Source organism: Pelobates fuscus, chromosome 2 (genome assembly GCF_036172605.1).
Source record: "Pelobates fuscus isolate aPelFus1 chromosome 2, aPelFus1.pri, whole genome shotgun sequence".
Classification (NCBI taxonomy): domain Eukaryota; kingdom Metazoa; phylum Chordata; class Amphibia; order Anura; family Pelobatidae; genus Pelobates; species Pelobates fuscus.
Genome location: NC_086318.1, coordinates 288,347,579 through 288,491,757, shown reverse-complemented (window position 1 = coordinate 288,491,757; position 144,179 = coordinate 288,347,579). Strand labels below are relative to the sequence as shown.

Below are 144,179 nucleotides of genomic sequence, written 5' to 3'. Positions count from 1 at the left end.
ATCCAGCGGTGAAACAACATGCCAGTGAGGCGCTTGATTTGCGACAGCCCGACACGTTGGAATTCAACACTCCTAATGTTCGACCGCCTGATCCAACAAGAAAAAGCCGTTAACGACTATTTGGATGACCGGGGTGCTAGGACAGCCTCTGCGGAGCTGGGAATTTTTTGCCACGTTACTGGACGCTCATGCGCAATGCCTGTAGGCTCATGCGTCCTTTTGAGGAGGTGACAAACCTAGTCAATCGCACCGAAGGCACCATCAGCGACATCATACCATTTGTTTTCTTCCTGGAGCGTGCCCTGCGAAGAGTGCTGGATCAGGCCGTAGATGAGCGTGAAGAGGAAGAGTTGTGGTCACCACCACCAGAAACAGCCTTATCAGCATCGCTTGCTGGACCTGCGGCAACGCTGGAAGAGGATTGTGAGGAAGAGGAGTCAGAGGAGGAATGTGGCTTTGAGGAGGAGGAGGAAGAACAACCACAACAGGCATCCCAGGGTGCTCGTTGTCACCTATCTGCTACCCGTGGTGTTGTACGTGGCTGGGGGGAAGAACATACCTTCAGTGAGATCACTGAGGAGGAGGAACGGGACATGAGTAGCTCGGCATCCAACCTTGTGCAAATGGGGTCTTTCATGCTGTCGTGCCTGTTAAGGGACCCTCGTATAAAAAGGTTGAAGGAGAACGACCTGTACTGGGTGTCCACGCTACTAGACCCCCGGTATAAGCAGAAAGTGCCTGAAATGTTACCGAATTACCGCAAGTCGGAAAGGATGCAGCAGTTCCAAAGTAAATTAAAAAGTATGCTTTACACAGCGTATAAGGGTGATGTCACAGCACAACGGGAATCTAACAGGGGAAGAGGTGAAAGTAATCCTCCTCCTCCCACGACCACGCCGGCAAGGACGCTTTACAGACGTGTTGTTGATGGAGGACATGCGGAGTCCTAAGTCCTACGCATCGCCACAGCCCTTCGGGGTCCACCCTCAGAGAAGACTCGACCGACAGGTAGCAGACTACCTTGCCTTAACTGCAGATTTCGACACTCTGAGGAGCGATGAACCCCTTGACTACTGGGTGTGCACGCTTGACCTGTGGCCTGAGCTATCCCAATTTGCGATAGAACTTCTGGCCTGCCCCGCTTCAAGTGTCCTGTCAGAAAGGACCTTCAGTGCAGCAGGAGGTATTGTCACTGAGAAGAGAAGTCGCCTAGGTAAAAAAAGTCTAGATTACCTCACCTTTATTAAGATTAATGAGGGATGGATCCCGAAGGGACTGACAGTGGGCGATACATTCGACTAAAAAAGGCCTGAAGAGGGGGACGTAACAGGGATTAAACTGATAAGAATAGTACTACTTAACACACCACTCCTATCTGGTGGCACATTAGATTGCACGCGCAGTGTCCCAAATTTGAAGTAGGAGGACTGACCAAGCATCTTTTTCCATCTCCCGGTTCCTAAAATCGATTCCATATACACGTCCCCTGATAGGGGACGTAACAGGGATTAAATTGATAAGAATAGTACTACTTAACACACCTTATAATAACGCAGAGAGAGTAGTCTGAAGAAGAGGAGTCAGAGGAGGAAGGTGGCTTTGAGGAGGTGGAAGACCAAACACAGCAGGCGTCCCAGTGGGCTTGTTGTCACCTTTCGGGGACCCTTGGTGTTGTACGTGGCTGGGTGGAGGAAGAGACCTTCAATGACATCAGTGAGGACAAGGAACGGGACATGGCTAGCTTGGTATCCAACCTTGTGCAAATGGAGAGTTTGCGGTTGTGCAAATGGACTGTTTGCGGTGCGTTAAACGGGGAGTCTGGTCTGTCACTGTGAAGCGGGTGTAACCCTTACACTACCTGATCGATACAACACCATACCTGATGTTTTAAAGCACGTTATTCCAAACAATTTAGGAATGTTAGGTGATTTATGCCCTTTATGGATTAAAACCAGACTCTGCATCAACTATGTAATTTTCCATGGGAGTTTTGCCATGGATCCCCCACCGGCATGCCACAGTCCAGGTGTTAATCCCCTTGAAACAACTTTTCCATCACTATTGTGGCCAGAAAGAGTCCCTGTGGGTTTTAAAATTCGCCTGCCTTTTGAAGTCTATGGCGGTTCGCCCGGTTCGCCCGTTCGCAAACATTTGCGGAAATTCGCGTTCGCCGTTCGCGAAAGGAAAATTTTATGTTCGCGACATCTCTAATTACATGCAAAGCAAGATAGTTTATGCCGTGATTTGTCATAAGTGCAATGATTCTGGCTTACAGCCCAAATCCATAATCTCAGTAAATTTGTGGGCAGGTGCCAAGTCCTTCTGGAAAATGTAGTCAGCATCCCCATAAAGCTCGTCTGCGGAAGGAAGCATGAAGTGCTCCAAAATCTCCTGGTAGACGGCTGTGTTGACCCTGGACTTAATAAAGCAGAGTGGACCAACACCAGCAGATGACATGGCTCCCCAAATCAAGACAGACTGTGGAAACTTCACACTGGACTTCAAGCATCTTGCAGTGTGTGCCTCTCCATTCTTCCTCCAGACTCTGGATCCTTGGTTTCCAAATGAGATGCAAAAGTTGCTCTCATCACAAAAGAGGACTTTGGACCACTGAGCAACAGACCTGGTCTGTTTTTCTTTAGCCCAGGTAAGACGCTTCTGACGTTGTTTGTTGTTCAGGAGCGACAAGAGTAATACGACATCTGAAGCCCATGTCCAGGATCCGTCTGTGTGTGGTGGCTCTTAATGCACTGACTCCAGCCTCAGTCCACTCCTTGTGAAAGTCCCCAACACTTTTGAATGGCCTTTTCCTGACAATCCTCTCCAGGCTGCGGTCATCCCTGTTGCTTGTGCACCTTTTTCTTTCACACTTTTCCCTTCCACATATATTTCTATTAATATGCTTTGATACAGTACTTTGGGAACATCCAACTTCCTTCGCAATTACCTTTTGAGGCTTTCCCTCCTTATGAAGGGTGTCAATTATGGTTTTCTGCACAACTGTCAGGTCAGCAGTCTTCCCCATGATTGTGATTTCTACTGAACCAGACTGAGAGACCATTTAAAGGCTCAGAAACCCTTTGCAGGTGTTATGGCTTACTTAGTTGATTAGAGTGGGACACTGTGAGCCTAGAATATTGCACCTTTTCACAATATTCTAATTTACTGAGATTGTGGATTTGGGGTTTTCATGAGCTGTAAGCCATAATCATCGCACTTATGACAAATCACGGCTTAACCCCTTAAGGACCAAACTTCTGGAATAAAAGGGAATCATGACATGTCACACAGGTCATGTGTCCTTAAGGGGTTAAACTATCTTGCTTTGCATGTAATGCGTCTATCTCGTATATCTGTTTCATATATTTGTGCGTTTCTTGTATGCAGACTACGTCCGCTTTAGTTTGTTTAATGTCGTTGAGGAGCATATGTTGTTTATGTGGCGTGTTGAGGCCCTTGGTGTTGTGTGAGTATATGAGCATGTTCGTTGGTATGTGTTATGGGGTGTAGGGGAGCTGTCAGAGTTCTGTGCAACTCGGGCTTGCTTGTCTATGAATTGCTGTGTTGGTAGGTGAGGGCGAGGTGTTGTGGGGAGGTGGGAAGGGGCTAGTATAGGTGAGGATAATATGTACAGGACCTAGTGGTCTGGTACGCTAGTCGTACCAAGGGGTAGAGGAGCGGGAGCTTCCAGATATGTGGCTAAGTGGGCTCCCATATAGGTATTAAGGAAGAGCTGAAACTTCGTATATGAGGTTGGCAAACAGTAAAGCAGAATAACATTAACATATAACGTTTAACATTGAGTACAGAAGGCAAACAAATATCATTGCTTTACCTGGCGCTATGGGGTCGATTTACCCTAAGTTACACTGTATTAAGGGAGAATGTGTCACGACAGTGACCCCTTCTCGCAGAGTGTAACCTAACTATAGAACGTATACCGGACCTTAGAATGGCCGGACTCACGTTATAGTAGTCAAATGGGATAGCCAGAGGTCAAGGGATAACAGAAGACGGGATAACGATAAGCAAGCCAAAGTACAGGGAACCAGAGAGTAGAGTAGTCGAATAGAGAAGCCAAAAGTCAAATACCAGGGTAGAATACAAATATCACAGAAAGTAGCACTAGGGGAACCAGCAAGAACCACACTAGGGCGTCTTACTGCTGTCAGGGCAGCCCTTTTATAGTGTGGTGTGTGTAGCCTTAAAACCACGCCCCCAAAAGGTCCGGGGGCGTGGCCTCGTCAGGACCTTGTCGGCTTCAAGCCGACGGCAGTGGCGCGCATGCGCCGAACCTAGAAATTCCGAGCTGATTGAGCGGCCGGCGTCAGAAGTGCCGTGCCGCTCAGTGAAGGAGGACGCTGTGCTGCGTGGGTCCGAGGAGGTCAGGTAAGGTATCGTGACAGTACGCCCCCCCACAAGGATGCCTCCTTTCAAACAAACGAACCAGGCGAGGGGCGTGAACATCAGAAGCGTCCACCCACGAACGATCTTCAGGACCATAACCCTTCCAGTCTAAAAGGTATTGAAGTTTACCCCTAGAAAAACGAGAATCCAAAATAGACCTCACTTCATATTCGTTTTGCCCCTCCACAACTTCAGGAAGAGGAGGAGAGGTACTACGAGTAAACCGATTACAGATTAATGGCTTGAGAAGTGAGACATGAAACGAATTCGGTATTTTCATATTAGAGGGTAAACGAAGACTGTAACAAACAGGGTTGACACGTTTGAGAACCTGAAACGGGCCAATGAATCTGGGAGCAAATTTCATAGACGGGACCTTAAGTTTAATGTTACGGGTACTTAACCACACTTTATCCCCGACCATGAACGTGGGAGCAGGTCTCCGATGCCTGTCCGCATTAGCTTTGTACACACTAGCCCTTTGAGTCAAGATTTGTTTAACCCCTAGCCAAGTCTCCCTCATATTCCAGACAGTGTCATCCACACTTGGCACTCCCGTAGAAGGGACGGAACTTGGTAGAGTCAAAGGGTTAAACCCATAATTGATAAAAAAAGGGGCTGTGTAAAGTGGATTCATGGACATGATGGTTGTGAGCAAATTCTGCCCATGGTAACAACTCCGCCCAGTCATCTTGATGAATCAAAGTGAAACAGCGGATGTATTGTTCCAGGCATTGGTTCATCCTTTCCGTAACACCATTTGATTGGGGATGATAAGAAGAGGAAAGGTTAAGGTTGATACCCAACTGTCCACAAAACGCTTTCCAGAAACGAAAAATAAATTGAGGTCCCCTATCAGAGACAATATCATGGGGTACCCCATGTAAGCGGACAACCTCCCTTATAAATATAGAAGCCAGTTCAGAAGAGGTAGGTAATTTATAAAGAGGGACCAAATGAGACATCTTGGAGAATCTGTCAATTATCGTTAATATGACAGTGTGGTTCTTAGAAGGAGGTAGGTCTACTACAAAATCCATGGCAATACTCGACCACGGAGTCTCCGGAATAGGCAAGGGCATGAGGAGACCTAAAGGACGACCCTTAGGAGATTTAGTAGCGGAACAAATACCACAAGCAAGGACAAACTCACGAACATCCTTCTTGTAGGAAGGCCACCAGAACCGTTCCACCAGCAATGATGTGGTTTTATGTATCCCTTGATGCCCTGCCATTTTGGAATCATGCATGAGGGATAGTACTCTGTCCCGATAGGCCAATGGCACATATAGTTTTCCTTGTGGAACAGTCAAGGTAGTGCGATCTTGGAACGTAGAGAGTTCCTCTATTAATCCCGATGAGACTCTAGCATAGACAGTGGCGACAATACGATTCTTAGGGATTAAAGAGGACATAACTTCGTTGGAGGATGTAAAAGGTTCATATTGGCGGGATAGGGCATCAGCCTTAATATTTTTTGATCCCGGCCTATATGTAACAATATAATTGAAACGATTGAGATATAGAGACCAACGTACTTGTCTGTCAGACATTTTCTTGGCTTCACTGAAGTAAGAGAGGTTTTTATGGTCTGTAAAAATGGTAACAGGGATGGGTGACCCTTCAAGCAAGTATCGCCATTCTTTAAGGGCAGAAATAATTGCCAACAACTCTCTCTCCCCTATATCGTCATCTTTTCTCAGTTTCTGTTAATTTCTTAGAGAAAAACGCACATGGGTGCAATGGTTGATCATCCGAAGGTCTTTGAGATAGTATCGCTCCTATCCCTGACTCGGATGCATCTACCTCCAGTATAAAAGGACGGGAAGGATCAGGATGCCGTAATACTGGCGCTGAAGAAAAGGCTTCTTTTAATGAATCAAAAGCTCTCTTAGCTTCTGGGCACCATTCCCTGTGATTCCTTCCCTTCTTAGTCATAGCAGTAATAGGGGCTGTTATTGAAGAAAATCCTTTAATGAATTTCCTATAGTAATTGGCAAACCCCAAGAAGCGTTGGATTGCTTTAAGTCCAACTGGTAAGGGCCATTGCTGAATGGCCTCTAACCTTTTCGGCTCCATTTGGAAACCCGTACTAGAAATGATGTATCCCAGGAAATGCACTTCTTCCTTGTGGAACAAACATTTATCCAATTTACAATAGAGACCATTCTCTAATAACTTTGAAAGAACCAATCTGACATGTTCATAGTGTTCGTTCATGTTTTTAGAGTAAATCAGGATATCATCCAAGTATACTATTACAAACATTTGAAAAAAGTCTCGTAACACATCGTTAATGAAGTCCTGGAAGACTGCTGGGGCGTTGCATAACCCGAAGGGCATAACTCGATACTCATAATGACCATAACGAGTATTAAAAGCAGTCTTCCATTCATGCCCTTCTTTTATTCTGATTAAATTATATGCTCCCCGCAAATCCAGTTTAGAAAAGACAGTAGCTCCTTTCAACCTGTCAAATAGTTCAGTCACTAAGGGGATAGGATAAGCATTACGTATAGTAATCTTATTTAACCCTCTGTAATCAATACAGGGTCTTAAATCCCCCTCTTTCTTAGATACAAAGAAAAACCCAGCGCCCGCAGGCGATGAAGATTTAGTGATAAACCCCTTCTTTAAGTTCTCAGCAATGTATTCCTCCAATACTTTATTCTCGGCTATCGACAGGGGATAAACTGTACCTCGTGGAGGCATAGTGCCGGGCAACAATTCAATAGAACAATCATAGGGACGATGAGGAGGTAATCTTTCTGCCACTTTAGGTTCAAAGACATCTTTAAGATCAATATATTGGTTGGGTATTTTGGTGGTCAATGGTTCCATAGTAGGTATATTGATCAACCCCACTGGTTTGATCGGAGTAATGCATTTACTGTGACAAGATTCTCCCCATTTAAGAATCTCCCTCTTCTCCCAGTCAATCGAACGATTATGCTGGGCTAACCAAGGAAACCCAAGTATTACAGGAAAAATAGGGGATGTTATCTGTTGCAGGGTGATAACCTCCCTATGAAGGAGACCTGTAGATAATACTAGGGGAATGGTTTCCTGGGTAATAAGAGGTATCGACAGTGGTCTACCATCTATGGCCTCAACGGCCAAGGGTGCAGATCTTTTTTGGAATGGGAGAGTATTTTTCTGCCCGAACAAGTGATCCACAAAATTCTCGGCAGCCCCAGAATCAATTAAAGCAAGGGTGGATACTTTCTTTCCCTCCCATTCTAGAGTAATAGGTAGAAGAAGCCGGAGATCTTTTTTATCATTGAAGGAGGACATACACATAACACCCAAGGCCTGTCCCCCCTGCGGACTTAGGTGCAAGAGTTTTCCGGCCGGCTAGGACAATTCACTCGTGTATGTCCCTTCCTGCCACAATATAAACATAAACCTTCCCTCCTACGGTATTGTCTCTCTGTCTCAGACAATCTTGTAGCCCCTAATTGCATGGGTTCTGGAGGGGTAACTGTTGGGGTTTCTGACGAGGGATAAGTCAGAGCAAGACTTTCCGGTACCCTCCTAGGTCTCTCTCTGGTATTCTGCCTATACCTAAGGCGTTCGTCAATATGAGCCAAATATGTTATCAATTCCTCTAGAGTGTCTGGTAAATCTCTTGTGGCCACTTCATCTAAGATTCTGTCAGACACTCCATTCAGGAACACATCCACGAAAGCTTGTTCGTTCCATCTGACTTCTGCAGCTAAAGTACGGAACTCCAAAGCATAGTCTACTAGAGAACGGGTACCTTGTCTTAAACGTAACAAGGATTTGGCAGCGTTAGTCTTTCTGCCTGGGGGATCAAAAGTTCTCCTGAAAGCTGCAACAAAGTTTATATAATTAAAGACAATTGGGTTGTCATTTTCCCACAAGGGATTAGCCCAGGTTAAGGCCCTATCTACTAACAGGGTGATAACATACCCAATCTTAGCCCTATCGGTAGGGTACGCTCTAGGATGGAGTTCAAAATAGATGCTTATCTGGTTCAAGAACCCCCTGCATCCCTTAGGATCACCCCCATACCGGAGAGGCGCTGTAGCCTGATTGGAAGTGCCTGTAGGTAGCACTTCCATGGGATGTTCCTGGGGTCTCTGACTAGGAGTCTGCTCCTCCGGCTGGAGATAAGCAGTACGGTTAATTAAGGTCTGTATGGCGAGAGCGATCTGGTCCATACGATGGTCCAGTTCCTCAAACCTATTGTCAGTACCAAGCCCAAGAGGGTTAACACCTGCAGGGTCCATGGCCCTAGTGTAATGTCACGACAGTGACCCCTTCTCGCAGAGTGTAACCTAACTATAGAACGTATACCGGACCTTAGAATGGCCGGACTCACGTTAGAGTAGTCAAATGGGATAGCCAGAGGTCAAGGGATAACAGAAGACGGGATAACGATAAGCAAGCCAAAGTACAGGGAACCAGAGGGTAGAGTAGTCGAATAGAGAAGCCAAAAGTCAAATACCAGGGTAGAATACAAATATCACAGAAAGTAGCACTAGGGGAACCAGCAAGAACCACACTAGGGCGTCTTACTGCTGTCAGGGCAGCCCTTTTATAGTGTGGTGTGTGTAGCCTTAAAACCACGCCCCCAAAAGGTCCGGGGGCGTGGCCGCGTCAGGACCTTGTCGGCTTCAAGCCGACGGCAGTGGCGCGCATGCGCCGAACCTAGAAATTCCGAGCTGATTGAGCGGCCGGCGTCAGAAGTGCCGTGCCGCTCAGTGAAGGAGGACGCTGTGCTGCGTGGGTCCGAGGAGGTCAGGTAAGGTATCGTGACAGAATGAACCTTCCCACGGACTATGTGAGTGTACCCATGTATGGGTTACCTGCTTAGGGGTGTGCGTCTCGGATGTCCCCCAGGTGGAGCGGCAATTGCGTAGTACGTTCTGCATTCCCGGATGGGGACATCGGTAGGCAGATAGTGCCTGCGGGTGTGGGGGGGGAGGGGTGGGGTGAGCCTTAAAAGCCCTCGGGTTATTCCAGGTGATGGCCTGGTACTTCAAGGAGGCTCTAAATATCCACCCTGGGGGGTGGCAGGGGACGGCATGGCTGTAGTTGTGGTGGCAGTTAACGGTAGAACCTTGGGTATGCCTGTAGACATTACATTACGTGGCACATAAGCCTGTGGTACCTGGAACTATTCAGCACGATATATGACCGGTGCCATGCATTCGTATATAGTGTGTCACACTGAACTGTATGTGCCAACTCTACTGCCTGAGGATATTGGGGTTGTGTGCCCCTTGGTGTCATCCGTATGCGCGGATGAACAATACAGAATTCTTGCAGACATGGAATCTGCATAGGTCACATGGTAACATCTAAAAGGGTCGGTCCCATATCATTAAAGTGTGAACCTAAAACATTATAGGGCTTAACACCTAGTAGGGTGACTTACGGTATTGAGTGAGAGGAGTGTGATGCATGAACACAGACGGAATATACATAGAACCTCGTAAGGGAAAGTGTAGCCTTTTAAATATATATTATAAGGCCTTCGGGTGAGGCATTCCCTGTGGAGTTTGCGCCTGTGTTCCCATAATTAACATAGTGCGTAGGCTGGCAGCACCTGGTTATTGGGTGTAGGTAAGGATGGGTGTGATTGGTCTAAATGCCCTCCAGTACTTGACTCCCAACACTTGACTCCCATACATCTTAGGGTATCCCCCCAGGGAGACGCTCCCACGTGCCCAGGGTCGGAATAGGTAGTGGGATACGGAGTATGTGTAAGGTGGATGATCTGTGAGGTGGTATTGGGTGACTAATATATACAAACAATAGCACTTTAGGTGGTAGAGAAAACTAAACATAGGTAAGCAATATATGATACTTGCGTCAAGCATGCTAGTCACTTTCAAGTTAACGTGTTAGTCCATGTTAGAAGTGCGGCTGGGCGGCGTTTGTCGTGCCGTGATTCTCCTGACGGCTCTTTCAGTAGGCCCCATTTTTCAATGAGCTGTAATCCTTCTTCTGGAGATGGTATGAAGGTCGTCTTCCCATTTTTGGTAAGGATCAATTTTGTGGGGAACACCCACCGGTAACGGATTCCGTGGGTGCGAAGTGCCGTGGTGATCTGGGTGTAATCCCTTCTGCGACGGAGAGTGGCTGACGAGATGTCCGCCATGATGCGCACCTATGGAAAGTCGTCGTGGGGGTCCCCCCTGCTGCGATGAGAGCGCAGGACCAGCTCCTTGATATGGAAATAATGGGCCCTGAGCAAAACACTGCGTGGTATAGAGTCAGGCAGGAGCATGTCCACGGGAATGTCAGGGGCGTATGCCCTCATTAGGCCTCTCGCATAGGCTTGCAGGTCCTCTAGGAGAACTGTCTCTGGGACACCATGGAGTCATAGATTATTCCTGCGCGCCCTATCTTTGTAGTCCGCCATGCGCTCTTCCATGGCCTCCATCTTGTGTTGGAGCGCCTGTAAGTGCTCTGAGGTGGCCTCTAGCTCCTGATGTCGCTGTTCCATAGCGGATGTTCTGGCCGAAAGGTCTCTCACCTCCCTCTTGATTTGGTCGGCGGTTGTTTGCCAAGTAGATATTAGTTTTTCCGCCATCGTCTCCATGGCCTGTTCGAAATGGCTGCGTGTCAGGCGACGCTGGGGAAGGGCTGGGAGCGGTGTCGTCTGCGCCCTTGTGTCCGGCTGGGAGCTGTGAGTCCGCCGTGGAAGAATATTTGTGGCCGAAAAATTCATTTTTTTCAGCTTTAGAGGTAGCCTTCTTGGTCTTAGATGTTGCCATGAGGAGCTTGGTGGATTACAGGGTTTCAGCTCGAAAAAGGGTAAGTTTAGTGGAGCCCTCGTGCCGGAGCAAAGTCTCAGGCGTCCATCTTGCTCGGCGGTTAGCCACGCCCCCCGAGTGAGAGGTTTTTTAAATGAATTCTTCTTAAAGCTTGAAGGAGACTAGAATAACTTAATACATAAAATCTTTAAAAGAAAGGAGACTAAAGCAGTTAGCTCCATAGCCGTGGAATTAATTAGACAATATTACTCAACCTTCAGCTAAAAAGAAATAGGAAAAAGATTTGATCCACAAAATGACAGACAAGGAATGGTGTTCCCCCTTGAGATTAGTTAAAAAACATATACATTGCCTTAATATCATAGAATTTTTTTTTTTAAAGTACTTCATAGATGATACTTAGTCCCAACTAGATTGGCTAAGATATCTGCGACTAATTCCCCACTCTGCTGGAGATGTTTAGCTCAGGAAGGATTTATGATACATATTTGGTGGAACTGTCCAAGAATAATTACATTCTGGGACTGGATATACTCTACTATGTCAGTTTTTAATATAAATCTAAACAAATCTCCAGAAACTGGACTGCTTCACCTTAAATTGGGTAAACTCCCAAAAAATCATCAAATATTGATTCTTCACTGTATTATGTCCGCAAAAATAGTCATCACAAGATCTTGGAAACAAATATCAACTCCAGATTTCACTCAGTATAAAAAACAACTTATATTCCAACTTGAAATGGAAAGGGGAGTTTCATACTCAAATAATAATTTTAACTTTATTCACTTTTATGACCAATGGATTAAAAAGATAAAATAAATATTTTAATAACTTATTTCGTTCAGCTAATTTGTAAGGTTTATATACTTTTTTCTAAATTGAGAAATATACTAAACAATATTATATGTATTTAACTTTTGTACTGTACTGTTTTTGTATAATGTTTGTCTTTAATTGTTGTATGTATAATTGAAAATACAATAAAAACATTTAAATACTAATACAAGATTGTAAAAGGAAAACCAATTAATGATCATTTTAAAATTATGTTCTCTATTATATATGATAGAGATGTCATTAATATAATTATGACTACTCAGAATTGGCTTTGCAAAAATGTGTTGTAGTCCACAATATCTAGAATGCCAAAGGTTGCCTACCCCTCGGCTCGGCAGTATTGTCTCAACAAAAGTGTTAAAAAGGAAAATTACGAAACAACACTAGAGGGCGCCAGATACCAGCACAAAATTCAAAAGAGAGAGCACTGGTGGAATCAAATTATACAATACTACTCTTGCAGCTGTGTATATATACATTGGACAAAAAGGAAAAAGTAAAGGATCATGGCACAATATATTTATTAACAAAGAAAAAGAAAAATAACCAGCATAAAAACACCAACAAAATAGCACTAATCTAAATAAGAAAATTGCTAAAAGCACTGTGCCCAAATAGAGCCAATAAGTATCGGTAGCTCACAGTGACATACAATCAATCCAATTCTCAGAGAGCCTCCTGGATCCTGGATAACTCTTGTGAAATGGCAAAACAGTTTTGTCCCATACCGTTCAGGACTTTCTCAAGAGTTGTGTGTTCCTTCCTCCAGTAGACAGCATTATAGTGGTTTTTGCATTGCAGCACACTAACCAATGTATTTTGGCTTTTCCAAATCTTTCCTGGAATATTTAGCATTACTACCTAGAACATTTTTTTTCTAGACGTAGCAGATCAGCCAAACCAAATGTTTTTGCCATACCTATGTCAACTAGAATAAATGCTTGACATGCTTGGATTTAAAAAAAAATAAAAAAAAATAATAATATTAATTAATATTTTTAAACTTCAAGTTAGGGAGATAGTGACCATAATATGGTATCAATTTGAGATTAACTAAAAAAAACTAAACAAAAAACAAAAAAAAAAACCCCACAAATTCAAACATTTAATTTTAAAAAAGGCAAAATTAAATAGTATAATGGCATCTTTACAACTAATTGACTGGCAGGAAATGTTCTCTGGCAAAAGCACAAAGATTAAATGGAAGGTCTTTAAACAAATGTACAAAAGTTCATTGCTCACAACATATCATTGGGAAGCAAATAAAAGAAGATTATCAAAACCAATGTGGTTTAGTACACGGGTCAGTCAAATGATAAAAGATAAGAAAAAGGCCTTCAAAACATTTAGATCAGAGGGGTCCATTGCATCCTATAACAAGTATAAACCAAAAGGACTTGCAAAATGGTTGGGCTTTACATTAAAACAAAAAACTTTTAAGTATGTTAGGACTGAAAGTGTTGGTCCATTGGAAAGTGATTGGGCGAGTTAATCAAGGAAAATCAGGACAAGGCAAAATAATCGTTGACTGTAGATTTGCAAATCCCTGTTACAAAGGCCTTACAGCAAACAGGTGATTGGCTAACACAGGATAAGGTGCTTCAGAAATTAAATAAAGTTAAGGAAAACAAAGCCACATAGCCAAACGGTATTCATCCATGCATGCTTAGGGAGCTTAGTGTAGAAATATCTATACCACTGTTTTTCATTTTTTCAGGATTCTTTTCTTTCAGGATGTTTACCAAAGGATTGTAGAAAATCAGATGTGGTGCCTTTATTTTAAAAGGGTTCAAAAGCTCAACATGGAAACTACAGACCCATGAGCTTAACATATGTGGTTGGGAAATTATTTGCGCTGGCATACCTATGTGGCGCTGGAAATTACCTTTTAAAGAGGCTAAGGGGGGATAGCCACCTATATGGTGGTTTTAACACAATAGGGTCAGGAACACATGTTTGTTTTCCTGACCCTATAGTGTTCCTTTAATTAAATGTTTTAACTCCTCAAAAATACATATTTGCCTGCATATAAGTATAAGTGAACCTGCAATGAAAATAAATATTTAAATTAATTTGCCTCCATATATATTAAGTACATCACATATATCACAAAGATAGGTGGGATATGTGATGTATTTAACCCCTTAAGGATGGCGGGTGTACTATAGGCAGTCCCCCAGTGGCTGATCCGGCCCTCCTTGGCATCATGGTCGTGATGACGTCGCGATCACATGGACGTATTAGTCGTCCAAAGCTGTGCAGGCAGGGGGCCTGTCTGGAATGACAGACAGTCCCCCTAATGCCTGAAACAAAGTTCAATAACGTTTAAAAATAGTTTTAAACTAAATTATATATATACTTAGATCCTATATATATGTATTATATATATATATATATATATATATATATGATCTAAGTATATATATATATATATATATATATATATATATATATACACACACATACAAAGACGCACTATTTATAAGTGTATTTTAATAGTAATATATATATATATAATAAAAAATAAAATAAATTATATATGCATGTGTAATTTAGTTTTAACTGTATTTTGATATTAATAAATATTGATATTAAAATACACTTAGAACAAAATTATATATATATATATCCAGAACCTTCACTACACCTTTTTCTGCTGTAACCATTGGAGGGTCAACTTGGCCTTGTGCTTAGGGTCATTGTCATGCTGGAAAGTCCAAAAGCCTCCCACGTGCAGCCTTCATGCAGAGGAATGAAAATTGCCTTTAGTGTTCATGCCCCCCCCCCCCCCAAAAAAAAACATCAGTGAGCCACCGCCATGCTTCACAGTGGGGATGGTATTTTCTTCACTATGGGCCTTGTTGATCCCTCTCCACCATGTAACGATAAAGCTCTAATTTTGTCTTGACACTCCAAATTACAGTGTCAGAAGCTGTGAGGGCTAGCTTTTTTTGTGGCATTGGCGCAGTAAAGGCTTCTTTTTGGCAACTCAACCCTGCAGCTTATTTTTGTTCAAATATCATCGCATTGTGCTCCTTGAAACAACAACACCATATTTTTCCAAAGAAGTATGTATTTCTCCTGTGGGGTTTTCTTTGTATCCTGAACAATTCTTCTGGCAGTTGTGGCTGAAATCTTTCTTGGTCTACCTGACCTTGGCTTGGTATCAAGGGATCCTTGCATTTTCCACTTCTTAATAAGTGATTGAACAGAACAGACTGGCATTTTCAAGGTTCTGGATATCTTTTTAACTTTCCATCTCTCCATATTTATAAATTTCCATTAGCTTGTTACACAGGTCTTTTGACAGTACTTTTGTGCTCCCCATGGCTCAGTATCTAGCCTGCTCAGTGCATCCAAGTGAGAACTAACAAACTCATTAACTATTTATACACAGACACTGCAATTCAAAAAGCCACTGGTGTGGGAAATTAACCTTTAATTGCCATTTTAACCTCTGTGTGTCACCTTGTGTGTCTGTAACAAGGCCAAACATTCAAGGGCATGTCAATGTTTGATCAGGGCCATTTGGGTGATTTCTGTTATCAATATAATTTTAAAGGTGCCAATCAATTATGTAATAATAAATGGCTTCATATGATTACTATCCTTCAATAAAATATTTTTTTTTGCATGATCAGTCATATTTTAAAAATCAATGCCAAAATGTCACATTTCCTTCCAGGGTATGCAAACTTTTGAGCACAACTGTATATACATTAAGAGATGACAAACAATGCATCATTATGCATCATGCATATTTTACTCTACTGCTGATTAAGAATTTCCTTATTTTTATCTTCAACTTCAAGTCTTTGCCGGTGTGGATTCTCAGTTTTTTGTAATCATACATACATTATGAGCAAAGTCAAGTACAGCCATTTAACCACTAGATGACACTGTTGTTTTATATCACCCACGCATCGGATTCCTTTGTTATCAAAATTTGGGGTTTCTGGTTTTAATACTGAGTTTACAATTATATGCTTCAACTCTTGTTAATAATTGTACAGATAGTCTATCTTTTGTGACATGTATTTTATGTTCTCTGCATTAGGCAGCAATAAGCACTGTATGAAGAAAATAAGTTATGATGTGGAATAACAACAATTTTTTTTCACTATTATTAATATTAATACTAATTCCACTGTGTACAACACATGTGATTGTAATAATGAAATGCTTATACAATATATACAATGTACTTAATTATACTTAATAATTTGTACTTAATAATTTAATTGTACTTAATTGTACTTAATAATTTGTATGCTTGGCAATGTTGTGTCCCACTCCTTGTTTATGTTTTCTTTTTCCTTTTGCTACAATGTTTTGTTTTTCAAGTTTCCCTATGATGTGTCTTGGGGGGTCGGGACAATATTACAGTCTTTGCTAATGTTCGGTGCACTTAGATCCAGCAAGTTCTGTGCACATTATACTTGCTACTTCTGTTAAAGAGTCTAAGAATATTTTATTCTTCATGAATTTGTTACAATGTATGTATGCATGCTTGGCAACTTTGTAAATATGTTTTGTATATTTTGATGTTCATTGTACAAATGGGTAATTTTAGATTTCTCACTTGGCAGACATGGTAGATGTGTAGGTGACATGTCCCACAACTGGCTTTCTTCACTCTTAATTTTTCACGATTTCTACCATTCACGCTTTTATCTAACTTCAACATTGTGGCGAGACCGCTGCCTTACTGTGAATTGCCCTTTTTCTATGTGTGAATGTGCCCTCCTAAATTTATGTGTTCCCCCTTTGTAATTTTCCCCTTTGCTGTAATTGTGACTTTAAATCCTGCAAAATGCCTTTTAACCACACGGCGGTGCTCCGGCGCACGGAGCCCCGGGCGCTGGACCACCCTGATACCCCATTTAGAATGTTTAGTTAGAATGTTCACACCTCACTAATAAGGTGTGAAAACCGCAGACCGCAAGGGAACATGCGGCGTGTGCTCCCCTGGGTGGCCGCCGGTTCATATCACGAACGCCCACCAGGGGTAGCATTCGTCTCTCATACTGGCCTGCGCACACTGCCTTCGATCCACAGTTCGGGGATCACCCTACCTGCTCCTAACAGAGCTGTGATCACTGTTTACACCATCTTCTTTGTTGACTACAGTGCTGTACACACGTCAGGACCTCCATAGCCTCCCAAATGTGAACTATGATGCTTGGTGCTTACTTGTAGGTTCGCTGGCTGTTGTCTCTTTATCTGCACTATTTTTAATGCCACTTCAATTCCTTATTCATTTAACAATTTTCTAAAATTGACTCCCTAAAAAAGCCTACCAGTAGAAATGTTGCAAAGGGCACTATACTAAAGATTTACAGAGTTTTAAATTTGTTTGTTTCCTTGAAGAAATTAATTATTTGAAATTTCGCATTTTATACTCATGCAATATTTGCTTTCTATTTTTTTTCAAGTCATAATATGGAAAATAGATTATTATATTTGTACTGCACTGCTAAGAGTGTTATGGCATTTTTGTTTGTTTTAGCTGTTTTTGCTATTTTGCTTATTTTTATGTTAACTTATATACATATTATATTAAACAAGGTATATAACATTGTTTACTTGTATATGTTTATTATTCAAAATAATATTGAGCAAATTAACCCTTTGTGTCAACACTTGCATTGGCAATGTGCTGTTAGTTTAGTGGGATTGTCCTCCATAGCACGTTTGGGATATAGCTATTGTCTCACTTATTTGATTGGTTTGAGCATGTAAGAAGCTCGGTAAGATGTCAACTTGCTATGCTAAGGTATGGACATGATAATTAGTTTGTAAACTAACAGAAACAATGGACACTGGCACATGCTCAACATTATCTATTACATTGTCCACACACGTTCGAAAATCCAAGACAATTTATTTTATTTTCCTATAGAAATAATTCAGTGAAAATGTTCAACATTTTGTAGCTTCACAGAAAATTATCAAGTGGACAACTAGGCCTCTCCTCCAAAGGCTAGTATAATGCTCTACATGTGGAAAAGAATATTATTTATTTAATAAAGGCTTGAACACTTTGAACTGTACATGAAACTTTAATATAGAAAGAATTAAAACTTTTAACAAGAGCAAGCCCACTCTGTTTTCAATTTATGTGATGAGTTTCTTCTAATAAAACCACTTCTTCTGGTTCTTTCTTCAGATAATTAACTATATTCCTCCATTTAATGAGGATTTAAACACCTTTCAAATTTCATACATCCACTTCATGTGCTGATTAGCCAGCAGTGATTTAATCATAACAAATTGAGAGTTTTTCCTTAAACTAAACCATCATATTATTTTAAGCCTGTGGTATTAATACAGATTGAGAAAAAAAATAATTGTTCACATTCAGGAGGTACAGGTTTTTGTTTAAATCAACTCCTAATTAAAAACGTATAAGGAATTTTAAAAAGACTTGGATTAACTAACACTAGACTATATTTTGCTCACAAAATAGTGAATGTTGAATAGCTTGCAAGGAATATCAACAGGGAAAATGTATAAAATTCAATTTCAACTAATAAATCGAGGACAAACCACAATTTTGAAATACAAAATGTAGTTCTCCCAGTTATTTATAAAGGGTTCTGTGGGACATTCGGTGTAGATATTAGCAAAAATGTCAAAACAAGGAGCAGTTATATTGTTTACTATTTAGTCTTCACTCAAAAAGCCGCTATACGCCCAACTTTGCGAGCTTCAGGCACATTGAGCTCTTCTTAGAGGCGGCTAAAACGGAGATTGAAAAAATCAATCTTAAATCCCTTCGCATTCGCTCCAAGGAGAACCTCCTTAGTCGACAACAACGAGCTTTGAAAACCCTACAAGATGACGCTGACATCATCATTAAACCCGCCGATAAGGGGGGAAATATTGTAGTGATGGATGTGGACAAATACTTGGGAATGGCCGAACGGGTCTTGAGAGACACCGAGACATACGCAGTCCTTAAATATGATCCTACGGACGAATTTCTGTCCAGGTATAAGGAAATATTGGAAGATGGTCGCAGTGGAGGGTTGCTATCGGGGGACGAGTTTGAATTTATTCTCACTCGCCACCCCAAGGTAGCAACCTTCTACTGCCTACCCAAAGTTCACAGGAACTTGGAGACACCCCCAGGACGTCCCATTGTCTCTGGGATCGACAATCTTACGCAAAATGGCAGCCTATAGATAGACAGAATCCTAAGACCCTTCGTGGAAATGTTACCTTCCTACATTAGGGATACCAAGCAAGCACTAAACAAACTGTCGAGCCTTAAATTTTCTTCCACCGTCCAACTATGTAGCTTGGATGTCGAATCACTGTATTCGTCTATACCTCACGATAGAGGAATTGAACATGTGGGATTTTTCTTAGAGCAGAGAGCCCCTAAAGATGACTTACACACGGCTTTTCTTTTACGCCTCCTTAGGTTCGTTTTGTCACATAACTATTTTATGTTTAACAACCGTATATACCACCAGGTGAGGGGAATCGCCATGGGGACGGCCTGTGCCCCCTCATATGCGAACCTCCATCTGGGTTGGTGGGAACATCAGATCCGTAACTCGGATATGTTAAGAGAATATCTACCTAAAGTCCTATGGTGGGGTCGCTATATCGATGACATTTTGATTGTCTGGCAGGGCACCCCCCAGGAGTTCTCAGATATGGTAGAATTACTCAATTGTAACGACGAAAATCTTCGTTTTACATCCGAATTCGGAGGACGCTCCCTCAACTTTCTAGATGTGACCATCAGTATCAGTGAAGATGGTATATTCCACTCTACACTATTCAGAAAATCTACGGCAACTAACTCTCTCCTACACTGGACTAGTCACCATCCACGACCCCTCAAGGAGGGTATACCGGTGGGTCAATACCTCTGACTTCGGAGGAATTGTAGTGACATCCAGGATTTTATTATAAAAGCGAAACAACTTCGACAACACTTTAAGGAGAAGGGTTACCCGAACCGCTGTCTAAAAAGAGCCTACAAGAGGGCACTACAGACCGAGAGGGGCGATCTACTATGTGACTCTCCAAAAAAGACAAACAGGGACGCAGGAAATATCCGTATGATCGCTACCTTTGATCTGGGGTGGCCAGAAGTACGAAAGTCACTTGAGAGGTTCTGGCCTATCCTGCTGAATGACACACATCTTAAGGGGGCTCTCAGCCCACATGTGGATATTACAGCTAGGAGGGGACGTAATATCCGTGACTTACTGGTACCTAGTCACTTCTCTACTAAACCACAACCACGTGCCACTTGGTTGGGCACTCCCCCGACGGGCACATATGGCTGCGGTAAATGTGTAGCCTGTAAGTTCATCCTCAAAAACTCTAAGATCGTCAGTAACAGTCAAGGACTGGGTTCCTTTAAAGTTAAAAGCTTCTTTAACTGTAACACAAAGGGCCTGGTCTACCTACTATCGTGTACATGCGGACAGAAGTATGTAGGGAAAACATTCAGGGCATTCAAAGATAGGATCATGGAACATGTGAGATCCCCTAAAAATCGTCTCGAGACACCTATCTCGAGACACCTCAGGGAATTTCACCAGGGGGACTCCAATCACCTTAGGTTCTGCGGACTAGAACTAGTGAAGAGGACTCGGAGACTTTGATAAAACACTCAGACAGAGAGAATCGAGGTGGATATATGAACTCAAAACACTTCAACCTCTAGGTTTGAATGAGGGTTTCTCTTTTGCCCCCTTCATATAACCATTAGAGTTAGCTTTTTTATGACATTGAGCAACATATAAACAAACATCACATCTCTGATTTTTTTCTCAGTGTCATTCTCTGTATACACCTGCCATTACCAGCCTTATTGGAAACAATTCTACCAGTCACCACTCTTGTTTTGTCTTTAATTTATATAATCTACTATGTATTATGTTCTTTGTTACTTATACGGTTTTTAGCTAAATAATTTTCCCTCCCCTCCTCTCCCTCCCTATTTTTTCCTCTTCCCCTTCTTCTTTCATCTATTCATCCATGTTCGGACCCTCTACTATCATAAACATGCTATTACTAACATATCTAAGAGAGGTACAATGAATAGGATTGGCCTGTATACTTTCTATAAACTAACTGTGGTCTCTCCTGGCTAGGGCACTTATTTGTTGCCCGGACATACTAAGGATCCAACCCTCTAGGGGAGACTATCTGCCTATATATATATATATATATATATATATAAAGTCTGTGGCATAAAGATAACCATCTTTCACTTTATGCCACTGTATGTGCAAATTTGCGTCATTGTATGTACCAATCTATCTCTATATTTGTGATGCTCTCTTAGTTCTGACACGTTTTGGAGTGTCTGTACATTTTAAAGTCCGTGCGCATGCGCGGACGGCATTCCAGTTTTTGCGCGCATGCGCAAAGGCCGGTCTGGAGTACTTTTCACTCTAAGTTCGTGCGCATGCGCGGACGTCACCTCAGTGATCTCCACACTTTAAAGTCCGTGCGCATGCGCGGCCGTCAATCTTGCGCGCATGCGCGAATGCCCGTCTTCAAATAGCTCTATACTCTAAGTCCGTGCACATGCGCGGACGTCACTGTAGACCGGCGCGCATGCACGAACGATGGATGGTTGGTGATCAGCTACAGCTGATAAGAGGATCACAAAAGGTATTTAAATGGAGGAGGGGGGTGTCTCAAATTGACACATTTTATTCAGCCCTTGAGAAAGGCGGTCAGTCCGCCGAAACGCGCGTCGGGCTCTTCTACCCGATGTATATCTTTGACTCTTGATTTTACCTAACCAATAGTGGACTCCTTAGTCTATTATAGCCATTCTTTTGGGGTGTTTTGAGGTGATTGTGTCTGGTAAATACGCTGGGGTATTGGAGTTTATCATATAGAGCTACTGTTAGGTTGATCTATTCAGCTTCTGTATATTTGAATCCATTTTCAACCTATATTTTCCTCCTCTACATGATCTCCTCTATCCTTTCGATTTCTATGATGTACTAGTTACTTTGCAACTCTCTGACCCCATACAAGGTCCAGGTTGCATTATAATCACCACTATTTAGCATCCATTTGGCTAAACTGCTACATTTAATAGTGATTTGTTATCACAACTACCATATCTAGCATTTACGTTGTCTAAGTCTTAAGCGATTGATACATATTATTCCCTCACCTCCTTCCCCCCCCCCCTTTTTGACTTGAACTTTGGGGCTAAGGAATTTGGCACTTTGTGGCCCTCTGCAAGGTCTAGTTTGTATTGCAACCATCACCTTTAGCAATTAACTTAATTTAAGTTTAGATTGCCACATTTAATAGTTATCTGCATACTCTTACCACCACTTTTGGCATCAACTTTGTTTAAGTGTATATTGCTACACTTATTAGTGATTGATATACCATTCAGCTAATAAGCTAGAATAACTTTGTTTAAGTAAATATTGCTACACTTATTAGTGATTGATATACCAGGCAGCCAATAGACCAGACTAAGTAACGTTTACACTCTGTGGCCCTCTACAAGGTCTAGTTTATATTGCAACCATCACTTTTAGCAATTAACTATAATTAAGTTTAGATTGCCACATCTAATAGTGGTTTATATACCTTTATCATCACTTTTGGCATCAACTTTGTTTAAGTGTATATTTCTACACTCATTAGTGGTCATTCATTAGTGATTCATCTATTCACTGGACCATCACTTTTAGCAATTAACTTAATTCAAGCTTTGATTGCCACATCCGAAAGTGGTTTATACACCTTTATCACCACTTTTGGCATCAACTTTGTTTAAGTGTATATTGCTACATTTTCTAGTGATTAACATACCATGCAGTGAATGGGCCAGATCTTCTGATGAGTCCTAAAGCTATTTGGTTTTTTATACCGTTATTTTCAATATAATAAAATGTATTTATTTTCTACAAGACGCTTACAGTGGTGTGGTTTGAAGGAGAACGGCCCGTCTTGTCACAAGGTGGTTTCTCCTTCATTCTTTATTTTTTGTATAGTCTTCACTCATGTTTGTTTAATTTAAAGGAACAATGCAAGTTCCATAGACATTACAGAGTGCTGTAGTGCTTATGGTGCCAGGAGAGCACTGTCGCCCTTATGATATAAGTTGTCGAACAATCTGCTAATGGTTTGACTTCTTAACTGTAGTCCACCAGATTGCAGTCACTGACTGAAGCTGAGAGCCTGAAGCCGACTTCCTCAGCCAATGATCTGACCCTTCATGGCAAGGCTTCGCTGGGGCAAGCTAATGGAAGCTCCATAGACGAGCTTCCGGCTCTCTATAATGAAAGTGAGGGACCCTAGATAAGAAGACAGATGCTTAGCAAATGGTTGGACTATTTACTTTGGTGTTGCCAAGACACTCTCGACAGCATTTAGTGGCAGTGCAGCATGCTGTAATGTAAGCATGTCACTGCTCCTGCTCCCTCACCCACTATAATACACTGCCCCCACTCCCACCACTCTAATTTAATACTGCCTTCCACCAATTTAACACACTGCCCCCTTCCCACTGCTCTAGTACACTTCCCCACCTCCTTCCCCAATTTAAAAAAACTACCCCTTCGCTGTAAAACACCGCTCCACCTCCCGACTGCCCTCCCCCCAATTTAATACATTGCCCCCCAAAATGTAATACACTACACTACAGGAAGGTTCCCCCAAACCCTCTTTTCCCCTACCTTAAGCCATCTTCCAGTCCAGTCCTGCGGAACGCATGGTTGACATGCTTGCTGTAGTGTTTGTGGTGCCTGGAGTATTCCTTCAATAAATATATAAAATAGAACTAACATTGTGTCTATGAACAGTCAGGCATTGTACATTTGTCTAGCATATATTTTTGCAGCCACTAACTGTTAAAAACTCCCATAAACCACTGCCAACTATAAACAGAGTATAGAGGAAGACACGTAAAATGGTCTTTGACTTACAGCGGCAAGCTTGATTTTGCTTTCAGTAAAACCTAGTTGGGGACCTATGCTTTCGAAAGTGTTTAAAAATGTATGGTTCTTATAGTGTGTATACATTGTTCTTATAATTCAATGTTGATTGTTAAAAATGTTGCTTAATCCAGTATAGCTGCTGAATTACAGTGGAGGAAAAAAATATTTGATCCCCTGCTGATTTTGGACATTTACCCACTGACAAAGAAATGATCAGTCTATAATTTTAATAGTAGGTGTATTTTGATTTTTTTATTTATTTGTATTTTATTAGTTTAAATACTCAAAATACACTTTTCTGTGGTATGAGAATAAGAACAGTGTACGACATTAATAAATATCTTTGCCGTGGTATGAGTGTAAAACATTTTACGATTGCAAGCATCTATTGAGGGCTGCAATTATGGCTATATAACAGTCAGTTGTGAGTCGTGGCTGTATGCTGTGTGATCATCAAACAGCAACAGGTAGAATATCGCAATTACATCATGGATCTAAATGCTTCAGCAGTGGCAGCAAGTTCTCCGAGATTGTTAATCCCTGCACGGCAACTGTACTGCTGCGAGAGGTCCCCAGGAGGAGTGTGACAACTGCCTCATAAAGCCTAGGAGTGTCTCTTTGTTGAAGTCGGCACATAGAAGCTTTTCTTCAGCCCCTGGACGCTCTTGGGCTTGTGTTGCAACTGGTTGTCCCCTTCCCTGGTGTCGCCCATGTCTGCGTCCTGTAGGTTCAGCTGTTGGAGGAACAACTGTAGGTCATCTGTGGAAGACATGCTTGTGGCGAAACCAACCTCGCCACTGGGCATTGGAGAAGCCTGTTTGCCCGCCTCCTGCCTGCTGACTGTGGCCCCTGGGAGATTTGGCCCTTTAAATACAGTATTTGGGTATATTGTATTTTATTATGCTGCTGCTGGCCCTTTAAGAACCATCTGGGGACATACTGTGAAGTTACTGGGTGGCCACCATTTCATGTATCAGAGGCACATGACGAGAACAATGGATGAAGCACATGGTGAGAACAATGGATGGCGGCCATTTTAACTTACAGACACTGTTTGGACTTTTCTACACGGTGCCATCTCGCCGGTATTTGGTGCACAAAGACATCGTGCAGTAGTTTTAAACTATACAACAGGGGACACATTATACAGTAATTAGTTTTCATATAGCCTGTATATGTTCTGCGGAATCTGCATTAAACTGTATCTTCCAAACTACTGAACGGATCTGGGTGAATTTTGGATATGTGGTTCACCCAGATCCCCCGTTTTTTATGGGGTTATTGCATGTTTTGGGGTCCCTGTGATATGTTTTATAAAACTGTATTTCTCTGCCTGTGATAATTATATTACCCATTGTGTTCAGTAATCATATCACAGGCAGAGGGGAGGATTTTGTGTGGGAGTGTCTGTGTGTATTGTACGGATTGATTGGTTGTATTTCAAAACCCTGTGGGCAGTACTATGTTTGTGGATTGTGAATAAAAGAGGCTGTATGCGCCAGTACAGTCAGTTCTACTTGACCTCAAAACAAAGTGTCGTCTCGTTATTGGGGGAATTGGATTGTATGCTGATTGCCAGGAGTGTAAGCTGATTATATGCTTTTCCTGTTCAGCTGTTTACAGCATTCATATGCTTGAGAGCATTTGTATGCTTCTACGGTTCAGTGGTTGTGGTGTCTGCTGCAGTGTTTGGAGTCCTCAGGAAGCGCTAGGAGCATCCTTCAACAGAGATACCCAGTCGGGGTGCCCGTCGATCCGTTACAATGCTAAATGTCTGTTCTCCCCGTGGTAGCACCAGGGATCCATCTGCTCCCCACCTGTATCTGATTCCTGCCTCCCTCAGTCATTTGGCCACTGGTACCAGTTGTCTCAATTCCACAAGCGCTGCGAACGGGATATCCCCATTCAGGGCCTCATTGCTCCCTTCTAATCCCTTCTAATTGCCTACCTTTCTTGAGCGAGACATGATAGCGGAGTGGGTTGTCATATCTTTCGTGATTGCCGTCTCTGCCGTGCTTCCAGCGATGTAACCGTCCGTGTGTGTTTCTGGACCTACACTGTAAGATCCTGCATTGTATCTTGGGAGTGCCATAGTTGGTGCTCTTGTGTGCTTACTCTGGATTCTACCACTGTAAGGCGCTGCCGGAGATCCCCCACCTCCTTCTGCAGCAGGTCATCCCTCCACACCTCCCTCATCTCTGCCAAAAGCTCTTGTATGTCCTTCTTTGTCGCGGGGTATGAGTCTTCACCTGACTCTGAGTCTTGGTATTGGGCCTCTGCTTCTGCCGGAAGCGAGGTAAGACTTTCCCTTTCCTTCTGGGAGTCTTCCGAGGCCTCCTCCTCGCTAGTAGCCTCGGGCACATCTGGCCGGGAGCCCATGGAGTAGGCCTCGCAAATGAGAGCCAAATATCAGGCATTTTGGGTGTCTCTGGAAGGCGGAATTTGTAATTTTTTCGCCCCATTGTTATCTCTGTGTGGGAAGCGTGTATGCGGCTATGTGTGGGAGCCGACAGCCAGGTTTGTGGTGTATTTTGTCCGTCTCTGGTAACATGGTAGGTGTATTTTAACAGTTAGAGACAGAATAACAAAAAAATATCCAGAAAAATGCATGTCAAAAAAGTTATAAATTGATTTGCATGTCAATGAGTGAAATAAGTATTTGTATGAGTGAAATAAGTATTTGTGAAATAAGTATGAGTATAAGTATGAGTATAAGTATGAGTGAAATAAGTATGAGTGAAATAAGTATTTGAAATAAGTATTTTTCTCCCAGTCCGGCCCTGGGTTAAACTGCAATTTAGTGATGTACCGAACTGTCCGCCGGTGAACAGTTCCCGGCGAAATTAGCGTGTTCGCGTTCGCCGCGGCGGGCGGACACATGCGCAGTTCGATCCGCCCCCTATTCGTCATCATTGGGCAAACTTTGACCCTGTGCCTCTCGGTCAGCAGACACATTCCAGCCAATCAGCAGCACTCCCTCCCTTCCACACCCTCCAACCTCCCTCCCAGCATCCATTTTCGATTCATTCGGAAGATGCATGCTTAGTGATAGGAGGGAAAGTTTAGCTGCTGCTGATTAGATAGGGAAATTGATAGCTAGGCTAGGGTATTCAGTGTCCACTACAATCCTGAAGGACTCATCTGATCTCTGCTGTAAGGACAGCACCCCAAAAAGCCCTTTTTAGGGCTATAACATCAGGCTGCTTTTTTTTTTTTCCCCTGTGTAATGTAATTGCAGGTGCCTGCCTGCCAGCTTCTGTGTGAGGTTCACATTGGATACTGTGCCTACTTGCCCAGTGCCACCACTCATATCTGTTTTAACAATAGGTTAAGCTTTACATTTAAAATAAATATTTTTTTTCACTGTAATAGAAGAGCAGTTGCCTGCCTGCCAGCTTCTGTGTGAGGTTCACATTGGATACTGTGCCCACTTGCCCAGTGCCACCACTCATATCTGTTTTAACAATTGGTTAAGCTTTAGATTTAAAATAAATAATTTGTTTTCACTGTAATAGAAGAGCAGTTGCCTGCCTGCCAGCTTCTGTGTCAGGTTGGATGCCTTGCCCATTTGCACAGTCAGTGCCACCACTCATATCTGTTTTAACAATAGCTTAAGCTTTAGATTTTAAAGAAATCATTTTTTTTCACTGTAATAGAAGATCAGTTAGTTGTCTGCAAGCGTCTGGGTGTCAGGCCTACTTCAGCGTGTGCTCTGCAGACCTGTGCCAGCGTGCTTTGACAGTTGCCAATCATATCTGGTGTCTCTTTAGCGTGCTTTTACAAAGAAAAAAGGTTTCCAGTGTAAGCTAATAGCAGACAGTCAGTGTCCTTCAAGCGGCTCTGTCAGGCCTTCCTTCAGCGTGTGCCCTGCACAACCCTGCCAGCGTACTTTGACAGTTGCCACTCATATCTGGTGTCTCTATAGCGTGCTTTTACAACCAAAATGTTGTTTCCGCTGTAATAGAAGAGCAGTTGCCTGCCTGCCAGCTTCTGTGTGAGGTTCACATTGGATACTGTGCCTACTTGCCCAGTGCCACCACTCATATCTGTTTTAACAATTGGTTAAGCTTTACATTTAAAATAAATAATTTGTTTTCACTGTAATAGAAGAGCAGTTGCCTGCCTGCCAGCTTCTGTGTGAGGTTCACATTGGATACTGTGCCCACTTGCCCAGTGCCACCACTCATATCTGTTTTAACAATTGGTTAAGCTTTAGATTTAAAATAAATAATTTGTTTTCACTGTAATAGAAGAGCAGTTGCCTGCCTGCCAGCTTCTGTGTCAGGTTGGATGCCTTGCCCATTTGCACAGTCAGTGCCACCACTCATATCTGTTTTAACAATAGCTTAAGCTTTAGATTTTAAAGAAATCATTTTTTTTCACTGTAATAGAAGATCAGTTAGTTGTCTGCAAGCGTCTGGGTGTCAGGCCTACTTCAGCGTGTGCTCTGCAGACCTGTGCCAGCGTGCTTTGACAGTTGCCAATCATATCTGGTGTCTCTTTAGCGTGCTTTTACAAAGAAAAAAGGTTTCCAGTGTAAGCTAATAGCAGACAGTCAGTGTCCTTCAAGCGGCTCTGTCAGGCCTTCCTTCAGCGTGTGCCCTGCACAACCCTGCCAGCGTACTTTGACAGTTGCCACTCATATCTGGTGTCTCTATAGCGTGCTTTTACAACCAAAATTTTGTTTCCACTGTAATAGAAGAGCAGTTGCCTGCCTGCCAGCTTCTGTGTGAGGTTCACATTGGATACTGTGCCTACTTGCCCAGTGCCACCACTCATATCTGTTTTAACAATTGGTTAAGCTTTTCATTTAAAATAAATATTTTTTTTTCACTGTAATAGAAGAGCAGTTGCCTGCCTGCCAGCTTCTGTGTGAGGTTCACATTGGATACTGTGCCCACTTGCCCAGTGCCACCACTCATATCTGTTTTAACAATTGGTTAAGCTTTAGATTTAAAATAAATAATTTGTTTTCACTGTAATAGAAGAGCAGTTGCCTGCCTGCCAGCTTCTGTGTCAGGTTGGATGCCTTGCCCATTTGCACAGTCAGTGCCACCACTCATATCTGTTTTAACAATTGGTTAAGCTTTAGATTTTAAATAAATACTTTTTTTCACTGTAATAGAAGAGCAGTTGCCTGCCTGCCAGCTTCTGTGTGAGGTTCACATTGGATACTGTGCCCACTTGCCCAGTGCCACCACTCATATCTGTTTTAACAATTGGTTAAGCTTTAGATTTAAAATAAATAATTTGTTTTCACTGTAATAGAAGAGCAGTTGCCTGCCTGCCAGCTTCTGTGTCAGGTTGGATGCCTTGCCCATTTGCACAGTCAGTGCCACCACTCATATCTGTTTTAACAATAGCTTAAGCTTTAGATTTTAAAGAAATCATTTTTTTTCACTGTAATAGAAGATCAGTTAGTTGTCTGCAAGCGTCTGGGTGTCAGGCCTACTTCAGCGTGTGCTCTGTAGACCTGTTCCAGCGTGCTTTGACAGTTGCCAATCATATTTGGTGTCTCTATAGCGTGCTTTTAAAACCAAAATTTGTTTTTCACTGTTATAGATTGAATAGCAGTTACTTGTCTTCAAGCGGGTGTCTCAGGCCTACAGTGTGTGCTCTGCAGCACTGTTCCAGTGCACATTGCCAATCATATCTGGTGTCTCTATAGCGTGCTTTTAAAACCAAAATTTGTTTTTCACTGTTATAGATTGAATAGCAGTTACTTGTCTTCAAGCGGGTGTCTTAGGCCTACAGTGTGTGCTCTGCAGAACTGTTACAGTTCACATTGCCAATCATATCTGGTCTCACAGTAGCTTGCACGCATAGTACCACTAATCCCCCAAAAAATGACAGGCAGAGGCAGGCCACCCCGCAGGTGCCGTCGTGGTCGTGGTGCTGTGATTCCCTTTTGCCCTAGAATAATGCCCAGTTTTCAGAAGCCACGTACCCTGAACTTGAAAAGTTCTGAGGACCTAGTTGACTGGCTAACACAGGACACCCAATCTTGTACAGCCTCCGCTCGGAACCTTGACGCACCATCCTCCTCCAGCTTAGCTTCAGGCACCTCTCAAGATAGCACTCACCCGCCTGCCGCCACCACCAAAACTAGCACCACAGCCGCTTTACTTGGTATGTCAGAGGAGTTATTCACACACCCGTTTGAAGAAATGAGTGATGCGCAACCATTATTGCTAGAGGATGTAGATAACAGGGATATGTCTCAGGCAGGCAGCATTAAACACATGGAGGTACGGTGTGATGATGATGATGTTGTACCCGCTGCTGCTTCCTTTTCTGAGTTGTCAGATACAAGCGAAGCGGTTGATGATGACGATGCGTCCATGGATGTCACGTGGGTGCCCGCTCGGCAAGAAGAAGAACAGGGCGAAAGTTCAGATGGGGAGACAGAGAGGAGGAGGAGACGAGTTGGAAGCAGGGGGGGTCGTCGCAAGGAGCTAGTGGCACAGTCAGACAGCATGCATCGGCACCCGGGGTCAGCCCGACAGCACGCCAATCAACGCATGCTGTGTCCACCACCAGAATGCCGTCATTGCAGAGCTCAGCAGTGTGGCATTTTTTGTGTGTGTCTGTCTCTGACAACAGCGATGCCATTTGCAACCTGTGCCAAAGGAAACTGAGTCGTGGGAGATCCAACACCCACCTAGGTACAACTGCTTTGCGTAGGCACATGATCTCACATCACAAACGCCTATGGGATCAACACATGAGTACAAGCAGCACGCCTACTCTAAGCCTCCTCCTGGTCCAGCATCTTCTGCCACGTCAACCACTGCTGTCCTTCTTGCCCCCTCTCAACCATCCGCCACTCCGTCTCCCGCCTTGAGCAGTTCCCGCTCATCTGCCCACAGTCATGTGTCTGTCAAGGACATGTTTGAGCGTAAGAAGCCAATGTCACCATGTCACCCCCTTGCCCAGCGTCTGACAGCTGGCTTGTCCGAACTATTAGCCCGCCAGCTTTTACCATACAATCTGGTTGAGTCTGAGGCGTTCAAAAAATTTGTAGCTATTGGGACACCGCAGTGGAAGGTACCCGGCCGGAATTTCTTTTCACAAAAGGCAATCCCCAACTTGTACTCGATTGTGCAAAAGGAAGTCATGGCATGTCTGGCACACAGTGTTGGGGCAAGGGTCCATCTGACCACTGATACCTGGTCTGCAAAGCATGGTCAGGGCAGGTATATCACCTACACTGCGCATTGGGTAAACCTGCTGACGGCTGACAAGCAAGGAATGCGTGGCATTGCAGAGGAGTTGGTGACACCGCCATGAATTGCAGGCAGTCCTGCTGCCACCTCCTCTACTCCTCCTACTCCATCCTCTTCCATAACCTCCTCGGCTGAGTCCTCTTGTGCCGCTGCTTCTTGCTCCACATCAACGGCACCCCCCCAGCTCCCCAGGTACTATTCCACATCCCGGATACGGCAGTGTCACGCCGTCTTGGGTTTGACTTGCTTGAAAGCAGAGAGTCACACCGGACAAGCACTCCTGTTCGCCCTGAACGCACAGGTGGAAAAGTGGCTGACTCCGCAGCAACTGGATATCGGCAAAGTGGTGTGTGACAACGGAAAAAATTTGATAGCGGCATTGAAGTTGGGCAAGTTGACACATGTGCCGTGCATGGCACATGTGTGTAATCTGATCGTACAACGCTTTGTGCATAAGTACACAGGCTTACAGGACGTCCTGAAGCAGGCCAGGAAGGTGTGTGGCCATTTCAGGCGTTCCTACACGGCCATGGCTCACTTTGCCGATATCCAGCGGCGAAACAACATGCCAGTGAGGCGCTTGATTTGCGACAGCCCTACACGTTGGAATTCAACACTCCTAATGTTCGACCGCCTGCTCCAACAAGAAAAAGCTGTTAATGAATATTTGTATGACCGGGGTGCTAGGACAGCCTCTGGGGAGCTGGGAATTTTTTTGCCACGTTACTGGACGCTCATGCGCAATGCCTGTAGGCTCATGCGTCCTTTTGAGGAGGTGACAAACCTAGTCAGTCGCAACGAAGGCACCATCAGCGACATCATACCATTTGTTTTCTTCATGGAGCGTGCCCTGCGAAGAGTGCTGGATCAGGCTGTAGATGAGCGTGAAGAGGAAGAGGAAGAGTTGTGGTCACCATCACCACCAGAAACAGCCTTATCAGCATCGCTTGCTGGACCTGCGGCAACGCTGGAAGAGGATTGTGAGGAAGAGGAGTCAGAGGAGGATTGTAGCTTTGAGGAGGAGGAGGAGGAGCAAGACCAAACACAACAGGCATCCCAGGGTGCTCGTTGTCACCTATCTGGTACCCGTGGTGTTGTACGTGGCTGGGGGGAAGAACATACCTTCAATGACATCAGTGAGGAGGAGGAACGGGAAATGAGTAGCTCGGCATCCAACCTTGTGCAAATGGGGTCTTTCATGCTGTCCTGCCTATTGAGGGACCCTCGTATAAAAAGGCGGAAGGAGAACGACCTGTACTGGGTGTCCACGCTACTAGACCCCCGGTATAAGCAGAAAGTGGCGGAAATGTTACCGAATTACAACAAGTCGGAAAGGATGCAGCATTTGCAAAATAAATTAAAAAGTATGCTTTACACAGCGTATAAGGGTGATGTCACAGCACAACGGGAATCTAACAGGGGGAGAGGTGGAAGTCATCCTCCTCCTCCTCCCACGACCACGCCGGCAAGGACAGGACGCTTTAAAGACGTGTTGTTGATGGAGGACATGCGGACCTTTTTAAGTCCTATGCATCGCCACAGCCCTTCGGGATCCACCCTCAGAGAGCGACTCGACCGACAGGTAGCAGACTACCTCGCCTTAACTGCAGATATCGACACTCTGAGGAGCGATGAACCCCTTGACTACTGGGTGTGCAGGCTTGACCTGTGGCCTGAGCTATCCCAATTTGCGATAGAACTTCTGGCCTGCCCCGCTTCAAGTGTCCTGTCAGAAAGGACCTTCAGTGCAGCAGGAGGTATTGTCACTGAGAAGAGAAGTCGCCTAGGTAAAAAAAGTCTAGATTACCTCACCTTTATTAAGATGAATGAGGGATGGATCCCGAAGGGACTGACACTGGGCGATACATTTGCTTAAAAAAGGCCTGATGAGATGAGCTATCTTGGGCTAAAAATGGTCCACACGCTGCTGTATTTTAGCTCTGAATGACGTTTGACTTGCGTGACTTATCCGCCACCAACTAGGGTTCAAGCCGCCATGTTTTAGGGCACTTTCTGCCTGTGAAACAAACATCAATTTTTCTGCCCGCTGCTACAGCAGCGGCTGCAACAATACCAAATTTTTAAGGCATGTGTACATGCCTAATTTTTAGGCCCACTGGTGCAGCACTGTGGCTTCAAAAACCAAACCAAAAATTAAAATCCTCCAAGATGGCACCAATATACCAGTGGTCTAAGCATCTTCCCACCTTGGCCTAAAAAGGGGAGGTGATTCAACAATTAAAAATCTCTGCCATTTACACGTCCACTGATAGGAGACGCGGAAGGTATTAAACTGATATGAACAATACTCCACTCCTATCAGTAGGTCCGTCCCATTGTGATTTATGCCCCCCACCCACCGCGCAGGGATGGGGGCCGGGGGGGAGGAAAGTAGGCCCCCCCATTGTGATTTATGCCCCCCACCCACCGCGCAGGGGTGGGGTCCCAGGGGGGAGGATAGTAGGTCACCCCATTGTGATTTATGGCCCCCACCCACCGCGCAGGGGTTGGGGAGGACAGTAGCTCCCCCCAGTGTGTATCAGGGGCTTTGAGGACAGGTGTCAATCCATACCTGCCAAGTGACCCTATGTAGGGGGAACAGTCTCTATTCTGCTCTGTGTCAGTGTGTATCATGGTCTCTGTGGACGGGGAACAGTCTCTATTCTGCTCTGTGTCAGTGTGTATCATGGTCTCTGTGGACGGGGAACAGTCTCTATTCTGCTCTGTGTCAGTGTGTATCATGGACTCTGTGGACAGGGAACAGTCCCTATTCTGCTCTGTGTCAGTGTGTATCAGGGGTTTTGAGGACAGGTGTCAATCCATATCTGCCAAGTGACCCTATGTAGGGGTAACAGTCCCTATTCTGCTCTGTGTCAGTGTGTATCATGGTCTCTGTGGACAGGGAACAGTCTCTATTCTGCTCTGTGTCAGTGTGTATCAGGGGTTTTGAGGACAGGTGTCAATCCATATCTGCCAAGTGACCCTATGTAGGGGGAACAGTCCCTATTCTGCTCTGTGTCAGTGTGTATCAGGGGTTTTGAGGACAGGTGTCAATCCATATCTGCCAAGTGACCCTATGTAGGGGGAACAGTCTCTATTCTGCTCTGTGTCAGTGTGTATCAGGGCTGGGCTTTGAGGACAGGTGTCAATGTTAGGTTATTTCTGCCCTTTATGGATTAAAAGCAGACTCTGCATCAACTGTGCAATTTTCCATGGGAGTTTTGCCATGGATCCCCCTCTGGCATGCCACAGTCCAGGTGTTAGTCCCCTTGAAACAACTTTTCCATCACTATTGTGGCCAGAAAGAGTCCCTGTTGTTTTTAAAATTCGCCTGCCCATTGAAGTCAATGGCGGTTCGCCGGTTCGCGAACATTTGCGGAAGTTCGCGTTCGCCGTTCGCGAACCGAAAATTTCGGGTTCGCGACAACACTACTGCAATTGGATAAATACTTGCAAAAACATAACATACAGGGATATCATTTCTAATTAGTGGGGTAATAGCTGCTTGATCCAAGGAGACATTTGACTGCTATTTTGGGGTCAAGAAGGAATTTTTTCCTAGTTTGTTGCAAATTAGTAAGCACTTCAGACAAGTTTTTTTGCCTTCTTTTGGATCAACAGCAAAAACATATGTGAGGAAGGCTGAACTTGATGGACACAAGCCTCTTTTCAGCTATGTAACTATGTAACTAGAGATGTCGCGAACATAAAAATTTCTGTTCGCGAACGGCGAACGCGAATTTCCGCAAATGTTCACGAACGGGCGAACCGCCATAGACTTCAATAGGCAGGCACATTTTAAAACCCACAGGGACTCTTTCTGGCCACAATAGTGATGGAAAAGTTGTTTCAAGGGGACTAACACCTGGACTGTGGCATGCCGGAGGGGGATCCATGGCAAAACTCCCATGGAAAATTACATAGTTGATGCAGAGTCTGGTTTTAATCCATAAAGGGCATAAATCACCTAACATTCCTAAATTGTTTGGAATAACGTGCTTTAAAACATCAGGTATGATGTTGTATCGATCAGGTAGTGTAAGGGATACGCCCGCTTCACAGTGACAGACCAAACTCACCGTTTAACGCACCGCAAACAACTGCAAACAGTCCATTTGCACAACCGCAAACTCCCCATTTGCACAAGGTTGGATACCAAGCTTGCCATGTCCCGTTCCTTGTCCTCACTGATGTCATTGAAGGTCTCTTCCTCCACCCAGCCATGTACAACACCAAGGGTCCCTGAAAGGTGACAACAAGCCCCCTGGAACGCCTGCTGTGTTTGGTCTTCAACCTCCTCAAAGCCACCTTCCTCCTCTGACTCCTCTTCTTCAGACTCCTCTCTCTGCGTTGCCTCTCTCTGCGTTATTATAAGATGTGTTAAGTAGTACTATTCCTATCAGTTTAATCACTGTCAGTCCCTTCGGGATCCATCCCTCATTCATCTTAATAAAGGTGAGGTAATCTAGACTTTTTTGACCTAAGCGACTTCTGTTCTCAGTAACAATACCTCCTGCTGCACTGAAGGTCCTTTCTGACAGGACACTTGAAGCGGGGCAGGCCAGAAGTTCTATCGTAAATTGGGATAGCTCAGGCCACAGGTCAAGCCTGCACACCCAGTAGTCAAGGGGTTCATCGCTCCTCAGAGTGTCGATATCTGCAGTTAAGGCGAGGTAGTCTGCTACCTGTCGGTCGAGTCGTTCTCTGAGGGTGAACCCCGAAGGGCTGTGGCGATGCATAGGACTTAAAAAGCTCCGCATGTTCTCCATCAACAACACGTTTGTAAAGCGTCCTGTCCTTGCCGGCGTGGTTGTGGGAGGAGGAGGATTACTTTCACCTCTTCCCCTGTTAGATTCCCGTTGTGCTGTGACATCACCCTTATATGCTGTGTAAAGCATACTTTTTAATTTATTTTGGAACTGCTGCATCCTTTCCGACTTGCGGTAATTCGGTAACATTTCAGGCACTTTCTGCTTATACCGGGGACACCCAGTACAGGTCGTTCTCCTTCAGCCTTTTTATACGAGGGTCCCTCAACAGACACGACAGCATGAAAGACCCCATTTGCACAGGGTTGGATGCCGAGCTACTCATGTCCTATTCCTCGTCCTCAGTGATCTCACTGAAGGTATGTTCTTCCCCCCAGCCACGTACAACACCACGGGTACCAGATAGGTGACAACGAGCACCCTGGGATGCCTGTTGTGGTTGGTCTTCCTCCTCCTCCTCAAAGCCACATTCCTCCTCTGACTCCTCTTCCTTACAATCCTCTTCCAGCGTTGCAGTGGTTGATGTGGCTGAAGATGCTGGACCAGGAGGAGGATGGCGGCTTTGAGTTTGTGTGCTGTTTATACTCAGGTGTTTGTGATGTGCGATCATGTGCCTAGCAAAGCAGTTGTACCTAGTTTCTTTTGGCACAGGTTGCAAATGGCATCGCTGTTGTCAGAGGCAGACACACAAAAAAAATGCCACACTGCTGAGCTCTGCAATGACGGCATTCTGGTGGTGGCAACAGCATGCATTGATTGGCGTGCTGTCTGGCTGTGCCACTAGCTCCTTGCGACGACCTTCCCCTGCTTCCAACTCGTCTCCTCCTCCTCTCTGTCTCCCCATCTGAACTTTCCCCCTGTTCTTCTTCTCTTCTAGCGGGCACCCACGTGACATCCACGGACGCATCGTCATCATCAACCGCTTTACTTGTATCTGACAACTCAGCAAAGGAAGCAGCAGTGGGTACAACATCATCATCATCATCACAACGTACGTCCATGTGTGTAATGCTGCCGGACAGAGACATATCCCTGTTATCTACATCCTCTGGCAATAATGGTTGCGCATCACTCATTTCTTCCAACTGATGTGTAAATAACTCCTCTGACACATCAAGTGAAGCGGCTGTGGTGCTAGTGTTTGTGGTGGCGGCAGGCGGACGAGTGGTAACTTGAAAGGTGCCCGAAGCTAAGCTGGAGGAGGATGGTGCGTCAAGGTTCCGAGCGGAAGCTGTAGAAGATTGGGTGTCCTGTGTTAGCCAGTCAACTATGTCCTCAGAACTTTTCGAGTTCAGGGTACGTGGCCTCTGAACACTGGGCATTATTCTAGGGCCAAAGGGAATCATAGCACCACGACCACGACGGCCCCTGCGGGGTGGCCTGCCTCTGCCTGTCATTTTTTTTTCGATTAGTGGTACTATGGGTGCAAGCTACTGTGACAACAGATATGAGTGGCACTGTGCACTGGCAGAAGTTGGCAGAGTAGACGCTGTAGGCCTGACACACATGCTTGCAGACAACTAACTGCTATTTAATCTATTACAGTCAAAAATGTTTTTTGTTTTTTTTAAATGTACACTACTGTTACACCAGATATGAGTTGCACTGGTGTGACACTGTGCCCTGGCAGGCCCTGAAACGCACACGCGTGAAGGAAACTGACTGCTATTATTTCACAGTCAAAAAAGTTTTTTTTTTTTTAAATGTACACTACTGTTACACCAGATATGAGTTGCACTGGTGTGACACTCTGCCCTGGCAGGCCCTGAAACGCACACGTGTGAAGGAAACTGACTGCTATTATTTCACAGTCAAATTTCTTTTTTTTTTTTTAATGTACACTACTGTTACACCAGATATGAGTTGCACTGGTGTGACACTGTGCCCTGGCAGGCCCTGAAACGCTATTATATCACAGTCAAAAAAGTTTTTTTTTTTTAAATGCAAGCTATTGTGACACCAGATATGAGTGGTGGCACTGGGCAAGTGGGCACCGTATACGCTGTGAGCCTGACACACACGCTGGCAGGCAGGCAACTGCAATTAGATTACACAGGAAAAAAAAAAAGCAGACTGATGTTCAGATGAGTCCTTCAGGACTGTAGTGGACACTGAACACACTAGCCTAGCTATCCATTTTCCCTATTAAATCAGCAGCAGCTACACTGTCCCTCCTCTCACTAAGAATGCAGCTTCCGAATGAATGTAAAATGGATGCTGTCCAGGAGGTGGGAGGATCTGGGAGGGAGGGTCTGCTGCTGATTGGCTGGAATGTGTCTGCTGACTGTGAGGTACAGGGTCAAAGGTTACTCAATGATGACAAATTGGGGGCGGACCGAACATCGCATATGTCCGCCCGCCGTGGCGAACGCGAACAAGCTATGTTCGCCAGGAACTATTCGCCAGCGAACTATTCGGGACATCTCTATATGTAACCCCTTGAAGTCTCTTACTAAAAATTGTACTTTATAGACATAACACTTGTAAACCAGGATTATTCACTAAAGTCAGAATTTTCACAAATTTAATCTCTGTGTATTAGAACTGATGCAAATATAGCCAAGCTGGGAGTTTTCAAGATCAGCTATTTTTCCTCAGTTTTGCCATTTGGATTTAATTTAGGGTTCTGACTTTATGCATAATTCAGACCTTAGTGAATAACCCTGTAAATATATAGCATTTACAGCAGCTGAGATAAATACGGGTAAGAACTGACTCATCTTCTCAAAGGAATGATTGAGAATAGACCACCTTTTTGTTTGTCTTGATCACATGACCATGACAGGCTGGTGATGTGCTTTTGTCAGATGGGCTTTAATTAGAAAATTCCAAGAAGAAGAAGAAGATATGCAACAGTTCAAAGTACTTGAACCAAGAGACACCAGAAGCAAAGTGCCAAAAAACTTTTACAGTAAAAAGATACTATAGTTTAACAGTCATATTTAAAAATGGGCTACTGGATTTTGAATGAAACTACAACTTTCCTAATCATGGTAAGTAAATATGTTCAATTTATAATCTATAATAGTGTGGAAGTTGTTGAATTCTAGAATTATGTGTGGCATTCCAGCTACTGTTAAGATTTAACTCCCAAATCTCTCAGCAATCCACAATGGCCTGACAAGCAGAAACCACATCATTTTGGCTGACAAGCTGCAGACTGTGTAACTGCTTTAAAACCTCCACACACAGACATTCACACACACCCATGCAAAACAAACGGATAGCATTTGTTTTGCAGTTACATTTTCATTCAACACTTTTCATTTTAAATCTTATGAAACAGCATTGTTAACAGTGCCTGCTTCAGCCTTTCCAATTTCAGTTATGGAATATTCTTTTAAAATGTGATTACTTTTCACAACTAATAGATTAGACACAAAGTAGTAATTATTTTTTTTTCCCCTTGCATGTTAAATAGTTTTGTTTTTTTCAAAACTGTTAGGCGTGCACATGTCTAATATGTTTGATCAAGAATTATTGATACACTGTATTGCTGACCTACCTATAGATGGTATTTTCAGACTAGTTGCATATGTATTGGCAATAGTAGTCCATGTCTATACAAGGTTATTCATTGAAGTGAGATCTGTCAGGAATTCAAAGTGAATTTAACAGGGTTATTTACTAAAGTGAGAATTCAAAGTGAATTAAAAGTGAATTTGAAATGTATGGCTAAAATAGGGGAATATTAAAAATCTCTAATTCAGCTACGCTTCCAGTTTAGATACTTTGGCCTGCAAATTGAAATTCACTTTTAATTCACCTTGAATTCTCGCTTTAGTGAAGAATCTCGTTTAAATTTAAGGCCAAAATATCCAGATTGAAAGCATTGGCCAATCTGACTAAACGTTCACTTTCATTTTGAATTCCAGATGATTCTCACTTTAGTGAAAATGTTTAAATAAGATTTGTGTTCATGAGTCATCACATCTTGGCTTCCTTGTTTGCTAATTCATTATAGGAAAATCAAAGGACTCAATCAGTTGTATTGTCACTTGCACATCATTATACATTCTTAACAGGTATCCATTAATCTGTAGTTATGGATTGTGGAAAATTGACAAGAAAAGTGCAAATTTTAGGCCAATTATTTACAATTTCTGCACAAGTAAATAAACGTTATTATTAATAAATAATAATAATAATAATAATAATAATAATATAGTGGATCATTAACCAGTAGGTCAGAACCACTACTCTCCACTGGTGAGTTTGCTCAGACAAGTTAAATATGATGTAGAAGTGTTTGTGGTTGTGATTTAAATATCACAGTGTATATTTTGTTAGGTTATGAAAATAGATATTGTGTAATAAATGATCAAGGTTAATTATTAAACTGAGAATTTAAGGTGAATTCAAAATAAATTTAAAATCTAAACTCAGAATAGCCAAATTGGAAAATCAGCTATGCTTTCAGTTTGCTACTCTATCCTTAATTTGAAATTCTCTTTGAATTCACTTTAAAGTCTCACATTAGTGAATAACCCAATGTATTGTATGATATGGAAATAGACTCACCGTAGAAGAGAATATGAAAATAACACAATAATATTAACCACGTCTGTGATTCAAATTGATCATAGACAAGGAAAGGAAAAACAAATTTTAAAAAAATGCAATTCAGAAAGCCATAACTACTACAAAGTGCTGGGGGTGTTCTTTGTGGTGCTTGGAGTGTTTCTTTAAAGAAGCTAGGAGCTTGAAAGAGTGCAGAGAACGACTATAAAATTAATGTGAGAAATGGAAGAATTTTAGCATTGACGAAATTATGGCTGCTACAGAAGTTCTATAATTGTCTCCATAGATGAGCATGATGTTCTCCTGATTGAAGGGGTCTTACTACTGCTGCAGGCGGTATAGAGCATCCGCAGGGAACTGTAAATCATTGTTTAAGTTTTATATATATATATCATTTTTATTATTATTATTATTATATTCATGGTAGCAGACCTTTAAATAAAACAGTCTGATATTTGCTTTTTCCTTGAAGGTAACCTGGCTGGGATTAAACATATATCTATTCATTGATACCTTTTTGTGGTACGAGAAGGCGGAATCTTTTCTCTATACACGAATTATTCTTGGTGTAAGTATTATTTTATTATTGAACATGTATTTCTAATTCTAATTCAGTGTTATGTTTGATAAAAATGAAATATATTATTTTCTGATACAGTCAGCCTTGGCATGGGCAAGAGCTTCTGCAATGTGTCTCAACTTCAACTGCATGCTTATCCTGTTGCCAGTTTGCCGAAATTTTATTTCATTCCTTAGAAGAACGAGCACAGTAAGTTATTGTCTTCTTTCATGATTCATCTATCATCTCTGTCTAAAAGTCATATATTTAGTGATATTGTAAAAAAGTGTCTTGCCAATAAATGAAATGAGACATAGTCACTCATTTTACTGTTATAAAATTATTAGTAAGTATTAATGTGCTGGATATTTTATTTACAACCACTAGTTACTTTTGAATGGGTCATAACGGTAGGAGACTGGATGTGCAGTGGTTCAGCTTGAAACACTGCATCTCTCGAGATATTTTTAATTGTGTGCTGGACGCTAGTTGCACCCCAAGCACACGCAACTTGGGCAGCCTAGAACTCTGTTTCAAGCTTCCTCGTGTCAATTCTATGCATAAATTATGTCTGTCGCAAGCAAGAACTGCACGCTGGCGACAGACATAACTGCTTCTCTCTTGCCTGCAGAGCCTGCAAGGGAGAAGCTCTTGTCTTCCTCCCACCCCCAGGGCCGCCATCAGGGGGTGACAACCGTGACGGTTGTCACGGGCCCGGCGGTCCTGGGGGGTCCGGACTGCTTTGGCAGTCCAGGGCCCCACAATTACTCTCTGCACCTACATATAGTGATGATCGCTATATATAGGTACAGCCGCGTGTCCCCTCCCCCCCCCCCCCGGCTCCCTAGACTTGCAGAGGGGGCCCAACGGAATGTAGCTGTACTTTACAGCATTTCCTGCTCTCTAACTCCTGCGAGATGTGCGGCTGTTAGAGCGTTGCCATGGCAACGCTCCGCGCGGCGCGCATAACACATCTCGCGGGAGTTAGAGAGCAGGAAATGCTGTAAAGTACAGCTACAGTCCGCTGGGCCCCCTCTGCAATGGGGGGGGGGGGGGCACAATGGCACCAGACCGGGCCACCAGGGATCAAAGAATCTTCCCCCCTCCCTGCACCAGCTAAGAAACAGGGAGGGGGCGAATAACGTTACATTTACATGCATACACTACTAAACACACACACACACACTGCATCCACTACACTGACACACACACACACTGCATCCACTACACTGACACACACACTGCATCCACTACACTGACACACACACACACACTGCATCCACTACACTGACACACACACTGCATCAACTACACTGACACACACACACTGCATCCACTACACTGACACACACACACACACTACATCCACTACACTGACACACACACTGCATCCACTACACTGACACACTGCATCCACTACACTGACACACACACACACACTGCATCCACTACACTGACACACACACTGAATCCACTACACTGACACACCCACACTGCATCCACTACACTGACACACACACTGCATCCACTACACTGACACACACACTGCATCCACTACACTGACACACACACTGCATCCATTACACTGACACACACACACACACTGCATCCACTACACTGACACACACACACTGCATCCACTACACTGACACACACACTGCATCCATTACACTGACACACACACTGCATCCACTACACAGACACACACACTGCATCCATTACACTGACACACACACACTGCATCCACTACACTGACACACACACACACACTGCATCCACTACACTGACACACACACTGCATCCACTACACTGACACACACACTGCATCCATTACACTGACACACACACTGCATCCACTACACTGACACACACACTGCATCCATTACACTGACACACATGCACACTGCATCCACTACACTGACACACACGCACACTGCATCCACTACACTGACACACACTGCATCCACTACACTGACGCACACACACTGCATCCATTACACTGACGCACACACACTGCATCCACTACACTGACACACACTACATCCATTACACTGACACACACACTGCATCCACTACACTGACACACACACACACACTGCATCCACTACACTGACACACACACTGCATCCACTACACTGACACACACACTGCATCCATTACACTGACACACACACTGCATCCACTACACTGACACACACACTGCATCCATTACACTGACACACATGCACACTGCATCCACTACACTGACACACACGCACACTGCATCCACTACACTGACACACACTGCATCCACTACACTGACGCACACACACTGCATCCATTACACTGACGCACACACACTGCATCCACTACACTGACACACACTACATCCATTACACTGACACACACACTGCATCCACTACACTGACACACACACACACACTGCATCCACTACACTGACACACACACTGCATCCACTACACTGACACACAGACTGCATCCATTACACTGACACACACACTGCATCCATTACACTGACACACACACTGCATCCATTACACTGACACACACACACTGCATCCACTACACTGACACACACACACTGCATCCACTACACTGACACACACACTGCATCCACTACACTGACACACACACTGCATCCACTACACTGACACACACACTGCATCAACTACACTGACACACACACACTGCATCCACTACACTGACACACACACACACACTACATCCACTACACTGACACACACACTGCATCCACTACACTGACACACTGCATCCACTACACTGACACACACACACACACACTGCATCCACTACACTGACACACACACTGAATCCACTACACTGACACACCCACACTGCATCCACTACACTGACACACACACTGCATCCACTACACTGACACACACACTGCATCCACTACACTGACACACACACTGCATCCATTACACTGACACACACACACACACTGCATCCACTACACTGACACACACACACTGCATCCACTACACTGACACACACACTGCATCCATTACACTGACACACACACTGCATCCACTACACAGACACACACTGCATCCATTACACTGACACACACACACTGCATCCACTACACTGACACACACACACACACACTGCATCCACTACACTGACACACACACTGCATCCACTACACTGACACACACACTGCATCCATTACACTGACACACACACTGCATCCACTACACTGACACACACACTGCATCCATTACACTGACACACATGCACACTGCATCCACTACACTGACACACACGCACACTGCATCCACTACACTGACACACACTGCATCCACTACACTGACGCACACACACTGCATCCATTACACTGACGCACACACACTGCATCCACTACACTGACACACACTACATCCATTACACTGACACACACACTGCATCCACTACACTGACACACACACACACTGCATCCACTACACTGACACACACACTGCATCCACTACACTGACACACACACTGCATCCATTACACTGACACACACACTGCATCCACTACACTGACACACACACTGCATCCATTACACTGACACACATGCACACTGCATCCACTACACTGACACACACGCACACTGCATCCACTACACTGACACACACTGCATCCACTACACTGACGCACACACACTGCATCCATTACACTGACGCACACACACTGCATCCACTACACTGACACACACTACATCCATTACACTGACACACACACACTGCATCCACTACACTGACACACACACACACTGCATCCACTACACTGACACACACACTGCATCCACTACACTGACACACAGACTGCATCCATTACACTGACACACACACTGCATCCATTACACTGACACACACACTGCATCCATTACACTGACACACACACACTGCATCCACTACACTGACACACACGCACACTGCATCCACTACACTGACACACACACTGCATCCACTACACTGACGCACACACACTGCATCCATTACACTGACGCACACACACTGCATCCACTACACTGACACACACTGCATCCATTACACTGACACACACACTGCATCCACTACACTGACACACACACACACACACTGCATCCACTACACTGACACACACACTGCATCCACTACACTGACACACACACTGCATACACTACACTGACACACACACTGCATACACTACACTGACACACACACACACTGCATTCATTGCACTGACACACACACTGCATTCATTACACTAACACACACTGCATTCATTGCAGGGGGAGGCCGGCCGGGCGGGGAGGGGGGGTGTGGGGGTTCCAGACCTTGTGCTTTGTCAGGGGCCCCACAATTTCTGGTGGCGGCCCTGCCCACCCCTGAATTGAGCCCTCTTTCTTCCCAATCCCCTCTGTTTGTTTTGATAATTACCCACCTTCCTTCGCCTCCTACCTGCACCTGAGAAGCCTTTGATTAGATCGTGGGCATATAGACTAATGGCAATAGGGCATTATTCTATTAACTGTGAAAAAAACGCTTGGAGAAATCCTTTAACTTACAATACAAATAGGGTTTTTTTTGTTTTTGACTGTTCAAAACAAAAATCCATATTTCGTGACATCAGACAAAAGTTTGGCAGGTCTGATGTTAGGAGGGGAAGGGTGTGCATGTGCATGGAACTAACATCGTGGACAATACTGAGATCCATAAAGGGCAATTCATCTACTTTCTTCTTCAATGCTAGAGCAAGAGCATCCTCCAATGCTTTTGTATAACTTTATGAAGTTTATGAAACTGAGTACAAGACTAAGAGATACATTTTAGTTAAATGGATTTGTTCAACAAATATCCCTACAGATTCCAGCATTGGATAATGCAAGCAATTCAGATCTATCTATCATTCTTAACTACTTGAATTACTTCTGGTGAAAGCAGCCTCTATTCAGAACCCTATCAGTTATGTTTATCAATTTCAATCTTGGAAATATCAGATTGAGACACAATCCTCCCTACACATACTGTCTGGTCCCTGTTCAAGTACTGATAATGCTGTAGTGTCATTTATGCAATGGAAACTTTAATTTCATCTATATTTTAACACCATTCATTTCCTGAGCCTGTCACCTCACCTGCTCAGCCAAAGGATGGCTTTAATATGTGAATTAAATAGACAGTGCTAATGTGGAAGTGTAATATATTTATCAATATTCCAGCAAGCGGGGGCTGGCAGCAGGGTCCTAAGGGACCTCTTGTTTGATCAAGCTTCACAAAAACAGCTTGATCAAGAACAGGGTTATGGCACCCTCAACCTAATTGCACTAAAACCACTACACTGGTATATATTGGTTATGACGAGTTAACTGCTTCTGTAATATTACAATAGCTTACACTCAAATAAAAAAAAAAATAGTTGAAAAAAAAAAAAAGACTAATAGAGTAATTTTTCTTATAGTGCTGCAGGGGAAATCTAAGGAGAATACTGGACAAAAACATTACTTTTCACAGACTGGTTGGTTATATGATCACATTACATGCAGGTAAATAAATGTCACCATTTGTATTTGGCTCAGAAATATGTGACATCTCGACAGCACTGAAGAAACAAGTTATAATTGAATAGACTATAGTTCAAAGATGCCTCTTGTCCCTATGTCTTTGCACACACTTATTTATAACTACAGCAATTTGCATGTTTAGGTACCATAGCAACTTAATCTAAAATAATTTGTTATGGTGCCAGTAGGCCCCCAACGGTTTATCCCCAAAGTGAGCCTCAGCTCCCCCAGATGGATCTGGTTTCTGATCTTAGTTTTAGGAAGCACGGAGTGTGGCTTGGCAGGGGAGCCAGGTGATTGGCTGAACACAATCAGTTGACGCTCTCCACCAGTCAGTGACTCCCATTCATAAAACTGTCTTGAAAAAGGTATGATTGCTACAACATATCCTTGTGAACAAGATCTCTGATCCATATATTTCACATGCAAACACATGACATTTCCCTTTGAAATGTTTCTGGCACACAGAACATCTCAATTTAAACAGTTATAGCTTGCACCTCTACATGACATATAACAATGCCCCAAGTTCTAAAGCGTCACAGACAACCTTCTTGAGTGTCAGTGGGACATACGACATCCCTGCCATGGTTTACTATTATTCTACGCATGTAAAAGGAGCACAACGGAATTGTGTCATTATGCTTTTTTTTTTTTTTTTATATTCTTTATTTTTGTTGGGCATAGTAACAAAACAATGTGATTCATAATGCCAAAACAGCATAAACAGACATTGTGCAACAAGTCAGTGCATTGTGGTTAGCATTGAGACTACACAGCACATTTTATATTTAACGGCAGTCTACATGGACAGTGACGTGTGGAGAAGGGCAAACAATAGGGCTGATAAGACCTGGTACACATCAAAACCATTTTGTGTGAGGACTCTTGTGTGTATGCTATAATAATATCTAAGGTATAGACCTGTGTTTGGGGGGGTAATTTATGGCACTTCACTGGTAAGCCAATATGGTGACTGTGCCCTTTTAATAGATAAATTAATTGTGATTGAAGGGGGAGAAAAACAGGACTGCAAACTTGTTTTAGTCCAGTAGAAAAGGTTAATTTCTGATACACCTCGTTTATGTAGTAATAAGAACTCTTTCAGGCCAGTTGCTAATTACATAACTTTCTTTGTCTCTCAAAAAATGGATGATCAGTAGAATTGCGTACATCAGAACCCAAACTAACCCTGGTGGCTGAGGGTTACTTCTGTATTGTTTGACAAAGTACATGTTTTAGTAATTTGTATTTTACATTTTTGTACTATTGAAATAATGCATTTCATCTTCCGAAATTTATATAAATGAAAGTCACGGAAAATATGTTTTTATGTCAGATGCAAAGTGCAAAGTAGAATGAAAAGTGAAAAGCAGAATTATTTCACTCAATTGAAAGTTGTCTTCACTGCTTTTAGGCATTGTTTAATATAATCAGGCTTTTCAGCATTTACAATATACAAGGTCTATTTCACTAGCATCAACCATTATCTTGCTGCGTCAATAACAGGTTTTCCTAATAGAGGTGAACAACCTTGAAAGAGGTGCATTTAGATCTATGTTTACATGCCAACCTTTAATTTCTCATCGGTTCTCACATTACTTCAAAAGCAAGCTTTAATTGCTAAAATTGGAAGGGATGTAATTATAGCCTGTTGGAGCTAGTGCATGTTCAAAGAAGGATACACAACATTGTTATCTGTAATCAACAGCACAATTGAAAATCCACTCAAGGGATCAGTACTTATGCTGGCTTTTTGCCTTCCTGGATTCCTGTACATCATGAATGCCGATATAATGCTAGCATTGTATTATTAAACCCTCTTCTCAGACTTATAACCGACTTATCAACAATTATTTCCAACTGTTAAATTTGTCTAAAAAAAAAAAGTTTAATGAAAGCATTTGTACGTTATAATTGTGTCAATCAGCCTCCAAAAGTGCAGTAACAGCTCTGCTCGTTCATGTTATCCCTTGATTTGCACTCTGTATCTGAATGTACTGCGCACACTGTTATATCTGGTACTTTGTTAGGCTGTTGCTTCATGAGAAAAGATTCAAGAGTGCACTTACGTACTTACAAGCATATAATTGTATTCCATTTAGGTTTTACTTAATGTTGGTTGTAATACTTGTAAGTACATTATTTTACTAGGTAGAGCTATTTTTGTTTTGTTTTCCCATTAGGAATCTCTCACTCCTCTATCAATAACACTGAAATACTCATAGTCTATACAATAGTCAATGCTACCTATATAAAGCTGATAATATGATGTTCATAACCCTACTTAAAGATGCCAAGTTACACGGCTCAACCGACTGTATCTTTGTCACCCCTCGCCGGCCCCCAGGTTAGGCATTGTCATCTGTTTTTTTTCTTTTCTTTTTTATATTCTTAATTTATTTTCTATGATTTATATTTAAAAAAAACAAAAGAGATATGCATATCATGACCAGTTTTATAATATTTCAATGAGGAATCCTAGAGAGTTTATTAGCAAATTTTAGGAAAATAGCACAATTTTTATTTCCAACCAATAGGGGATGACTACTTACTAGGCTTTCCTAATTGTGTGTTAATAGCCTTTAACTGCTCAGTGTTGCTTCAATTACACTGTTACCAGCTGTTGTGCTATTACTTGTGACTCATATTCTCATCTACTTACTATCATGTCTTGCATATACTTTATTGTTGTGATCATACCTCAATAATACTTGAACAAGATTAACCATTAGGTGACTTTAGGCAGCTGCCTATGACCCAAGAATTACATAGGGGCTTCTGAACCATGCATTTCCTTGGCTACATTCACAACTCTATGAAAAGAGTGAAGGAGGAGATAACAAGTAACCTGTGTAGGGCCCCATGAGTTCTTAATCCTTCTCTGAGAGGAACTTTAATGTTTCAAATTTTTATGTTTAATAATGTGCCTATCCCAGTTATTGAATTTAGTTTTTCGTATGGCGAACAGATAAACTGTGTAATAGGTACTAATATTTCTAATAAAGTTTGATGTTTTCTCTAATTTTAGAAACATAGAATGTGACAGCAGATAAGAACAATTTGGCCAATCTAGTCTGCCCAATTTTCTTAATACTTGCATTAGTCTCTTATATCTAGGATAGCTTTATGCTCATCCCACTCATGCTTAAGCTCCCTCACTGTGTTGACCTCTACCACTTCAACTGGAAAGCTATTCCATGCATTCACTACCCTCTCAGTAATAAGAATACTTCCTGATATTATTTTTAAACCTTTGCCCCTCTAATTTAAGACTACAGTGGTACCTTGGTTTACAAACGCCTCGGTTAACATCATTTTTGGTTTACAAATGAAAATCCATTGAAAATAATGCCTCGGTTTACAAATTATTTTCGCAATACAAAGTTTCCCCAGGATGCATTATACCTGGGAGGTTTATAGCGCCACCCCCATGCTGGAGTCTGTGGGAAGCACGTGGCGTCAAGTGTGGAGATTTTGGAGCAGTTTTTGCATCAAGTTTTGGAGCCATTCTGGAAATCTTTTGCAGTGGTTGTGGAACTTTTTGGTGCATTTTTCAAGCGGTGGAAAGTTGGGAGCTGAGCTTCATTGTTTTTTCTGACCTCCGGAACGGATTAATTGGTTTTCAATGAATTCGTTTAGGAAACCATGTTTCGGTTTACGGATTTTTTGCAATACAAAACGTCCCGGAGAACGCATTAAAATCGCATTAAAATCGTAAACCGAAGTACCACTGTATTTACTTTTGTTGTGGTAGCTTTTCTTCTTTTATATATACTCTCCTCCTTTACTGTGTTGAACTCTCTCCAAAGTATTAATATCCTTCTCGACATATGGTCTCCAGTACTGCGTACAATGCTCCAAGTAAGGTCTCACCAGTGTTCTGTACAATGGCATGAGTACTTCCCTCTTTCTACTGCTAATACCTCTCCCTATCCAACCAAGTATTCTGCTAGCATTTTCTGCTGCTATATTACATTGTCTGCCTACCTTAAAGTCATCAGCAATAATTACCCCTAAATCACTTTCCTCAGATATTGAGGTTAGGACTGTTTCAAATATTCTATACTCTGTCTTTGGGTTTTTACGCCCAAGATGCATTATCTTGCACCCATCTACATTAAATGTCAGTTGCCACAGCTCTGACCATTTTTCTAGTTTACCTAAATCACTTCCCATTTGGCTTATCCCTCCTGGAACATCAACCCTGTTGCAAATCTTTCTATCATCAGCAAAAGGACAAACCTTACCATCAAGACCTTCTGCTACATCACTAATAAAAATATTAAAGAGAATAGGTCCAAGTACAGACCCCTGAGGGCACCCCACTGGCAACAAGACCTTGCTTCAAATATACTCCATACCCCTTTCAATATTCAACAATATTGTAATCCAAACAGGTTGCAGTTTATTGATAAGCCTTTTATGTGCGACAGTGTCAAAAGCCTTACTGAAATCTAGATAAGAAATGCGACTGCACCACACTGATCTATTATTTTACTTATCCAATAAAAAAAACAAGATGAGTTTGGCATGATCTCCCTGAAGTAAACCCATATTGTTTCTGATCTTGAAATATTTTAGATGTTCTACAATCCTATCCTTTAACATGGATTCCATTACTTTCCCCACTGCTGAAGTATGGTTTACTGATAATTGCCATGCTTATATCATGAATATCCCTTTTCCTGAAAGTTGTGTTAATTTCACCTTGACCCTCATTACACACATTCACATCCATGTCCAGCCATTGCATATTATAGGTCCCCACTCCATTTAATGACCATTTGCCCTAGGAGGGGCACATTGTCATAGGAGTGACTAGATGGCTTCTTTTTAAGTTGTGAACATTTTCAGTTGCATGCACCTCTATAGCTGCTCAAATGTGGCTTGAAGCATGTCTGAATAATATAAGGCACCCAGTAATATCCCAGCATGCTTTGGTAAACATTGAAACAGTGAAGTCTCTGTAGACTGCTCTCTTAGGAGTTCATGGAATTTGACAAAACAATTAGAAATAACAGGGAGTGCAGAATTATTAGGCAAATGAGTATTTTGACCACATCATCCTCTTTATGCATGTTGTCTTACTCCAAGCTGTATAGGCTCGAAAGCCTACTACCAATTAAGCATATTAGGTGATGTGCATCTCTGTAATGAGAAGGGGTGTGGTCTAATGACATCAACACCCTATATCAGGTGTGCATAATTATTAGGCAACTTCCTTTCCTTTGGCAAAATGGGTCAAAAGAAGGACTTGACAGGCTCAGAAAAGTCAAAAATAGTGAGATATCTTGCAGAGGGATGCAGCACTCTTAAAATTGCAAAGCTTCTGAAGCGTGATCATCGAACAATCAAGCGTTTCATTCAAAATAGTCAACAGGGTCGCAAGAAGCGTGTGGAAAAACCAAGGCGCAAAATAACTGCCCATGAACTGAGAAAAGTCAAGCGTGCAGCTGCCAAGATGCCACTTGCCACCAGTTTGGCCATATTTCAGAGCTGCAACATCACTGGAGTGCCCAAAAGCACAAGGTGTGCAATACTCAGAGACATGGCCAAGGTAAGAAACAGGGCCGGACTGGCCCACCGGGATACCGGGAAATTTCCCGGTGGGCCGTCAGCACCTGCGGCCGCAGGGGAAGCTCTTCTTGCGGCCGCAGGGATAACTTGAATGGCGGCCGCAGGGGAAGCTCTTCTTGCGGCCGCAGGGGGAGCAGGCTGTTCTGTCTCTGCTTCCCCTCCCTCGCGCGAAGCTTAATGAGACCGGGGCCGGAATATGACGTCATATTCCAGCGCCGGTCTCTTTCTAGCGCGCGAGGGAGGGGGAGCAGAGACAGAACAGCCTGCTCCCCCTGCGGCCGCAAGAAGAGCTTCCCCTGCGGCCGCCATTCAAGTCATCCCTGTGGCCGCAAGAAGAGCTCCCCCAGCCAGCGGCCAGCAGACCTCCCCCAGCCAGCGGCCAGCAGACCTCCAGCGGCCACTAGCCCACCCAGCCGGTCACCCACAGGTAAAATTTGGAATTCTGTCAGTGTGAGTGTATGTGTCATGGTGTGTGTGTGTGTCTGTGTCATGGTGTGTGTGTATGTGTCATTGTGTGTCTGTGTTATGGTGTGTGTGTCTGTGTCATGGTGTGTGTGTCTGTGTCATTGTGTGTCTGTGTCATGGTGTGTGTGTCTTTGTCATTGTGTGTCTGTGTCATTGTGTGTCTGTGTCATGGCGTGTCTGTGTCATGGCGTGTGTCTGTGTCATTGTGTGTCTGTGTCATTGTGTGTCTGTGTCATTGTGTGTCTGTGTCATGGCGTGTGTGTCTGTGTCATGGCGTGTGTGTCTGTGTCATGGTGTGTGTGTATGTGTCATGGTGTGTGTGTCTGTGTCATGCTGTGTGTGTCTGTGTCATGGTGTGTGTGTGTCATGGCGTGTGTGTCTGTGTCATGGCGTGTGTGTATGTGTCATGGTGTGTGTGTATGTGTCATGGTGTGTGTGTGTCTGTGTCATGCTGTGTGTGTCTGTGTCATGCTGTGTGTGTCTGTGTCATGGTGTGTGTGTCTGTGTCATGGTGAGTGTGTCTGTGTCATGGCGTGTGTGTCTGTGTCATGGCGTGTGTCTGTGTCATGGCGTGTGTCTGTGTCATGGCGTGTGTGTATGTGTCATTGTGTGTCTGTGTAATGGTGTGTGTGTGTGTCTATGTCATGGTGTGTGTGTCTGTGTCATTGTGTGTCTGTGTCATGGTGTATCTGTGTGTATTTAAAAAGTGTTTTTACTCACCTTTTTTTTTTCTCCCCACGCCGTGCTGGTCTCCCCTCGACTGGCCCTGCCTCTATGGCAGCATGATGATCTGAGCCAATCCAATGCTCTGCCATATGATTGGCTGCAAAGGCCCTGATAGTAGGTGCTGCACACTGTGCAATCACGCTGTGCAGCACTGACACAGGAAGCACCTCTAGTGACTGTCTGAGTGACTGTCACTAGAGGTGTCACTAGGAAGCAATGTAAACACTGCATGTGAGAATGCTTAATGTGTGTGTACATATATATATATATATATATATATATATATATATACTCAACCATCTGGGGTGGCAAGACATTGCCTTACATATTACATACGGCAATATATGGCGCAATGACTTATGGGGCTGGCATAGATTTTTTTTTCCAGGGCTGCTTTGTATCCCCAGTCCGGCCCTGGTAAGAAAGGCTGAAAGACGACCACCACTGAACAAGACACACAAGCTGAAACGTCAAGACTGGGCCAAGAAATATCTCAAGACTGATTTTTCTAAGGTTTTATGGACTGATGAAATGAGAGTGAGTCTTGATGGGCCAGATGGATGGGCCCGTGGCTGGATTGGTAAAGGGCAGAGAGCTCCAGTCCGACTCAGACACCAGCAAGGTGGAGGTGGAGTACTGGTTTGGGCTGGTATCATCAAAGATGAGCTTGTGGGGCCTTTTCGGGTTGAGGATGGAGTCAAGCTCAACTCCCAGTCCTACTGCCAGTTTCTGGAAGACACCTTCTTCAAGCAGTGGTACAGGAAGAAGTCTGCATCCTTCAAGAAAAACATGATTTTCATGCAGGACAATGCTCCATCACACGCGTCCAAGTACTCCACAGCGTGGCTGGCAAGAAAGGGTATAAAAGAAGAAAATCTAATGACATGGCCTCCTTGTTCACCTGATCTGAACCCCATTGAGAACCTGTGGTCCATCATCAAATGTGAGATTTACAAGGAGGGAAAACAGTACACCTCTCTGAACAGTGTCTGGGAGGCTGTGGTTGCTTCTGCACGCAATGTTGATGGTGAACAGATCAAAACACTGACAGAATCCATGGATGGCAGGCTTTTGAGTGTCCTTGCAAAGAAAGGTGGCTATATTGGTCACTGATTTGTTTTTGTTTTGTTTTTGAATGTCAGAAATGTATATTTGTGAATGTTGAGATGTTATATTGGTTTCACTGGTAAAAATAAATAATTGAAATGGGTATATATTTGGTTTTTGTTAAGTTGCCTAATAATTATGCACAGTAATAGTCACCTGCACACACAGATATCCCCCTAAAATAGCTATAACTAAAAACAAACTAAAAACTACTTCCAAAAATATTCAGCTTTGATATTAATGAGTTTTTTGGGTTCATTGACAACATGGTTGTTGTTCAATAATAAAATTAATCCTCAAAAATACAACTTGCCTAATAATTCTGCACTCCCTGTAGTTATGATTAATGTTCATTGCATGGTCTGCTAAATCTTTTTGGAAGGCAGCTGCATTGTCAGAGTGTAGTTTTAGTAATCAAAATATATACACAATAGAGTCACATTTAAAATAATAATACAATTAATAGCTATATTTACTTGCTGATCTGAAAAATATTTTAATCTCAGATATTGCATGTTCATGTTTACTATCTGCTTTGTAATCTTTTTTTTTAATGTTTATTGGCATTTCTCTATTATGAATCATCACATCTAAGTTGTGTGATTCCTCTATACTCTTTTAAAATTGATGCATTAACCTTTACGTTTTTCTTTTCAGGATCCAAATGTAGATTTATTTTTCTTCCTAATAAAGTAATTACCATACAATTTTCAAACAGATTTGAATTCTTTTTATAATATGCTAATTGTGAGATAGTGTAGATTGTATCCTTGTTTTGCCTTCTGATGATCCCCTTCACTTCCTAAAAACTTTCATAAAAGCATTGCTTTTATTTGAAATCTTGGCTGAATAATTAGACTTTAACGTTTAACAAAAAAACTGTTGCATTTATAGATTGCTGATAAAAAAAAAAAAAAAAAAGCAAGTTTCCATAATAACTTCTCCTGATCAAATAGTGTAAATTGTTTCAATCAATGGGCTGATGCGTCCAGTTTATCACTGACCATTCGGCTGAAACTTCCTCGGATTGCAAAGGCAGAGAGGAAGAAAGTTGGCGATCAGCAGCATTGAGTACTGGAGTCCGAACTATTGGATTAAATCATTGCAGAATGGTTTCATTTTTTAAGATTATACAGTGCTTGGATACTTCTGACTTTATAAAAACTACAGTCAGCTGCAATTGTTATAATTACCAAAATGGATACCTCACTCTCCTGGATCCCAGGGTTCAACCAAAGTAGATGCAAACCAAGTTTGACAAAGGCCCTGTTGTGGGCCGACACGTTGCTTTCCATCTGCTTAAAAAATCTGCTCACTGGATTTAACTTGAGTGCCTGGACCATCATTACTTAGCTGCAATTGTTATGGCATTGCCAGTGTTGCCAGTGACTTTTAACTTTTTCTTTCATAAAGTTCTACAGGAGAGAGAAATTAATGACCCATACCTATCCTAAAATTATCTGTTTCAACTCAAAAGATGTTCTAAACATTGACAAAAGATGTTCTAAACATTGAATCAGGTGTTACCTATCTTGCAATTTAGACAAACCCTTGTTGTACAGGCTGTAACTTGCTACCTAATCCCTGGCTTAAAGGAACACTCCAGGCACCCAGACCACTTTTGCCCATTGAAGTGGTCTGGGTGCCAACCATAGGCGTGCGCAGCCTATTGCATTAGGGTGTGCACCCTAAAGCACAAGCACACGCGACATATATATATATATATATATATATATAACTAAATCCCCATTATTTTTTGCCTAGATAAGGTGTTTTTAAATAAAACCTTTTAAAAACTAATAAAATCTGTCAACATTGAAGTTGCTGTTTAGTAGATAGGAGAGTGCGCTGGATCTTGTGTGTTGTTTATTGTATAATATGGCCCCCAGCAGCACCCCATTTAAGCATGTTCAGGTGAGTGCAACCATCCCCCCATGTTCCATATATATATATATATTTGGGAGTCTAGCCAACTCCTTGGTTCTGCACCCCTCCCTGTCACAGGTGCCTCATCTCAGGTCCCTATTTAGCCTTGTACTGCAGAGAGCCTCAGATGGAATTTTTTTCCCAAGTAAGTGGGTTAATCTCATAAGAGCAGACATTAGACTGTGAGAGTAGGACCTGCCAAAGATGGGGTACATTGACGTTGTGGCAGGCTTATGCAATGTATGATCATATAATGTAACTAAATCCCCATTATTTTTTGCCTAGATAAGGTGTTTTTAAATAAAACCTTTTAAAAACTAATAAAATCTGTCAACATTGAAGTTGCTGTTTAGTAGATATGAGAGTGCGCTGGATCTTGTGTATTGTTTATTATATATATATATGTGTGTGTGTATATGTATATATGTATATATATATGTATATATATGTATATATATATATATATATATATACACATATATACACACACACAGACACAAAGCTGTGTGTGTGTGCTGTGTGAGGGTGCTGTTAGTGTGATGTGCGTGTGAGGGTGCTGGTAGTGTACTATGTGGGTGTTTGTGTGTGCGTGCTTGTGAGGGTGCTGTGAATGTACTGTGTGTCAGGGTGCTGTTTGTGTGTGTGTGTGTGTGCACTTGTGAGGGTGCTGTAAATGTACTGTGTGTGAGGGTGATGTTTGTGTGTGAGGGTACTGGTAGTGTGCTGTGTGTGTTTGTTAGGGTCCTGTTTGTGTTTGTGAAGGTACTGTTAGTGTGCTGTGTGAGTGTGAGAGTGCTGTTTGTGTAATGTGTGTGAGAGTGCTGTGTGTTTGTGAGGGTGCTGTGTGTGTGTGGGTGCTGTATGTGTGTTGGTGCTGTGTATGTGCGTTGGTGCTGTGTGGGTGATGTGTATGTGTGTGGGTGCTGTGTATGTCTGTGGGTGCTGTATGTGTGTATGTGCTGTGTATGTCTGTGGGTGCTGTATGTGTGTGTGTGCTGTATGTGTGTGTGTGCTGTATGTGTGTGGGTGCTGTATGTGTGTGGGTGCTGTATGTGTGTGGGTGTTGTATGTCTGTGGGTGCTGTGTATGTCTGTGGGTGCTGCGTATGTCTGTGGGTGCTGTATGTGTGTGCTGTATGTGTGTGGGTGCTGTATGTGTGTGGGTGCTGTATGTGTGTGGGTGCTGTGTATGTGTGTGGGTGCTGTGTATGTGTGTGGGTGCTGTGTATGTGTGTGGGTGCTGTATGTGTGTTGGTGCTGTGTATGTCTGTGGGTGTTGTGTATGTCTGTGGGTGCTGTGTATGTCTGTGGGTGCTGTGTATGTCTGTGGGTGCTGTGTATGTCTATGGGTGCTGTGTATGTCTGTGGGTGCTGTGTATGTGTGTGGGTGCTGTATGTGTGTTGGTGCTGTGTATGTCTGTGGGTGCTGTGTATGTCTGTGGGTGCTGTGTATGTGTGTGGGTGCTGTGTGTTGGTGCTGTGTATATGTGTGTGTGGGTGATTGTGGGGGGTGGAGGTACATTACTTAATATCCCCCCTCCCTTCTTACTTTATGTAGGGAGGGGGGATCTTTCCTTGCTGCTTGCCCTGGTGGTCCAGTGGAGGTGGGGGCAGATCAGTTATCCCCCCTCCCTTCTCACCTTATGCCTGGGAGGGGGGATCCTGCTGCTGCTGCCGCCATCCCTGGTGGTCCAGTGGAGAGTGAACTCTAGCCCCGCAGGGCTAGAGTTCACTCACGCGCATGGCCGGCCTTAGGCATTTAGACGCCCTGTGCGAAAAATCTTCACAGCGCCCCCTCCCCCTCCCCCCCCGTCATCCATGTATGCTGTAATGTTTGTGTTGTCTGTGTATGTGATAGTAGGTGTGATGACTGTGTGTGATATGTATGCTATGTGTGATATTTGTAATGGGTGTATTAACAGTGTGTGATATGCGTGTATTGGTTGTATGTGACACACACACACAGAGTCAGACTGCCATACACACACACAGGAAGACATCCACACACACACACACACACACACACAGGCAGACAGTCATACACACACACAGACACACAAAGGCAGACAGTCTCACACACACACACAGACACATACAGTAATACACACAGACACACACAGAGGCATGCACACAGACGCACACAGAGGCAGACAGTCATACACACACACACACACACACACACACACACACGCAGACAGTCATACACACAGACACACACAGGCAGACAGTCATACACACAGACACACAGAGGCAGACAGCCATACACACAGAGGCAGACAGCCATACACACAGGCAGTCATACACACAGAAGCAGTCATACACACAATCACACACACAGAGGCAGACAGTAATACACACAGACACACACACAGAGGCAGACAGTAATACACACAGACACACAGTGGCAGACAGTCATACACACACACACACACACACACAGGCAGACAGTCTCACACACACACACAGACACACACACACACAGGCAGACAGTCAGTCATACACACAGACACAGACAGTAATACACACAGACACACACAGAGGCAGACAGCCATACACACAGACAGTAATACACACAGGCAGAGAGTCATACACACACAGAGACAGTAATACACACACACAGGCAGAGAGTCACACTTACCTGACAATCACACAGTTACCTGTGGAGTTCATTGTGGAGGCAGTGCAGCTCCTGGTGACTGTTTGGTGGGGAAGCAGGGACTCCTTCCTGCTTCCCCTGCAGCAGTTTTCCGGCGCTTTTAGCTCCGCCCCCGCCGCACGGTAAGCTCCGCCCCCGCTGCAAATGTAAAAAAAAAAAATAATAATTTTTTTTTTTTTTTTTTAAATCCTGTGCGGCCGCACGGCGCCCCCTGCTCCATGGCGCCCTGTGCGGCCGCACAGCTCGCACACCCCTAAGGCCGGCCCTGCTCACGCGAGATCTGAGCGTTGCCGCGGCAACGCTCACATCTCGCGAGAGGAACCCGGCGGAGCTGCTGGCAATAGCTCCCCGGGTCCTCTCCTGCCTCCCTCCATGCCTGTGGGCCTGTGAGGGGAGGCTGAGAGCAGAGCCGGCGCTCGGATAGCGCCGGCTCTGCATGAGCCGGCAGGGGAGATCCTGAGATCTCCCCTGCCGGTCTTAATACATAGCGCGTGCCGCGGGGATTAGGGTGTGCCCAGGCACACCCGGCACACCCCGTGCGCACGCCTATGGTGCCACCACCCTTAACCCTGCAAGTGTAATTATTGCAGTTTTTATAAACTGCAATAATTACCTTGCAGGGTTACGTCCTCCTCTAGTGGCTGTCTATCAGACAGTCACGAGAGGGACTTCCGTGTTCATAGAACATGAAAAGTGTTTTAAACAACGCTGGACGCTATGTGAATAATGCTTTCCTATGGGGAGGTCTAATATCCGTGCCATCTGGCCATCTCAGGGCACCCCGAAGCTGTATTAGGTAAGGCAGAGCTTACCCTGATGGCAGGTGCCTGCTCTGCCATCAAATGCCTGTGACCGTCTGGAGGGGAGGGGGACGGAGAAGGCAGGCGGCGAGGGAGGCTGTTCTTGCAGCTTCTCACTCCTCCCTCGCGCTCCTTCTGTGATGCAGGAGCTGGAATATGCCGTCATTCTGGCCCCAGCATACTAAACAGCAGGAGGGAGGAGTAAGAAGCTGCCCCACACTGAACCCCACTCAGGGAGCTGAGTGTTATACTGTCAGTGAGTGTGTGTGTGTGTCAGTGAGGGAGTATGTATGTCAGTGAGTGTCTGTGTGTGTGTGTGTGTGTGTATGTGTGTGTCTGTCAGTGAGTGAGTGTAAGTCTGTCAGTGAGTGTTTGTCTGTCTGTCAGTAAGTGTTTGTGTGTGTGTGTCTGTCTGTCAATGAGTGAGTGTATGTATGTCAGTGAGTGTGTGTATGTCTGTCCGTGAGTGAGTGTATGTCTGTCTGTCAGGGAGTGTCTGTGTGTGTATGTCTGTCAGTGAGTGAGTGTATGTATGTAAGTGAGTGTTTGTGTGTGTGTGTGTGTGTGTGTATGTCTGTCAGTGAGTGTGTTTGTGTGTGTCTGTCAGTGAGTGAGTGTATGTCTATCAGTAAGTGAGTGAGTCTGTGTCAGTGAGTGAGTGTATGTGTGTCAGTGAGTGTGTGTCTATCAGTGAGTGTGTGTGTCTGCCAGTATGTGTCTCTCAGTTAGTAAGTGACATGAGGGGGCATAGGGCGGTAGAAATCCTTGCCTTCAGCAGACCTGTGAGTGCATCTATATATACCAATGTCCTGCACACGCCTGTCAGAAGCATGGGCGTACCTAGAGCATTTGGCACCCGGGGCAGGTGTTACTTTTGGCATCCCCCCACCTCACCCCCCCCATTTTTAAAATGTAGAAAAACATATTTAGCACAAACAGTGTTTGTGTTTTTGAATGTAAGCATGTTTTTGTATGGAGTATGTGTAAGTGAATGTACAGAGTGTGTTTGTATGTGGTGTTGGCATTTGAATGCAGGCATGCATTTGAATGTAGTGTGTTTTTTTTTTAATGCAGTGGCATGGTTATATAATATTGATGTTGAAATGCAGGGGTGTATTTGTGTGTAGTGTTGGCGAGATTCTGAAATGTATGCACAAATATATATATACGCACTGACACACATGCAGATACGTAGACAACACAAATTCACACACAGGTACACTGACAAACATGCAGACACAGTGGTGACTCTAGGAACATTAGCCACCCAGATGTCTTGTTGTGGGCTGGCTGACACCTCTTAACTTAGATCTTTGTTTATCAGATGACTCTCCTATGTGCTATCCTTATGTGGGATTGCCATATTTAAGGACACCAAATAAGGGAGCTATCTGCTAAACAGCACCCTAATTTGGTATCTTTAAATATGAAAACCTCACATAATAACATTAATTTAGGGAATTATCTACTAAACAGCTAAAGGATCTAAATTTAAAAAGCCCTTTTATTAATTTGAATCTTTCAGTTGTTTAGTAGATAGCTCCCTTATTTGTTATCCATATGTGGGATTGCAATATTTAAGGACACCAAATAAGGGAGCTATCTACCAAAAAGATACACATTTATATACACACACACAATAAGTTTATGTCTGTGCGTGTATATCTGTAGTTATGTGTTTGTGTTTATGTGTATATACACACACACAAAATCAGAGACACACACCTACATAATCAGAGGAACACACACACAATCACAGACCCACACATGCAATCACAGGCCTACACGCACAATCACATACATAAACACACACACACTTAACCACAAAGATACATCCAATCACAGATACACACACATACAATCACAGACACAGAATCGCATACACACATAATTAGATATACACACACACAAACCTCACACACATACACACATCTACATTGCTCTGGGAGGCCTGGAGTGGATCCTCAGACGCTGGTGGTCAGTGGTTGCTGCTGGGATTTTTGTGCTCTTCCTGCACAGGTCCCTCACGCACCCTGTAATGACGCTGATGCAGGGGTGATATATGCTGGCTCACTGCAGGACAAAGGCAGTCAGACACAGCCACATGCACCACAGTTCCAGACACTCACACACAGTCAAACACAGGCAAACAGTCACGCACAAGCAGTTGCAGGAAGTCCAAACACACACACAAAGTTACAGACAGTCACATGCACAATTGCAGGCAGACTGTAACACAGTTACAGGCAGCATCACACAGGCACACACGCACTCAGTGACGTGCAGACAGTCACAGGCAGTCACAACACAGTTACAGGCAGACAGTCACACACAGTCACAAGTAGACAGTCACACAACACAGTCACATACAGGCACGGGAGATAGTTGTACACAGAGTCACAGACAGTCAGTCGTACACACAGTTACAGGCAGACAGTCACAAACACAGTCACAGACACAGTCACAGGCAGACAGTCACACACAGTCCCAGGTAGACAGTCCCCGGCAGACATATACACACATAGACAGTTAGACACACAGTCACAGGCAGATAGTCACAAACGCAGACGTAGTCACAGGCAGACAGTCACACACACAGTTACAAGTAGACAGTCACAGGCAGACATCCATACACACACACACACACACAGTCACAGACACAGTCACATGCAGACATTCACACACACAAGCAGACAGTCACAAACACAGTCACAGACAGTCACACACAATCACAGTTACACACACAACACACACTCTCTCTCACTAACAGTATGGGCTGTAGAGGAGTAGAGACACTGCAATATCTCCAGGTGTGTAGTAGTTAGGAAAAGCAGGGACTCCTCAGTAAGAGGTTGCCGTTAGCTCTGCCCCCGCATCCAATTTAGCTCCACCCACATGACCGATCTGACCCCGCCTCCAACTTGACTCGAAGTTCTTCTGCTGTATTCTCGGCCCCTGCGTGTGTGAGCTGTGTTGGCTGCCGGGCGCCCCTGCTGCCATGACACCCTGTGCAGCCACACAGCTCACACAATCCTAAGCCTGACCAGCCCTCAGGGCACCCCCCTACCTGGTGGCATCCGGGGCAGACCGCCCACCCCCCACCCCACCTTAGTACGCCACTGGACAGAAGTACTTGCCAAGGAGCAATCTCCAGCCTTGAGTAAACAATGGTCACAAAGGAAAGCTCTCACTGGACTTGTCAACCAAATTCAAATATTTATTGTGAATACAGTCATATTAAACAATGTTTCAGTCTATACAAGACTTTCATCGAGATAACTGTTACTAACTACAAACACCCTTAAATGTCCAAGATGCAAAAGTCACATGTTACCAGTTCCAACCAATTAGCCCAAAGTAATCACTCAGGGACAGCCCAAAGCAATCACCCAAGAACAGTGATACCGGGTGAATTCTAATGGTGCATAAACATACAAGTGAACCACATACCTTAACACACTCATCCATAAAAAAATGACACCATATTTACCATTCACTGAGAGAGTCTCCCACTGTCAATATTAGTAAAATTACAAAATTGCTCACATAGTTTGTATCAATAGCTGTCAGGTCACATTATCTAACGCAAGTAGCAAAAAGAAAGTTCACAAGAGAAGTGTCACAAAACGAGAATATACAAGGAACCAAGCAAAAGGAGTATACCCCCAGATAAGCAGTGCATAATATACATATAAAATAATTTTTGGGCGGAGCCTAGCTTCAGAGCTAAGCAGACGTGTGGAGCTCGAGCTCCTGAATATAAGGCCGAATTTGGGGTGCTACTCCAGCAATCGAGCAACTACACATGCCACAGACCACCACCTTAGCTGAGTGGTGGTCTGTGGCATGTGTAGTTATTATTAAGTATACAACTTTGATATGAAGTAATAAATCCAATCCGCTGGTCTACTCACAGGCTTTATTTTGTGCTGTACTATTTCTGAGACCCCAGGATTTCTACTGCGGCCTACTACACGCAGAGCTGAGGAGAAGCAGCCGATCTCCTTTAGCTCAAGCCCCCTATTAGGACCTACAACGCTCCTACCCCTCCCCCCCACTGGACAGGTGGGGGATGTCCCGGTCCCCACTGGATAGCCAGGTGCTCTCAGCGCTGCACTCACTTTGGGTTCCTGCTTACTGCTCAGCCAGAGTCTACCACGTTGCACATCCAAGATGGTGACAGCTCTCCTGTGCACACAGCAGGGCTTGACCACAGCTCCATGGAGGGTATCCTGACAAGGTTTGATGCTATTTTCCAAAACTTGTGGGCGCAACTTCATGACCGCGCATGAGCCACCAAGCTGGAGCAGCCGGAAAAGACAGCAAGAACAATGCAGAAGGAGCGGAAGGGACTTGCTCGGGGGGTTCCTGTGCTACTAGTACCTACCTACCCAATGTCTGCCCACCTAGGACGAGGGGCCCCAGAGGCACTACCTTGTTGCATCTCCCACCTTGACAGCGAATTACCCGCCAACGGCAGGTTTCAACACCTGGATCCCCTGTCTACCCTGGATTGGGAAAGGACTAAGCCTCCATGAGCAACCGAGTCCGTGCACTGATAATGCCGGCACTCATTCTGACCTGGGGCTGAAGGAGAGCCCTGCTCCGGCACAGCTTTGTGATACCTGGCCTGGACTTTCCCAATCCTGTACCATCCCTGCTGCCAATGGGAATTGGCTGGAAAACTTATTGCCTGAGAGTTACTACAATGCTGGAGGTAACGATTTGCCCCATCAAGTTTGATCTATAGCATGTTGATCCTATTACTCCTCACACCACAATTTATTTTAGCCATGTTACTGTATGTAGGCAATCATCTTATGTTTTGTGGGGGTATGTGGGTACTTGCTGATTCAGTGGATAACATTCCTGTCTAATGCTATTCATTGTGTTCATTAGCCTGATCATTTCCTACTATGTAGTGGCATATTGCTAATATGACTGACCCAACTGTGTAATGCAGACTGTCTTGTTAGCTTCACCTGACTCAATTTGATATGCATGGTCCTTATAGAGCCATTAGCTATGTGTCTAGCTTACATTAAAGGACCACTATAGGCACCCAGACCACTTCAGCTTAATGAAGTGTCTGGGTGCCAGGTCCAGCTAGGTTTAACCCTTTTTTCTATAGACATAGTAGTTTCAGAAAAACTGCTATGTTTATAAATGGGTTAATCCAGCCTCTAGTGGCTGTCTTATGTTTGCTTATCACGTTTTGCTAACTTCAATGCTTGTTATGTCAACACACTTTCCTCAATAAAAAAAGAGATTGGGGGAAAAAAATTATAATAAGTTTACCACCAAATAAAAGTGTCATGTGAACATAAAATAAATTGCAATATAGGATACCATACCGAAGTGAAGATACAGTATATACACAGTATGTAATCAGCATTGAACAGCTACAATCAACAGGTGTGTTGTAACACCCAAAAGGTAGCAAACTGGTCCTCAAAAGGAGCAAACTGCATTCAAGGAAAATCAATCCATATAGTGGACATATCGAATCCATAATTTAGCATACAATTGCCTGTACTTGAACAAGGTACGTAAAAAAAAAAAAGTATACTGTAGAAATACAATTATTAAGTATACAACTTTAATATGAATTAATAAACCCAATCCCGACGGATGCAAATACGCAAATCCGTTAACTAGGAGATGTTCACACTGTATCGAGTTGTTCAAGTCTGAAATTACAATACATGAAAATGTATATATACTGTTAATCCAAACAGCACATCAAACATACTAAAACAAAAAAATATAAGAAATCAAAATACATGGCAGAGCATAGCTGAAGTATCAGTCCCAGGAAGAAACCTTATCTTTAAGGCAAAAAACAATGTAACACATTACGTTCATTGGGGCCACAGTGTCCAACGTGAATATCCAGAATGCCTCACATTGCAGTCGTGATCCCTGTCATCACCCATGCTGGATTTGGGGACATGTTCAATGGCAATAAATTTAAGAGTAGACAGCTTATGCCCCTTTTCAAAGAAATGTCTTGCAACAGGAGGTGCCTCTATTAGGTACATTGCTGCAGATCTAATGGAAGCTCTGAAACTTAACTTTTGTCAGATTCTGATTTCTCCTTCTGAAAGTCAATCAATGGCAAGCAGGTAAGGCATTAATTGTCTGTGATTGGCTCATGTATTGATGACATTTTCTGAAAGATTGGTTTGCACTTCTGGACTGCCTCACTTGCCTACACTGGCCTCCAACACTATAGCATGGGACTGGGTATTCCTGGGCACTATTTAATATTACTCAATCCATCCGATTGCCTTAACTGTTTTTTTGGAAATACACACTTTTTAAAACATAATTGATTACATTTATTTTTTGTATTTTTTTTAGAGTGACATGTTTGGTTAGTAGAGGTTAATCATTTTGCAATCCTTATTGGAACAATATGTCATGTAGGGCACAGGAGATTATTCATCTCCTAGGTCAGGTGTAGACAACCTTTCAGTAGCACTGTGACAAATGAACATTTTGAAGTCCCTTCGGGTGCCAAACCTATTTTATAAGGTAACCTTTGTTGGAGAATTCTGCATTTGTTATGTGTGGTTGTGGTGGCTGGTTTGTGAGGCTGTGAGTATATGTGGACTGTTCATGGTGGTGTGTATGTTTGTGTACCAAGTGTATGGGATGTATGTGAGTATATATGGTGGTATTGTGTGTGTGTGTGTGTGTGAAGGAGTGTGTGGCTGTATGTGGGGGCTGGTTGTTGTATTGTGTGTATCATTATGAGCTACCAGTGGTGTTTTATTATTTTTATTAAAAAGAATTGTGAAATTAATGTTATTAACACATTTTTCATTCCTTCAGCAATCCATATTGTTGCACATTTGACTAATATAGAGCGTTATCACATGGGTCAATCAAAAGAAGCTGAAGAGTTATGTAAGATGCTCTCTTACATTGGAAACAACTCAGATGAGAGTTATTTAAATCCAGTTAGAGACTACAACACAGTAAGTTGTTTTTTTTAAGTTTTGACATGTTGTATTATGCTTATGATAATGGTAATTTATTCTTCACTTTATTATGCGTTTTCATGTTACAAGAGAAAAAAAAGAAAAATACAACTTAGTCTTATAATGTTATCTATTTCATTAACAAACAAAAAAAAATCAGTCACAGAGAGTCCGTCAGGACCAAGCCAGTAGAATGCAATCCCAGAATGTGTTGTATCATACCCGCTTCTACTCCGCATCTCCAACATATAGAGCTAAGTGTCGTTAATACGAGAGAGGGGAACTAGGTACCATCTCATTAGAACCTTGGAATAAGCCTCCCGATGTCATACACTTTTGAAGGATTGTTTGGTGTGTAGAATAGCCACTAGCCATTGCACCAAGGAGAAAGTTTTGCCCAGATCTTTTTCCCAGGACAACATATAAGACAATTTTTCCCTGTCCCCATGCTCGGAAAATAGAATTATAGCACAAAGACAATGGTCTCACATGGTTCATGGGTTTCAAGCAGTAATTGGCCACCGGCATGAGTGATTTAGTGTCTATGTGTGTTATTCATTTGGTTTGAATTATATTTTAGATTTTTAGGTAAGTAAATATTTCCCTGGGGTCCAGCTTGAATTCAGTTGCTAATAGAGGAAATGGCTTAATGCCGTGGGTGGCGCACATATAGTTTATCGTGCTGATGCCTTTCTCTCCCAATGCATGCATTGGGAGATCTAGAGAGAGAGTGCCATCAATGCTTGTTTGGGTGCCAATGCAAGCGAGTAATGCTGTGGGGTTAATAAGTGTGCAGATCCATCTTTTCCAAGATGATGGCAGAAACATGGTTGATGGGAGTGCCCTAGTTGATGATGACAGTGTGGGTATTGTGCAGGACCAAAGTAAGTGAGATATGAAGTGCATCCCTGCACAGGTATGCTCAAGCAGTAACTATTTGTTTGTTGTTGTATTTAATAGGCATAGGCCTTGGGATACTATTGTTGCTTTGTAGTAGCTGCACACATCTGGGATGCCTAGGCCACCTTTGAGTCTAGGCAGCCACAGTAGGCGATAAGCAATTTGTGGTAGTTTCCTTTTCCAGATGTAAACATTTATCATTTTTTGGAAAAAAAAAATTGTGATGTTTTTTGATATTGAGATGGGTAGTGTTCTGAAGAGGTAAAGAATGTGAGGCAGTCATCATTTTGACGGTATTTATATGACCCAGCCACAACACCTACAAATCCCTCTACTTGTCCAACATTGAGCTGATTTTGTGGATTAAGGGGCAGTGATTTTCTGATGTCAGTAGCTGAGTCGTTTTAGTGAGTTTTATCCCGAGATAGAAAATGGATGTCTTTTGCCATTCAAAATGTTGTTTGTTTTGCAGTTATGATTGGGTCGTTGAGGGTAGTCCTATTGATAAGGCCTGGGTGTTATTTTTATAATATGAGATTTTTCCATATGTCTGTAATAGGTTGATAGAACCTATAGGGGATATAATTTTCTGAATCAGTTAAAAATAGTAAAATGTCATCAGCAAACAGTGCTAACTTCTGTTCCCCAGCTGGGGTAATAATTTGCCTGCCTTATTACCGAAAGAGTAGTATAATTGCTTGAGGGACCTCATGCATCGTTCAGTATCGCGTAATGCTAAGGAGTGTAATTGGGTGTTAATCTGAGATAGTTTCATTGTTAGCTTTTTTGATGGTTGTAATTTATTTTTAGCGTCCAGATCTGACAATTTCCTGAGAAGTTGTGATTTGGTTTCACATGCCTTACGTTTGGATCTTGATACTGACTGGATCAGGAGTCCACTTATTACTGCTTTGGGGGCAGACCACTGTAAGCCTTTAGGTGATTCCGGGGAGTCATTTTCTTTAAAAAAGTTATTTATGGCCATACCTAGTGTTTTGAGGCAGTTAGTGTTTTCTAATAGGGTTTCATTTAGTCTTCATTTACCTCTTGCCCTAGTCGGGTAGGGTGTTTGAAGCGTGACTATCAGAGGTGCATGATCAGACTAGGTCCTGAGACCTATTAAGACATCGGATAGATGGGCAATTGTATGCTTATCAATTAGACACATGTCAATATGGGAGTAGGTTTTTTGGACATTTGAGAAATATGAATAGTCCCTGGCAGAAGGATACAGACTTTGCCAGGTGTCGTATAGTTTGTGTGTTTGCAGTAGTTTTGCTAAGTGGCAACTAAGGGTTATGGAAGTGAATTGGGGTTTCTTATTGTGTAGTCTTTGAGTGTCTAATGATGGATCTAAGGTGCAGTTGAAGTCGCCGCAAATGAAAGTGTGAGCTTTTTTGAGCTGTGTCATCTTTTTAAAAGCTTTGCTCAAGAAAGTCTGTTGGGAGTCGTTGGGAGCATACAAGGACACCACTGTGACCTGCAAACCATTAAGGGAACCATTCAGGATTAGAAGTCTACCCTGGGTCTTTATATTCAGTGTCTACCTGGAATGCCCAATCTCCATTAAACAGGATAGACACTTGTTTTGTTTTGTTTGGGGAAAGGGCATGGGATACTTGGGGTATTTTGGTGGGTTACAAAATTTTGGTGGGTTACATTTACATAAATGCATTTCCTGAAGATAAATTATAGCAGCATTAGATGTATGCATGTCTTGTAGGACTAACCACCATTTATGTGTGCTGTTCGTTCCCTTAACATTAAGGGAGAAGATTTTTAGTTCAGAAGCCATAGTTTAACAGAGATAGTCCAGCGGGGTTGACATTTGCATATTTAAATTGTCTAATATGAATACCCAATCATGCAGCCTGAAGGGAGCTTGCACCAAAACTGATTCCCTGACTTATTCAAAATAGTTGTGGAATTTTACCTGTGAAATTGGGCAGTGAGAAATTGAGCATCCTTTACCTGCAGCTAATTTTTTTCTTTTTTATATTTTATTTATATATAGCTATAACCTCATGTGTGTATAAGATGCCCTAGTACTGTTGGTAATTCGTGCCCAACATATTCTATGGACATGGGCACAGTTTGAATATGTCTGCAAAGATAGTAGTGTCAGGACACAACATTTTAACATTCGATAGGCGTACTAAACTTGCTGTGTTACATAGCCTCATATCCTCCCAGGACCATCTATTACATATGCGTAGTGGGTGGTGGGATTAAGCTCTAATAATCTTGGTGACAATAACTATGTAGACAGCTAATTCCGTTGGTCGGAGTGTCCTGTGTATGACAGTTGTAACATTAACCAGTATGACCAAACATAAATGTTGCCACTCTATATGTTAACATATATTCTCATATGCTTGCTAATTTGCATTGTTTATCACATAATCAGTGGTATATCTCACTCAGAGGCCAGTGGCATATTACCAATCCTGAAAGGATCGAATCCTCATTGTGGGGCAGTTATTTAGCCTTCCCAGGGGAGTTCATCATCTGCTATTCTCCTTGTATCCTTTTGGGTGAGGATCTGTGCTGGTCTCGATATTCCACTTGTCTCAGCAGGCCCCACTCTGTCAGCAGTTTGGTTCCATCTTCTGGCTCCAGGACTACGTGAGATCGGTTGTTTCTCCATATTAGGATCTTTGTGGGGTAGCCCCACCTGTAGCGTATATTGTGTTTTTTTTAGAGTTTTAGTAACATTATTGAACTAATTTCCTCTAGCCATTTTCGTGGCTGACAAGTCTGCAAATATGGAGATTTGCTGGTAGGGCTCCTGCAATGCTTGAAGTTTTCTAGCAGCCATTAGAAGTATATCTTTAGATTTGAAGTAGTGGAATCAGATGAATATATCCTTCGGTGTGTCGGCCGTGAAGTATGGTGGTCGGGGCAGGCGGTGGACCCGGTCTATCATCCAGGCGGATTCCTCCAGACCTGGTGCTTTCATGTTGCATATTGTTGTAATGTACTTAGACAGCTCTTCGTTGGATACCTTGTTGCTGATCCCACGGAATCTTACATTGTTCCGCCTAGCCTTGTCCTCCATATCAGCTAGTTTGTGTTTTAGAAGCTTATGCTCTTCAGCCAAGCTTTGGATTTTTTACACTGCTTCGTTATGTACCGAGCACAATTCTTTAAATAGATGTGTTACTTCACAAGGGTTTTAAGCAACCCACACTGCTGTATTTATCTCAATTTTGTAAGCAAGTATCCCGCCATCCCTTCTGACAATGGATATTATCTTCTATTCCTTAAAAAAACAACAACAATCTTTTCACCTGTCAATGGAGAGATAATGTTTCTGTTTCTCTTCCACCAATGAAATGCCTTTCTGGACTAAAAAAAACATTTAAATATGGAAAATCACATTAAAACAACCCTAGACATGTTGACACAAGTTACAGGTGAATTTCAATGTGTTATCCATTAGTTATTTATAGAGATGTGACCAATTTGCCCTCTAATACATGTATTTCTAGGAAGACTTTCAATTTTCTCAAATAAATATTACCATAAAAATACCCACTTTGTGCTTCCAGGCATGCTGGAAAAAAATTCAAATTAAATAAAAAAGTGTTTACTAATCTGAAATGTGCAAGGTTTCAGATCGGAAATACTATTGCTATTACAACTTTATTGAACATACAAATTAGTAGGATATAAGTATATAGGAGTGACAACTTATAAGAGATGACAATAAAAGCTAATACAACCTTGATATGAGAACAGAAATAGTAGCCAGGAATATCTAATGAGAAAACAGACTGAACATGGTGTGAGAAAGTAAGATCAAGCTCATCTTCCCTAAATGGGGGCATCAGGAATAAATATTTTTCAAGATGAGTTGTTTCTTCTTAAACTTCAAAGGAAGCAGAAAGACAAAAATAGTGCAGATTGCAGGTATATAGAAATATTTATTAAAATTGCAATCACAAGATAAACGGTCAAATAGGCATACAGTATCTCACAAACGTAAGTACACCCCTTACATTTTTGTAAATATTTTATTATATCTTTTCATGTGACAACACTGACGAAATGACACTCTGCTACAATGTAAAGTAGTAAGTGTACAGCCTGTATAACAGTGTAAATTTGCTGTCCCCTGAAAATAAGTCAACACACAGCCATTATTGTCTAAACCGTTGGCAACAAAAGTGAGTACACCCCTAAGTGGAAATGTCCAAATTGGGCCCAAAGTGTCAATAGTTTGTGTGGCCACCATTATTTTCCAGAACTGCCTTAACCGTAATGGGCATGGAGGTCACCAGAGCTTCACAGGTTGCCACTGGAGTTCTCTTCCACTCCTCCAATGACAACATCACGGAGCTGGTGGATGTTAGAGACTTTGCACTCCTCCACCTTCCATTTGAGGCTGCCCCACAGATGCTCAATAGGGTTTAGGTCTGGAGGCATGCTTGGCTAGTCCATCACCTTTAACTTCAGCTTCTTTACCAAGGCAGTGGTAGTCTTAGAGGTGTGTTTGGGGTCGTTATCATGTTGGAATACGGCCCTGCAGCCCAGTCTCCGAAGGGAGGGGATCGTGCTCTGCTTCAGTATGTCACAGTACATGTTGGCATTCATGGTTCCCTCAATGAACTGTAGCTCCCCAGTGCCGGCAGCACTCATGCAGGTCCAGACCATGACACTCCCACCACCATGCTTGACTGTAGGCAAGACACACTTGTCTTTGTACTCCTCACCTGGTTGGGGCCACACACGCTTGACACCATCTGAACCAAATACGTTTATCGTGGACTCATCGGACCATAGACATGGTTCCAGTAATCCATGTCCTTAGTCTTCCTTTCTTCAGCAAACTGTTTGCGGGCTTTCTTGTGCATCATCTTTAGAATAGGCTTCCTTCTGTGATGACAGCCATACAGACCAATCTGATGCAGTGTGCGGCGTATTTTCTGAGCAATGACAGGCCGACCCCTATCCCTTCAACCTCTGCAGCAATGCTGGCAGCACTCATACATTTATTTCCGAAAGACAACCTCTGGTTATGACGCTGAGCACGTGCACTCAACTTCTTTGGTCAACCATGGCGAGGCCTGTTCTCATTGGAACCTGTCCTGTGAAACCACTGTATGGTCTTGCCCATCGTGCTGCAGCTTAATTTCAGGGTCTTGGCAATCTTCTTATAGCCTAGGCTATCTTTATGTAGAGCAACATTTCTTTTTTCCAGATCCTCAGAGAGTTCTTTGCCATGAGGTGCCATGTTCGATTTCCAGTGACCAGTATGAGAGAGTGTGAGAGCGATAATACCAAATTTACACACCTGCTCCCCATTCACACCTGAGACCTTGTAACACTAACAAGTCACATGACACTGGAGAGGGAAAACCTGGATCTGAGCACCCAACATTTCAAGAAAGGACTCAGATCCCACGAATGCAGCCAAAATGCCACCAGGGTATAATTTAGACCGTTCGCAGACGAGGTGCCTGCCCAAAATAGTTCCATGAAATCAGGCTGTGTGGTCGGTCTCTTTCGGGAGTACAAAATACAACAATATATACAAATAAACTTACGCTTACGCTCAATCAGTGTATCTTGTTCGGGAGTATGCTCCCACCGAACGCCATTCAGTTCACATGAATCCAACCGAACGTAACTGGAGGTGAAAATTCCAGCGGTGTTCGAGCCGTCCAGTGTCCAATTTTAGTTCCATGCACTCTACGACCAAACACCACTGTCTGTGTTCGCGGCTAAAGATGGCTGCCGCCACGTATTCAACATACAAACGGCGGCCACACAGCCGACCGCTTAGAGCATTGGTGTTATTGCAGTTACAGAGGTGTTAGCAGAGGTTAATGGGGTCAACAAGCGGCACACTCCGCATATGGGTGGTCTGTCATTCGGTGATTTATTCGTTATTCGAACAGGGCAATGTTAATATAATAGGTGAATGCAATTTCCAGAACAAACAGGCGAAGGGGACAAAGAGCAGTATAATCCCGGTACAGGATGATCTGTCACAAGATCAATCTCCAGAATCAATAATACCATAAAAGAAAAGAACAACCAAAACAAGGAACTTGTAAAACAAACAAAAAGTCCCAAATGCAAAGCATATGGACTTTTTTAGAGATATCTTTTCCCTCTTCCTTGTCCTTCATTTAAATATGGAAAGTTGATAATGGAATGCCGTCCACCTGTGTCTTGTGCACACCGTGTGTGTACTGGCCTCCGAATATATTTTTATAATGTTATCATATCCCCTCTGAGGTGCCGTTTTTCCAAACTAAAGAGATTAAGATTTTTTTTTAACCTTTCTTCATAACTAAAATGCTCCATTCCTTTTATCAAATTTGTAGCCCATCTCTGCACTTTTTCTAGTGCCATAATATCCTTCTTTAGAACAGGTGGCAAAAATTGCACAGCATATTCAAGGTGTGGTCTTACCAGTGATTGATAAAGAGGCAAAATTATATTTTCATCCTGAGAATGTATTCCCCTATTTATACATGACAAAACCTTGCTGGCCTTATCAACTCCCGATTGACATTGCATATTGCTGCCTAATTTGTTGCCTATAACAATTCCCATATCCTTCTCGTCTGTTGATACTCTTGTGAGTTTTCCTATTGATATTGCGTGTCCATTTCGGCGTTATTTTATCACACCATGTTCAGTCAGTCTGTTTTCTTATTAGATATTCCTGGCTACTATTTCTGTTCTCATATCAAGGTTATATTAGCTTTTATTATTATCACTCGGGAGGTGTCACTCCTATATACTTAAATCATAGGAAACATGACATAACAAAAGGGGTTAGATTTTGGGATAAATTGGTTAAATTAGGATAATGTTATCCCTATTTTTCCTTTATGTTAAGCAATGCCCCAAAAAAGATTTATGTGCTGCAACAAATTAGATGTACACTGGAGTTGAGAGACTTTAAGCATCGTGGTTGCTAACTACATATATTTCAGACAATATATCTGAATAATTTAGTTTACATTTCCAAGTACAAAAGTGCTTCTATGCCATATCTTGCTAATTTGCCTATGCTAGTTTACCTGACTGGCGATGCTTGGTTAGTGGGACCTAGCAATACAAATCTTAGCATGATGCAGTCATCAATGAGCACTTTCAATTTTGAATTGGGGAAATAAGACATTGTTCCATAGTAATCTAGACTGAAAGAAAGACTCAAGACCATGAAGTCCAAAAAAACATATTTCTTATAATGTTGATCCTGAACAAGAAAAAAAAATCAATTATACCACCAAAAAAAGGCGGGAAAAAAAATCCTTTTTGACTTCATACTAGTAATCAGATTTCTCCTTGGATCAATTAAAAAAAAAAAAAACCAAGCCTTTACAAAAATATCTACAGATATGTATGTTAATATTTGTAATCTATACCGGTTAGAGAGAAGTACTTCACAGAGGAAATCCTGGCTAGCTGTATGTTTCCTAGCTCATATAGTTTCTTAATATTGGAAAATATATTAATATTTCTCCTACATTATCATGTTTAGTAACTGTATTTTCTTTCTGCAGAACACGACTAAAGAAGTTTTTACTACATTAGCTGGAATCACGGGTTTTGTTATTACACTGGCTCTTATCTTAATCATAACTTCCTCTACAGAGAGCATAAGAAGATCATATTATGAAGTATTCTGGTATATGCATAACCTATCCATTATATTCTTTATTGGCCTTGTCATACATGGTGCAGGGTAAGTAAAACGTAAAAAAGGACACATACTATTCTCATACTGTTTCTTATTGAACTTCTGCTATTTTTGGCTTCTTATAAGAATATTTATGAAAACACACAAAGAGTGTATTGGAATTTCAGTGAATGTCTGATATCGTCATAAAGTATACATGAGACAAACTAGAGACTATACTCATACAGTATATGAATTATTACATGTTTTTTTTTGCATAACAATTATAACTTTTGAATTTCCTGAATAAATATACGGTAATATTTATGAAAACAAACTAAAAATGTGTGTTTTGGAATTTCTAATATAATCATGAAGAGATACACCTGAGATAAACTAGAGACTACTCTCATAATTAGACAGTTTAATAGTAATACCGGCTAAAAAGGTTCAAGTCCATCAAGATCAGTCTTTAATATATAATATATATTGTATTACTCCTGTTGATCTAAAAGAAGGGAAAAAAAACAAATGATAACAACCTCTTTGGATGGAAAATTCCACATCTTTAAATAACTATTTCCTCATGTTAATTATCATTTTTGCAAAATTAGGCTTACGATTAAACTAGAAAAAGGCTTTGCCACTACATATTGCAGTTTCTCATCAGCTATTATAAGTAATGCCTAACTAGAGTAGGCAGATGGGCAAGATCTACTATAGAAGATCAGGCAGCCTTGTAACTTTAGATGTGGTATAATAAGCAAGTTAAAACTGAGCAAAATGTGTATGTGTGTGTATCTGACATTTCTGCTATGTGGAGTGGAGAATACTACTAAATACATTTACCTAGGTCCCTGATAAAAACAAAAGTGGAGGAGCAGATAGACATCACACCCCACTTGCATTCTTATAAGTAATATCTGCCTGGATCATTTGAGTCTTCCACTGTCGATTTATTTTATCTATATAGACTTATGAGCTCAGAAAAGCATTAGATTTGAGAAAGGGAGTTTCTCCTGAAAGCTTGTCATTGCAAAATTCTGTTGGTCCAATAACAGACACTAATTTAATCTGTTATTTTACATCTGCATCACTGAACTAATGCTGCTACAACGTATACTATATATATATATAGATCTTGAGAAAAACCCTAAGGGGTTGAAACGTCGATTGAACATATACCTTTTGTGATGTAATTTTGGAATAAAATTTGGAAACTACACAATTTCTTAATGTAAAGACATGTGAGTGCACACTTTTAGCAATTTTATGAGAACAAGCACAAATGAGCAATGAAATATGCATACCGAGAAAGTTAGAGTCACGAGACTCAAAATATTTGACAATGAATCAATATAGGAATCTGAAATCTTACTGAAGAAAAGAGTGAGTTATGAAGGCGTATGATTATGTTTAAATTCTAAAGCGAGGCATGGGAAATAAAACTCCTTGGTTTAGAGTTTAGACATGAACATTTACTTGTAAGAGTTTCAATTCGTTTGCTTGCTTGCCTCCTTTTGCCTAAATTGATGCTTTCTTCTTTTGTCAGAACCAGTTGCATACTGTTCTCCATGTGCAATTTTTGTTAGATTATCCTACGAATCAATCTTGCCCTGAGTTACCATTCCAGTATCTGTGCTGTGTCCTTACCTGACTAGTTTACTATTCCTGAATCTCTGCTGCCTGTAATTATCTGGTGGACTGGCATATAAGCTGGTCACATAAACATGAATGCCCTAATTTAAAACAGCGGGTGTTGGTGAAATAATGATCATAGTGACCAGGAAACCTTAATCCTAAATCTTTTTGCAGTAAGTGCTACACATGTGACTTAACAACAAATCATCTCTAATAAAAATATATCTAGTTTAGTAACTTATGTCACTAAATGCATATTATAAGTGTTTTTATTTCTCTTACCTTTGGTTCTCAAGACAGGTAGTCCGGGGTCAGACACAGCAAAGTATGTCACTACACAATATTTCCTACTGTAAAGATCACTATAATAAATGGGGAGAACTTGCACAATGCCCATTACCCGAATTTTCAGGCAACAAACCAGTGGTAAGAGTAAAATGTCTTTACTTCGTTAATGTCATAGAAAGTAAGCTTTATTTATATTCTAATTAGAGTATAAATAATACTGTGTATTTTACAGTTTATTGTTCAATTTATTGTTAACTGTTTATGCAAGCATAGGTGTTGCTGTCACATTCTATGTTTCTATGTTTCTATTAGTCAGCAAAAAGTCCGGTTTGATTGATGGACATCATAACTGGGAGAGTGTCCTGCCATGTGACCTGGAGGGGAAGGGCTCTAGACCAGGGATAGGCAAAATTTAGCACTGTTGTGGACTACATCTCTCATACTGGTCTTACACTCATAACGCTGGTAAAGCATCAAGGAAGTTGTAGTCCACAACATCTGGAGTGCCAAAAGGCCTACCCCCGCTCTAAATAGACAAAATAACTATCTCTGTTTGGGATAAAATTAAGACTTTTATGAATTCACAAGAACGAAGTTGGGGTTTTTCTATAGAGAAATTGTCTTGCTTAAACTTTGTAATTCTAGGGCTTTCTATATTTAAATCTAAAACCTGTTTTGTTTTTGAGTTATGTATAGACGGTGTATTATTTATTGTGTGCATGTGTCTTATGTTTGCTTATCAGCTATTTTAGTTTTATTAAAATATTATTTGCTGAAGACCTGACTTGTAGAGATGTTGTGAAGGTAGGCTTTCCTTGAAGGTAAAATTTGTATATTGTGGTGCCAGGTATTAATTGTTTAGATACAGAAAAGTATATATTTAGTATACAAGGGTTGGGTTGATGTAAATCTTAAGGGATAACCAAAGTACTGGTTGGTGTATGTGTGAAGTTTATATTAAAATACAATATACTAAAACTATCAAAAAGCGTACTCTATGTCACTCAAGTTACAGTATCCTTATTGAAATAAAATATAGGGTGATCTCACATATTAGAGATTTGAGAATTTAATTTGGTATAACCTTATGCTCTGGTGGGTGAGCTTGTTTTTGCATGGCCCTTTTCACCTCTTTTATTTCTGTCAAGAAATGTATGACCAAAGTGGGCGAATTAAACCACAGCTGACTTAAAAAATTTAAATTTTCGTTAAGTCAGTTATGCTTCAGTTTGGCTAATTTGGCCTTGACTTTTAAATTCAGTTTGAACTCCTGACAATTCTCATTAACCCTGTAAGGCTTGTTACTAAATGCTATGTTGGAATAAATGTATCTTACAGTTTATCATCGGAGTTGTGCTGCTCTGTCAGATAGCACTAGTGGTTGCATTTAGAGCTTTAAACTCAGCTCAAAACATTTAGATGTGAATACGGGGCACAGAAACCAGTAAGTTTGCATATAGCATGTTCACATTCTGCACAGTGGTATTCTGATAGTTAACCAGATCATCTCACAAACGCCTAAGCTCTAATTCATATTACTGGTAGAACATACTGCCGGCAGATTTTTTTTTTCTGTCTTTTTCATTAATTGATACGAATTTAGGAATATTACAGTATCTTTGCGCAGGCTTTGAAAGCATTATGCACTTTTTTGTGTTTCATAGCATGTCTATAAGTACATCTATTGCTGATGTTAGAGACAAAATGCACAATTTTATTTTGTTTTATTTTTTTCAGACTTGGAAATGGGTGGTTTGTCCTTTTGTACTGTATACATGTGAAATGATAATTCGTTTTTGGAGATCAAAGCAAAAAGTTGTCATAACAAAGGTAGCTATGTATTTTTTTTTATATAATACAATTTATATTAAAACACGCATGAATTATTTTAGCATACTCAGCCTGTGGCAACATGACAGACAAGTCATCAACCAAATAGACAATTTAGGAAATTTTGACAATTTATAAAGTGAATGGTGTTCCAACAATATTATTAATTAATATATATGAGGCTTGGTTTGTGGTCGGACTCTTGCCAGATAAAATATGGGCTCTAATAGCTTAAAGAGAGAATTAAATTATGGTCAAGGTTATTACAAAGTAAACATTTCAGCAAGAAGAATCTATTGTCTGTTAGGAAGAAGAAAGAAGTAATGATTGTAGCAACGATTGTCAGGGAGCGATGGACCAGTGGACCTTAACGCTTGGATTGGGACACAGCATTAAGTGCCCCCGGTCTAGAGCAGGAACATCATGATCATCAGGCAAATGCTTTAGGATATTTTTTAATTTTAGCTATACTGCATTCCCGAGGCCAAGGGAGATATCCCCAACCCTGACAGAGAAGAGTCTAAAGTTTTTTTTCTAGAAAATATGTATTGTTAGGCATTATATTAAGGTTGAAGTGTAGAAAACCAAGTTATTTTTAAGTGAACAATGCATATCTCACAACATTTGAAACTGACAAATTGAGATACTCTAATTTCAGGCATAACATTTGATGAAACGTTTAAGAACATATGTTTCATTGTTTCAGAAAGAGAAGGAAAACATCACGTTTTAAAAGTTGGTCATCCCATTTTCCTAATAGACTCCATGGAAGTTATATATCATTTTGCCTGTTGAATACTTAATGGTTTTATGTATGATCCCTAAGCAAGGCTGGGATTTTATTAAAAGTTGTGCCCCCTTCTTTGTTTTTGAGACCAATTATTTTAGGACTGTAATTTTGGGGGAATACAGGGGCAGAGCTATTCTGTGAACTTTTAGGTGACTTACTAATATTAATTTTTGCAACTAAAATGTATTTCAGAATAGGATCAATGTATTGCATATTATTGCTGTGAATTTCTGGTAAAAATTCATACACTCCAACAATATGGGGCACCTAGAATTATTTTATTCCTAAAGCGCCAACAGATTCCGTAGCACTCTACAATCATAACCACTGCAGTCCACTGTATGATGACTGGGTTCCACAGTAATGGGTTGAACTGTTAAGCAAATGTTTGTCATCTAACCTTGGTACCTGCCATCCTCTGAGTCTCCTGAAATAGCTGGAAACATGCTTCCAGTGTCTGCAGAAACACTCTGCTAAATGTTGCACATAGAGTCATCTGGCAACCTGACCACTTCAAATCACAGAAGTGGTTATGGTGCTTGGAGTAACCCTTTAAAGATAACTAAAAATACATTTATTTATTTGATTTCTGTCTCCGTTATGTAAGCAAATAATGACATCAGATTTTGTTTTTTGTTGTAGGTGGTTAGACATTCTTCTGGGGTTTTAGAGATTCAAATGAAAAAACATGGCTTTAAAATGGAGCCAGGTCAATATATTTTCCTTCAATGCTCTACTGTATCACGATTAGAGTGGCATCCCTTTACACTCACTTCAGCTCCAGAAGAGACATATTTTAGCATACATGTGAGAGCAGTTGGCGACTGGACAGAGGGACTCTTGAAAGCTTGTGGATCAGACAAACAAATACTCCTTGAGCCATGGCAAATTCCAAGGTTTGAGATTTTACAATAATCCATTTGACCTATCTTTATTTCTCCATTTTAGAGCTGATATCCTTTCCTGTATAATATCTATTAATCTACTATAAGAACCAATACCTATTTTGCAAAATATACTTTAATGTAAAATACTAATTTTGTAAACTAAGGGTTTTCCTTGTTAACACTAATAAAAGGTTATTACCAGAAAAACGAATTGCCTGTCTCCATTTCAGATGAATTATAGATATATTATCAGCCTTGCAAATTTAATTGACATGTAAATATTCTATTTTTATGTATTTATTTTATTTATTATTTTTTGGATTATAACATTATGCATGTTGTCAATCTAGACTGGCTGTAGATGGACCATATGGATCAGCAACCATGAGCGTATTTCACTATCAAGTTAGTGTATGCATTGCAGCTGGGATCGGAGTCACACCATTTGCTGCAGTACTAAAGTCAATTTGGTTCAAGCACTGTAATCCAAATATTCATATGACTTTGGAAAAGGTATGCAGAAATGGTTTGTATAGAACCCTCTTTTGACCTAAATTACATGATATTTTCTGTACCTTCCTGAGCAATAGGTAGATCTGTGCTGTGCATAAGAACAATGGTAAAGTCAGTATTTCGAAATGTTCTGGTTCAACTATGTCAAATGTTCACTTGTTACATGTGTTAACCATTTTTTTCCATTTAATGTTCAACTTTGTTTTAAAATTAAAGGGACACTACACTGTCCTTTCAGTTTAACCTCAAAATTGTAATTATTGCAGTTATTGAGAAACTGCAATAATTACATTGCAGAGGTAATTCCACCTCTAGTGGCAATCTTCCAGACCGCCACTAGAGACACTTTTAGGTTGTTAGGCAACTTTTGATTGCTTAAATGATGCTGAACGTCTTCACGCTATACCTGAGGACATACAGCATCTTCTAAAACTCGATAAATAAGCATTGATTCAATGCTTTCCGATGGGGTTGTTCTAATGCAATCTAGATGCTCGCGGTACATGCACATTAGGTTCCCGACATCAGTTGACATTGGGTGGAGGAGGAGCAAGACGGAGCCTGACCCAGAACGGAGGAACACCTGCACTGGATTTAGGTAAGATAATTAAGGGATTCTGTGTTGCGGGTGGGTGTGGGGGAGGCTGTCAGGGTTTCTTTGCTGTTTTAAACAGCAACCCTTTCTGTTTCAGTGATTGAGTTTTCAGCTGCAATTACTATGAGCTCCTTCTGCTTGTTGTCACGGTTACTCACCTGTGAGTAGTAATCAACCCTGCTGCTAATCAGTTCTGCCTATTTAAGCAGCTAAGCCCAGAACCTCCTTGCCCTTGCGTGGTTTCCTGTTTCCCAGAAGTCTCCTTGTTCCTGTGTTTCCTGTTTGTTCCTGGTTCCTGACTCCGGCCTTGTTCCTGACTCCGCTGCTCTCCGTGCTCCTGATCCCTGGCTTGTCTGACTACCCGCTCTGGTGACTGACCCCTGCTTGATTCCTGGACTTTGCTTTTGTTATTTTTTTGTTATTTATCAATAAAGGTGTGTTTGCTTCTAGTTCCGTCTCTGTTTGGTTCCTGGTCCCTGACATTACGCAAGGGCCATGAATACAGATGGTACAGGCAAGACACCTATACCTAACCTATTTACCCGGTGGGACCAGCAGAACCACCATTTGGACCAGTATGCCCATCTGGATCCAGTACCCGGCCATCCTGCGATTGCGGCCGCCTCTGCCTCACTTCCTGTTCTAGCACCGGTTGTAGCCTCCAAACCTGTAGCGGCTAGAGAAATGACTGGGTCTGTCCCGCTCCCTCAGTATTTTGGGGGCAACCCAGCTCAGTGCAGAGAATTTATAAATCAGGTTAAAGGATACCTTGAAATCCTACCCCAGGCATTTCCTACAGACAGTGACAAAGTTCACTTCATGATTTCTTTGCTGTCTGAAAAGGCCCTAGCTTGGGCAAAACCTCTCTGGGAGGTAGAGAAGCCTATTATTTACAATTACCCTGAATTTGTTGCATCCTTCAAAAGGGTTTTTGATATTCCAGCTCGCTCCACCCCTACTGCCGAACTACTCATGTCTAATGCTCGGGGCACAAAAACTATTGTCGAGTATGCCAGTGAATTCCGTACCATGGCAGCAGAAGGTGGCTGGAACAACGAGACTTTCGTGGCTGCCTTTGCACAGGGTCTCTCCGATGTGTTTAAAAATGATATTGCAGCCAGAGAATTACCTAAAGATCTCGAGGAACTGATATCATTTGTCACCCTCATTGACATCAGACTCCGAGAGAGATCCTCATCCAGGGAGCGCCTGCGGAGGCCTCTTGTAGATTTGGCACCGAGCTTTTCTTGCCCACCCGAACCTCCCTCACCTCCCATGCCTCCTGGTCCTGAGTCCTCTGTCTGTGTGGAGCCAAGGCGGTTAGGCTTCTCACGCCTCTCGGTCGAGGAGAGAGCCTTTAGGAGGAGGGAGGGTCTGTGCATATACTGCGGACACCACGGTCACGTGTTAAAGTTTTGCCCGATTCGTCCGGCAAAGGGCCCGCACCCAAGATACTGTCAGGGGCAGATCTTGGGTGGTCTTTCTGCAGACCCAGATATATGTGTGCGCAAACCCTTGGTGCCTATTATCCTCTCCTGGCCTGATTCATCCATTAAAACCCGGGCATTTCTTGATTCTGGGGCCGCAGGCTTGTTTATAGATTGTGCATTTGCATCAAAGCACTCTATACCCTTACAGTCTCGCAACTTTCCACTAGCCTTCAAAGCCATCGATGGCAGACCAATACAGCCAACCCACGTGACCCAAGAAACCGTGCCCATATCTCTGGCTGTAGGGGCTCTACATCATGAGACGATCCAATTCCAGGTCATTTCCTCTCCATATTACCAGGTTGTTTTGGGATACCCTTGGTTACAGAAGCATAACCCCACAATTGATTGGCGCAAAGCTGAGATATTATCATGGTCCCAGCAATGCACATTTTCCTGTCTCCAGAAACCGGTCAAAGTTTTGGGCGCATGTTCTGCCTCTTCCTTACCTGCTGAGTACCAAGAATTCCAAGATGTATTCGACAAAGGTCAAGCCAGCGTTCTGCCACGCAAAACCGTCCGTATGACTGTGGTATCGAACTCCAACCTGGTGCCAATCCTCCCCGTGGCCGGATTTACCCACTGTCTGTAGCAGAGAATCGAGCCATGGAGGAGTATGTTACCGATGCACTGTCTAAAGGTTTTATTCGGAAGTCATCTTCTCCTGCCGGGGCCGGCTTTTTCTTTGAAAAAAAAAGATGGCGAGTTGAGACCCTGTATCGACTATAGGGGTCTCAATCGCATTACTATTAAGAATGCCTACCCCATTCCATTAATCACTGAGTTATTTGACCACCTCAAGGGAGCAACGGTCTTCACCAAACTTGATCTGAGAGGGGCATATCATCTCGTCCGGATAAAAGAGGACCACGAATGGAAAACCGCATTTAACACCAGGAGCGGCCATTACGAATACCTAGTAATGCCCTTTGGTCTTTGCAACGCTCCAGCGGTTTTCCAAGAATTTATAAATGACGTCCTGCGAGATATGCTGCAGCAATGTGTGGTGGTTTATCTTGATGATATTCTTATCCATTCCACATCTCTCGAGAACCATCACGCAGACGTTTCTCGTGTTCTACAGAGACTTAGAGAAAATAATCTGTTCTGCAAATTGGAAAAATGTGAGTTTAACTGCAAACAGGTCACATTCTTGGGATATGTTATCTCAGATGCTGGATTCTCTATGGATCCTGATAAACTTTCGGCTGTACTAAAATGGCCTCGACCTACGGGTCTTCGCTCTATACAACGTTTTCTGGGCTTCGCCAATTATTATCGGAAGTTCATACGCAACTTTTCTTCCTTGGTTAAACCTCTCACGGACATGACCAGGAGAGATGCTGATCCACAGCATTGGTCACAAGAAGCCATTACTGCATTTGAGTCTCTCAAAGTCGCCTTTGCTGCTTCTCCTATACTGGCACACCCTAACCCTGCCTTACCATTCATTCTTGAAGTCAATGCGTCTGAGACAGGAGTAGGCGCCCTCCTGTCTCAACGTCCTGACCCTGAGAGCTCCAGGCATCTGTGCGGGTATTTCTCGAGGAAATTGAACCCGGCGGAATGCAATTACCAGATTGGTGATAGAGAACTTCTAGCCATAATTTTGGCTCTCAAAGAATGGAGGCACCTTCTTGAGGGTACTTCAGTGCCAATCCTCATCCTCACAGACCACAAGAATCTTACATATCTTTCCGAAGCTAAGCGGCTTTCCCCCCGGCAAGCTAGATGGGCTCTCTTCCTGTCAAGATTCAATTATGTGGTTTCTTACTTGCCCGGTACTAAAAACATTTGGGCTGATGCCTTGTCTCGACAGTTCTCCCCTCCATCTAGAGAGGAGATAACCCCTACTCCTGTGATTCCTCCGGACCATATACTGGCAACCATCCGTACTAACCTCACCTCACCCCTAGGCGAGGAGATTCTGGCTGCACAAAGTAATGCTCCTCCAGAGAAACCTAATGGCTGTTGTTTTGTACCTATTAACCTCCGTACGAAACTATTGAGTACATACCACGACCCCAAAGCAGCTGGACATCCAGGCAAAAAACAGTTAATATGGTCCGTCTCCCGGCAATTTTGGTGGCCTAGTCTCCGTTCGGATGTCACCGCTTTTGTAGCTGCCTGTCCTGTGTGCGCTCAAAATAAAACCCCACGACGCCCTCCAGTGGGTCTCCTGCAAACCATACCTAATGGTGAACGACCCTGGACCCACTTGTCCATGGATTTTATCGTAGATCTTCCGGTCTCCCGTGGCAATACAGTCGTTCTCATGGTTGTTGACCGATTCTCGAAGATGTCGCATTGCATTCCCTTGAAAAAACTACCAACTTCCCAGGAACTTGCAACAATTTTTGCTCGGGAGGTCTTTCGTTTGCATGGGTTACCCAAAGTGATAGTCTCAGATAGGGGTAGCCAGTTCGTGTCCAGATTTTGGAGAGCTTTTTGTACACAAATGGGAATTCAGCTTTCCTTCTCCTCGGCCTACCACCCGCAATCCAATGGTGCAGCGGAACGAGCTAACCAAACACTGGAACAGTTTCTGCGTTGCTACATTTCTGACCACCAGAACAACTGGTCTGATCTGCTACCCTGGGCGGAGTTTGCCCACAATAGTGCGATTAATGCCTCCTCCCGGCTATCCCCATTCTTGGCAAACTATGGGTTTCAACTGTCCATGTTGCCTGATACGTTCTTGCCACAGGGGATACCGGCATTGGAGGAACATCTCAGGGAACTCCGTTCCACTTGGGTGCAGGTTCAGAATTCTTTGCAACGCGCAATGCAGAACTACAAACTCCGGGCCGACCGCAGACGCCTTCCTGCACCTACCTATCAGGTCGGAGAGAGGGTCTGGCTGTCTTCCCGTAACCTACGCCTCTGTGTTCCCTCACAAAAACTGGCACCCCGATACGTTGGGCCATTTCGTATACTTCGAAGGGTTAACCCTGTAGCTTACGCACTTGACCTTCCTGCTAACATGCGCATCTTAAATGTTTTCCATGTTTCCCTCTTGAAACCATTGGTTTGTGTTACGGTTGCCTCCAGGCTGGCTGGAAGTTGGACCGTAGAAAAGGATGCTCCTAGCGCTCACCACAGGATCATCAGCACCGCAGCCACCATAAGCACTGCAGACTCCACGAACCACCGCTGCTGGGCTGGTATCTCGCCGTCTGCTCTGTGCCCTGGACCTACGACCAGGCTCCAGGTTCCAATAGGCGAACCTCTTCCTTCTGTAGAGCGAAGCAGGATCAGGAACAAGAGCTCTTACAAGAGCTCAGTAGCTAAGGGAGTATGAAGAGCATAGCAATCCCTGTAGTAATTATAGCTGTCCCCTACAAACATGAGTCAAGGCTGCAAGTTAGAGGGTCAGAATAGGTCTCTGGTGCTGGAACACCCAGCCTGGCTTTTATTGAGGTACATGCAAACAGGACACTCCCAGGGGGAGGCATAAAATCACCAATCACACATCTGGTGCAACCCTCACATCCCCTCCCCTCAGATAAACAGTTAAACCAATTATTACATACAATAAAAATACAGTTTTCACACACACACTGTAACTTTAAAACCATACATTCAATTTCCATAAAAGTTACATATTCAGACTCAGCATACATCAAACATAAACACTTCCAAAAATCAGGCAAATCCCTCCAGTAAATAAAAAGTTACACAGAAGTCCTTTTATGACCGACCGCAAGCACATTTCCTTGCCCAAAACTGTTCCATGGATTTGGGCTGTGCGGTCGGTCAATTTCTGGCATAAAAACGGCTAAGTCCCATTCGAAGTGTGGCCGGTATTCGAAGTGTCGAAGTGGAGTTGATGTTAAGGGTTGGCGGTGTTCGAAGTTAAAATGGCCGCCGCCACGTGGTCCTTTGTCCGATGCCGGCCACTTCGACGACTTCGACAACTTCGGCACTTCGACAGCTTCGACAGCTTCGACTGTGTCCGAAGTGTCATATACAAAAGTACCAATCCTTCCCCAAAGTATTTAAAGAGCTAGGGACAGTATAATACAATCCACCTGCCCAAAAGTAGTTCTTAAAGGGTCAGTACATTATGGTAGCAGTCCATAAGCCCCAATTCAGTCCCATAAAGGGCAATATCTCCCAGGGGTCATAGTCATAAGGAAGGAGGCTGTCAACTAGGCTTCTCCACAATGCAGGGAAGCAGGGCAATTTTTCATTTAAAGGGCCAGTTACAAATAGCGATTTGTAACAGTTTGTAATCGCTACACCACCTCAGTGCCACGTCCACGTCCTGTTCTGATTGACAATCATGAGGAAAATGAAATACACAGCATCATTGACTCACGGGTCTTCAGAGGACAGATCCAATACTTGGTGCACTGGAAAGGATACGGTCCAGAGGAACGCTCCTGGGTTCCAGCCTCTGATGTCCATGCACCATCCCTCCTTCGTTCCTATCACGCCCGCTTCCCCATGAAGCCCGGACCCACCAGCAGAGATGGGGGGAGTCGTTGAGGGGGAGTTACTGTCAGGGTTTCTTTGCTGTTTTAAACAGCAACCCTTTCTGTTTCAGTGATTGAGTTTTCAGCTGCAATTACTATGAGCTCCTTCTGCTTGTTGCCACGGTTACTCACCTGTGAGTAGTAATCAACCCTGCTGCTAATCAGTTCTGCCTATTTAAGCAGCTAAGCCCAGAACCTCCTTGCCCTTGCGTGGTTTCTTGTTTCCCAGAAGTCTCCTTGTTCCTGTGTTTCCTGTTTGTTCCTGGTTCCTGACTCCGGCCTTGTTCCTGACTCCGCTGCTCTCCGTGCTCCTGATCCCTGGCTTGTCTGACTACCCGCTCTGGTGACTGACCCCTGCTTGATTCCTGGACTTTGCTTTTGTTATTTATTTGTTATTTATCAATAAAGGTGTGTTTGCATCTAGTTCCGTCTCTGTCTGGTTCCTGGTCCCTGACAGAGGCCGAGCGAGGGGGCACTATAGGGTACTATAGTGCTAGGAATACAATTTTGTATTCCTAGCTCATAGTTTCCCTTAAAGATTTAGTGAATGACATCACAATCCAGTTCTTTCTCAGTACTCAAATTCCAAGTGAAGAGAAAATTATTTTATTTCTCTTTCTCTATTTCTATATGTAAACTGCCAGATGCAAAGGACAGAGCTTTTTGGAATGTCTGACAGGGAGAATTATAAAAACATCCAGGATTGAATGGCGGCGTAAACCGGGAGCTCCCCAAAGGCTCAGCACAAATCCTCGCCCGACAAGCGATAACGACCGCATAAATGGGAAGAAACCATCGGACATCGCAGGCCAGTCAGCCCTCCAGCACCCCGAAGGGGGCACAACACTCAGCCATGAGGCAATTTCTCGTGCCGCCGGCCGAGCCGCCAGCCCAGGCCTCAAATGACTCCGAGGCCTCAGGCCTCTCCCGCCCGACCTCACCACATGTCGAGCACCCAGGGGGAAACAGCACCCATCACCCCCAGCCTGAATGGATCGAGATGATCCGAAACCTACCCACTAAAGCCGACCTGAAAGAGGCCAACGCCGCCCTACACAAGTCCCTCTCAGAGGAACTGCGCACCATGCGGGAAGACATTCAGGGCACCCAACAGAAGGTGGCCCAATTGGAAGCCGACTGCGACCACATGGCAGCGGCGCAATCCGCAACCACCTGCAAACTCCAACAGCAGGGGGTCCAACTACGGCAAATGGCGCAGCACATTGAAGACCTTGATAACCGTGGGCGGCGGCAAAACATACGGATCAGAGGTATGCCAGAGGACTTAGACCAAACCACCCCTATCAGGGACACGTTGTCAGAGCTCTTTAACAACCTCCTCGGCCGACCGCCAACCACCCACATAGAATTTATTAGGGCACATCGGGCCCTCAGGCCGAGAGGACCCCCTGACGCCCCTCCTAGAGACATCATTTGCTGCCTTGCCCACTTCCAGACAAAGGAAGACATCCTACACAAAGCCAGAGACACCAAACAAGTGATCTCCAATGGGGTAGAGGTACAACTGTTCCCCGACCTATAACCAGCGACACTTGCCTACAGGAGAGCGATGCGCCCTCTCACACGGGCACTGCAGACCAACAAGGTCCGTTACAGATGGAACTTCCCTACGGGCCTACAAGCAACCACACAGAACGGTCCTTTCACTGTGAGAAGCGAAGAGGACATGGAAGACCTCCTGAGGGAGCTACACCTCACGCCGGTCCATATGACCTGGCCAGACCCTCTGAACTTTTACTCCTTTCCACAGGGGCCGAACCCCCCAGCCCCAAGCCAACAGCAACGAGTGAGGAGGCCCCGACAGCAAGCTACGAGACCGTCTGGCGCACCACACTAACGGCCCGAAGTGGATATTACCCGAGACTGGACATTGTGAAAGACTTGGCCTAACCCTGCACGGCCCTCCTGAACACCCCCGACCACATGCCTTCCCGAGACACTGCCTGAACTGTTTACCACACGGAACCAGCACAGCAATGTGGAACTGTTACCGCAAGCGACCCCCCTGACGGGCCGAGCCACCACACCAGCGGAACCACCGAGAACTGAGATGGACTAACGCTGGTGGACTAATACTAACACTGCCAGACCTGGCATACAGAACTGCTGTGAGCCCTGGCTACTACTAATACTGCCAGACCGGGCATACAGAACTGCTGAGAGCACATGCTCGCAAGTACCCCAGGGCCGTTAAGGAGGGGGGAGGAGGGGGGGAGGGGGGGGACCTGACTCCCTGGCTGGGGCCTGTCGCCGCCACCCACCCGGCCAGTAACGACCCTCGGCGAGCTGACCGGGAGGGGTGGTGCCGGCGGGCCACACCTGGGGAGAGGGTTCCGGGGTGGCCCGGAGATACTGGAACTCGGGGTAGCCAGATCGCAGACTTGACAAACATTGATGGAGTGACGACAGGGACCCACGGGGCCAACGCACACAGAGGGGCGACGACACCGGGGGTGACCTCAAGCCCACTCACTAAGCACACCCCGGAGCCAAGACGAAGCGGACAGACCACTGACAGACAGGGAGCGCACAACACACACTACCCGCTGAAATAGAGACCAAATGGACGGGGGGGATTGAACGGGAGGGGGAGGCGAGGGAGGGATCCGGGTCATGACATAGAGTAATAGGCCTCTACAGGCAAGCTTCACGATGTCCACAGCTAGTTGGCCAAAACTTTATCGTTTTGATAGACTCGTTGTCTAATGTATGCAATGTTAATGTTAATGTTTTAATGATGTTCTCGATGATATGGCTAAATTTCGTTGACTTTACTCCCACACAGGCCACGAGGCCACACAACCTCGGGCGAGGATTACGACACCAGCCACATACGAGACGCGCATTGGAGCCACAGGGGATCGACACGGGTCTGTGACGGCAGTAGGTGACCAAGGAGAGATCCGACGGTTACGGACCGGACTCAGACGTGCCCGCTAGGTGAGCCCTGACCTCCTTTCACTACCCCACGGGACGAGGCGTCAATCCAAGGTGGGCTGCCCACACGGGTCTCAAGTGGAACCGTGCGCCGCAGCTCCCCGACGCCTACACCCAGACGCCACCGTAAGGTGACGAGACCTATACACCCCCCTACCCCTGACACCTCCCCCTACACCACGCCCCTATACCCCCTCCCTCACCCCGCACCCCCCCCCCACTACTGACGGAGAGACCCCACTAGGCAAAACATGGCACTGACCCCCGCCCCCCTCACTATCATGACTGTCAACGCCAGGGGACTCAACCAGCCCGAAAAACGGACTGGAGCCCTGAGGGACTTCCATGCCCGCAGGGCCTCAGTGGTCATGATCCAGGAGACACACTTCAGGAAAGGTGACAGACCGAAACTGACGGACCACCACTACCCGCACGGATACTTTAGCGACTTCCAAGGAGGCAAATCTAGAGGGACTGCCATCCTCATTAACAAACGAGTGCCGTTCCAGGAGGGGGGGTGCCTCACCGACGACGAAGGTAGATACCTTTTCCTCAAGGGCAAGATAGCCGAGCAGACTTACACATTTGCAACCATCTACGCCCCTAACAGACGTCAGTGCCGCTTCCTACTCCAGACTCTACGCAAACTCCACACGTTCGCTGAGGGGACACTGGTACTAGGGGGGGACTTTAACATCACACTGGACCCAACCTGGGACTGCTCCTCCGGCACGTCCCATACCCCACCACAACAGCTACACTCCCTCAAGTCACTCCTTAGATCACACCGGCTGGTAGACTGCTGGAGAGCTCATCATCCCGACGAAAAAGACTACACACACTTCTCCCACCCCCACCAGACATACTCCAGAATAGATCACTTCTACACCACACAACACGCGTTACCTCTAGTGGAAGACGCGACGATTGGTGTGGCGACGTGGTCGGACCACGCACCCGTTACCCTACGCTTAAAATCCCCGCTCTACCGCCCCTCCATCACTAAATGGAGACTCAATGAGTATCTCCTGACCAGAACAGACCTCACAAACCACATCGGAGGAAAAATCAAGGACTATTTCCTAGACAACCCCCCAACAGAGACGTCCCCGACGCTTAGATGGGAAGCCCACAAATGCGTGATCCGGGGACACTTTATACAACAAGGGGCCCTACTCAAGAAACGCTCCGAGGCCCGCCTGACCCAGATCCTGACGGACATCCAACACGAGGAAGACCTAAACAAACACTCACAACACTCCACACACCAAACGAAACTCCTACAGCTGAGACGCGAGCTAACCTCGCTGCTCCACTCTAAATTCCACAGGGACGCGATAAGACACAAAGCGTTCTTTTCCATACACGGGAACAAGAGCGGAAAACTTTTGGCCAAGATGCTTACCAAAAAGAGACAGCTCACATACATCGACAAAATCAGAGATAAAAGCGGTAAACTCCATCGCCTCCCGACCGACATACTGACCACTATAAGGACGTACTACGCGGACCTTTACTCCCTGCCACAACCACACACAGAGACGGCGAAAACACGACTACGAGACAAAATACGCACATATCTCACCACCCACACATCCCCGACTATAGACGACACAACTGCAGCACTGCTAGACGAACCTATCACGCTGTCAGAGCTGGCACAGGCGATCAAACAAACCAAACCGGGCAAGAGCCCAGGCCCTGACGGCCTCCCATTAAAATACTACAAGACCTTCTCGGACAGTTTATACCAGCCACTAGTAGACTCCTTCAACGCGGTGAGAGAGGGCCAACACATCCCCAAACAAGCCCTGACAGCCCACATCACCATAATCCCCAAGGAGGGCAAGGATGGGGAACACTGCGGGAATTACAGGCCAATCTCCCTCATCAATTGCGATGTCAAACTCCTTGCAAAGATCCTGGCGTCGCGGCTACAATCGCACATCCCCAGGCTGGTCCACCCAGACCAGGTCGGGTTTGTGGGAGGTCGTGAGGCCAGGGACAACACCATTCGCACACTCACCCTCATGCACGGCAGGGGGGCGGGAGCCGGGGGCCTTCTCCTGCTGTCCACGGACGCGGAGAAGGCCTTCGACAGAGTCGGTTGGACATACCTTTTCGACACCCTGACACACGCGGGCCTGGGAACCCACATGATGCGCTGGATCACCGCCCTATACCATGAGCCGACGGCACACGTCCTGGTTAACGGCGCGCTGACCACCGAACTCACAATACACAACGGCACCAGACAGGGCTGCCCCTTATCCCCACTTTTGTTTGTCCTAGCCTTAGAACCATTCCTGACACATATCAGAAGCAACATTGACATTACAGGCATCACGACGGGCGACGTCCACCATAAAGTGGCCGCCTTCGCAGACGACCTGTTATTCTTTATCACCAACCCAGAAATAACCTTGCCCAACATCCAACAGGCCTTTAAGGAATTCGGAGAGATCTCCAACTTAAAAATCAACTATGCTAAATCCCACATCCTGAACGTCAATATCCCCAAAGGACGCGCTGACCCCCTACGCCAGAGCTTCCCATTCCAATGGGCAGACCAAAAAATCAGGTACCTAGGAACCTGGCTGACTAGGGACAGCAAAGACCTCTTCCAAGCCAACTTCGCCACCACACTCACCACCTTCCAGAAAGACATGAAAGAATGGGCACACCCACACATATCCTGGCTCGGGAGAGTCCAGGTCATCAAAATGAATTTCCTCCCACGCCTACTATACCTCTTTCAAACCATCCCAATTAAACTCCCCGGGGCGTTTTTTGCCACACTAAACACAGCCATGATCAAATACATCTGGGACGGTAGACGTCCCAGGATGAAAACCACCACCCTAATGAAACCAAAAAACATGGGGGGCCTAGCACTGCCGGACTTCCGCTCATACCACACGGCCACACATCTCCAGAGGGTGATGGAATGGACGAAAAGCGGAGTCCATAAAATGTGGAAAATAGCGGAGGAATCGGAAGCGAGCATGCCGCTCGCAACCATACCCTGGGGCAGGAAGGACCCAGATACCCGAGCCATGTCCCCGTACATTAAATCCACTCTGGACATCTGGCGCAAAACGGCGAAAACACATAGCTTGGCACCCTACCCATCCCCCCTGACACCTCTGGTACATAACGCAGACTTCCAACCGGGCTTCGACCCGAAAGCCTTTCAAAACACCCCCCAGACCCCGATTCCGAGACTGCACCACGTCATCACCAACGGCAAATGCACACCACTAACATCCATGCTAGGAGGTGAGACACCCACCTTCACACAATGCTTCAAACATGCTCAACTTACCGCCTTCATACGCACCCTACCGCAAGGCACCGCACTCACCAGGACCCGGACAGCGTTCGAGACACTGTGCGATAGCCCAGACCCAACGACACACGGGGTCTCCCTCATATACACATTATTACTAACAGGGACACCTACTGCCAAACCTTTATTCATGGGGAAATGGGAAGCGGCACTGAACACGACATTCACAGACGCAGAATGGGAGCAGATATGCTACCTCACCCACCACTGCTCGACACACAGCAAGACCCAGGAGACAGCATTCAAACTCCTGACAAACTGGTACCGCACCCCACACCTCCTCCACAACATAGACCCAGAACACACCAATCTCTGCTGGAGGTGCGAGAAGGAAACAGGGACCGCAATCCACGTATGGTGGGAATGCGAAATAATTAGACCATACTGGGAAGACATACACAAAATTGTAAAGATGTTCTCGGACGCCCCCCCCCCCCCTGGAACCGGCAGCAATGCTCCTTCACCACACCACAGTATCTAAATCCAAATACAAGAGGTCTATGACGGTTAGGATCCTAAACGTAGCTAAACAGATAGTCCCCCTCTACTGGAAACATAAGACCGCACCCCCGCTGAGGGTATGGTTTGCCAAGATGGAAGAACTTAGGGCCATAGAAAACCTGCTCATGTCAGCCTCAGACAAACCCCAGACATACGCTGAGACCTGGACATTGTGGCTCCTTGAAACCGCCAAGGACACCTTCCTGGACAAGCTCAAAGACAGAGACACGACTGGACCCCGACCCCCCCCTCCCCCCCCCACCACGGCTTAGACTGAACGCGACTCGAGACTGGAACTCAGGACCGGCCCACCCTGGAGCTCCAATGCGCACCTCCATTCTACTAAAATAAAGACACGTTCACTTTGCGCTGCTATCTACACAGCAGCACTCAACATATCACGCTTTCAGACACAGGTTTAAGTATACCACAGCGGTCACACGCAACGCCCCGCTGTGGTACACATAGCTAACAGATCCCGAACGGGAAGGAGACCCAATACCAAGTACTGCAACACTCCTTCCAGAAGGTGCATAATATCATGAGCCTCGAACACACACTAGGGATGCAAATAATCCAAGCACACGAAACTCGACTAACATAACGCTGCATGCCCACATGTTATACGGGACCTGCGAGCCAGACATTACAAGGGGCCTGCGAGCCCAACTGAACATGCAAAAGTACTGCCCTCAACAAGGGACAGGGCACACATTATGCTCTTGCTCAAACACCTGTGACACTGTATCAACCTGTTTACTTACCCATGAGGGCCTGCGAGCCCGAGATATTTTTGATACTGATCGTTAAACCTGTCTGCATATTCTAACTTGACTAGAGACCTGCGAGTCTCCAAACTCTGAACGTAAACAAAACAAAAATAAAAATTATATTTACAAAAAAAAAAAAAAAAAAAAAAAAAAACATCCAGGATTCTACACCCACACCACCATCATTCACAAAAAGCACATATGTAATTAGTCTCTGAAACATGCACAGATACATTATTACCTACATGCACATGTGCATAATGTCCCACATACCCCAATATTATTAGCCATTATTATAATTAGTCAAACACATAGACACAAAAAGCATGGATGCATATACACACAATTATGTGCATACTTGATGTGGTGAAATTGACCTCGCCACTGGTTTTTGGAGGGGCCTGTTTGCCAGCCTCCTATCCTGTGACTATGGCCCCTGTGTTAAACCCTATTTGAAAACACTAGTTGTGCCTGTTGGGACTTGTAACAGGAACAATTCGAACTTTTGAAGCAGCACTTCGAACTCCCAAAGCCATTCAAAATGGCATTCGAACACGTGGTAGCAGGCATCTTGTTCGCATGGACCAAAACCATGAATAGACTTCAGGGGGACTTAGCCGTGAATGTCCTGGAACTATTTTCGGCATGAAAAGTTCGTGGTTCCTGGTAGGTTCCCCAGCCGCACTTAACCGTGATTCTATGGAACTATTTTTGGCTATGGGAACATGCCTGATCTGGGTGATTTTTGGATATGTTGGTCACCCAGATCAGGGCTATCAGGGAATATAATGAGGATGAGGATTATGAGGATTTTATGTGTTTTAATGTATTTTGGGGGTTTTGTAAAAATGTGTGTTTTTTGTGTTTGGAGATAATTGAGTTTAGTATAGTGCTTGACTCAATTATCTTCTAAGTAAAAGGGAAGGCTCATTGTATTGCATGTGGTAGTGCCATGCATTGTAACTCTGTTATTATTGATTTGTAAGTGTGTTTCCCTGTCCCCAACAAGGTTCATGTAGGCGTACCCGTTGCATGGGGACTGTCATAAAAGGCCAGTGTGGCACCATTAAAATCGAGTTCATGCTTACCCTCAACATAGAGCAGGGCCGGATTAACATAACATTTTTTTTTTATTTAAAAAAAAAAAATAATACAAAGAATTTTTTTTACACTACTCTTAGGGATGTTTCAGTAATACCGACAATACAAATTCCGGTATTTCTCTCAGTATAAACAGAGATTACTCTGCAATACCATCACTGGCTAGTAGGGGTTGCTGTGTGTGTGGAGAGAGGCAGGGATAGGAAGTTACAGCATATACCAGCATTTCTTTACTCACTGACCCGCGGGGGAGTAGCTACACAGCACAGAGAGTCCAGACAGCAGTTCCCAGCCTCCAGAGACAGCCTACAGCATAGGGAAGTGAGGGATGGGGTAAAGGCTGCAGGGACACATGGGGTCACTGAGACACTAGGGGACACTGTGAGACATGGGGACGCTGAGACACTAGGGGATGCTAGGAGACATGGGGACACAGACACTTGGGGACACAGACACACATGGGGACACTGAGACATGGGAAACAGACACATGGGGACCCTGAAACACTTGGGAATACTGGGAGACATGGGGACACTGAGACACTAGGGATACAATGTCCCCGATTGTCTCAGTGTTTCCATGTCTCCCAGTGTCCCTAGTGTCTTTGTGCACATGTCTCCCTGTGTCCCTAGTGTCTGTGTGCCCATGTCTCCCTGTGTCCCTAGTATCTCAGTGCCCCCATGTCTCCCAGTGTCTGTGTCCCCATGTCTCCCAATGTCCCCTAGTGACATGAAGACACTGGGAGATATGGGGACACATACACTAGGGGACACTGAGCAAAATGGGGACACTGGGCCACATTGGGACACTGAAACACTGATACATAGGGACACTTTGATATATAGTCTCAGTGTTCCTCAGTGTCCCCATGTCTCACAGTGTCCCCTAGTGTCATGGGGACACTGGGAGACATGGTGATGCAGACACTAGGGGACACTGTGTGACATGGGGAAACTGGGTGACACTGGGAGCAATCCATCTATACAGCAGAATCAAACTGTAAGTAGTGTTTTGGTGATTTTACAGAATTTTCTCTTATGTCACTTCTTGTGATTTACATCATGTGATGTCACGCATACATAATTAGCTATGCAAATTAGTAAGGCCTGTATTTTTTTCCAAGAAAGGTGACAACCCTAACTAATCTTCACATACTCTTGCTTAAGTATGGAAACTTAAGAGGGATGTATGGGAACAAAACTTGTGTGGACTGGCTAACAATGAAATGAGTTAAGGTAATGCTGACTTTGGGCTCTCTAACACTGTGGCATTTTCCTTTTCTTCTACACTCACTACATGCACCTTTTCTCAGTCTCAGACTGTATACCAGGAGCTTCTGCCTGCTAGTAAGAAGGTAAGGTGACAAGTGGACATGTGAGTGCTAGGGGACAGTCCTTAGAAAGCATGGAGCGAGCGCATCATTAGACGCTTTTATGCCAAGTTCAGGATGGTGTTGTCCAGCATGCATTCATGCCAGACTAGCCTTCCAATTCTTTGGGCAGACATGCCTCCTTTTTGGGCATGTTCGTCCCTTTCGGAAGTTCTGGTTACATGCGTCAGTGGCCCACCCTTTTACATCGGCAATTAACTCCCTGCTTCACTGGACAAGGCTGTTAGGGGGCATGTATTTACTTGAGAGATGAAAGCATGATTTAGAGAGAGATTAGCATATTTTAAGACAATCTGAGTTTTTTTTTATAGCTGCTTCATATGAGTTTCCCTTCCAGCAACATCTCCACCAGATACATAACGCTTTAGAGGTATGACTGTTTTAGTGTTTTTGGTCGATAGGATTCTGTACTTAGGCCCCTCATAATTGTCAACACCAGGCTCATTGGGATCTTAATATGGCCCTAACATTGAGTCTCATCTCATGTGTGGGGGAAACGGCTGTATCTACCCTGGGGATTGCTATATCACTATACTCCCCTGGGATTATAATCACTAGCTCTTTTAAGAGCTGTTCCTGCTATGCTCTCTGGAGTAAGAGAGGTTCACCGACTGGAAACTGGATCCTGGTCTTGGGTACAGGGTGGGTGGAGGACAGCGAGTTCCCAGTCAAGCTGTAACACTGGATGTGGGGACTACAGTGATGATGGTGTCGAGTGGAGTGCTTGGAGTCCTCGGTGAGCACTAGGAACATCAGTTGATGGAGGCACGCGGTCGGGGGGGCCAGATGGTCCGTCACACTTGAACATACATAAACATTTTAATTGAGACACACATTAACATGCATACATGGATACACACTAATATGAATTAACATACATATGCATACATAAATATAAACTACACAGCATCATACTGAGACTTAGGGCACACTAGCTTGGGGGTCGCAATGTCCGGGTGATCGGTGGAAGTTAAGTGTACAGTGCTACCCCTCCAGCCAGTCACTCCATGTAGCGTGGCAGGGCAGACCACAGAAGAGGATTGTCTATATCTTCTACACGGTCTGACAGGGGACGATGAGACACACAAGAAGAACAGGGGGTAGAGGCACACAGAGGGGCTGGGTGGGAGAAAGAGACACAAATGGTTTGGGGTAAGTACGAGACACACAGGGGCTGGGGGAAGTAAGATACACAAAAAAAAGGGCTAAATGAAGAGACCCACCAGCTGGTTGCAAGAGACACACAAGACACACACAAGAAGGGAAAAATGGAGGATAAGATCATCTAAAGGGGGGTAAGAAACACAATAAGGGTAAGAAATTGAAAAGGGACAAACCGGTAAAGATCAACTTTTTTAGGGTGGGGCTGGCAAAGTGAATCTTCACTTGTGTAACCAAAAATCCTTGCCCTGCACACTGAGTACTCAGGATATCTGTGTATGTGAGCCACAAGACCATAGTTCCCACACCCGTTCATCATATCGTATTATATTTTCAAAATGCAATTTTTTTTATTTAGTTTTTTTATTATCTAAATGTTCTTTTTAATTATACTTGTCTAACATTAGTTCTTTAAAGTAAACAACGAGATCAAAAATAACAAGATAGTGGAACAGTGTAAGGAAAATATATAAATACCATAAATAAACTATTATATTTACTATATTTCTTTTAGGTATATTTCTATTGGATTTGCAGAGACACACATTCATTTGAATGGTTTGCTGACCTTTTAGTGTCCTTAGAGGAACAAATGGTAGAAAAAGGGAAAACCCACTTTTTAAGTTATCACCTTTTTCTGACAGGATGGGATGAAAACCAGGTAGGATGCGCATAATTTTGCTATATACTGAATACATGTTATGATTTAATACTCAGGTCTGTAATGTCAGTAAAATAAGAGCTGAACCCTAACTAAAAATTTACCATATTAAATAATAAGGGGCGTTTGGGCTAGTTGTTATATTAAGACAATTAGACATTTAAATTTAACCGAGAAATCTTCCAAAAAAAAACAAACCAAAAAAAAAACGTGCTTGCTGATACTTACACTTACTTGCTGATTCTATGTTGATTCTATGTTGATTCATATATTAATATGTTCCTGTTTTACTCTTAGGCTGCACACATTGCTGTACATTATGATGGCAATTTGGATGTCATTACAGGCCTGAGGCATAAAACATTCTATGGAAGACCCAACTGGCATAATGAGTTTAGATACATCGCAAATCATCATCCAAGGTAATAGCAATTATCTTACTGGTATAATCTGAAAAAGGGAGGTGCTGTTTAATACCCCAAAAATGTATTAAACAGTTTTTCAGTTTTAAAGTGTCAAAACACTCCAAGTATTTCACTCCATACACAAAAGGGGTCTTACTTTGAGTCAACACAATACCTGGAATTGTCTTTGCTTTTACATTTGTGGCCTTGTAGCACATGGATCACACTTAAGGGAGCACCTTTATTTCAAGAACCTTGGACTACGGCTCTTTGGTAACATTTTTAAAGGGACATCAGCTCACTAATCTTATTACATATCTCCATTGAGAGTAACTAATGAAGTTACACTATCTGACCCTAATAGGGATAATGTTTGCCCAGCATCCAAATTTGCCTGCTCTGGTTTGATATGATTACTGTGATCCTATACATTCTTTCCTACTCCCAAAATTGGCATAAAAACATCACCATTTATTGTGTTATGTTTCAGTGGCACTATTTTGCAGGAAAAAAAACCCAAAACAAAATGCCTCCATTTTGCAAAACCTTTTGACCACCCTTCCTAAAAGGGGTATTCTTATATTATTCCTATGAATCCCTACACACTCCGGAACCTTTAATAGAGCATGCATATAGGTGTAAGGCAGCACTGTAACATGGCTGTGTAATATGGTAGCAACATCTTTGACTATAACAAACATCTGTGGGTGCAGCACGAATTTAAGATGGTGCATCTTCCAAAGGTCTTTAATTTCTCAATTTGCCACTGTTTTATATATCCTTTATACATTTGGCCTTACATTCCTAACCTTTGTCTATTTTTCCTGCATACATTAAGCCAACATAAAGTCATTATTTTAGATCATAATATTCCCCAAAATGGCAGCATATCATTGCTGAATATTCCATACAATCTAAAGATTTTATTTCTTCCTCTGCAAACCTTCTGTACAGGCCCACCATTATTTCATCTGTTACACTTGTACATTTCCCTTAAAAAATATATTTTAATTAATCTTTCCACATGTTCCCTAGCCTACTTCTGATCTGTTCACCAGTATTTTCATGCAATTTTAGGCCCACATTAATTTATCTGTTCTTCATAAATATCATCCATTTTTGTTTTTCAATCTCTCACACCATATTCCTCCATGATTTATAGTGTAATCTTAACCTGACTGTTTTCCAAATTATGTCCTGCATTCCCTTGATGGTGTATATTTGCGTGGTCTGACTATATGATATGTACATTGAAATATAAATCTATTCCTTATTTCACACTTAGCAAAATTGAACTGGACTGTACTATATTTACAGATCATTGTTTGCCTTTGTTCCTTTTCAGTAACAGCATAGGAGTATTCTTTTGTGGACCAAAATCCCTATCCAACATACTTAACAGGATGTGCAATTTGCATTCATCATCTGACCCAAGAGGTGTTCATTTTCATTACAATAAGGAGAGTTTTTAACCATGTGAAATGCATACTGGAGGTTTTATTTTTATTTTTTTCCTGTAAATGTAGAGAAATTTATGTTCTCAAAGAAGAGAATCATTGTAACTGTAATGCTATTTTAATTCATAAAGGCATTTTTTTTAAAATAAAAATGTTAACTAGTGATTAAACTAATTGTTATTGTACTATGCCATGCCCATGATTTGATTATTTAGACATATATGTAGAGCATTTATATATGATAAGTGTACTTCCATACAGGGGCGGACTGAGAACCCTCAGGGCCCCCGGGCAAAATAAATCAAGGGCCCCCTTACAGGCCCCACCCATACTCCGCAGCAAGCGCCACCCATGTCCCGCCTCCATGCACCGCCTCCAGCCACACCCTACACAATCTTTAGACACAAGGAACAAAAGTGCAATAATCCCTTCAAGGCCCCAGTAGAGACTACAATTGAGGGCTAATGGGCCATGGAGGGGGGTCTTTCTAGCAGAGGCTATCTCAGTGTCCTTTAGAGAGTGTGTTAGAAAGAATACCCTCCAGGCCCTATTAGAGACTACAATGGAGTCTAATAGGCTTGGAAGGGGGTCTTTCTAACAGAGGCCATCTCAGTGTCCCTGCTGGAAACAGTCGCCTCCAGGCCCCAGTAGAGACTACAATTGAGGGCTAATGGGCCATGGAGGGGGGGGAGCATTCTAGCAGAGGCTATCTCAGTGTCCTTTAGAGAGTGTGTTAGAAAGAATTTCCTCCAGGTCCCATTAGAGACTACAATGGAGTCTAATGGGGCCTGGAGGGGGGTCTCTCCAACACTCTGGTTCCTATTCACAATAAAGCAACACAACATAGCTCGCTGATACCTAGGCCAAGTTGGCTCCTCTTACCTTAATTACTGTTGCTGGCTGGCAGTCTGTGGGCTTGCTGGAAGGCTGTGGGCTTACTGGCTGCGGCTGGCAGGCTGTGGGCTTGCTGGCAGGCTGTGGGCTTGCTGGCAGGCTGTGGGCTTGCTGGCTACTGCCGGCAGGCTGTGGGCTTGCTCGCTGCGGCTGGCAGGCTGTGGCTTGCTGGCTGTGGCTTGCTGGCTGGCAGGCTGTGGCTTGCTGGCTTTAAGCCTAACTGGTGGCCTGTGGGCTGGCTGGCTGGCTACTGGCCAGCCTGTGGGCTGGCTGGCCAGCCTGTGGGCTGGCTGGCTTGCTGGCTACTGGGGCACTCGTAGATTATTTAAAGAAATAATCCATGCACAATAACCACTACTGCTCTGTGTAGTCGTTATGGTGCCAGGAGGGCCGGGCCCCCCTCCTAGAGTAAGTAGTCAAACCGTTTAAGAACAGTTTGACAACTTACCTGGGGTCTGCTGGGATATGAGGCTGTAGTAGGGTATAGGAGCCGTGGTGCAATGTGTAAGGGGTGCAGTGTGTGTGTGAAAGGTTCAGTGTGTGTGAGGGGGTGTAGTGTGTGAATGTGTAGGGTGTGTGGGGCAATGTGTGTACGAGGGGGCTGTGTATGGGTGGGCAGTGTATGACAGCGAAGGGGGCAATTGCCCTCCTCTTACTCCCCCCTCCCCCTCTTCTTACCCCCTTCTTACTCCCCCCTCCCCCTCTTCTTACCCCCTTCTTACTCCCCCCTCCCCCTCTTCTTACCCCCTTCTTACTCCCCCCTCCCTTCTTACTCCCCCCTCTCTTCTTAACCCCCTCTCTCTCTTCTTAACCCCCTCCCCCTTTTTTTACCCTCCCTCCCTCTCTTCTTACCCCCCTCCCTCTCTTCTTACCCCCCTCCCTCCTCTTACCCCCTCCCTCTCTCTTCTTACCCCCCTCCCTCTCTTCTTACCCCCTCCCTCCTCTTACCCCCTCCCTCTCTTCTTACCCCCTCCCTCCTCTTACCCCCTCCCTCTCTTCTTACCCCCTCCCCCTCTTTTTACCCTCCCTCCCTCTCTTCATACCCCCTCCCTCTCTTCTTACCCCCTCCCTCCTCACCCCCTATCCCTCTCTTCTTACCCCCTCCCTCTCTCTTTTTACCCCCTCCCTCCTCTTACCCCCTCCCTCTCTCTTCTTACCCCCTATCCCTCTTTTTACCCCCCTCCCTCTCTTTTTACCCCCCCTCTCTTTTAACCCACCCTCCCTCTCTCTTTTAACCCCCCTTCCTCTCTTTTAACCCCCCCTTCCTCTCTCTTTTAACCCCCCCTTCCTCTCTCTTTTAACCCCCCCTTCCTCTCTCTTTTAACCCCCCCCTCTCTCTTTTAACCCCCCCTCCCTCTCTCTTTTAACCCCCCTCCCTCTCTCTTTTAACCCCCCCTCCCTCTCTCTTTTAACCCCCCTCCCTCTCTCTTTTAACCCCCCCTCCCTCTCTCTTTTAACCCCCCCCTCTCTTTTAACCCCCCCCTCTCTTTTAACCCCCCCCTCTCTTTTAACCCCCCCTCCCTCTTTTAACCCCCCCCTCCCTCTTTTAACCCCCCCCTCCCTCTCTCTTTTAACCCCTCCTCCCTCTCTCTTTTAACCCCTCCTCCCTCTCTCTTTTAACCCCCCCCTCCCTCTCTCTTTTAACCCCCCCTCTCTCTCTTTTAACCCCCCCTCTCTCTCTTTTAACCCCCCCCCCCCTCCCCTGTAGCGTAGCCGAGCGGCTTTCCGGTCCGCGGTGCCCGGCCGGAGTGATAGGAAGGTGCACACTGTGCACCTTCCTGTCAGTCCGGCCGGGTACAGGAAACAGAAACTTCTGTTCCGCGCGGAACAGGAGTTTCTGTTTCCTGTACCCGGCCGGACTGACAGGAAGGTGCACAGTGTGCACCTTCCTATCACTCCGGCCGGGCACCGCGGACCGGAAAGCCGCTCGGCCACGCTACAGGGGAGGGGAGGTGAGGTGAGGTGAGGTGAGAAGCTGCAGCCGCCTGAGCGCTCTTAGGAGAGCGCTCAGGCGGCTGCAGCATTTAAAGGGGCGGCCGGGCCCCCTGATGGCGGGCCCCCCTCCCGGCCGGGCCCTCGGACCATGTCCGAAGTGCCCGACCGGTCAGTCCGCCCCTGCTTCCATATAATGCCTATTTTGCCAACACTTCAAATAAATATCAACCAGATACACCAGATCATGTCTATCTGTCTAATTGTTGTGACCCTGCAACTTTCAACTACAGGGCTGGAATACAAAGTACTTTTATTTTATTTATTGTTAACTGATTATTCATCTAATTTTCCCGCTTAGCTTGCCTATCTGCACAATTCAGAGGTGAAAATATATTATATGACTTTTGAGTTGTTTACATTTTCTTTAATATTAAACAAGTTTGAAAAATCTGACTTAACTTTTGTTTTTACCGTTGAATTTTTCCCAAAAGTTGCTGTCATCACCATCTGATATACTGTGGGTATAGTTGGATATGCCCGTGTATCTTTAAAACATTGCAAAAGTATTTTATTTCCTAAGCAGAGCTGTATAAAACTGTAAAGAAGGGCAGTTGCACCAGGACCTTTTAGCTTTTCATCTGGGAAAGCTCCTTAGTAGCACACAGAAAAAGTGAACAGATATGCCCGTAATAGACTATTTATCCAGTAATTCAAGATTAAAGGTGCTCTCCAAGCAACATCCATTTCATGCTCTGTTTTTCTATTAAACCATTTCAGAAGGGTTTTATATAAGTTAAGGGCTAGCTGGTGCCGAGTGACCTAACTATATCATCTGCATTGATAACATGGAATTACCGCTTCTGTTTATCACTGTCAATTTTGTGCAACATGGACACTGTATACCCAAGAGTACCTTGGGTTGCACGGTAGATAGGGGCAGGAGGGAGGATTTCACCTCCCTTATTTAATAATACTAAGTGCTTTTTACTTAGTATTAGTAAAGGTGTCTGAAAGACCAAAATTATGAAAGGAAAGGCTTTTCGTAATTTCATTTTTTCAGTTTTAGTAGATTGCTTCAAATCCTTATGTGTGATTGCCATAAGAATGCAAAAAAAAGAGCTAATTTCCCTAATTTGATACCCATAAATATGGTAATTAGAGATGTCCCGAACAGTTCGCCGGGAACTGTTCACCAGCGAACATCTCATGTTCGGTGCGAACGCAGCGGGCAAACATATGCGATGTTCGGTCCGCCCCTATTCGTCATGGAGAGGGGGGGTCTGGGAGGGAGGGTCTGCTGCTGATTGGCTGGAATGTGTCTGCTGACTGTGAGGTACAGGGTCAAAGTTTACTCAATGATGACGAATAGGTGGCGGACCGAACATCGCATCTGTTCGCCCGCCGTGTTCGCCACGAACATGCGATGTTCGATGTTCGCCGGCAAACAGTTCCCGGCGAACTGTTCGGGACATCTCTAATGGTAATCCCCAAGGATACCAATTTAGGGAGTTATCTACTAAACGACTGGAAGATGCTGCCACAGCCTGCGGCATGGATTAAAATTCTGAAACTATATTAAACTACAATAATGGACAATAATGCTAAAGTCTAGTTGCCAGCGCCATCTAGGCATCATAATTACTACATTAAGCTGTGTGGTTATGTTACCTGAAGCGTTTAACCCCTTAAGGACACATGACATGTCTGACACGTCGTGATTCCCTTTTATTCCAGAAGTTTGGTCCTTAAGGGGTTAAAGGGACAATATAGTCACCAGAACACCTACAACTTGATGTACTTTTTCTGGTGAGTATAGTCAGTCCCTGCACGCTTTTTGTTATAAAACACTGTCTTTTTAGAGAACATTCGGCATAGAGATGCACTGGTTCAATGCATCTCCAAATGCTGATTGGCATGTGCAATAGCCTCCCAATGCTTTCCTATAGGAATGCATTGGATTGGCTGAGATTTCTATTTTTGATTATCTTAGCCATGGAGGCGGTTTGGGGGTTGAGCCAGTGCTGGCAGATCCACGCACATGGCTGGTACAAGGATTTTTGGCTACACAGACAAAGTCACATTTTGATGCCCCCCCTCTTTAAAAAAAAAAAAAAAAAATGAATCTTCACCTGTGTCTCTCATACCCCCTTTAGAATTTTTTATCCTCTTTATTGTATTTTATCCCTCCTTTACTATGTCTTACACCCTCTTGTGTGTCTCAGCCCATTAGTGTGTCTCTTTCTTCCACCCAGGATCTGAGAGGGGTGGACAGAAGCTGCTGTGGGGGACACAGGCCCTGGAGAAGGGTTGACACAGGGGCTGAATGGGGGCTACAGGGGTTTTTGGGGGGCAAGGGCTGGAAGGTGGGGGGACAGGAGCTGAAAGGGGGGCAGGAGCTGGAAAGGAGGGGGACAGGAGTTGGAGAGGGGAAGGTAAGGTAAAGGAGATGAGCAGGAGGGGGGGGCAGGAGCTGGAAAGGAGGGGGACAGGAGTTGGAGAGGGGAAGGTAAGGTAAAGGAGATGAGCAGGAGGGGGGGGCTGGAGCTGGAGAGGGGGGGCAGGAGCTGGAGGGGGTGGGGGCAGGAGCTGGAGGGGGTGGGGGCAGGAGCTGGAGGGGGTGGGGGCAGGAGCTGGATGGGGTGGGGGCAGGAGCTGGAGGGGAGGGGACAGGGACTGAGAGAGGAGATTTTGAGGATGATAGGAGCTGTGGAGTTGGGCAGGGGCTATAGGGGGGCACAGGAGCTCTAGAGGGGGGACACAGGGGCTGTGGTGGAGGCACAGGGGGGTTGGACAGGGACTACCAAAAAAAATTGGATTAAAAAAACAAAAATTATCCCCCCTCCCTGAGGCTTACCTTGGGCCAGGGTGGGGTGAGACAGGAGCTAGAGCCTGCAGCCATCACACAGCAGCAATTGATGTCGACCAGCCTCTCCTGATGATGTCAGGACGAGGGGGCGTGACTTCCACTGCTCTTCTCCCATCTGCTGGGGAGTCTGGGAGAAGAGCAGTGGAAGTCACGCTGACTCCTCCTGACATAATCAGGAGAGGCCGATCGACTTCAATTGCTGCTGTGTGATGGCTGCAGGCTGCAGGGAGAAATTAGTAAAAACAAAGAGAACGTTACCTGCGCTCTGGCCTAAATCCCTATGTACATTTAAACAAAATGGAGGCTCTTTAGTTTTATTCCAATGGCCATTTGAATATATAAGCTCACCTGCCACGTCAAGGCAAGTCTCAAAAGGTGAGTCCAACACTATCCATTAGATATGCTGATATCAGTCAAGTATCTCCACTGAGACAGGAAGGGGTATTTTATAAACCCTTTCACATTTAACCCTTTATAGGGCTTCTACACATACAATAAACTTTGCTGGTATCAAACAAAGTGTAAACATCTATAATGAGACATGAAGGGGTGTTTTATAAACCCCTACATACTTAACCCTGAATAGGGCTATAACACATACGAATCACCTTGCTGGTATCAGCTAAAAGGCACATTTCTCTGTTGAGACAGGAAGGGGTGCTGCCCCTACATACTTATAAACTCTTAATAAGACAAACATGGGGAGGCTGGCAGCAATGTAACATAGCTGTGTGAAATATACATCATATACAAACACAAGATAAAGCACCACGCTTACAGCAGCAGTAGCTTAGTATCCAACAGCTCAAAATACATATTAAAAACAAAGATAAAGTTACCTGTGCTCTGGCTTAAATCCCTATGTACATTTAAACAAAATGGAGGCTCTTTAGTTTTATTCCAATGGTCATTTGAATATATAAGCTCACCTGCCACGTCAAGGCAAGCCTCAAAAGGTGAGTCCTACACTAGCACTGCAGGGAGAAATTAGAAAAATATGAGTCCCCAGCCAGAGGCAGGAGATTCAGATTTTTGTGCCCCCCTGCTCTGGCGCCCTAAGGCGGCTACCTGTTTTCGCCTCATGGACGCGCTGTCAGTGCCCATACGGCTCTGGAATAAAGGTGAGTAAACTTTACATTTCAAGACACACAAAAGAGGGATTGGAGCAGTGCTGAACGACCAAACAATAAATAAGGGAGGCAGCACACCTGAATATAGGGGATTCCCTCTAAAACCCTAAAAATAACTTGGCAAAGTAAAACAGAAGAACAGGTATCGCCAAGTAACAGATAAAATATCTAAAAAAAAGATCTCTAAAGAGCAATACAAATACAATACAAAATTGTTCTTACAGCAGTTCAGAAGTAAAAAAGGTCACACAATTACCAGATAACACCGTGTAAAAGAAAAAAAAAAGTCCTCCATCGAATGTTCATAAAATGCTTGTGGAACCACTTCGGTCAATAGCAGCATAGGAAAAGACCAATGAGGCAGTATAGTCAGGGCCGGCGCTACCTGTAAGGCAGACTAGGCAGCCGCCTAGGGCGCCCCTTGGGAAGGGGCGCTGCCAGGAGCGCCAGCCCACCTCATACTGCAGCCGCCCGAGCGCTCTGTAGAGAGCCTCAGGCGGCTGCAGCTTTGCCCGGGATGGTGCATCCATGAGGGCGCACCGCCCGGGCGCAGCATGAGGAGAGGGGCTGACAGGAGGGAAGCGCTCAGCGCTCCCTCCCTCACTGTAGCGTGGCCGAGCCCTGTATGGTCCGCGGGTACAGGGAGCATCTGTCTCCTGTACCCGGCCGGACTAACAGGAAGTGCACACTGAGTGTGCACTTCCTTTTAGTCCGGACGGGTACAGGAAACAAAAGCTCCCTGTAGCCACGGACCATACAGGGCTCGGCCACGCTACAACATAGGTAGGGGAGGGTGGGGGGGAATAAATGGAAAGGGAGGGGAGGTGGGGGAATAAATGGGAGGGGGGGAATAAATGGAAAGGGAGGGGGGGAAATAAATGGAAAGGGAGGGGGGGCAATAAATTGACAGGGAGGGAGGGGGGGTAATAAATTGACAGGGATAATACATTGACAGGGAGGGAGGGGGAAGTAATAAATTGACAGGGAGGGAGGGGGTGTAATAAATGGACAGGGAGGGAGAATAAATGGACAGGGGGGGGTAATAAATGGACAGGGAGGGGGGGTAATAAATGGACAGGGAGGGGGTTAATAAATGGACAGGGAGGGTGGGGGAATAAATTGAAAGGGGAGGTCATAAATTGAAAGGGAGGGTAACGAAATTGACAGGGTGGGGAATTGACAGGGTTGGGAGGAGAGAAGAGAGTGACAACGGGGGAGACGAGAGTGACAAGGGAGGGAGAGGGGGAGACGAGAGTGACAAGGAAGGGAGAGGGGGAGAAGAGAGTGACAAGGGAGGGAGAGGGGGAGAAGAGAGTGACAAGGAAGGGAGAGGGGGATAAGAGAGTGACAAGGGAGGGAGAGGGGGAGAAGAGAGTGACAAGGGAGGGAGAGGGGGAGAAGAGAGTGACAAGGGAGGGAGAGGGGGAGAAGAGAGTGACAAGGGAGGGGGGACAGATTGACATCCATCACACACACAAGCAATGCAACCCTTACACACACTCAATGCACCCCTTACAAACGCACACACTGCATACACAGAAACACACCTTGCAGCCCTTACACATACACACACAGATTCACACAATGCATTCCTTACACACATCAGGACATCCCCTACTCCACCTCCTGTGAACAAACTCATTGGTGGAACATAAAGGTGGCACCTGGGACCCAGACCTTGAGCTGTGTAAAGGGCGTTAAAAAAAATGGAGCTGCTTCCTGTTCTCTCAGAACATTGATTTTTGTGACCACAGTTACAAACAGCCTGTTCAACACCAGACCAGTGGAGCCAGACTGCAGCTAGAGCCCATCATCATCCTCATCTGGTTGTAAGTAGGCAATCTAGTATATTATTAGTGACACTAATCTCTAATTTACCTCACATTAAAGAAACACTATAGTCCCCAGAACCACTTAAGCTTAATGTAGTGGTTCTGGTGTCTATAGCCTGTCCCTGCAGGCCTTTTAATGTAAACACGGCGGCACTGCAGCACTTGCGTTAGTTAACATGGCAGATCATATGGGTGGGGCATTGTGATGTCATATGAGGGGGGGGGGGAGGGGCGGCAAACTTTACTTTTGCTTAGGGCAGCAAAAATCCTTGCACCGGCCCGGAGTATAGTTGTAAAAATGTATGACAAATGACACAGAGGTCTAAATGTGTCAACTGACATATTATAGAGTGTGACAAACTTATTTTCCTGTGTATGTTTGTCCAGGATCTCTTGGCAACTGCACAGCCCTATAGGGTAAGAAAACCAGGCCAAGACAAAGTCCAGTTTTAAATAAAGGCCTCTGGCCTGTTTATTTTCTGTTGTTCAGAAGTAAGAGAATACAATAAACAGCAAAACCTTCTTTCTCCTCAAAACACTTCCCTCACTCCACCCTGCTTTAACCCCTTCAGGACCGGCCTGTTTTTGCGATGTTTGTACGTTAAGCACCAGAGCAGTTTTAACACTTTTGTGGTGTTTGTGTTTAGCTGTAATTTTCCGCTCTCTCATTTACGGTTCCCATACAAGTTATATATTGTTTTTTTCAGGACAAAAGGGGCTTTCTTTACATACCATTATTTGTATTATGTCCAATATTGTATTTTAAAAAAAATAATAAAATATGGTGAAAAATTAAAAAAAAACATGTTTTTGGACTTTTACTTGAAAAATCTTTTACTTATCTACAAAAGCTAATGAAAAAAACTGCTAAATAGATTCAAAATTTTGTCCCGAGTTTAAAAACACCCAGTGTTTACATGCTTTATTGCTTTTTTTTGCAAGTTATAGGCCTATAAATACAAGTAGGAAATTGCTGTTTCAATATATATATATTTTAAATGTATCAATAGTGACCTTGTAACACCGTTATCTGTCATAAATCCCCGAAACACACCTAACATGTACATATTTTTTTAAAGTAGACAACCCAGGGTATTCAAAATTGGGTATGTCCAGTTTTTTTTAGTAGCCACTTAGTCACAAACACTGGCCAAAGTTAGCATTTATATTTGTTTGTGTGTTAAAAATGCGGCCATGTGTGTTAACTTTGGCCGGTGTTTGTGACTAAGTGGCTACTAAAAAAGGCTGAACATACCCCATTTGCAATACCTTGGGTTGTCTTCTTTTGCAAATGGTATGCCATCATGGGGCTAATTCTCATTCCTTGGCTACCATACGCTCTCAAAGGCAACCTAACCAATCCGACAAATTTCAATAAAAAAAAAAAGTAAAATCAAGCCTTATATTTGACCCTGTAACTTTCACAAACACTATAAAACCTCTACATGTGGGGTACTGTTATACTCAGGAGACTTCGCTGAACACAAATATTAGTGTATCAGAACAGTAAAATGTATCACAGCAATAATATCCTCAGTGAAAGTGCTGTATGTGTGTGAAAAATGCAAAAAACTTCACTTTCACTGACAATATCATCGCTGTGATATGTTTTACTGTTTTGAAACACTAATATTTGTGTTCAGCGAAGTCTCCCGAGTAAAACAGTACCCCCATGTACAGGTTTTAGGGTGTCATAGAAAGTTACAGGGTTAAACATAGTGCTAGCAAATTAAATTATCTGGACTTTCGGCCTGGGTTGGCAGGCAGGTCCCTCAAATTGCAATCATTAAAATTACTTAATTAGGTAAAAATATTACATAAATACACATGTAGAATTTTAATATATATACATATTTATATATTTGACGTCTACGTGTATATTTATGAAATTATTTATGTAATTATGTATATGGACATATGTATATTTCGTATTGTTTTTATTTATTTATTTATACATAGATATATATATCATTACATTCTAAGTATATATATATATATTTTTTTTTAATTCTTTATTTTGGTTGTGCACTGATTGAACAAACAGTCGGCGTGTGCCACAACAGCGACATCCGGTATAGAAGGCAAACACTGGTATGACATGTTATGGCATTTGATATACAGGCACATTTTTATAATATTTGAAAACAGTAGTTCAGGATCACGTTTGGTGTTAAATGTGATAGCATATTACACATGTCATGGAGAAACAGATATAGAGGAAACATATGCAGGACTTGTGCTTAAAATGTACATATATTATTAAATAATAATAAAAGAAAATGAACTTAATAACAGTACTTCTTACTAGCGTATATGTGTTAACGTTTAAGGTATCTGAATATTAGATCGCTAGAGCCAGGCGCCGTTTTAAAATCAAAATACTGGCTGATTTGGACATATTTAAGCATACTGAGTTAGCTGTAGTGTGGTTCAGGTTAATACAAATCGAATATAAAACCTAATATGCTAAGGTAACCAAGCGTGTTTTAAGTTAAACGTATGTTTTTTAAGACATACTAAACTAGCTATGAGCTAGGTTGGTAATACATAGTAGATTCTTACTAAACAAAACTAATAGCTTTAAGACTTGCATTGCATGCCTGTTCTGGTACCCATGTTTACACCGAGAATAATAATAATTATAGCTAAGAGATAAAGAGAAAATAACAATATAAAGAGAATGACATCAGCCCCTATGGTGGTTATTTGCTGAGAAGGGGGGACCTGTAGCCTGGTCAGCCTGTGCCTGTTCGGGGTAGGTCATCGCCCCATGATGCAGTCAGAGTCCAGAGAGCCTGCAGTCCAGACATGGCAACATGCCAGGTGTAGGTAAGGTGTTCGCTGGGTTGTAACGCTGTAAACCTGCGCCATGCTTTACTGTATACGTTTTGGTTAGTCCCGATTGCAGATCTCCTTACTTGGCTCGGTCGCGGGCTGCCTGGTTTCCTGCGCGGTCGGTCCGCTGTGTCCGCCATTTTGGGTCTGTCTCGGAAGGCTGTGTCTCTCCGGGGCTTGCGCCTGTAGTTAGTAAGTAGGCGTTGTGGCCTCTGATGTTTACTTGCTGGTCGCCCCGTGATGGGCTTTTCAGGTCGAGTCTGCTCTTTGTGGAGTTCTCTTTTGCCACCTTTGGAGCGGCCCGGTGTGGATGCCTGCTCGTCGTAGGAGTGGGGTCCGGGAGGGGAATTACTCCTGTCCCTCTGGCTTCTTCTATTGAGATCTGCGGTGTGCTGTCTGGTGGCGTACCTTGTGTTGCTGGCCAGAAGAGTGCCTCCAGCTTCTCCCATAGAGCGCTGAATAAGCCATTGAGACGGAGCTCGGTTTCTTCACTGGCGCTGTACATGGCTACGGCGTGTGGGCTAGACGCCATTTTGTAGGCCTCAGTAACTTTTTCTCTGTTAGGAGATTTTGTCGCTTGGGTACCCTCCGTTAAGGAGATTGTAAGAGGGCGGTCCGCTATAACCCCCGTCGGACCATGGGGGGGGGGAACGAGGGCTCTGGGTCAAAGTTCTCGCCGTCGTTGGCGGCAGGAGAGCGGCCGTCTCCCCTGTGCCCGCCATGCTAGTAGGCCTCGCTGGGATGTCGGTTGCGTACCGGTGGGAACGTCGTTTAACGGGTATCAATGTGTGCACCCCGTTGTCCAGTTGCTTTTGGTGGCCTTTATGTGACTGTGGGTCGCCTTTAAAGTGGCACAGATTGCCGTTCAAAGTGCTGTTTGTGCGTGAAAAATGCAAAAAACTTCACTTTTACTGGCGATATCATCGTTGTAATACATTTTACTGTTTTGAAACACTAATATTTGTGTTCAGCGAAGTTTCCCGAGTAAAACAGTACCCCCCATGTACAGGTTTTATGGTGTCTTGGAAAGTTATAGGGTTAAATATAGTGCTAGCAAATTAAATTCCCTATACTTTCGGCATGGGTTGTCAGGCAGGTCCCGCTAATTGTAATTAATTAGGATACCTAATTATGTTAAAATATTACATAAATATATGTGTAGAATTAATATATGTGTATATATATATACATATGTGTATATATACGTATATATATATTTTTTTTAATATATTTTTATTTATATATAGATATATATAGTGATATATACGTAAATATTTATGTATATAGATATATATATTATTTCGTTCTACGTGTATTTTGATATAAATATATATTAATATCACAATACAGTTAGAACGAAATAAAACACATCTATATATTTATTAATATTTTATTTTTAATTTTTTTTTTTACGTATTTACATTTTTTTATATTATATATAAATATATATATAACACTAATTATATATATATATATATTTAATCAGTATCAGTCTACGTGTAATTTGATATTAATATATATATATATATATATATATATATATATATATATATATATATATATATATATATATTAATATTAAAATACACCTAGACAGTGTACGTGTGTGTGTGTATATGTGTATATATATATATATATATATATATAGACAAAATAAATAAATAAATATATATATAGACAAGATAAATGTATGTGTATCTGCATGCACTGTCGTACATACTGCGGTCGCAGGGGTCGCAGCCCTGCGATCTGGTGCCCGCCGCCATGTGTTGCGGCCCCGGCCCGCGCAGTGTAAATGCCTCAGGGAGGGTGGGCCCATGGATCAATTTTCGCACCGGGGCCCCATGGATCGTGTGTACGCCACTGCACAAGAGTATATAGAAGTTGATTCGGGTGCCAGGTAACAATATAAAAAATATTAAGAATAAAAACTAAAAAGTATATGGCTTAAAACAAATAGTGGAGTAGCCAAAAATATTTTATTGCAACATAAACATAAAACCACAACGTTCTTCTCCTCTTAGGGCATTGTCATATTTATCAAGTTTAATCTACTTGATAAAACTCTCCTTTGTGATTGGCTGAGATCATCACTTCTGATAATGTCAACCAAGGAGGCAGATCAGGGGCAGAGCTAGCAGCCGCAGACTAGAATAAAGGTAAGATTTTACTATATTCAGGGGGGCATGAAAGGCTAGATAATGTTTTTAACATTATATTGTCAGGAATACATGTTTATGTTCCTGATCCTATAGTGTTCATTTAATTAAATATAACTGTATTATAATATACCATTTCAGATTTGATATATATTTTTTTAGTTTGAAAATATATATTAACATATTAAGTGACTTGTCTTGGATGTTTCTCTGTAGAGGATTTGAGTCTGTTGGTTTTTTAATAATGGGAACTGTGAGTATTCTTACCAGAGTAATGTTAAAATACATTGCAGAATACATTTTGGCAGAAAAGCATGTGTGGCGGAACCAGCCCCGCCACTTGTGCCTGGAGAGGACTGCTTGTCAGCCTCTTGCCCTGCGACTATGGTCCTGGGTTGTATTGCCCTTCTAGGAACTGATTTGGGCATGTTGTATTGTATCATGCTGCTACTGGCCCTTTAAGAACCATCTGGGGACATACTGTGGAGTTACTGAGTGGCCACCATTTCATGTATCAGAGGCACATGGTGAGAACAATGAAAGAAGCACATGGTGAGAACAATGGATGGCGGCCATTTTAACTCACAGACACTGTTGTGACTTTTCTACACGGTGCCAAATCCCGCCGGTATTTGGTGCAGAAAGACATTGTGCAGTAGTTTTAAACTATACAACACATATTATACAGTAATTATTTTTCATATAGCCTGTATATGTTCTGCAGAATCTGCATTAAACTGTATCTTCCAAACTACTGAACGGATGTGGGTGAATTTTGGATATGTGATTCACCCAGATCCCCCGGTTCTGAGGATATACTTACCATATATTTTTATGGGGTTATCGCATGTTTTGGGGTCCCTGTGATATGTTTTATAAAACTGTATTTCTCTGCCTGTGATAATGAGATAATGAGATTACCCATTGTGTTCAGTAATCATATCACAGGCAGAGGGGAGGATTTTGTGTGGGAGTGTCTGTGTGTATTGTACGGATTGATTGGTTGTATTTCAAAACCCTGTGGGCAGTACTATGTTTGTGGATTGTGAATAAAAGAGGCTGTATGTGCCTCTTCACAGTCAGTTCTGCTTGACCTCAAAACAAAGTGTTGTCTCGTTATTGGGGGAATTGGATTGTATGCTGATTGCCAGGAGTGTAAGCTGATTGTATCCTGTTCAGCTGTTTACAGCATTCATATGCTTGAGAGCATTCATATGCTTCTCCGGTTCGGTGGTTGTGGTGTCTGCTGCAGTGCTTGGAGTCCTCAGGAAGCGCTAGGAGCATCCTTCAATGGAGGTACCCAGTCGGGGTGCCCATCGATCCATTACAGCATGAAATGGGAGTCATGTGTCCAATTAATTTATTGTAAATTCTTATTAACAAAAAGTGACAGAGAGGAGTTGAATCTTGTAATTCCAAAAAAAATAATAATATTAATTTTAGAGAGGTATACCATAACTAACCATATTGCATGCAAACTGATCACTTAAAGGGACACTATAGCCACCAGAACAATGATAGCTTATTCTAACTCTCTGTAGACACATTCATTGGAACAAGGGAAACACAGCATTGTTTCGACCCACAGATGGGTCCTCGTCCCTAATAATAGCTACAATAAATGGCATATGCCATTGTGAGGAGTCATTCTATACTGAGGTCAAAAACAGATATAAAAAAATAAATAGGGGGCGGGGCCTGAGCATAGAGCTGAGGAGACGTTAACCTCAAGAGCTCCTGCAACAAAAGACAAGCAAATCGATTTTACATAACGTAAACGACGATCGATCGTGGCACAAAGGCCACCAAATCAGAGGGGACACCGAGCGGAACATTATGACACCATTCAAGCAACAGGGAAAAGGTTATCCGCTCGAGCGTCAGAGGCCTACTCACATGGCGGGCGCGGGAGGGACGGCCGCTCTCCCGCCGCCAAGACTGGCTACCTCGGAAGGCACGGGCCCACGTTCCCCCCCCCTGGACCGGAGGGGGTCATCCCCCCGGTCCACATAATCGCACAGAGCGCTCACCCTTGGCATGCTCTAGGACATAACCAGGACCGGCAGAAACTGCGAGGCCCAGCCAAGATGGCCGTCGACAGTAAGCAAGGTCCGGCCCAGCAGAACCATGGGCACCCGATTCACTCACCTCTGGCGTCTGCGGATGCACCGGACACCGCCTTTGAGTGCTTCTGGGCAAAATGGGAAGCCCGACTGACAGCGGCGGCGCAGGAGGCTCGGACAGCACGGGAAACTTGGAGACAATTTGAACTGGGGTGGCAGAAGCCCCGACTCGGCGAGACAGCCCCAAAGAGGGCAACAGCTAAACCGGCACGTCCACCGGGGCAGAGACCCAATAGAAGAGCGGCAATAGCCCAACACCCCCGCAGACGGAAAGCCACAAAACGCCTTCTTCGGAGATCACCTCCACAAAGCGGGCAGAAAGCCTCCATCTGCTATCCATACAGGAGGAGAGGGGGCGCTTTACATTTGATGACAGGTACGGAACACCGCAGAACATCGTCCCAGTCCAACATCCAAAACGACAGACGGGCGAACGCTTATCCATGTCTGCCAAACGCCCCGATGTACAAAAACAACCCAAGGAAGCGGCACCCTTCTGCATGCCAGGCCACCAGGGTGGGCATTGGATGACGGACACAACCAAATGCGGGAACTTACACCACCCACCATGGCAGTAACGCAACACCCGACCGCACAACCCAGGAACAATGACTATAAGTTCAAATTTTATTATAACTTTCGCTGTTATGATCCAGAGTTTTGTACCCTCAGTTCTTACTAGACATGCAATAGCCGGACAGCTATACCAGACCACTGCAGGGTTTTGTGTCAAAAATGTATAATATATCAATATATGCCGTTGTTTGAGTGCCTAATATAAAATGGCTACCTGTGTCCAACAACAACCTTAAGTTTTACTGAGACACCTGTTTCTTTTGACTGCGCTGCTGTCTTGTCTAATTTTTGTCTGCCAAGGACTCTTTACTGCAGCTGAACATGGTTTGCATTAGTCTCCTTCCTTTTTCAGTTTATTGAAATTTTATTTTTTTTTCTTCCCTATTTTAACTCATGTCATCAGGGCCAGTGTACTAACTTTGTATTGCTATATGCAAGCCCACTACATGGTTTTTAAGCGATATAACTAGCCATGGCTTGGTTGTTATTCTAGAGTCCAAATGCACTAGTCCAGGGGTAGGCAACCTTCGGCTCTACAGATGTTTTGGACTACATCTCCCATAATGCTTTTACAGCCATATTGCTGGCAAAGCATCAAGGGAGATGTAGTCCACAACATCTGTAGAGCCGAAGGTTGCCTACCCCTGCACTAGTCAGTTCACATAACTAGCGATGTACAGCCTGTCTGAGTAGTGAATACTAATTAATGCCTAAACAGTTCTATTTCTAGCGAGATGTTACCCTGATCCTCACAAGTTTTGCGTTATACAAACAACCACTCTACAGCCACCTTGGCAGCAGAGCTTGTCTAGTTTAAGCGTTATACCCGATTCGTTCTATTAAGCATGCGTATACCTGTAAAGCAAATTATAATACAACATGTACTGAAGCATATCTCTTTAACACATAAAAAGTGCAAGTGTATTCTCATGTCATGACACTGTATGGAATTGTTTATCTACATTGAGCCTGTAGAAGCTGTCGTGGCACTGCAAGCCTGTATGTTAATCTTTTGTTGCACACCAAAATAAAGAATTAAAAAAAAAACCAAAAAAAAAAAAACAAAAGACATGTCCCACATATAAATCCTATGATAAATCAGAAAGGCGCTATTCATTATATGGAAAGCTAAGAAATAAGGAACCAAGTAAATTATATATACAGAATTGTCTTTCCTCCACGCTATACATGTTAAGATCCTTTAACATTTTTCTTGTGTTATTCAGTAATCCATGAACCAGTTTAGTAGCCCTTCTCTGAACTCTCTCTAAGGTATCAATATCCTTCTGGAGATACTGTCTCCAGTACTGCGTACAATACTCCAAGTGAGGTCTCACCAGTGTTCTGTACAATGGCATGAACACTTCCCTCTTTTTACTGCTAATAAATCTCCCTATACAACCAAGCATTTTGCTAGCATTTCCTGCTGCTCCATTACATTATCTGCCTACCTTTAAGTCATCTGAAATAATTACCCCTAAATCCCTTTCCTCAGATGTTGAGGTTAGGACTCTATCAAATATTCTATATGCTACCCTTGGTTTTTTACGTCCACAATGCATTATATTGCACTACATGGGATTGTTCCACCCAGGCGCTTTACACAGAGTGGTTTGTCTGCTCTGTAATTGTAAGTACATCTATTTTAGCCAGCACCTTTTTAATATAGAGAGCACTTTGGGCCTTCTCTTGTGTTTTTATTTCATATGACCTGCACTGAAAATAGCATCAGAGGAATATCCTACATGTGGGCGGTTTATATACCACTGTATGCTGTTTTAACTCGAGCTGGTTATAGCTCCCATAAATGTGAATTGGCATTTCTTAATCTCAATGTTGTCTGTGGCCATACTCCATTAAGTTACTGCACCATTGGTCCCCTCTGTGTGTTTTTTTTTTCTTTCATATATGCTGATGAGGATTTGACCCAAGACATCTTGAGAATTTCTGAAGAATATACCTGTGAATTAGAGACTTTAATTTACCTGTTTCCCTGGTATTTTTTTCAATTATTTATTTTATTTATTCACTGTGTTCTTGGCACACCCTGTACTTGTTGTTTTCTGTTTTTTCAGTCCTTTGAAGGGTTTTGAGGGTTATCCTTCCTTTCAGGTGTGCAGCCTCCCCCTCCCCGTTGTGATCAGTTTGGATAGCGCTGTTCCATCCCTCTTTTTTCTTTATTATTATCATTACAATGGCACCTGTCAAGGGGTGGGATAAATTAGGCAGCAAGTACACAGTCATTTCTTGAATTTCATGTGTTTAAAGCAGGAAAAATGGGCAAGAGTGATTGGTCATTGGAGTGATACTAAAAAAACCTCCAATTATTTAAATGTGCATAGTGATTTGGGATAGTGCGCAAGCAACTTTTTTCTTTGTTTTTTTTAATGTATTGGGACTGATGAGTAATATAGTCAATGTTGTCATTAAGGAGTAGCGGGAGTTTGAGCCTGGGATTAATTTTGTATGTTTTATAAAGCTCTGAGTGACTTTGACAAGAGCCAGATAGTGATGGCATAGTCAGAGCATCTCCAAAACGGAAAGTCTTGTGGGGTGTTCCCGGTATTCAGTGGTTAGACTGATCACAGTGCCTATGATGACCCTGTCCATTTCTGAAAGCACCTTCAATTGGGGTGTGAGCATCAGATGTGGACCACAGAACAAACAGAGGTGACCTGGTCTGATGAATTACATTTTCTTTTAGATCAGGGGGATGGCTGTGTGTGTGTACATAATTTACTTGGGGATGGCAGCAGGATGTAATTGATACGAAGAGAGAGTAGCCCCAGCTGGCAGCAGGGTGTACTATGAGAAGAAGGCAGGCCTAAGAAGGCAGTGTTATGCTCTAAGCAATAATCTGCTGGGAAAACTTGGGTCCTGGTATTTATGTGGATGTAACCTTGTCATGTACCACCTATCTAGAGATTTTTGCAGACCATGTACACCCCTTCATTGCACTCGTGTTCTCTGATGGCAGTGGCTTCTTTTAGTAGGATAATGCACCCTGCCACACTGCAAAATTTGTTCAGGAATGGTTTTAGGAACTTGAAAGTGTTCAAGGTGTTGGCATTCAAATGCCTTTTCTTGGAAGCTCCCACCCTACCTGAGCAGAATGCTTTCCCCAGCTGTTCCCACCTCCTATAATCTCCAATCCAATATCAGCATTTTATCTAGTCTACCTCAATACAAAAAGAAAAACGAAAGCAGCTCGATCCTCATTTTACTACAGTATTCCCGCATACTCTCCAATCTTCCCCAGGCCTAAAATCCTTTAAGAGATCCCTTTCTATATATTATAGAAACTTTTACAGAACAGGAACAGGTGCATTCTGTTTAGATATATATAGAAAGGGACCTCTTAAAGGATTTTAGGCCTGGGGAGATTGGAGAGTATGCAGGAATTCGTTACATAATTTTGGTGCTCTGTAGTAAAATGATGATTGAGCTGCTTTCATTTTTCTTTTTGTATTGAGGTAGACTAGATAAAATGCTGATACTGTATCGGAGTAAACAATAATATTGTTTTTGTATTTTATTGTACCCTATTGTAACAATGCAATATTTTGTAGATCCAGGACATACTTGCAAACGAGAGAAATCTCAATGTATCCTTCTTGGTAAAATATTTTATAAATACATAAATAAAATATTGCATGCACTTTGTGTGTTTGTGTAGTGGATGCAGTGTATGTTTGTGTAGTGGATGCAGTGTATGTTTGTGTAGTGGATGCAGTGTATGTTTGCGTAGTGGATGCAGTGTATGTTTGTGTTGTGGATGCAGTGTGTGTGTGTGTGTGAATAGTGGATGTTTCTAATGTTGGACAAGGACTGAATGGTGAGTTTTTTTTATTGATGATATTATTTATGATAACATTTAACCTCCCCTCCCCTTACCTATGGTCACTGGAGTGGTCCAGGGTTCAGCAGGTTTTACAGAAAAGAGGGGGCACAATGCCTCCATTTTCCCCATCCGGCAGCCAGTCTTCTCCTTCTGTTGCAAACTACACACATATACTCACAGGGCCAGTGCAAGACTTTTTGCCACCCAAGACAAAAGTATATTTTGATGCCGCTTAACGGCCAATCGTAGAGTCACAGATGCCTTGGTGCAGACATTTTTTGGGTGCCCCCAGGTGGGTGAGGTAATCTTACTAACCCTGCCCCTTTGCAAATGTCCAGACATACATGTTTCTATGGCAACCATTCCACCTCTTCATCTATAAGCCACAACATTTTTAAAATCAGACACACTTACTGATTGTCAAACACTCTCACTGACATACACACACTCACTGAATTGACACACCCTGACAGACACACACTCACTGACAGAAACACTGACACACACTTTCCATGATGGACATACAATCTCACTGATTTGATACACACTCACTGACAGAAACACTATTTGACAGTCACACTGAAAGACACACACTCTCACTGAGAGACACATAATGACTGATTTGACACACAGACAAACACACTCACTGACAGACAAACTGACACATGCTCTCAATGACAGACACATAATCTCACTTATTTGAAATGTCTCTCTTCTCCCTTCCATGTTTTTCTTAACCCTTCCATATTCTCTCTGTTTTCTTCCATGTCTCCCCAACTCCTTCCCAAGCGGCAGTCAGCTGCTGCCCTCACAGAGCCAGCACCTAGTCAAAGGTAGTACTGGCTATTCTCCCACACATATTTGTGCCCCCCTCCCGGCTGTTATATCTGCCATGGCACTGGAGGGGGGGGGCTCTTCATGTCTGGCATGCTACCTGTAGTTTTAGCCTGCCACCTCACGCTCTGTGGAGGAGCACTGGGTGTCACATGGCTACCTGGCACTCCTCTACGGAACACAAGGGGGAGGTACTCCTCTAAGTACTCCCATAAGTATGCGTGCGGTTCCATTATGGAGCCACACATTACCTGTAAAAAAAATCCTGTGAAAAAATACAAAAACTGGCCCAGATACAGAGAGGGTGGGCCATGATCCCAACTGGACCCATCCTAGGGCTCTGCTGTAAGTACTTGTGAAATTTGGCGGTAAGCATCAGCTACTTCCTAAAAGTACAAACCAACATTTTAGAAAATAGCAGCTAACCAGTTAAACGTACCTACAAGATTGTAAACAAGTATCAGCTTATCGCTCTCAGCCAATGAGCTAAGCCCTATATTGCAGGGCTTAGTTCAGGAGAGCTAACAGAAGTTTCTGTTCTGCTTGTTTCTTTCTAGCTAGCAGTGTAGACAGTGTAATTAAGCACACAGCTTACAACGTGAGAGCACATCTGGCATAATATTATAACAATATGGTGAAGCTTTAAATTAGACAAGAAGGAATCCCCAAAAAACTACACATATTCGTTTTTTCATTCCAGAAAACATGGTAAATCTGATAACCCTACATGCATTTTGTTCTTCTCATTATTCCCTCATTTAATCCTTAAAGGAATTTATTGAATCGAAATATCAACCTTTCATAGTGTGAAAACATTGTGACATTCACTTAAGACAAAGAGCAGTCTTACTTTACAAGCTTATTCTTGCTAATCGGATCTGTTATTTTTCTATTTAAAATGTAAAAAAAATACCTTTAAGTGTATCAAATTAGCAATCAATAAATTATCAACACAGCTGAGCACACACTATATTTTAATTACCAGATAATTGACTGTTAAAGAGACTGAAATTACTTATCTACCATTGCCTTTATTTAAACTATAGAAGCTGAACCATATAATTACAGTTAGATAATATAATTAGTTATCATAAAAAATGCTCAAGGTTTGATTTGTAAAAGGTCACTTTCATCTTTGGTATAAAATAGCAACAAAGTTTAAATTTTTTTCATCTTCATTAACCTATTCTGTGCAGGGTTCTTGTCTCATCTGACTAGATTCCCTTATAAAAATAAGCATTATTAAAGAACTATTTTTAAAACATGTCAATGCTAGATTGAGTTATATGTAGAGATGTCCCGAATAGTTCGCTGGCGAATAGTTCCTGGCGAACATAGCTTGTTCGCGTACGCCACGGCGGGCGAACATATGCGATGTTCGGTCCGCCCCCTATTCGTCATCATTGAGTAAACTTTGACCCTTTACCTCACAGTCAGCAGACACATTCCAGCCAATCAGCAGCAGACCCTCCCTCCCAGACCCTCCCACCTCCTGGAAAGCATCCATTTTAGATTCATTCTGAAGCTGCATTCTTAGTGAGAGGAGGGACAGTGTAGCTGCTGCTGATTTAATAGGGAAATCGATAGCTAGGCTAGTGTATTCAGTGTCCACTACAGTCCTGAAAGACTCATCTGATCTCTGCTATAAGCACAGCACCCCAAAAAACCCTTTTTAGGGCTAGAACATCAGTCTGCTTTTTTTTTTTCTTTGTAATCTAATTGCAGTTGCCTGCCTGCCAGCGTGTGTGTCAGGCTCACAGCGTATACTGTGCCCACTTGCCCAGTGCCACCACTCATATCTGGTGTCACAATAGCTTGCATTTAAAAAAACAAAACTTTTTTGACTGTGAAATAATAGCAGTCAGTTTCCTTCACACGTGTGTGTTTCAGGGCCTGCCAGGGCACAGTGTCACACTAGTGCAACTCATATCTGGTTAACAGTAGTGTACATTTAAAAAAATAATATTTTTTTGACTGTAATAGATTGAATAGCAGTTAGTTGTCTGCAAGCGTGTGTGTCAGGCCTACAGCGTCTACTCTGCCAACTTCTGCCAGTGCACAGTGCCACTCATATCTGTTGTCACAGTAGCTTGCACGCATAGTACCACTAATCGAAAAAAAAAATGACAGGCAGAGGCAGGCCACCACGTAGGGACCGTCGTGGTGCTGTGATTCCCTTTGGCCCTAGAATAATGCCCAGTGTTCAGAGGCCACGTACCCTGAACTCGAAAAGTTCTGAGGACATAGTTGACTGGCTAACAAAGGACACTCAATCTTCTACAGCTTCCGCTCGGAACCTTGACGCACCATCCTCCTCCAGCTTAGCTTCGGGCACCTCTCAAGTTACCACTAGCCCGCCTGCCGCCACCACCAACACTAGCACCACAGCCGCTTCACTTGATCTGTCAGAGGAGTTATTTACACATCAGTTGGAAGAAATGAGTGATGCGCAACCATTATTGCCAGAGGATGTAGATAACAGGGATATGTCTCAGTCAGGCAGCATTACACACATGGACGTACAGTGTGATGATGATGATGATGTTGTACCCGCTGCTGCTTCCTTTGCTGAGTTGTCAGATACAAGTGAAGCGGTTGATGATGACGATGCGTCCATGGATGTCACGTGGGTGCCCGCTCGGCAAGAAGAAGAACAGGGCGAAAGTTCAGATGGGGAGACAGAGAGGAGGAGACGAGTTGGAAGCAGGGGTGTAGCAGTACTTACCCTCTCCAGGGGCCGGCCGGGGTCCTCTCTTCTCGGCGCGCGCGGTCCGGCTCCTGCACGAGCCGCGTGCGGCTCATCCAACGACGAGATCAGGAAGGCGGGCAGTGACCGCGAGAAGCGGTCACGTGTCCCGCCTGACACTAAGAGCGCGCCGCGCGTCTCGGGCGCGCTCTTAAAGGGACAGTGGGAGACAAAATTAGAATCAGTCTCCCATTGGCCCCTGTCATGCCACGTTCCCCATACACTCACATTTTGGGGGCGTGGATATAACAGGGGCCAATCAAAGTGAACATTAGGGTATTTATACTCACCTGTTTCCCTTGCACCTTGCCCTATCGTGGTTTCTGTTCAGTTCCCTTTAGTGCTTGTAGCGTTCAGTTGGTTTTTTGGTGCTTGACCTTGGCTTTGTTCCTGACTCCGTTCTCTCTTTATCCTTGCTTGTTTATCCGCCGGTTTGTCCTCCTGTGTACCAGTCCCCGGCTTGTTCTACTTTACGCTGTCTCTCCGTTCCCTTGACGCTGCCGCTGTTACTATTTATTTGTCTCCCACATTGTAGTGTAGGACCCACCAATAATGGGGTACTTTGAAAGTAGTGGTGGGCTTAACAACATATGGCCATATGGTGGAACCAAATCCCCATATTTATACTCAGTTAGGCATTTTAGTAGCCTTCTTTGTTTTTTGTATTTTGTAGTCTGAGTGCGCCGCATTATTTATTTTCTCATTTATGAAATTTTGGTCACAGCGGCAGCACCTTTCATGCAAAATTCAGGTCTCGGGAGTGCCCCCTATCCTTTCTCTGTTTATACTATATTTGGAGTCCAGACCAGATTCCTTAGGGGTTAAACACCCCGCCCAGGCCCCCCCAGCTTCAGAGTCTCCTTTAGAGGTGGCCACAGGTGTGTATATTAAGGAGGAGTTTATCAGTAGTCAAGTCACTTGTATTATTTTTTCCAGTGAGCACAGTCATCTGCATTAGTGAGTATACTCATTTTCAGCACTAACACATTAATTATTTAGTTTTAACACTGTTTTTAATTGCTTTCATCACTTATGTTTGTATACTCACTATGCTCTTACTAGTACTTAACACTGTTTTATTTATAACACTATTACTATTTATTTGTCTCCCACATTGTAGTGTAGGACCCACCAATAATGGGGTACTTTGAAAGTAGTGGTGGGCTTAACAACATATGGCCATATGGTGGAACCAAATCCCCATATTTATACTCAGTTAGGCATTTTAGTAGCCTTCTATGGTTTTTGTATTTTGTAGTCTGAGTGCGCCGCATTATTTATTTTCTCATTTATGAAATTTTGGTCACAGCGGCAGCACCTTTCATGCAAAATTCAGGTCTCGGGAGTGCCCCCTATCCTTTCTCTGTTTATACTACGAATATACTGTGATGCCCTTTAGCCTTTGTAACTCCCCAGCAGTTTTTCAAGAATTTATTAATGATGTCTTACGTCAGTACATACACACATTCGTAATAGTGTACTTGGACGACATATTCATTTATTCTACTGATTTACAGACTCATCACATGCATGTTAAATTAGTGTTGAGAACTCTTCTTGTTAACGGTCTCTATTGCAAACTCGAAAAATGTTCATTTGATCAATCAGAAGTCCAATTCTTGGGTTATATAATCTCTGCTAAGGGTTTTCGTATGGATCCCAAGAAACTTTCTGCCATCATGGAATGGCCTCTACCTCAGGGTTTGAAAGACATTCAGCGTTTTCTGGGTTTTTCTAATTATTATAGGCGTTTTATTAAAGGGTTTTCTGCCATTGTAGCACCTATAACCAGAATGACCAAAAAGGATGGTAATACTCATGTCTGGAAACCGGAGGCTCTTGAGGCTTTTGAATTCCTGAAGGCTTCATTCGCTTCTGCCCCTATTTTACAGCATCCTGTCCCTTCCCTACCCTTTATTCTTGAAGTTGATGCTTCTGAGATTGGGGTAGGTGCTGTCTTGTCTCAAAGAGATTCACCTGATAAGCCGTTACACCCTTGTGGCTTCTTTTCCAGACAGATGTCCAAAGCAGAAAAGAATTATGATGTAGGCAATCGCGAACTCCTTGCTATCATTTTGGCGCTCAAGGAATGGAGACATCTACTAGAAGGTACTAGGGATCCCATCCTCATTTTAACAGATCACAAAAACCTCTCGTACCTTAGTGAAGCAAAAAGATTGTCTTCTAGGCAGGCCAGGTGGTCTCTGTTTTTGTCTCGTTTTAATTACATAATCACATACAGACCAGGTGATCGTAATACTAAAGCTGACGCTCTGTCCAGACAATTCGAAACTACTGACAAACTAGAAATTGATGTTACCCCTGTCATTCCTCCCGACAGAATTATAGCTACTACTGTTCTTTCTATTTCTTCTTCCCTCTTGCAAGCTATACAGGCTAAACAAAACATGGCTCCTGGAGAGAGGCCTGCTGATAAACTGTTCGTTGATATCCCTGAGAGACGGGATATTATGTCATTGTATCATGACACAAGAACTGCTGGACACCCTGGTATTTCTAAAACGTTATCAGCAGTTTCTAGATATTTCTGGTGGGCTTCCTTACGCAAGGACGTCACCGATTACGTTAATGCCTGTACTACTTGTGCCAGTATGAAGTCCTCCCACAGAGTTCCTTGTGGGTTGTTGCATCCGTTACCCATACCCGAGAGGCCTTGGTCCAATCTATCCATGGATTTTATTGTTGAATTACCCCCTTCGAATGGTAAAACTGTCATCCTGATGATAGTGGATCATTTTTCTAAGATGGCTCATTTTGTGTCTCTTGTCAAATTGCCCTCATCCAAGGAACTTGCCTCTATCTTCGCCAGGGAGGTGTTTCGGTTGCATGGTATTCCTACTTCGATCGTGTCCGATAGGGGTAGCCAGTTTTTCTCCAGATTCTGGAAAGCATTTTGTTCAGAGATGGGTATTTCTCTCTCGTTTTCTTCCGCTTACCACCCCCAGTCTAGTGGAGCTGCTGAACGTGCCAACCAATCTCTAGAGCAGTATCTTCGTTGTTTTGTGTCCCACCATCAGAACAATTGGGCTGACCTTCTTCCTTGGGCTGAGTTTGCTCGTAATAATGCTGCTCATGAATCCTCCGGTAACAGCCCTTTTTACGTTGTTTATGGCCGGCATCCCGTGGTTCTTCCAGCTGCATTCTCCTTACAGGGCATGCCAGCTCTGGATGAACATTTGGCTGGTTTACGTAATACTTGGGAGCAGGTTCAGTGTTCTTTGGTGGATTCCGCTGCTCGCCAGAAGGTTCAGGCTGACAAGCATCGCAGGGCGGCTCCATCCTATGCTGTGGGAGACCGGGTTTGGCTTTCTACTCGCAATATTCGTCTTCGTGTGCCTTCTATGAAGTTGGCTCCTCATTTTATTGGTCCTTTTCGTATCTTGCATGTGGTTAATCCTGTTTCGTATGCCTTGGATCTTCCAAAGGAATCTACGCATTCCTAACGTGTTTCATACCTCCTTGTTAAAACCCCTCCTGTGCAACCGTTATACTCGGCATGTTCCTCCTCCCCCTCCAGTTTCTGTGGAGGGCCATGAGGAATTTGAAGTGGCTGCTATACTCGACTCTCATTTTCTTCGAGGTCGCCTCCAATATCTGGTACATTGGAAGGGCTATGGGCCTGAGGAACGCAGTTGGATTTCCGCTGGCGCTGTTCACGCTCCTCGCCTTGTGCGTTCTTTCAATGCTTGCTTTCCTGCCAGGCCTGCTCCTCCCCGCCCGGTGGGCGTGTCTTCAGGGGGGGGGGTACTGTAGCAGTACTTACCCCCTCCAGGGGCCGGCCGGGGTCCTCTCTTCTCGCCGCGCGCGGTCCTGCTCCTGCACGAGCCAACAACGAGATCAGGAAGGCGGGCAGTGACCGCGAGAAGCGGTCAAGTGTCCCGTCTGACACTAAAAGCGCGCCGCGCGTCTCGGGTACGCTCTTAAAGGGACAGTGGGAGACAAAATTAGAATCAGTCTCCCATTGGCCCCTGTCATGCCACGTTCCCCATACACTCACGTTTTGGGGGCGTGGATATAACAGGGGTCAATCAAAGTGAACATTAGGGTATTTATACTCACCTGTTTCCCTTGCACCTTGCCCTATCGTGGTTTCTGTTCAGTTCCCTTTAGTGCTTGTAGCGTTCAGTTGGTTTTATGGTGCTTGACCTTGGCTTTCTTCCTGACTCCGTTCTCTCTTTATCCTTGCTTGTTTATCCGCTGGTTTGTCCTCCTGTGTACCAGTCCCCGCCTTGTTCTACTTTACACTGTCTCTCCGTTCCCTTGACCTCGGCTTGTTCTGGACTCTGTCTTTTCTTGTACTCGTCTAAGTCCGGCCATTCTAAGGTCTGGTAAGACGAATCCTGTTTTCTTGTCTCTTGACTACCTGGACTATTCCTGCGTGTTGGGGTATATTACCGTGACAAGGGGGAGGTCATCGCAAGGAGCTAGTGGCACAGTCAGACAGCATGCATCGGCACCCGGGGTCAGCCGACAGCACGCCAATCAACGCATGCTGTGTCCACCACCAGAATGCCGTCATTGCAGAGCTCAGTAGTGTGGCATTTTTTTTGTGTGTCTTCCTCTGACAACAGCAATGCCATTTGCAACCTGTGCCAAAAGAAACTGAGTCGTGGGAAGTCCAACACCCACCTAGGTACAACTGCTTTGCGTAGGCACATGATCGCACATCACAATCACCTATGGGATCAACACATGAGTACAAGCAGCACACAAACTCAAAGCTGCCATCCTCCTCCTGGTCCAGCATCTTCAGCCACGTCAACCACTGCTGTCCTCCTTGCCCCCTCTCAACCATCCGCCACTCCGTCTCTCGCCTTGAGCAGTTCCCGCTCATCTGCCCAGTCAGGTGTCTGTCAAGGACATGTTTGAGCGTAAGAAGCCAATGTCAGAAAGTCACCCCCTTGCCCAGCGTCTGACAGCTGGCTTGTCTGAACTATTAGCCCGCCAGCTTTTACCATACAAGCTGGTGGAGTCTGAGGCGTTCAAAAACATTTGTGGCTATTGGGATACCGCAGTGGAAGGTACCGGGACGAAATTTCTTGGTACAAAAGGCAATCCCCAACCTGTACTCGATTGTGCAAAAGGAAGTAATGGCATGTCTGGCACACAGTGTTGGGGCAAGGGTCCATCTGACCACTGATACCTGGTCTGCAAAGCATGGTCAGCGCAGGTATATCACCTACACTGCGCATTGGGTAAACCTGCTGACGGCTGCCAAGCATGGAATGCGTGGCTCTGCAGAGGAGTTGGTGACACCGCCACGACTTGCAGGCAGGCCTGCTGCCACCTCCTCTACTCCTCCTATTCCATCCTCTTCCATAACCTCCTCGGCTGAGTCCTCTTCTGCTGCTGCGTCTTGCTCCACATAAACGGCACCCGCCAGCTCCCCAGTGTCACGCCGTCTTGGGGTTGACTTACCTGAAAGCAGAGAGTCACACCGGACCAGCACTCCTGTCCGCCCTGAACGCACAGGTGGATCAGTGGCTGACTCCGCACCAACTGGAGATCGGCAAAGTGGTTTGTGACAACGGAAGAAATTTGTTGGCGGCATTGAATTTGGGCAAGTTGACACATGTGCCGTGCATGGCACATGTGTGTAATCTGATCGTACAACACTTTGTGCAGAAGTACCCAGGCTTACAGGATGTCCTGAAGCAGGCCAGGAAGGTGTGTGGCCATTTCAGGCGTTCCTACATGGCCATGGCGCACTTTTCAGATATCCAGCGGCGAAACATGCCAGTGAGGCGCTTGATTTGCGACAGCCCGACACGTTGGAATTCAACACTCCTAATGTTCGACCGCCTGCTCCAACAAGAAAAAGCCGCTAACGACTATTTGTATGACCGGGGTGCTAGGACAGCCTCTGCGAAGCTGGGAATTTTTTTGCCACGTTACTGGACGCTCATGCGCAATGCCTGTAGGCTTATGCGTCCTTTTGAGGAGGTGACAAGCCTAGTAAGTCGCACTGAAGGCACCATCAGCGACATCATACCATTTGTTTTCTTCCTGGAGCGTGCCCTGCGAAGAGTGCTGGATCAGGCCGTAGATGAGCGTGAAGAGGAAGAGGAAGAGTTGTGGTCACCATCACCACCAGAAACAGCCTTGTAACGGCACCCCCAGGCATAAAAGGGGTTAAACCGTCATTTAGGATATCTTCCCCTTCCAGATATACAGGCACAGCTACTGCAGAACACCAAACTCCCAAACTGGATACAAAATAGCACTCCAAACTCCCGAACTGGAACCTCACAATAGCTGCTGGCAGACGAACAGGAAAAGCAGACAATCAGCTTACACTCCTGGCAATCAGTCTCGAACAGCATACAGTAAATCCCCCCCAAGAACGAGACAGAGCTCCGTGTTGAGGGTCAAGCAGTGGTCTGTTTTAATTAACACTCACAGACTTTTATGCAAGTCCCCATGCAAGGGGACATCCCACAGGGAGGGGCAACATGTAACCAATCCCATACAGTAAAACATAAAACACACCCAGCACAAACACATAAAATCCTCCCCTCTGCCTGTGATCTAATTACTGAACACAATGGGTTAATGTAATTTATCACAGGCAGGAAAAATACAGTTTTACAGCATATTCATAACTTCTAAAATATACATCACATTCACAATCAATCCATTCAGGGGAACAACATATAAAAAATGGCATGAATCAGACCAGGGGTTCAGAAGTTAGTAAAGTATCTTTTGGGGCCTGGCTGGCAGCATGGCTATCTGGCCCAAACCGGTTTTACAGAGCCCTCTATCCTGGAGACAATGGGGTAAATAATCCAATTATATCCAGGGATAGAGGCAGACTCCATTGAGCACATGTTACCAGTAAAACACAAAAGGATACAAAAATACATAACTCCTATCATAATGAATTGAACGGGCCAAATCTCCCAGGGTCCATAGTCACAGGGCAAGAGGCGGGCAACCAGGCTCCTCCAATGCAATGTGGCGAGATTGGTCTCGTCACAAACCTTATAAGCATCGCTTGCTGGACCTGCGGCAACGCTGGAAGAGGATTGTGAGGAAGAGGAGTCAGAGGAGGAATGTGGCTTTGAGGAGGAGGAGGAAGACCAACCACAACAGGCATCCCAGGGTGCTCGTTGTCACCTATCTGGTACCCGTGGTGTTGTACGTGGCTGGGGGGAAGAACATACCTTCAGTGAGATCACTGAGGACGAGGAACAGGACATGAGTAGTTCGGCATCCAACCTTGTGTAAATGGGGTCTTTCATGCTGTCGTGCCTGTTGAGGGACCCTCGTATAAAAAGGCTGAAGGAGAACAACCTGTACTGAGTGTCCACGCTATTAGACCCCCGGTATAAGCAGAAAGTGCCTGAAATGTTACCGAATTACCGCAAGTCGGAAAGGATGCAGCAGTTCCAAAATGAAATAAAAAGTATGCTTTACACAGAGTATAAGGGTGATGTCACAGCACAACGGGAATCGAACAGGGGAAGAGGTAAAAGTAATCCTCCTCCTCCCACGACCACGCCGGCAAGGACAAGACGCTTTACAGACGTGTTGTTGATGGAGGACATGCAGAGCTTTTTAAGTCCTATGCATCGCCACAGCCCTTCGGGGTCCACCCTCAGAGAACGACTCGACCGACAGGTAGCAGACTACCTCGCCTTAACTGCAGATATCGGCACTCTGAGGAGCGATGAACCCCTTGACTACTGGGTGTGCAGGCTTGACCTGTGGCCTGAGCTATTCCAATTTGCGATAGAACTTCTGGCCTGCCCCGCTTCAAGTGTCCTGTCAGAAAGGACCTTCAGTGCAGCAGGAGGTATTGTCACTGAGAAGAGAAGTCGCTTAGGTAAAAAAAAGTCTAGATTACCTCACCTTTATTAAGATGAATGAGGGATGGATCCCGAAGGGAACTACAGTGGGCGATACATTCGACTAAAAAAGGCCTGATGAGGGGGACGTAACAGGGATTAAACTGATAAGAATAGTACTACTTAACACACCACTCCTATCTGGTGGCACATTAGATTACACGCGCAGTGCCCCAAATTTGAAGTAGGAGGACCAACCAAGCATCTTTTTCCATCTCCCTAAAATCGATGCCATATACACGTCCCCTGATAGGGGACGTAACAGGGATTAAACTGATAGGAATAGTACTACTTAACACACCTTATAATAACGCAGAGAGACGCAACGCAGAGAGAGGAGTCTGAAGAAGAGGAGTCAGAGGAGGAAGGTGGCTTTGAGGAGGTGGAAGACCAAACACAGCAGGCGTCCCAGGGGGCTTGTTGTCACCTTTCAGGGACCCTTGGTGTTGTACGTGGCTGGGTGGAGGACATCAGTGAGGACAAGGAACGGGACATGGCTAGCTTGGTATCCAACCTTGTGCAAATGGGGAGTTTGCGGTTGTGCAAATGGACTGTTTGCGGTTGTTTGCGGTGCGTTAAACGGGGAGTTTGGTCTGTCACAATGAAGCGGACGTAACCCTTACACTACCTGATCGATACAACATCATACCTGATGTTTTAAAGCACGTTATTCCAAACAATTTAGGAATGTTAGGTGATTTATGCCCTTTATGGATTAAAACCAGACTCTGCATCAACTATGTAATTTTCCATGGGAGTTTTGCCATGGATCCCCCTTCGGCATGCCACAGTCCAGGTGTTAGTCAAAACAACTTTTCCATCACTATTGTGGCCAGAAAGAGTCCCTATGGGTTTTAAAATTTGCCTGCCTATTGAAGTCTATGGCGGATCGCGAACATTTGCAGAAATTCGCGTTCGCCATTTGCGAACGGAAAATGTTATGTTCGCGACATCTCTACTTGTATACATCTCCATCAGCTCGAGTGATGGGTCAAGGATTCTGTTTGAATTGGTTGAATATTAAGAATGGTATGAGACAAGGATGCCCGTTTGCTCCAACGCTTTACATTATGTCTCTGGAAACACTTGCTAATATTATACGTAACAATAAAAACATTAAGGGTGTAAAAATAGACACAATAGAGTGCAAACTAACCATGTATGCAGACAATGTGTTGGTGACTCTCAGCTCCCCAGAAACATCACTATCTTATTTGTTTTGATATATATATATATATATATATATATATATTTCCCTGTCTAATTATAAAGTAAATAAAAACTAATCTGAAATTATGTCAATAGCAATAGAAGAAGAAACTATACATAAAATGCAAAGCTTGCGGTGAATAAATCAGGGATTACATACTTGGGGATAAACTTAACAGACAATATCGATAACATCTGGAGAAATTATCTTGCTTTAATTAAGGAATATGAAAAGAATTTATCAGAATGGAAACATCTTTTTGTTTCATGGATGGGCAGGATGAATAAATTAAAAGCCTACGCATTCCCCAAGTGGTTATATCAATTACGTATCATTCCCCTTAAAATACCCATAAAATATTGTGATTACTTAAAAAAAATATGGTTGGGGAAAAAAACTATAATCTGTAGAAACATATTATATACCACGGTTCATCAAGGAGGTTTTAGTTTACCTAAAATGGAAGACTATGCTAATGTAGTGATGGTTACTCAAGCTCATAAATTTCAAATAGATAATGGTAAACAAGAAGATTGGTACTTGATAAAATCAGAATTACTAAAGATCAAGAATTAAGAAAATATCCTATTGGCTCACCATAAGGAGGTTAAAAAGCTATCTAGATATAATACTTCAATTATTCTTGATAATATTATTAACGGATGGATGAGGTTTAAGAAAACTTTTAATAAAAGATAGTTATTAAAAATACCTCTCTTATAAGTTTAGAAACCAATATTAAAAATATAGTGGTAAAAACACCATGTGACAAACTGCCATTTTCCACTGGGCATTGGAGAGGACTGATTGCTAGCCTCCTGCCCTGCGACTATGGCCCTGGGATGTATTGCCCTTTAAGAACTGCATTTGGGCATAATGGATTTTTATAATGCTGTTCCTGGTCCTTTAAATACTTTGGAGCAGTGTTACAACTTTTAAACTGGCACTTCGGATGCAGTCGAAGTGCCGAAGTGGCCGCCATTCGACAAACGAACACGTGGCGGCGGCCATTTTAACTTATTTGAACGCGGTCAGCGGTGTGTGCAGCCAAATCTATGGAACTGTTTTCGGCTACCCTATCGGTCAAAAGTGACTTATACCTATTTCCCGAACGGGAATGTCCTGATTAATAATATGTAACTTGTATTAATATTGGATGTATGGTTTTAGAGTTATGAAAGTTGGGTAAAAAGTATGTTTAAACTGTACGTGGGTTACCTCTCAGGCTAAGGGGAGGGAATCTGTGGGATGTAACCAGTCTGTGATTGGGTAATGTATAATTGTATGTGGGCGTCTCCCTTGCAGGGGAGAATTGCATAAAAGCAGAGTGTGTGCCATTAAACCTGAGATGATCTTGACCCTCAATACGTAGCCTTGTCTCGTTATTGGAGTGAACTGCTATATCACACTGGGGATTGCTATGCTCTGTATACTCCCTTGAGCTTTAATCACTTAGCTCTTGTTCCTGATACGTTCTCCTGGAGGAGAGGTCTTCCCCACACGGTCCTGGAGGACAGAAGGTGATCCAGGGTGGACGGAAGACGACGAGGCTCCAGTTAAGCTACGGCGGTTGTGGAGTCTGCGGTGGTTGTGGTGTCCGGTGCGGTGCTTGTGGTCCTCGGCGCAAGCTAGGAAGCGTCCATTAACGGAAGGTGTCCGTTACACTCCACATGATAAATATAGAATCAGAATCAGAGACTTATAATTGCGGACAAACTCAAGACTAACAGCACATTATGTAAAGAATTGGATCTTTCGAATCCTCAATATTTTTCTTGGCTAAGAATTTATAACTATTTTAGAGTGCACCTATACAAAGAGGGTGAAATGGAGTATATGAACATCTTAATACAATTTTTAATAATAAATCTCAACTAGGTATAATTAAGATGATTCATAGAATAATGTTCACCCCCAAAACAAGGGGCAAGATCAAGAGCGTTATTAGCATGGCAAAGAGAATTGCAAGTAACCTTAGACAGCAAAGAATGGGTAAACAGTCTCACTTTTATTAGGAAAGTCACGCATTGTTTAACATTACAAGTAACACATCTAAAACTGAATTACAGATGGTATTTAGTACCTACCATATTAACAAAATTCAAGAGCACAGAGAATACATTATGCTAGAGATGTGGGGATCAAAATTGTAGTTATTTGCATATATGGTGCGATTGTAGTCAGATAATTGATGTCTGGAAAACAATCTTTGTTCTTATCTCTGACATATTGAAAATAAAGATAGCTCCAACTGCAAAGAGGGCATTGCTACATATGGATTTGGGAGAATTCGAATTTAAGGATAGATATATGATTATACAAATCATTTTACCTATGAAAATTTCTATAGTGCAAACTTGGAAATCAAAAGAAAAAATATGCTGGAATATGGTTAGAAATCAGGTAAAGTCTCAAGGAGATATGGAAAGGGGATTTTTATCTGAATTATAATACATTGGATAAATATAATATCCTATGGGGTCCTTGGCTAAATACGTATTAACACAATTAAGAGGGCAATGAAGAGCAAGAGGAAAAATAGGAATGGAAAGAGAAAGGGGGATAAGGGGACAGAGAAATGACAAATGACAAAGAGAAAAAGAGTAAATGTAGCTCTTATTCCTCACCGTGTGGAGCAAGAGATAAGAAACAGAACAGGCAATGAAATATAGTTAGAGACTTTTTTTTTTTTTTTTTGGTGCTTAGGTTTAGGTTTTTTTGTTGTCTGGGGTGTATGAGTGAGTGAGAGAGAATTTGTGTTTGAGGTAGAAATAGAACATTAAAATAATAAAGTGAAGTAAAGGTAAAAAAGAATAAAGATTGATACTAACAAATGATGAATATGGTATGAAAGTAAAATCTAATATTGAAAGATGGAGATACTCATACCTAGCTCTGATGTTTTAAAAGGAAAAAAATAAAAATAAAATAAATTATCTCCTTAAAATCTTACATGTTAACTGTTTGTACCTTGATGACATCATTGGTGTTCCAATAGCCACACATATTTCCAGTGATGTCATACTGTTCTTATGATGTCACCGACCAAGCCTAAACATACTTTGAACAGGGAAGGTCTTACCAATACTTGTGTTTAGTCTATGCTTGAGTCAAAACACACACATGCACAATTCTGAGAGAATGAGAATGAGGGATACAATGTTAAACTTTGCACCTTCAAAAAACTTGAAATTGGGGGGCGGGGCCGGACCGCCGAGCTGGACGGTCGAACGCAGAAGAAGCTCCTGCTGTTTCAGCACAAAATATGCAGAAAACGACCTAAATTCAGCCCAAAAAATGACCGACCACCATAATGCCCAACGCAGAAGGCCTGCTGGAGCCAGGGAGAGGCTGGCTTGTCAAGCTACAGTCCCCTGGAGGAGAAAACTGCGATGCCCCAACCGGGGCCTTCTCCGGCGGTAAGTGGAGCGGACGGCCGATGCACCACTGCCCCGCCACACAGCACCCGGCCTGGGGCTCGAACCTGGGCGGATCCGGCCCTGTTTCCCCCCCCTATGGACCGGGGGGGGTGATCCCGGTCCTCACCCGGAGGTGGGGCAGCCGGAGCACACAGGCGCCATAGACGCATGCAAGGGCCCGACCGCTCTGCACAAGATGGCGACTGCCACGTGCACTGAACATGGCGGAATGGAAGGCACAGCAGCGGAGCTGGGAGCACCCGGTGCAACCAACAAACAAGCAAGGGCCCAGGAAACAGGAAAAGAGGGTGGCCCGACTCTCTCACAGCTCCCCAAGCGACATCTTACCGGCCAGAGCGCCTAACCACGAGAAGACGAGCAGCGGTGGCGGAGACACCGATATGCGGGGAATCTGCTTCACATTCACGACCTTGCCGTCAACCGAAAAGTGTCTCACGCCAGAACATGAAACGCACAACGACGACCTCGGAGATCACTCCTCCCAACAGAGGCAAGACCGAGCGACGCATCTGGAGGGATACCCCAGCTCACCAGAACTCTACCACCGGGCCGTGCCGACATGCTGAGGAAGGCACTGGCTGACTCTATTTCCACTACAACCCATGAGGCAGCGGACCCAGCGTGGCGGTGATTCCTGCAGTGTATGAAGCCTAACGAACTCTTACTCGGACTGGGTGATAATATATTATATTTTACCTGTAGATGGCTACCCAGCCTTAACATACCCAAGTCTACACGCTGTACCTCTGACCATAGCATACCGCTTGCAATCTTCCCATAGTACAACATACCAAGTTAGCACTCATGGCACCCTAGCACTGCAGAAACCATTATTCAACATACACTCTTACCCAGCTTGCAACAGTCATGTCTTAGGCCATAGTGTTTAACATATGTTCCCACACGCTGCCTGTAATTGTATCATGCGCCCTGCCTTCCCGGGTGAGACACCTAGGAGCAATCCTGGTTAAGCAACATCACCACACATAAATAGTGTCTGCACACGTGTAATGTATGTAACCATATGTGATATATATATATATCATGCCTGCATAACCTACATCGCTATGTCACTAAATACCTAAACAATGCTGGATGTGCAATAGAAATGTTCATCATAATCTACTCTTACGAAGCGAAGATGTAACTCATATAATTAATGTGAAGAACCTACGTATGACTAGCCTGCTTTACTAATATAAAAAATGTGTATGTCCCATCAAAATGCTATATAACGGTTACCAAATCTGTATGTACAAAATGTTGGATTATGCTGTTGTGGCATTGCTGACAAGCGGTTGTTCTTCATGCACAGTAAAAATAAAGAATTAAAAAAAAAAAAACTTGAAATTTTGCAGTAGTAACACAGGAATTTTGACTCTATATCTAAAATAGACACGGTAAAAAATAAATAAATAATAATTTGGAGACTTTTTTTAATGTGCCTGTTTTGGCGCAGCATGTAAACTTATCTACTTTATTACATTTGTGTTCTTTCTGGACAGCACACCCCGTGGATGTAAAAAGAATTGTCTTATTTTGTCCTATATACTATTATCACCTAATTGCCAGTGGCAGTTGATGAAGTTTCATTATGATGGGGCACTAGACTCTGTCCCTTAAATTTAACTCCACCTCATCTAGTTAAACTGCTCATCACATCTTAAACCAGCATATCATAAGTTAAATAGCCCAAACCATTAATAACCATTAATTAAAATAAAAATATTCCTACACAGCAAAACGTAAGCAAACACAAATATTTGAGAAATAACGTTTTCAATTTTATACTTGTAAATTGACAAATATAGGTAAACTATAATAGCAGTTACTGAATTTAAGTTAAGTCTACAACAAGCAATGCGCATAAGTGTATTACAAAATGCCATAGTGATGAAATGCACAGTAACTCATAGTCCTGCCCAGGGACCACCCAATACTACTAACCCCCGCTACCCAGCCATACGTCTACCCTCCCTCTCCCATACGTTGCCCCCCCACACATGCAGACGAACACATAGACACACACATATACAGATCTTTAGTAGTGTGTGTGTGGAACTGCACTCATTCCCATAAATCTGAGCCAGGGTGCTTGCTGAATCAAACACTAGATTTCCAAAAAATAATAAAGTAATAGAGGTCCAGGCACTCCTTGGTTCAAGACAGGTACTTTATTAGGAACCACAACAGCTGTTGTGGTTCCTAATAAAGTACCTGTCTTGAACCAAGGAGTGCCTGGATCTCTATTACTTTACACACATATACAGAGACACACACATACACACATATACAAGCATGCATACATACAGGCACACATACATACACAGACACAGAAAAACACACAGACATACAAACACACATACATACAGACTGTCACGACTACTAATGTGATCCAACACGCAAAACTAGGTAACATCTACATAGAATCTAAAAATAGACAGAATGTAAACCAGTCCTTAGAATGGAAGAATAAATATGCTGAAAGACAGAGAATGGTCAAGGGAAAGCCGAGGTCAAGGAAGCCAGAAATACACAAGATCGATAAGAAAGCCAAGTCAGGGAAACCAGAGATCAGAATAGCCAAAGTCAGAATACTGGGAATATCAATAACAAGGACAAGAAAACACACTCTCGGGAACCAGGAGAGTGTTGCGGTTCTCTCGCGTGGGACAGGGACGCAACACATGGTAGTTCTGCCACTGCTCACAGTGTGTGTATGACAGCACAAGCCAGAAAACTCAATTGTGGCAGAACCTCTGTACGGAGGTCCACCATTGTGGCTTTGGAAATATGTATTCTCCCAGCTCAATGCATTGGCCTCTAAATCCATATTAGAGATATAGAGTACAATTTAATTTACTTCAAGGCTCTGCTGCTCTATGCTCCTTGCATCACATTGAATGGTATAGTTAGTGTGATAGCAGTTATGTGCCCTCTGGGAACTGACTGCATTATTTCCAATAGATAACATAATACACAAACCACCACTGCAGTTTCACTTCACCAGTGCATGCTAATTGTTATCCAAACCCTAATATGTTGTTTTCACATCTTCCTTAATAACATAACTTGCTTTGTGAGCCACACACATACATTGCAGCCTAAAAGAGGAGCTAGTACCACATTTCTGATGTCCCTCTGTGACTCAATGCGCCTCTGTTGTTAGTGCTGCAGTCAGTGCAACCCTTGGTCCACCTGCCACTCTGAGGCCATGGTCTCTTTGGCCTTATGGCCTTATGGCCTGGTCCTACCATTTCAATCTTTCAAACAGAAAGATGAGGAATGTGCTATAGTTTTGTATATTGTCTGTCTATCTATCTGTCTATCTATCTATTTTAATTTTTTTCTTACATTTTATTTACTCACTTGCTCATATTTTTTATCAAACCAGAGGACCTGCACCTATAATATCCTAGCACCATAACCTCTATAATATATTGTTAGCTACAATAAGCTAATATGATATTCATCATATTTGGGTCAAACAGCTTTGACTACCTCACCTGAATCATTTTTTGTTTGGTGTTTGCCATGTTGCAATTATAACAACAATAAAAGTAAGAGCAATCTTGCCATCTTGTGGCCGCTGTGTAGCGTAACCTCTTTTCTTAAATAAAAAATGCAGCATGTCTCTGTTCTCATTACAGCATCTCTTGAGAAAATATTTATAAATGTTCACAATGTAACATTAATGGTTTAACCCCTTAAGGACCAAACTTCTGGAATAAAAGGGAATCATGACATGTCACACATGTCATGTCTCCTTAAGGGGTTAATGCAATACCTTTTGTTATTAAAGAGAGCATTTACATCTAGAGACTTTCTAAAGTAAATAAGGAAAGCATTACACATTCCTATTTTTACTTTTATTGTGCCAGAAACTCTGCTCTTCATTAAATACTTGGCATGCCTTTAGTTTATACTAATGTATAAATAATTTGATAACAAACAGATTTTAATTTCATCTGTAGTCTGCCATAAGCAGCCAGTCAACACACTGAATACCCTTTTGATTTCAAATCAATCAATGCTTTTTTCATTTAATATCTCTTATTACCTTCAGTGACACATAGGGTCTCTAGGTTTAGTGAAAAAAAGCAAATTCTATAATTCGTACCTATATGTCTGAAGTTGTCTTTGCACTAAATTTCTATTAAAAGCTATTTCATACAAGTATTTACAACTCTTCCAAATGATATATAGTGGAAGTGGTTTTAACAGATAGTGCACTAATTTGGGGGGCAACAGCAGGGCCAACATGTTTATAAGGCAGCACACAGTGTAGCGTGGCCGAGCAGAGAAGTGCACACCGCAGTACAGGAACGTCTGTTTCCTGTACCCAGCAGGACTGAAAGGAAGTGCTCACTTAGACAGCACTTCCTGTCAGTCCGTCTGGGTACAGAAAACTGAAGCTCCTGCACCACGGTGTGCACTGCTCTGCTTGGCCACGCTACCAGAAAGGTAGCAGACACAACGGGGACCAGAGGGGGGAGAGAGGGGAACTAAGGGACAGGGGGAAGGAACACTATTGGATGGGGGCGGGGGGGGGGAACTATGGGACGGGGATAGGGGGGGGAATACTATGGGACAGGGAAGGGGGGAAAGGGGCTGGAGAATAGGAAAAAGATACACAGAGGGGCTGGGGAGAGAGAAGGGCTGGTGGTGAAAGAGACACACATAAAGGAGCTGGTAAGAGTAAAAGACACAAAAGGGCTGGGAGAGAAAGAGGCACACAAAGGGGCTGGGGGAAGTAGGACACACACATAGGAGTCATAAGAGATACACAAGGTAGGTGTAAGACACACAATGGTGAAAAATAGGGGATAAGATACACTAAAAGGGATAAGACAGTTAAAGAAGGACATACGAAACAAAAGACGGTTAAGAGGAACACAGGTGAAGATGCTTTTTTGGAGGTAGGGGAGGACGCCAAAATCATCTTTGCCTGTGTACCCAAAAATCCTTGCACCGGCCCTGCTGATCCAAGAAGAAATTTGATTGCCATCGTGGAGACAAGAATGATTTTGTTTTCCATTTTGTGACACAATTGGAAATCACTTCAAACTGGGTTTTTCACCTTTTGGCTCTGCAAAAGAAACAATGTTGTGTGAAAGGCCATGCCCACATTTTGCCTTTCATTAACTAGGGTGGCATTCGCATTTCAGTCCATATTCGCTCCTCTTTCGGATATGGTGAATTTCACTACTAATACAAATACGACTTATTTCAATCACAGCATCACACTGTTAAATTCAGTTCATGCATTCGAACATATCGTATTTTATCATATGCAATTCAGTTAGTCACCCTATGTTTTATTGTATAAATAATGTTATGCCATATTCAGTTTTCATATTTGCAGCATATTATTGTCCGCCCACACAGCCTCAGTTTTACTTGTCAGAATTATTTACTTATGTTCACCAGGTCTCTTCAAGCCTCAGTACCTATATGCATTCTTTATGACTGCCCTCTGGGCATTCAGGCATTCAGGCATTCATTGTTTCAGTGGGCCTGCATTGTTTAGTAATTATATGGCTAAGTGTTGCTGACTGTCTAAACTTGTGTCAGGCCCAAACTTGGTCATGTGGTCAGCATTCATGGTACTGCCTATTAATAATCTGTTTTATTTCACTGTCTGTCAATACTTTGTTTAAGCCCTTTCTGGGCACGGGTCTAGTCAATTGTACTTTAAAATAAATGTTTGTCATTATTCTGTCTGTTTTATGGTTATATGGCCATATACATGGCCCTCATCTAAATATGTTATAGTCGTACTTCAATCAAGACATGCCAGGAACCAGGTCCGCCACTTGGGTGTCACTAGTAACCATACTTAAAGATACTCCGCTGCTCAAATAAATAAAAAGTAAAAAAAAACTGCTTAGTAGATATATCCCAATTGAAAACATGCATTTAATAATTTTTTTAAATTGTTTTTTTTTGTGGGATTATAATTACTAGTGTGTCTTAACAAGCCCTATGGGTCCTCTAACACATGGTAGTGACATTCGATTCAACCGTCACTAGCCTTGCATTAATGCATGTTATGCCAGGTTATTCTAGAATTTGCTTTTGCTCTCAACCCTATTCTTCCATACCAATTGTGTATGCAGAAGTGTTAATCATCCTCCTAAGCATTCCACGAATACATAATTTCACAAGCTTGACATTTTATAAATGTATGTCTAATACATTCTGTCTCCTCCTACGCTTAGCATACATACTGAAACAGACACACACACACATATATACAGACA

The 144,179-nt window shown here is 43.6% G+C and overlaps 1 protein-coding gene across 1 annotated transcript; it reads left to right on the top strand.

The window, feature by feature from the left end:
* Nucleotides 1-38,887: 38,887 nt before the first annotated feature.
* Nucleotides 38,888-101,639, top strand: NOX3 (NADPH oxidase 3). The gene is made up of 13 exons (XM_063441250.1): nucleotides 38,888-38,932; nucleotides 40,933-41,028; nucleotides 41,119-41,229; nucleotides 46,471-46,555; nucleotides 66,670-66,815; nucleotides 75,245-75,426; nucleotides 77,298-77,427; nucleotides 79,027-79,119; nucleotides 80,552-80,805; nucleotides 81,147-81,309; nucleotides 99,617-99,763; nucleotides 100,061-100,185; nucleotides 101,513-101,639. The coding sequence occupies exons 1-13, from the start codon at nucleotides 38,888-38,890 to the stop codon at nucleotides 101,637-101,639; spliced, it is 1,704 nt and encodes a 567-aa protein (XP_063297320.1).
* The last annotated feature ends 42,540 nt before the right edge of the window (nucleotides 101,640-144,179 follow it).

Coding starts and splice junctions, on each gene's coding strand:
- NOX3 (XM_063441250.1), top strand. CDS start 38,888: ATGGGCTACTGGATTTTGAATGAAACTACAACTTTCCTAATCATG. Junction 38,933..40,932: donor CTACAACTTTCCTAATCATG/GTAAGTAAATAT, acceptor TTTTCCTTGAAG/GTAACCTGGCTGGGATTAAA. Junction 46,556..66,669: donor TATGATCACATTACATGCAG/GTAAATAAATGT, acceptor TCATTCCTTCAG/CAATCCATATTGTTGCACAT.